Source organism: Dendropsophus ebraccatus, chromosome 6 (genome assembly GCF_027789765.1).
Source record: "Dendropsophus ebraccatus isolate aDenEbr1 chromosome 6, aDenEbr1.pat, whole genome shotgun sequence".
NCBI lineage: Eukaryota > Metazoa > Chordata > Amphibia > Anura > Hylidae > Dendropsophus > Dendropsophus ebraccatus.
This window is the reverse complement of record NC_091459.1, coordinates 37,486,416-37,628,075: the sequence shown is the minus strand read 5'-3', so window position 1 is coordinate 37,628,075 and position 141,660 is coordinate 37,486,416. Positions and strand designations below refer to the sequence as shown.

Sequence of the window (141,660 nt, the reverse complement as noted above, 5' to 3'; positions counted from 1 at the left end):
TGCCAAGCAGTCGCTTTGTTATTATTGTAAACTCGCTCATCTTTACTGCATACAGGAAGGAGCAGAACACCTGTCAAAATTATTATTTTTTTCTCTCCTTTTTGTTTTTCAGATATTGGTATCCTCAGGATTACGTCTGATTCGCTGAACTATGCCAATGATCAGTGGATTCTTCTTTTTTGTTAATAAAATGGTCAACAAGGGGTGAGGGGTGTTTTTCTTTAAATAAAAAATATTTTTCAAATGTGTATTGTCTTTTTTTCTTTACCTTACAGGCTTAGTAGTGGGAGCCTTCTGATAGATGGCATCCATTACTAAACCGGGGCTTAGTAATTGTTGACACTAACCCCTCCATTACTATCCCAGTACCCACTGCCACAGGGGTACTGGGAAGAGAATGGTACCAGTAGTCCTGGAGTATCCACAATGGCACTCCTGGACTGGGCGATGGCAGGCCAAAATAAATGGCCCTTTCCACCCTGGTACTACTAGGATGCCGTTGTTTGGATTTGATGCTCCAGGACTACTGGTACCCGGCTCTTCCCAGTACCTCTGTGGAATTGGGTACTGGGGTAATAATGAAGGGGTTAGTGTTAGCCATTTTACTGTCTAACACTAAGCCCTGGCCAAGTAATGGATGCTGTGTATTAGACGACTTACACTATTAAGCCTGTAAAGTGCAAATATTTTTATTAAATAAAAAAAACTTTGACCATTTTATGAAACAAACAAATCCGCTGGTCATCGACGTAATCCTCAGGATACCAATATCTGAAAAACAAAAAAGAGGCAGGAGCAGAAAGCGCATCATTTTGAGAGGTGTTCTGCGCCTTACAGTATGCAGCATCTGGGTGCCATACTGAACAATACCACTCCCTAACGGAGCAGAGTCTGGCCCACAGGGGGTTAAGCTATGGTGTTTTTTGGATGAGCAGAAGAAATTCCATAGAAGAGAAACACCACAGTTTGCAGAAAAAAAACACCACTCAAAAATGCAGAGGAGAGAAAAACGCTAAGTATGTAAGGCATTTTATAAACTTCCATTGACTTCCAGCTTACACCTGGGCTCTGGTGTTTTTTGAAGAGAATAAAACTGGATTTTTTTTGCGTTTTTGCTGAATTTCGAGGGAGTGTAAAACTAGTAAGAGCAGTCTAAGGAATTCAGCTTCATTCTAGTTATCGGTGGGGGTCTCAGCAGCCGGGCCTCGACCAATATACACTTCTGACATGTCGCTATGACATCTCAAAAGTTTTTTAAAATGGTAGTTACACTTTAAAATAATGACTGCTGTTCACGAATAAATGACATGAACATTTATTTGATGTCCGTTGTTAATGGGGGAGACTTATCAAACAGTGTAAAATATCCACTGGTGTAAACTGTCCACAACAACCTATCACAGCTCAGCTTTCAGCTCTGGCAAAATAAAAGAGAAGCTGTAATTGGTTGCTGTGGGCAGTTTACACCAGTGTATATTTTACACTGTTTGATAAATTTCTCCCTATGTGTATTGGACGGCCTTCTTTCCATTGACTTCAATTATTATTTGGTAACGAGACTTTGTTTTTTGTTTTTTTAATAAAAAGCAGGCACCTTATCTTTCTTTGTGAGTGTGAACACAGAATAATCACAGATTTGATTTGTTGTGGATTTCCCCTTAACTCTTTAATGCCACAGCCGCCTATTTTAGTCTTGTGGACACAGCCAATTTTAATTTCCTCATTTTAGCTTTTCTCCTTTGCCTTTTAGGAGTCATAACTTAATTTTCAATGTACAGTGCTGGACACTGGCTTATTTTTTGAGGAATCGATTTTGAGTAATCATAATGAAAATGACTGATGATGCCGGAAGTTCTGAATTCTGGTCCTTTGCACATCATCTGTGCATGGATCGCAATTATGGAATGTGTTAATGCCCCCTAAAAGTGCATTTTCTGCTAAATAAAGACAAAAGTGCATGATACAAAGGTATTATCTGTATTGTTGCTTTACCAAGTGGATTTGTTTTAACCCCTTCAAGACAGAGCCCTTTGATGCCCGGGTCAAATAAATGCAATGTTCCTCCCCACTTTCTAAGAGCCATAGCGCTTTTACTTTTCCTTGCACCATGATCTCTAGTTCTTCGCTTTTTATAAAAAAAATTCTGATACATAATTTAATAAAATCAGCAATCCTGGTGTTTTTGTTTTTTTTTTCTTTTCATTTACGCCGTTCACTGTGCGGGAACAATAATGTTATATTTTAGTAGATCGGACAATTCAGGACGCTACGATATGTGATATGTTTATTTATTTATTTTTAATATTTAAATTTTTATAATGAGCAAGGGGGTCTTTTAAACTGGGATGGGGGTTTATAAGGTTTTTTTAATACTTTTAAAAACTTTTTTTTACACTTTTTTCACTGTAAAACATGCATTCATAAGATTGCATGTATTGATCTCTGCTATGCCATAGCATAGCATAGATCAGTGTTATCAGCGATCTATGCATAGAGCCTGCTGAGAGCAGACTCTATGCACAGTCTTACCCCCACCCGTCGGTACAAGCATGGCTGCGGGGGTCCCGATCACTCAGTGACAGAAGCTTGTTCTGTCACTGAGTACCTTAACTGCCGCAATCGCATCGTTTAAGGGGTTAATGAGACACAGCTGCCTCTCATTACCTCCGGCCCTGGACACACTGATGTGTGCAGGACCGCTCTCACTGCAACGGTCCCGCACACATCAGTAAGCCCCTGAAGTCAGGAACGTATATGTACATTCCTACTGCACGGAGTATGTGCAGTAGGAAAGTATATACATACGGATTACTGACAGAAAGGTGTTAAAAGTAGATGAGTTTATGGGTTTCCTACCTTTATCTCACTCAACAGAGGGGCAAACAAAATTCTAAAGTTATCTATGCCCTTCCTCTTCATTCATGTCCCCTTCATTCATGTCCGACTACTATGTAATTATAGATTACATAATATGAAGTTATGTTGTGTGAGGTGATTTTTACACTTCTTCCCATCCCCCTCTAAATTTAGATTTTTCACTTATATTTTCTTTGTTGCCCTCTAAAACCCCTTAGGCTCCGTTCACATGGAGCAAAACTGGCAGAATTCTCCACCGCCCTTCCTGTCATAATGACAGTCTATGGGAGAGTCGCGCGTGTCCTCTCTCCACGCTGAAGAATGAACATGTTCATGGAGAGATGAGTCGCGCAAGCCTCCCATAGACTCCCATTATGACACGGAGGCTGGCGGGATTCTGCCGTGGAGGATTCCGCCAGTTTTGCTCCGTGTGAACGGAGCCTTAAGGTTTTTATTTTTCCATGGACAAAGTATGAGAGCTTATTTATTGTGGAACAAGTTGAGGAAGACGATTTGAATTTTAGGTAGAGGAAGGATTTTTTATATTTTTTAAAAACTTCCCAAAGAACCAAAGGATCAGTCAGTGGAAACCAGGGAAGTGGAAGCGCCTTCTGAACATATCAGACATGTCCTACTTTATTATTATTATTATTATTATTATTATTATTATTATTATTATTATTAATTTTAAAGCACCCTTGATTACTGAATGCTGTACAAATGGCAAGGGGTTAACAACATTAATAAAGCAAATGGCTGGTGCACAGGGAGCAAGGACTCTGCCCACAAGGGCTTACAATCTACTTAGTATTATACAATGGACGTCCAGTGTTTGATTTACAGCTGCTCTGCTCAGCCTATTCAGGGTAAAAAAAAATTATAATGCAGCTGTTTCTATTAGATGGAAGAAGTGGGGTTTTGTAAACATGTTGCCATTTGTCATATCTCAAGGAGGAGCAGATTTATTACTGTATTATTGCTGGGAAACAAAACTTACCCAGGACATTGATCATTGCCTCTTGCTAGTTGGGGCAGTGCTCCAGAACGGAGATAGCAGATAGTTCTCCACTATGATAGAGCTCATAAAAAAACTTACATGACAGACAATGGAATTTTCAAAGGTTAAAAAGGGGCTGAAAGATGTTTTGATATAATTGTACCGAGTTAATTCCCCCACAGGTGCCACATAGTTTTACCTGCACACCCAATCGCAGCCAGCGGCGCAAATAGCCACCTAAACAATACTCCGAAACACCCCCCCCCCCCCGGGCGCCCCTGTGTGTGTGCGAGGGACAAGTGACACTTACTTTTCCCAGCATCCACACTTGGCTTCTCCAGCTGAGGATATCACGCCTGCGCCGTGGCACGTCTCACATCTAGGCCACAGGCAGTTTTAAGCCTTGATATTATACTATGGGTGGCTGAATTATGTCTGAAGTCTAAAATGTGTTTCAGAAGCGCTGCCTCAATGTACTTTGCAACCATGCCCAAATGACCTATACCACCTAATGATGTGCCACCAAGCCCAATTGAACTGTGCCACTGTCCCCTGTAATGTAGTGTGCCGCTGCCCTTTCTAATTTACTTTGCCACTGTCCTCTCTAATGTACTCTGTCACTGTCCTCTCTAATGTAATGTGCTAAAGCAGGGATGGGAACCTTTGGCCCTCCAGATGTTGCAAAACTACAATTCCCATCATGCCTGGGCAGCCGAAGCTTTAGCTTCGGCTGCCTAGGCATGATGGGAATTGTAGTTTTGCAACAGCTGGAGGGTCAAAGGTTCCCCATCCATGTGCTAAAGGGTTAAACCTTTGAAGAGGTAGAATAAATCCTGACAGGAGAAAAGAGACAATTAAATCTATAGGACTATTTATGTAAAATCTGTTCCTTGGCCAATGTAGACTTTGTAGATTAGAGCTGTGATGGATCACGTTCAGGACCCATCATGTTCAGGATATTCAGCTTTTTATAATTTTTCGGAGACAGGAATAGAAAAGAAAGCAGTAACAGCACAATACCAGGCACCACAATTTGGCGCAGTAATGAAAATAAATTTAAATTTGGCACATCGCTGTACGTACATCTAGGCCAATATGTCTTTTACAGAGTTAGCCTATAGATGGCAGTAAATTGTCAGCATTTATATTGATACTTCTCAAAGGAAATGTAAGCACGAAACACGTGTTAGTCCATGCACTGTAAAGATATGAGGGATGCATTAAACTAAATAATTTTTTATATAAATACATAAAGTATAATATACACTTAGAAGCAACTAGCGGAGTGTTTAGTACAATATAAACATTAGATAACTGATAACTGAACACAGACACTGAACATTGGTCATAATAGGATTTGTGAATAGATAGTGGACAATCATTATTAAATAAGGGAAATAATCTTTAACCCCTTAAGGACAGAGCCTGAAATGGCCTTAATGACAAATTTTATGAATATGACCTGTGTCACTTTATTCATTAATAACTTCGGGGCTTTTACCTATCCGGCTGATTCTGAGATTGTTTTCTCGTGACATATTGTACTTTACATTTCTGGTAAATTGGAGTCGATACTCATAACAAATCTTTATGAAAAAAACCCAAATAATGTGAAAAAATGCATTTTTCCAACTTTGAAACTTTTTTGCTTATACAGAAAGTTGTTATACCACATAAATTATATATTAAATAGCATTAGCAACATGTCTAATTTATGTTGGCAGCATTTATTAAACGATCTTTCATTTTTTTTAGACAATAGGAAGCTTAAAACATTAGCAGCAAATTTCAAAATTTTCAGTAAAATTTCAAAATCAGATATTTTTAGGGACCTGTTCAGGTTTAAAGTGTATTTGAGGGGCCTGTATGTTAGAAAGCCCCACAAAGCACCCCATTTCAGAAACTGCATCCCCCACACTCTGCAAAAGCATATCCAGAAAGTGTTTTAACCCTTTAGGGGAGTCACAGAAATAAAAGCCACGTGTGTAAGAAATTTGAAAATTTTAATTTTCTGTGCAGAGATTTTATTGTAATCCAATATTTTTCATAATTATAAACCTATTACCAGAGAAATGCACCCCAATAATTATTGCCCCGTTTCTGCAGTTTATAGAAATACCCCATATGTGACCCTATTGCGCTATTTGACGCAACCACAAGCCTCAGATATAAGGGAGCGCCTAGTGAATTTCAATGCCTCCGTTATATTTGGTCATTTTTGACTGTACCACTTCAGGTTGGCAGAGGCTCTGGGGTGCCAAAACCTAAAAAACACCCCTAAAGGGACACCATTTAGAAAACTACACCCCTCAAGGAATGTAACAAGGGGTGCGGTGAGCATTTGGACCCCACAGGTGCTTCACAGATTTTCCGAACAATATGGCGTGAAAAAAGAAAAATTTATTTTTTACACTAAAACGTTGTTCTAGCCTTCAATTTTTCATTTTCTTAAAGGGATAAGAGGAAAAAAAAGACACAAAATGTGTAGCGCAGTTTCTCCCGAGTACGGAAATACCCCACATGTGGCGATAAAGTGCCAAGGGGGCGCAGGACGTGCCTCCAAAGGGAAGAAGCGCCAATTGGCCTTTGGAAGCTGAATTTCACTGGAAAGGATTTCAAGGGCCATGTCGCATTTACAGAGGTGCAGTGAGCATATGGACCCCACTGGTGACGGGCACAAATGTGGAACAATGTGACGTGAAAGGGAAAATTTTCATTTTTTCACTTTCATGGCACAAATGTGCCCATCATCAAGGGGTCCATATCCTCATTGCACCCCTTGTTAGATTCCCTGAGGGGTGTAGTTTCCAGAATGGGGTCACTTGTGGGGGGTTTCCAGTGTTTTGGCAGCACGAGGGCTCTGTAAATGCGACATGGCGTTCATCATCCATTCTAGCCAAATCCAACCTCCAAAATCCAAATGGCGCTCCTTCCCTTCGGAGGCTTGCCCTGCACCCACATGGCGCTTTATGTCCACATGTGGGGTATTTACGGACTCGGGGGAAATTGCTCTACACATTTTGTTTTTTTTTCCTCTTTTAACCCCTTGTGAAAATGATAAATTCAAGGCTAAACCAACATTATAGAGTAAAAAATGTAATATTTCATTTTCACGCCACATTGTTCCACATTTGTGCCCGTCACCAGTGGGGTCCATATGCTCACTACACCCCTTGTTACATTCCCTGAGGGGTGTAGTTTCCATAATGGGGTCACTTGTGGGGGGTTTCATCTGTCTTGGCAACACAGGGGCCTTTTGAATGCAACATGGCCCCTCGAAATCCATTCCATCCAAATCCAGCCTTCAAAAACCAAATGGCGCTCCTTCCCTTCGGAGGCTTACCCTGCACCCGCATGGCGCTTTATGTCCACATGTGGGGTATTTCCGTACTCAGGGGAAATTGCGCTACACATTTAGTGTTTTGTTTTTTTTCTTTTAGCCCCTTGTGAAAATGAAAAAATCATGACAAGATTAATGATTTAGAGTAAAAATTTTACAAAAATTACACTAAATGTTGGTCTAGCCTTGATTTTTTCCATTTCCACAAGGGGTTAAAAAAGAAAATGAACACAAAACGTGTAGGGTAGTTTCCCCTGAGTACGAAAATACCCCACATGTGGGCATAATGTGCCATATGGGCACAGGGCAAGTCACCAAAGGGACAGAGCGCCATTTAGAGGCTGGAATGGAGGATGGAGGCCATGTCGCATTTACAAAGCTCCTGTGCTGCCAGGACAGTAGAAACCCCCCACAAGTGACCCCATTCTGGAAACTACACCCCATAAGGAATCTAACAAGGGGTACAGTGAGCATATGGACCCCACTGGTGACGGGCACTTACGTAGAACATGTGCAGAGAAAATAAAAAATACCATTTTTTTCATTTTCACGTCCCAAATGTGGCCGTCACCAGGGGGCCATATCTCCGCTGCCCCCCTTGTTAGATTCCTTATCGGGTGTAGTTTCCAGAATGGGGTCACTTGTGGGGGGTTTCTACTGTCCTGGCCGCACAGAGGCTTTGTAATTGCATCATGGCATCCTCTAATGGGAATGGCGGCCATATCTATTTAGCTGGGGAAAAGGGACAATTCTAATTTGTTTGGGGGTATTAGGCCAATTATTAGTTTGAAGGTTGAAAATGACAGGTGTCCATCAAATTCAACCTGTGTTGATCCAGAGGAAGGCAAAAAAACCCTCGTGAGGCAGACGACAGTAGCCTCATCACAGGGGAAAAATTCCTTCCAGACTCCATATTGGCGATCAGAATAATCCCTGGATCAACGTGACCCCTGAAATAGGAATAAGGGACAGAATTTAGATAATGTAGAACTCCAATGACGTGTGGTGCGCCTTGAAGGGATCCAGTATGCAGGGGCCGGGGTGATCAGGACAGGCGTCACACTGGAAAATGGTGTCCTTCCTGATCCCCCTGTTACGCCACACTCTGCACTTCTTCTGGGGTCTCCTGTTTTCCAGTGTGGGGGACGTCACCTGGAAAATGTTGTCCTGGTGTGATACGGGGTCCTTCATATCCAGAAGCGCTGGGTCCGCTCCATGGCTGCTAAATATTAGGGCTCTGTTACTGCTTCTGATATGTTCGGATCGTGCCGCAAGCTACAGGGCAGCGAGGGACCGGAAGAGGGGGTGCTGGTATAAAAGTTATCCCCGTACAGGTGGTGACCTTTATCCAGCAGTGGGAAGATCAGTTCCCGAATGATCTTCCCACTATCTCGGAGGATTGGGGGGGAGGGGGCATCTGGGGGCTGGATTCGGGTGTCCCTTCCTTCATACACTCTAAGGGTACGTGCACACTGCGGAATCGCGACAGATAGCCCTTCGTGCATTCCGCAGTTGGCACCCGCCGGCAGAGTGATGCAGGCGCACGTCTCCATCCGTGTCATAGACTCCATTCTATGCACGGGCGGATTCCGCTCTCCGTCCAACGTATTCATTCTTTGGATGGACGATGGAATCCGCCTGTGCATAGAATGGAGTCTATGACACGGGTGGAGATGCGCGCCCGCATCAGTCCGCCGGTGGGTGCCAGCTGCGGAATGCACAAAGGGTTATCCTTCGCCATTCCGCAGTGTGCACGTACCCTAAATCTGTAAGTGTACCCAGAGGTACGCTCACAGAGTTTGTAGAATTTCACGCCATACCGTCATCTCTTATTGGGACGGTACTGGCGGAAAAGACGTGTCTGGGGGGCAGCGTACGCTACGCTACCCCCAGACACGTCACTGGATGATGAGGAGGATGAGGATGAATGGAGGAAAGAAGGATCCCCCCCATTCATCCTCACTGGCTGTTTCAGTGTTGGAGGCAATAATAACGTATGCCTCTGACGCCGAAAACACCCTGGGGGCCATCTTTATACGGGGACTAGTATATGGGGTATGTAGTGGTGTAGTGTCAAACTTTATTCAATGTAGTGTGGTGTAATGTAGTGTTTTTTACGTGTTTTCTTTTACAGTAAGTATAAAAAAAAAACCTACGCCAACAAAGGCGTTGCTGATAAATGCCGCACTTAAAAAAAAAATAATTTGGAAAAAAAAAAACTTTTTCTACATTCTGAACATCCCTGTAGCTGCTGGTAAGTGTATTACACATATCAGCCGCTAGGGGGCAGCAGAGCGCAAAATCCGGAAAAAGACGAGGCTGGAGCCGAAAATAGCCTAAAAAAGACAATGGGGACTGCCGGAAAGAGCCGAAGACCGAATGAGAAGACGGAGGACGCCGCGAACCCGGAAGACGTCGATCAGGACCCCGGGACAGGTGAGTAATGTACAAATACCTGCTCTGGACCCATCAGCTACCTAGCTGAGGGGTCCAGAGCAGGTATTTACTATTTTGGGGGACTCTGATCGCCGTGCCACTGGCCCGATCGCCGTGAACGGCCGTCCGGTACCGGCCGGCCGTTCACGGCGATCGGGCTTGGTGGCACAGTGACCACCATTACTTTTTACAGTAATGCCGGTCGGTGCCGTCCTCGGACAGCACCGACCGCCATTTTTTTCCGGGTCATCGGGTTCCGATCGCCGCTATTGGCTGATCTGAATTGATCAGCCAATAGCGGCGATCGTAAGCACGGGGGGTGTTAACCACCCCCCGTGCCGAGAAGCTAAGATAGCCTGCTATGATTTATAGCAGGCCATCTTCCCCGATCGCTGTGTGCGAACACGCAGCGATCGGGGAAACATCGGGCGTAAATTTACGCCCTGATGCGCTAAGTACCAGGGCGCGAGGGCGTAAATTTACGCCCGATGTCGTTAAGGGGTTAAATAAGTTAAAGGTCTAAGGGTATATTCACACGGACGGGCTCGCAGCGAGATTCTCGCTGCGAGCCTGGCAGGTCCTGGAAGTTCACATACACTACATACTTGCTGCGGTCTAAACGACCGCAGCGAGTATGTAATTATACCGCCTTTAACCCCTTCTGCTCCCCCGCTGTGTATATACTTTACCTGTCCTCGCTGCACGGGTCCGGCATCCTGCTCTCCCGCCCGGCCAATCAGTGGCTGCGGCTGGGCAACACACTGATTGGCCGGACAGGATAGCAGGACGCCGATTTGAGAACATGTTGAAAGATCAAAATGAACGATTTTCCGTTCATCGCTTGATCGTTTGCTGTGCAATTCGCTCAAATACGATCGTTATTGCGAAAATTTGAACGATAATCGTTCCGTGTAAACACAGCATAAGGTTAAAAAATATAAGCCTGACATTTGATGTAGAGAGATGCAGCTCCCCATGTGGCCCGCTCAACTATATTTATGAACAATTCGCTCAATATGCATGCTTTTGGAGCATGGAAGGCTCAATATGTAAGCATAATCCAAAGCACAATCTAATTTATAATTCAGAAGACTACTAGAGGACATTCAGATAAATGTTTGAGGTGGACGGTAGTGATATGTTGACATGTATGCCGCAGTTTGTTTGTTATTTAAGTATACACTGAGTGACAATAATACACACATTACTAAGGTTTGCACTAAATGCTTTATCATAGCAACAGTATCCAGGAAAGAGCAGGCTGAGAGGCCAGCACTTGTAAGATCAATTCCTTATTCCGGAGAATATGGGTAGATGGATAAATACCAACTTTTATGTGAAATGCTCTAACATATATAGAAATATAATCAAACAAAATTTTACCCATTTGCAGATGGAGGCACTCTACTATACGAACGATCGTAATAACAAACGAATGATGTGTACATAAACCGAAAGATTTGCAAATGAATAGCTTGCAGGTGTAAATCATGATACAAATCTACACCTGCTTCCAACAGGCCCTCAGCGTCTCTTAGCAAATCCAACCTGGGAAAAGGGGACGGGGTTTTAAGACTCCCATAAATGTCCTCCATGGACTTAATTTATAGGTCTTAAGTCTCCCATGGGAATTCAATGATTATGGGAGCTGCTAGAGATTGGGGATTCTTAAGATTGCAGAAGTCTCAGCAGTCAGACTCCCTATTATGGTTGATAGTTGAACAAACACTTTGAGGCTGGGTTCACACTATGTATATTTGAGGCTGTATTTGTGAGGCTGTATAGCAACCAAAACCAGGAGTGGATTGAAAACACAGAAAGGCTCTGTTCACATAATGTTGTAATTGAGTGGATGGCCATCATTTAATGGCAAATATTTGCTGTTATTTTAAAACAACGGCTGTGGTATTGAAATAATGGCCGTTATTTACTGTTATATGGCGGCCATCCACTCAATTTCAACATTGTGTGAACAGATCCTTTCTGTGTTTTCAATCCACTCCTGGTTTTGGTTGCTATGAGGACCTGACATGAGGACCAAATACAGCCTCAAATATACATAGTGTGAACCCAGCCTAAGGGGGTATTCCAGGAACAAGTAAAATTTGGCTGCAGGCAGGGGCAGGGGAGACGTAATAAAGGCAGTCAAATTACCTCACCCTGTGCTTGCACAGCTCCACATCACAGGCTTCACAGTCACCGCTAAAATTCATTTTCCCCTGGGTTCCGTTGTTGCCATGACCAAGGGGAAAACACCCAACATGGCTGATGGATTGTCCGCTTAGCCAATCAGTGACTGCAGCAGTGTCCCGCCCCAATGACTAATTGACTGAGCGGGTAATCCATCAGCCTGATCGTGGCGTCCCTGGAGCAGGAGATCCCAGAGCCGGGTGGGGAGTCCAGGAGTGGTAAGACAGCGTTGTGCGGGCATGAGGACAGGTACATAGAGCTTATTATGTTCCCCCCTGCTCCTGCCTGCAGCCACATTTTATTTTTGCCAGGAATACCCCTTTAAGTCCAGAGCTTACACTCTGTATCTCACTTTAGTCAGTGCCAGACCAGTTGCAGTACAGAGTTCTACTATCTAAATGTATGTTGGCATAGTACTGCATAGTGACTCCATATAATGGCATGCCATGTTTTTTTACAGATACATAGAAAATATCATTGCAAAACAATAGTTTTGTGTCACTTTATTTATTCATTGATAACCACTGACAACTTCAAGTATATTTCAAACTACATACCCGTAACCCAACAGAAAGGTGTAGTGATTTCTACCAGCACCAGACAAGAACTTTACTCTATGAACTAATATCTTTTTTTTTGTTTTTGCTGTAAATAAAATGTACAAGGTGTGATATACTCACTTTCTATATGGACTTCCACATCTACTAGCAAGTAAGTCTGCTCCTTTACAGCTTCTGAAAACCAAATACCTTGATCCTTAGCAAAACAAAAAGGTTGGCAGAACCTGTAATGGGATGGAATGTTATCTATGTCATGATCGGTCACAAAGGACAACAAATATTTGCTTGTATCAGGATGCATACTGTCCTTTTGTAGTCATATACCTGGCAGTAAAATCACCATCTGGTCTACCACCTGCACTTTTATTGTTATAGGTTATGTGCTATAAAAATATTAGTACTTCTCAGATGAGTAATGTCACTGACCTTCAGCGATATAAGTGCAGGCACAAGCAGAATTAAGGTTTTTTTATACTACTAAAATGCGTAAATTTTCATGTTGTAACACTCTGTTGTCAAGTCATACATTTCTAATATGAATAAAAGAGGGGGAAAAAAAGGGCAACAGCAACCCACAGGTGCAAGCGCTTATCAACCCAGCAACCCACAGGTGCAACCATTTGATCAAACAGAGTGTACCATGTCACTACGTTAAGGTGTCCTCAGAGACATGGTACTACTCTAGCATTCTCACACTAGCATTGGCCTCTCCTGGGCTGAATAAGCCTACCACTGGGCAGATAGGTGCCAAATAATCTCTATTTATAGCACCTATAGGACATGGGTGGAGTGCAAGCGAACAGGGGTGTTGCCCCCCTCCAACTTACGGGAGAATGAATAAAATAGGAATGGCACATCACAGAGTTAAAAGAAAAGATGTTTCAGAATTAATATTTCATGGGGAATACATGTATTTACTAAAAACAGAGAGGTCGGGAGTGGTGACAGGTTCCCTTTAACTCCTTTCCGCATCAGGGCGTAACTTTACGTCCTGATGCGAGAGGGGCCGTGCCCGCTAATTATACATTTAATGCAGCTGTCAAAACTGACAGCTGCATTTAAATGTAATAAGTGCCCAAATCCCTGGTTTCTAGTGGAGGGAAGATCCCTTCTTCTTACCGAGCTGGGACTCAGCGTCGCACTGACGCTGATCCCGGCTCGGCAATCCATTCACTTGGTCTGCTGCAGACGAAAGCAATACAGCAATGATCTGATTGATCATTGCTGTATAACGTATACTGCAGTGATCTCTATGGACTAAAAGTTAATGTGTACTGTAAAAAAAAAAAGTGTTTTTATTAATTAAAAAAAATCCCCTCCCCTAATAAAAGTTAGAATCACCCCCCTTTTCCCATTTTATAAATATAAATAAATAATCAAACATATTTGGTATCACCGCGTGCATAATCGTCCACACTATCAAATTATTACATTCTGGATCTCCCACGGTAAACAGCGTAAGCGCAAAAAAACTCTAAAGTGCTAAATTGTGCATTTTTAGTCACATCAAATCCAGATTTATTTATTTTTTATGTTTTAAAAGACAAAGAAAAGTTATATAAATTACTGACGTACTGATTTGAGGAACATATATAACATGTCAGTTTTACTATCAAACGAATGGCGTACGCACGAACCCCCCCTCGATTTCACAGCACAAATTTTTTTTTTCTGATTTTACAGCATACTTTATGGAAAAATTCAGTCTGCCATTGCAAAGCACAATTAGTGGCGCAAGAAATAAGGGCTCATGTGGGTCTGCAGGTGAAAAAATGCAAGTGCTATGGCCTTTTAAACACGAGGAGGAAAAAATAAAAATGCAAAAACGAAAATTAGCCTATCTTGTCTATCTTACTTACCCTTTGTATAATTATTATGTTATTACTAGAGATGAGTGCAACTTGAGCATGCTGATCTTCCGGGATCTGAGTACCACTGGCTGCTGAAGTTGGATGCAGCCCGAGGGAGTCTGGGAAACATGGATACAGCCTATGGCTGCTCCTGCTGATGATCCGGCATGCTGATCTTGTATACTCGGCCTGTTCCCCGGTGCCTTGCATTAACTGCATGGTTCTCGGGAACCAGCTGCTGCTCACACGGGGGGCTACACTTGTGGATCAACCTGGTGTCCTAAAACCACAGAAGTCCAGCTTCTGCATCCTGGAGCGGGATTAAGAGTGTAGGCCTAGAGGGCACTCTTACCCAAAGTCAAACCGCTGTCTGTTACAAATGGTTCGTAGAGGCATTGACTAAAACGGACGACTCTAAAGTGATGGTCAGAAGCTTTCTTGCCTAAATAGGCTGCTGTTATAACATAGAGTTTCCAAGGCAACATGGCACACTTGCTGCGAGAAGGCATGAGGGCCATAGTGGAGCAAGAAGTGGCACATAACACTATATATTTTCAATCAGTTAATTGTTTGTTAACTGACACCAGCCTTGATCAGTTCTGATTTTTATCACTGCTCAATTTACACTATATGCAAATAAGGTTATAAGAAGTATGTTCATCTATAATTGCATGATTTTTACCAGCACAGCAATTGTGTAATTAAAATAATAGGATATAATTGGACTGGAAATTGCATATATTACTATTTTTTTTTTTTACCTTAATGGGCACTTCATAAATGAATACTACAAGCAAACACAGTATAGGAAACTTTGTAATATATCGATTAAAGAGAAATGCTTCTTATGAGGCTTCTGCCCCCCAAACTTTTATTCATTTTAATAAAAATGCTACAGTTTATCTTGTATTAACAAAATGGACTAGCAGCTCACTGAGACATCAGATTTATGCTGCCCATGCAAGTCTATGGAAAGGTCGGTCAAGAAGGAAGATGGGGGAATGATTGGAGAGCCAGAAACAAACAAAAACTACTAAAAGAGTACACACATTTATTTTCCAGATTAGATGTCCCCTCAGTGCTTAAAGGGGAAGTCTGGCAAAAAAATGTATTAAAGTATTGTATTGCCCCCCAAAAGTTATACAAATTACCAATATACACTTATTACAGGAAATGCTTATAAAGTGCTTTTTTCCCTGCACTTTCTACTGCATCAAGGCTTCACTTCCTGGATAACATGGTGATGTCACTTCCTGAAAAAAATGGTGATGTCACGACCTGACTCCCAGAGCTGTGCGGGTTGTGGCTACTGGAGAGGATGATGGCAGAGGGATGCTCAGTGTCCCTCCAGTGCGCTGTGTCCCTCAGTGTCCCCCTGCCATTATCCTGTCCAGTAGCCACAGTCTGCACAGCTCTGGGAGTCAGGTCTGACATCACCATTTTATCCAGGAAGTGAAGCCTTGATGCAGTAGTAAGTGCAGGAGAAAAAGCACTTTATGTGCATTTCCCATAATAAGTGTATATTGGTGATTTGTTTAACTTTTGGGGGGCAATACAATACTTTGATAAAAATTGCAGTTGGACTTCTCCTTTAATTCACAGCTTAAAGAGTCACTGTCGTATTTTTTTTTTTTTTGCAGAAATCAATAGTCCAGGCGATTTTAAGAAACTTTGTAATTGGGTTTATTAGCCAAATCTGCCATTATCTGCATGTAAAAAGCCTTTTCCCAGGTCCCCCCCTCCTTCCTCTTTTTCATCCACTCTGAAAAATCTGAAAATTGTGACTTGTTGCATGAGTCACACTCTGTCTATTCCTATAGAGAGGGGAGGGGGGAGGAGGAAGGAGGGAGTTAGCCGGCAGCAGAAAGCAGATAACAGAGGATTACAGGCAGGAGCTGGGTGACAGCTGTAATCCGAGGTCAGGGAGGTCAGTGGTGACTGTCCCAAGAGATATCAGGTGAGGGATTTGTAGATTAACTCTTTGTTGTCCTGTTTTGGTCTTTTCTTTAGCTCTCTCCATAGGAGAACAATGAAGACAGGGGGAGAGCTTCAAACTGCTTTTTCATGATAAAAATGCATTTTTCGGATAATAAACCCAATTACAAAGTTTCTTAAAATCGCCTGGACTATTGATTTCTGCAAAAAAAAATTCACGACAGTGACACTTTAAACTGCTCATTACTGCTATAGAAACTCCTCTATGCTACATCTGTCTCTAAGGGTGCACTATAAAAAGATAGAGGTGCACCATCTACTCTCCTGTATGCAGGCTGGCCCCACACAGTTGGATATATAACAATAGGACCTGTCTGCTCTTCTGTTATATATCTGTCATGTAATTAATAATAATGAAGTTAAACGTATTTTGCCCTGTAAACTATTCAGTCTTTTCCTCAGTGCCCCAGGATAGTTCTCTTCTTAAAGTTATGCTACTGAAATAATCCTGGAGCATTTTTCCTTACTGTCTTATTGTGGTTTTCCCTGTAATTTCTCCTGGAAATAGATAAATACATCGATAACTGGGTGTTACCATTTTCCTTGTCCCAATACACTGACACTGTCCAATTATCACTGACCAATACATTGTCCCCCAATACTATATGGGCACACACCCTATTGACCAAAGGATTGGTAACACCCAGATGTCAGTTAGACCTGGGATACACGGAATAGTGCTATATTCTCCATACAGAACAGGCCTTTTGTTTTACATTTCCAGGAATTAACAGAGGAAGAGCACAACACAAAGGGAGATAATTCTGAATTGTTATTGCATGGGCAACACAAATAGGTGAGGTGACATCTTCTCTTAACTGAGTCATTCTTCTATCCAAGATCTCTAAATAAATTCAACTCCCTGACCACTGAATAGACTTATACCCAGTTGTCTGAATAAAATAATTTCACATCCCATAATTTCATATCCCAGCCCTCTACATAAATTTATAATCCAGACCCCCTGAATAAACTCATACCACAGACCCCCTGATTAAATGCATATCCCAGACCCCTGAATAAATTATTCCACAGACCCTGAATCTATTTAAATTCCAAACCCCTAAAAATATCCATACTGCAGACTAGGGATGGTCCGAACTCTCCGAGGTTCGGGTTCGTATGAACCCGAACGCTCGGCAGCAGATTCCCGCTGTCTGCCCGCTCCGTGGAGCTGGTGGATACAGCGGGAGGACCGCCTGGAAAACTGGGATACAGCTTATGGCTGTGGCTGTATCCCAGTTTTCCAGGCGGTCCTCCCGCTGGATCCGCCCGCTGCACGGAGCGGGCAGACAGCAGGAATCATTACCTAGAGTTCGGGTTCGTACGAACCCAAACTGAACTCGGTTCGGACCATCCCTACTGCGGACCCCTGAATAAATTTTTGCCAATGACCCCTAAAAAAATTTAAAACCCAGACCCCCGATTGAATGCATATCCCAGACCCCTGAATGAATTAATACAGCAGACCTCCAATTTTCTTCTCTATCCGGCCTGGACTCTCCACAAAGACTCTTCCTGGCTAGGGATCCTCTCTGTAGAATCTGCCATACAAAATTTTAGACTCCTCCCTTCAGGACCATCCTCACCTCTATACAAACTCCTCCTCTATATTTCTTCCTGCAGTAACAGTGCCTACTTTGTGTCCCATTTAATAGGCCCCTTCTATACCTCTGTATGGTAGTACCCGCCCTCTGTGCTCCCAAATAGTAGTAAGGTTCCCTTTATGGGGTTAATTATCGTTTGTATTACACCCCCAAGATCATGGCAAGATTTAACATCTGGGGAAGAGAAGTGGATCTCCCATTGATTTAAATATTAGCTGCCAGGGTGATCCACTGGCATGTCTTCTGTTTCTTCAGCTGTTTTTTTCAGCCTTCTTGTGTTGTTTCATGCTGTCATTGGGGTTGAAAACCACCTAGTTTTTGGGGTGTTTTTTAAGCTTTTTTTTTACACTTGTTTACAGCATTTTTTTCCCTGTTTGAATGTACCCTAAAGTGATGTTTGAATGTTGTAAATTAGTAAACAATATAAAAAGTTATGAATTCAGTGTAATAATAATATTAACAATATTAATATTTATTTGTATGATTCCGCAGGACAGTGTATCCAAATAACCTACAAATCTCTAGCGCTCAATCCAAAAGCTGCATATAATCTTTATGTGTACAAGTGATGATTTATATAGTGGATGTGCACCTGACAAGTATGTGGTCTACACAGTGAGTAGCCTTCTTAAGATACCATGAGTATTACTGACTACATAACAAGCTCTAATATCCAGGTATGATATAATGGAAAGATTTGGAGTATCAGTCAGAATTGGCAGAATCCCATCCCTTCTTAGGGCCCTATTACACTGGCCGATGAATACTGTAAACAAGCGCAGATCTGCTAGAATGGCGCTCGTTTACTGGGCCTAGTACACGGCCTGACAATCGATGAGCAAGTACTGCATAGACATTGTTACCGCAGTCCTTGCAGCCCTTGTCCAAACTGTATATGCAGTGTCCCAGCACAGAGGTTCTTTCTCTTTATACAGATATCCTGCTTGGTGTAGTGCTGGAAAATGGCCACTGCAAAAGCTTGTTTTATGTTGCCCCCCAGTGTTTAAGTCTAGTATTGCATCCTATATTATCATAATGCTGTATATTAATTTGGATATTTGTTGGTCATGTGGTGTGGTGATGCAAGAGGCCTAGTATCACGTGACTTCTCCGGCTGCCATGGCAACTCCAATAGCAGTCGAGCTTTTGGCTGGGGTTTAGTTAGTTTCTCTCTAGTCCTCAAGAGAGAAGGTCGCTTTGCTACCACTCCTCTGTCACCTATCTCAAAACTCATTCCGGTCCGGGTCAAGACCTGGCGTATTCTTCCAGATTCCTGTATATTCTAAGATCTGGGTTCATCTTCTAAGTCTCCATATCCTCTCATCATCTCTAACTGCAAGTATTCTCCTCATCATTACTACACCGAGCATCATTATCTCAAGGGAACTACTACTCCCATCCTCAACAAAGATTCGTTCTAACTAAAGGGACATTTATATATATATGGCCTATTGCAACACCACCCATCACCTCAGTTATCACCAGTTCTTCTCATCACCAAGTTGATTATTCCTGGTTGCATCCAGAGACTGTTGCTACTAGTGTTGCTGTTCCAATAAACACATTGTTTCCGAACCCTGGCATTGGTCTCATCATTGGTGCCTTGACTAGGGGCAACGAAGAATTGGTGGCCCGTGTGGTCCGATTCCCGTGGATTAGCCACATACCCTCGTGCCATAACCGTGACCATACAATCTGGCATAGTGGCAACCCGGGGCCTGCTTCCTCCCCGCGTGGCATACCACATATACATTACCCATCCATACTCCAGGGCTCTTGCTGCGGTCTGCTTCCTTCCCGGTCCCGTGCTCTGCAGCTGTGACAAGCCGCTCTGAAGCTGCATCGCGCAGGACTGGGGAGGAAGCAGAGCTCAGTAGGAGCCCTGGAGTGTGGATGGGTAATGTATACTGCTTGTAGAATTGTCAGCCGACAACCGTGCATCGCTATCACATGTAATGAAGCGCGGTCAGTGCCCGATGATTTTAGGTTTGGGCCTAAAGAAACGATCAGCTGAGGATCGTTTCATTGGCTGATCATTGTCTCTATTACACTAAGTTGTAATCATTAGAATCGTGACGATTCAACCAATTATTGCTCCGTGTAATAGAACCCTAAGAGTCTTATGCAATTTCTTTCTTTATTCTGTGCATTGTATATTTTGTATAAATTCATTCGGCTGCACTACTAAATACCGTATTTTCCGGCGTATAAGGCAACTGTACCTATAAGACTACCCCTGACTCTTGAGAAGATTGTCAGGGGTTCGCCTTATATGCCGGAATATGTTAACCCCTGCCTGACCGCAGCCCTTCTACGGTCAGGCAGGGGTTAACTGCAGCTAAATGAAAAACAAAAAAACAGTTAACTCACCTGGGGCCCGTTCTCGGCCTCCGTGTGCCTCCTGTCCCGTTCCCGGCGCAGGCAGTGTGACGTACACTGACTGCGCCAGGATTCCCGAAGCTCTCCCGAGCAGCCGAGCATCTCATCGGAGATACTTGGCTGCCGGGAGAGCTTCGGAAGAATGACAGAGGCTTCGGGAGCCTCCAGAAGTACCTGAAGCCTCTGTCATTCTTCCGAAACTCTCCCGGCAGCCGAGCTTCTCCTATAAGACGCCCAGAACTGGACAGAAGATGTGCGGAAGATGGGAACGGGCCCCAGATGAGTTAACTGTTTTTGTTTTTTGTTTTTTTTACAGTGGTCGCCCCATATGGTGGGAATTTCTGCCATTTTTGAGCCCCCCCACCGTATGGGGTGGAAATCGGAGAAGATTTTTCGGGGTTAAAAAGTCGTCTTATACGCCGGAAAATATGGAGTTTGTGGTTGTTGGGTTTTTTTGTGTGCATTTTGTGCATTTGATAAATAAAGCAATCTGTCTATCTACTGAATTTATTGCAAACTTAAGTTGCTAAAGAGATCTTACTATGTAAATCATTAAATATAGTGGAATAGACACTGGGTAAACAATCCACCAGACAAACCAATTACAAAAAAAAACTGCAATTAAGAAACTGTGGCTATTTAATGAATGTTGCTGAAAGCATTTCCGAAAGAGAAAGAAATTCCAAGAATCATTAGGAGATTCCTCTCTAGATTAAACGCACATGGGACCTAAAATAACCTTTTATTGGACTGTTGCAGATAATGGCTTAGTCATCTCAAGTAAGTTCTGTTTGAAACATGTGCATCCTGGTTCTCAATTTTCGCTTAAATCTTACGCATGTTTTATGACCTGTTTTAGACTCTTAGATAAGGAACACTGACAAAATGGGGGATGTGTCTATATCCTGTCTTAACTAGAATGTTCCGTTCCAAGCCGCTAGCGAAATGTTACAGTAAAGTAATGCTATATTGCACTTGATAGTATAATATGTCATTTAGAATTTTAAAATCTGGGAGGAAGGCCATGCAAAGCAGGTTTCTGATGCCACCTTTTGGAGGTTGCTTTCCCTTTATGTACAACTCCTTTAAGAAGCCTAAGATCATGGCTGGGGATAAGCAAAACAGGAAATGCATCTGTTACCCATCTGTAGACATTTGGTTCAGGGTTCTTGACCTTTAACAGTACAGGACATGATGATGTTTGCAGAGAGGTCTATCATTGTGGGACCAAATCGGTAAAATACCACAAAGATGCCCCACTAGGAATTATGGAACATATGGAAATATGCGGAAATATTTGAAATCATAAGGACATACAATCCTTAAAAATACATTGAATTGTAAAACCTTTGTTATTATTAGTGTAATGCATTAATGCGAGGAGAGAGATTGATGGTCATATGTATTTTCACACAGATAAGGGCAAAACGGGCCACAGTCACATAGGGGACCATAGTCCAGCACCTGGGAGGACAGGCTCAAGTGTGGTTTTCTGGTAACAGAGGTGATTTGGACAATTGTGCTGCATCTTTCTGTGTTTGACATAAGATTTTGATTCCGTAAGAGACTCTAAAGTTTAAATACAAACAAACAATCAGTATAACCCAGATGAGGCAATATGCGAAACGAACATCGGATTAGCTGGGGTTTCCCTTATCTTTTTCTTCTTTACCTGGATGCGTAGGCCATGTCCATTTACATGTGTGACCTCTCTTTCTTTGCACCCCTTTTTCCGCTATTTAGCACACCGCTTTAGCTGGGAAAAGACGTATTTGGTGCAGTAGTTTAGTGTAGTGAGTTTACAATGTGATGCTGCCAGGCAAATTTTGCTTTGGACTGTTTTGCCTGATGCCCATATCCAGTAAGATTTTTCAATCTCTTTCATATATTTATGGTGTATTTCAATGATTACACTAATTTTTTTTTTTATATTCTGGGAAGTGAACCTCGTTTACTACTATTATTTACTCTGATGTGCTTAGGATGGATCTAGTACTTTTTGTTTTTATGAATTTTTGGTTTCTGTTAACAAACTTGGATTTTTATTTCCACGTTTTTTTTTTCTTTTTGGTGTGGAAAGTACCAAAGCTCACTAAGGAAAGTAACTACAGGACTGTAACACACCGACTTAGTGTTAGGAACCGGACAGCAGGACAAGACAAGACAGTGAGCCCTAAGCTCAGCCCCGCCCACTGTCCTCTACCTACTTGCCACTATCCGCCCTAAGATGGCGGCAAGCAACTGGGCGGCAGTCCCTGCACTGGCTAGGTGGAATACAAATACAAAACAGACAAACACAATGAAGAATAGTCCACAATCCGGGTCACAACAGTCGGGCAGCAAAAGTACAAAATCAGGATCCAAAGACGTAATCAGAAAACAGGCAATATGATCAGGGGCAGGCAGCAAGCAAGGGAGGTCAGAGATACAAAGCAGTAGTCAGGAGATGCAAAGAAACAGAATCCACAAGCAGGCAGAGACTAAGTCAATAACCAGCAATGATATCCCAGACTGAGGTTAGTTATATAGGAGGCCAGAGTTCTGATCCAGAACATAATTGGACCATCCGCCTGATCTCCAAGCACAGACAGCTGAGAACAAAACAGATCCACTGGCAGGATGACCTGTCAGTCACAGCAGAACCAAAACACAGGTTAACCCTGACATGGCTAGACAGAACTCAGCAGGTGAATTCGGGTGTGTCTCCCAACAAAAGTGAGCATATAAACCAGTGTTCACACACTGCAAACAAAAACACAAATAGAATACAAGAATTTCAGCGCCTTCTCGGCCGCACAGCATGAGCCGAGGGGCGCATAATGCTCTGCAAAGATACCATCCTGACACTTAGTTAAACACTTACGAAAAGCAGCCAGAAACTTCTTGACACACGGTACACCACTCAAGGCCGACAGGATTAAGATCTTAAAGTGATAATGTCACCTCTTTAAGTTTCCAACTCCTACCTTTCTTGATCCATACTTACCACCAACTTTTCCACTTTTCACCACTTCCACCACACTTCTTGTTTGAGTCTCTTCGGTGTGGTTTACCATTAGGGTAGCTTCAGATGTAACAGATTCGCAGTGGATTTCACGGCCCCGCCGCAGTCACTGATTGGCTAAGTGCCATTAATAGGAACCGGAAGCCTCACATGCCACCGTGGCGCCGAGCATGTAATGTGGCAGGGGGGTTAAAGGGGCTGGCGTTACATACTCGCAGTGGAATCAAAATTCCGCTGTGGGTATGTAACCCCATTATAAATCACAGTAGCAGGATTCACAACGGATTGTAAACAGAAGGTAAAATCTGCTGCGAATCAGTTACGTGTGAAGCTACCCTTAGTCTACAGCCTCCCTCAATGTACAAATATAGGGATGATAGATGATAATCTAAAGCACATGAAAAAGGTAAATATATGTTATATAAATCAACAAACATTAATAAATAAATGAACAAAGCAATGCCTAACACCAGGAAACAATGGTATACACCTCATGTATCATTTTAAAATGCCACAAACAATTCTGCTGCCTCATTTCTTACCACTTTCCAACAAATTTGATCAAGGTGTGATTGAAACTCTTCCCTGCTATTGCCTGTCATTTCCTTTACAATGCAAGTTTTTCCATCCAACCATGATTATTAAATTGCTTACATGTTTTCTCTTGTCAGTGGATCCACATCATTTTCTTGCTCATTCACTGTATAATGGTTGTAACTACTGGTATTTAGATTTCCAAACAAAAGCCAATTTTTTTCAAATGCAACACTGATCCTGTTTCACATTTCCGCACAAACATCAGTTTTTGTCTCACAGATTTTTATGTAAAAACATTGATAATTGGAGCCCTTTTTGGTCCTTTTACATGGCCCTTTGGTAGGCAGCGAACCTTTACAATGCTTGATTAATCATGTGACCGGGCTGCATAAACGATTGCTGGATCTTTTGTGCAGCCCTTTAAATGCATTGTTATTGGCCGCACATCCCCTGTTATATTAATTGATGTTTGTTCGTATGTCGTCTGAATGCTAGCCTTTTTACATGAGCCGATTATCTGGTAAATGAGTGCTCCTAGGAAGCTCAACACTCTTGTGGCCAATAATCGGCCCGTGTAAAAGTGACGGCGATCAGCTGAGGGCAGGGCGAAACCCCAATCCTCAGCTGATCGCGTCTTTTGAGTAGGTTTTAAAATTTAAGATTATCAGCCGCATATCTTCCTGTGTAAACAGAGCAACGTGTGGCCGATAAAAGGGAAACTGACAGCACAGATATGTATATAGGATAAGTATATATCTATGCTGTCAGTTTCTAGATCACAAGCAGTCTATACTTGCTATTCCCGCTACTTGTGATTAGAGATGATCGAACATCGGGAAATGTCAGGTTCGAATTTGAACCTTCTCAAACCTTCAGCATTTGATTCCCGATGCCTTCCCGTTCCGTGGAGAAGGTGGAGACAGCCCGAGTACTGCCTGGAATACCTATTACCTAGGCTGTATCCCTGTATTCCAGGCAGGACACAGAACGGGAAGGTATCAGGAATCAAATGCTGAAGGTTTGAGAAGGTTCGAGTTCGATCGAACCTGACATTTCCTGATGTTCGATCATCTCTACTTGTGATCCGGGATTTCTCTCTCATGCTCCGACCGCCAGATGTAACTTCAGGCCCTGTCTCTTCCAGAATGATTGACAACTAGAGATGAGCGAACCTCGAGCATGCACGAGTCGATCTGAACCTGAACTTTCGGCATTTGATTAGCGGTGGCTGCTGAACTTGGATAAAGCCCTAAGGCTATGTGGAAATCGTGGATATAGTCATTAGTTGTATCCATATTTTCCAGATAACCTTAGAGCTTTATCCAAGTTCAGCAGCCCCCGCTAATCAAATACCGAACGTTCGGGTTCGATCGACTCGAACCCGAACCCGGTTCGCTCATCTCTATTGACAGCCAAAGGAAGGCCTGAAAATACAGCTGGAAGACGGGAGAGCTGGATGCTGGATCACAAGCAGCGCAGATAGTGAATATACACTGCTGCTTGTGATCTGGAAACTAACTGCACGGATATATACGTACATACAAGAATCGTTCGCACAACCTGGCAGTTGGATTTGTCCTGCTACGTAAAGGCACTGCAAACAAGCGCTGATCTTGCTGGTCGGCACTTACTTGTGGCTTCTGCGGACAAAGAATCTTTTAGTCTAAAAGGACCTTAAGAGTAGAAGAAACTACCAGCAGAGAGGTTCTAGAAGCTCACAGATGGCTACAAAAGCATTTGGAGGCTGTCATTGTTACCAAAACTTTTGCAGCCAAGTACAGTGAAACCTCTTTTCATGAGAAGACCACCCAAAAATATACTGAAGACTTCTTTAGGGGTGATCTTCATAATATACGGGGGACTTAAATCTGTCACGCAAAATCTGTTCATCCCTGATCACTCCTGGATAATGGGGTGTTTTAGAGAAGTTTTACTATATTAGGCGAGGGTGCATATAATTCACTATGTTAAATTCTTCATTTCTTTTTAGTGACTGTAAATGGCTGCATGTTTGTTAACAGTCACAATTTATGTTGCATGTATTAGGGCATGTTATTTATTATTGTGAGCATACAAAGTTGGTAGATTTCTGGAGGTGTGCGGCTGCCCGATCCTATACTGTCATAATCACATAGCCATGGATTTGTTGGATGTTAGCGCATATTTAAATCTATTGAGCAGCTCAAACAGAAAGGGCCACGTGTATCATCCTGCGAACGAATGATTTTCGGCGGAAAGTGCCGATTTGCGTATTTTTTTATACCCAAATGGCCGATCTGCGAATAAAATATTCGCAAATCGGCACTTTCCGGCGAGTACGCCAGGGGGGCGGAAAGGGGGCGTGTAGTGAGCGGAACGGAGGGCGCGGACTCAGAGTCCGCGCGATTTACCATCCGTTCCGCCCAAATATACGCCGAAAGCCTACTCCTGTCCTCAGCTGGCGTAGGTTTTCGGCGGTGTGCATCGGTGTGCACAGGATTTATGTAGAGGCAGTCCACCTCTACATAAATCTCCGTAGCGCCGGAGCTGCGGGGGCATTTTTAAGTCCGGAGTAAAAAACGCCGGACTTAATAAATGCCCCCCAAAGTGTTTATTAGAACACAAGATAGATTGTAGTTGGTAATCCTTTGCAAACAGATGTACTGTGGTTGCTGAGGACTTTGCTCTCTCCGAAAGCAATAAGCAACAACAATGTCCTCTTTCCAGTTTTGTTATGGACCAAATCCTGTTGTGGATCCTGTTAATAATCAATTGATAGAGGGATTGTTTAAGAAAGTTGACGTCAGTAGAAGAAGAAGCACTATTTTATCGACAAGGGTATCTAAGGCATCATGTTGTTACTTTGATTCTTGAGTACTGTTAGCAACAGGTAAAGAGGTTATTATATGAGATTATTATTATTTATTTTTGAAGCACCCTTGATTCCAAAGCACTATTTAATATTTAAGCAATAGAGGGTGACAAAAAGAACATTAAAAAATCAAATACACATTACATGGATAAGGTAAATGGCAGACTAGTCCATAAAGATAGAGGACCCTGCCCGCGAGGGCTTACAATCTATAAGGTAGGGGGAGGGAGACAGTAGGTAAGGGAGCAGCTAGCCAAAGTGTGGTGCTGAATAGTGATGAGCGAACATCCCGATGTTCGGTTCGGATCCCGAACATGAACAAAAAAAAAAATAATTGTGATCGGTTCGTGTTCGCCAAACATTCACAAACAAATCGGTCTACGCACATGTGTACAGATCATCAGGTGCAAAGTGTAAATTTTACAGTTGCGTACGCATTTCATTTGCATTCATTTTCGTACACAGTTGCGTATCTATAGCGTACGTTTTGGTCTACAGTTATGCAGATGCGTACAGATTATCAAGTGCAAAGCGTAAATTACGCAGGTGCGTACGTTCGCTAGTTCGAATATGTTCGAAAATTATCGTTATAACCATTCAATCATCGAACAAATTGTTACAATGTTTTTCTAAATTTAGAATTCCCATTTACATTTTCTACACTTGTAATTCCTTACTTATTATCTTAGGATAGATATATATTTATCCCAGGCATGTTTAAATTCAGGTACAACTGTTAGTCATTGAAATAAAAGATTCTGTCACTGTTTTATGCTGCCTGTGGTTCAGGCAGCATGATACTAGTAATAGGGTTGCTTTAGGGACCTCACATATATAAATTCAGGTAAGAAAAATGAGTAAAGAATTGTTAATGTTTTCTTACATTTATATAAGCTATGTCATCAACAGCAACACAGCTCCTTCTTTTGATGATACCAGATGAGATTTTTTAAACCGTTTTGATACTGAAAGGCAGTGTATGTTTTGGTACATACTGTATGTGTAGGTTAGAAATTTGGTAGCTAAAATTTGCAAAGTGTGCAAATTGTGTTCAGGTGTGAACTGTAACTTGAGTGGAAGGTGATTGCAATAGTGAGTAAAAATAGATTAACCCCTGACAGTCACACCCTGTCATGTACTGGGAAGGTGTGTTCATGGCAGATGGAAAACAAATGTAATAGTATTTATAATGTGTGAGTGCAAAGTAAATATTTCCAGGAAGGAATAAAAGTAGAAACATTGAAGGTTGTTGGGAGAAAATTTTTTCCTTGTTTATTATCTTAGGATAGATATATGTTTACCCAGGCAAGTTTACATTCAGTTATTGTATATTTACCAACCATATCTGCTGGAAGTTTGTTCAAAGCTTCTACTACTCTTCCAGTAAAGTAATATCTTCTTATTAGAGATGAGCGAACCGGGTTCGGTTTCGGGTCGATCCGAACCCGAACGTTCGGTATTTGATTAGCTGGGGCTGCTGAACTTGGATAAAGCTCTTATGGTTGTCTGGAAAACATGGACACAGCCAATGACTATATCCATGTTTTCTAGATAGCCTTAGGGTCGAGTCCATCGGGTCGGATGGACTCGAGCATGCTCCAGGTTCGCTCATCTCTACTTCTTATGTTATTTCTGAACTTTCCCCAAATAACCTGAAAGACCAATAGTGAGAAACATTAAAGGAGACGTCCTACCAAATAATTTAAAAAAAAAGACAGCAAGGCGGAGAAGGGGGTTGTGGGACCTGCAGTTCTCCCAGCTGCAACTTCACATACCTGGCTGAGCGACTGGCTGCTCGGCCAATCAGTGACTGGGGCGGGACACTAGAGCGCCCCAGTCACTGACTGGCTTGGTGGGCAATCGCTCAGCCGGTTAGTGACATTGCAGCTGGTAGAGCCGAGTACACAACGTACCCAGTTTCCAGTAGAAAATGACTTCCAGCGTCAGTGGGTCCTGGAGCAGCGCAACTGAGGTATGGGGATAGATGAGTTAAAGTTGATTATTATTTTCCCGCACCGCTTGCCTGCCTTTTTTTTTTAAATCAGTGGGACTTCTCCTGGGAAAGACCTCCCACTCCTTCCCATATGTCTTATAAATTCTACACTTATATTTGACATGTAGTAGTGACTCACAGACCACCATGTAGCTGATATCCACATCATTTTTTAAATTCTATTCTTGGTCATATTTAAAACCATAACACGTAACAACGCTAAAGCAAGATCTTAAACAGCATGGCCTAGTCCTGGACATGTGACGAAGTCCACCGCCTTAATTATGCGAACTAGACAAAGGGACAGGTGACTTATATAAAAAAATTATAATTACATAGCAATAGTACAATTTTATTCAAAGGATTGATTGGACAACATTTAATATTAGTAAGAATAGCAAGCTAAACATATCCTATAAATATTACAAAAAATACTTTATAATGACACCATTCATTTAACCCTTTCAGTTCTAATGTCTCAATTTCAATAATTCAAAATACCTCCCTCTGAAACAGATATGCAGTGTCCCTGCATTCGTTTCCCAGCTATTGTATGTATAAGGTTGTCATGTGGCTGAGAAATACTTAATTTTGCACTCTAAAGTGTGTTTGGATATCAAATATTCTTTGTACTTACTGCTGTTTTACTTGTTACATTGCTTAACAGTATAGACAAAAGCATATTGCCAGTGCAAGGGTTATTATTTCCGCTGTGTCCTTACCACACCCAGTCACATGTATGGAAGTAAGATCATTTGGTCACCTGTTGCCTCTCAATCAATGAGAGCAGCCCCTGCTAACCTTGATATGGGGGGAACCCAAACCAGTCTGAACCTGGCATTTGCACATGTCTGCTAGCTCAGCTCCTGCTATTAAGACCATTTAGCCAATTTGAGAGTAACAGTAGAAGGATGATTCAAGTCAAGTCTTTCAGAAGCGTCTGTGAGAGGAACATGCTACATGGAAGCTACAGTATGCCGCCTCTGAGTTGACTTCACCACTAGGCTGTATCCCTCTTTTTCAGGCGGTACTCGGGCTGTTTCCACCTTCCCAACGGAATGGGAAGGCAGCTGGAGTCAAATGCCGATGGTTCAGGTTCGTACAAACCTGAACTTCTGCCCTGTTTGATCATCTCTATTCACCACTTCCTAAAGTTATGTGAAAAAATGTCTTCATTTTCCAGTCCACACTGCAAGGATACGTTCTGTGTTCTTCTACTTTCTTCCTCTAGTCCAGGGTTGAAGAGATTGCTTAAGGTCCCCCTGGCATTGCTGTTCTCTATCAGGCCTCTTGTCAGTAGCGATGGTGGTCCTGCATATGTCCATCTGGGTATCATGTGACAGATCTGCAGAGTTCTTATGTAAGTATGAATGTTCTCTTCTATATGTATATGTATAGCTGGCTAATCTATTACTAATCTTGGATGTTGTGCAGTTAATCTTAATGTATAAAATGTTACCACTGCCTTGTAATTACTGTGTGTATATGTTACCTGTGCCCTGGTCCAGTGAGCATGAGTAAGGGGTACAGCCCTTCACGTCATACCAGGACTAGACCCTGCTGCTTACGTTTTGTTGTTTTATGGATTTAATTCCATGAATGGAATAAAATGATGTGGATATTGGCTAAGTGGTAGTCTGGACCCTCCTACATGTTTTGCACCTTCCTACTGTTGTGATGATCACAGCGCTAGCCTGGGTTTGCATTGGAATCATGCTGCCAGCCCAGAGGGCCCAATCTAGCTTAAATTGAAACTATCAACAGGTTAGATAAATCTTACCTGCAGATATGTCACTATTGCGCACAGGGGCTAATGATGAAGGTAAGTTTCTTACCTTCATCCTTGGTGCGGTTTCCATACAATGTGTAGCTTAAAGGGGTTATCCAGCTCTACAAAAACACGGCCACTTTCCCCCCTCTCTTGTCTCCAGATCGGGTGGGGTTTTAAACTCAGTTCCATTGAAGTAAATGGAGCTTAATTGCAAACCGCACCTGAACTGGAGACAAGAGAGGGGAAAAGTGCCCATGTTTTTGTAGCGCTGGATAACCCCTTTAATCCCGAGGCTAGTAAAATGACTTGTTGCAGTGTGGGAGGTTCTAACGATCCGGAATGGCGGATAGTCATATCATGATATTAATATCAATAGAGTGGGCTAGCCAGGGGGGGTCTGATGATGTCTGATCTTACTGTGATCCCCAAATAGGTAAAGGTTTTGTTTCCTGCTGCTGAGGATTACTTCTTCAATTATCCCAGACATTAGAAAAAACTTTTAAAATGTCACAGAGACATGTGAAAAGGGAATCACCTTCTCCGAACTCCATTCAGTGATGGGAACATTCAGGGACATGTTAAAAGTTTTTTTGCAATGAGAAGGACACTTTAACCCTTTGTACCTTATACATTTGTATATAATACAGGGTGTTCCACATGCTTGAAAAACTACCCATAACTCTAAGGGTCCTTTTACACAGACCTGTACTTTATGTGCTGTTTCTACTTCAAACTCTGTTCTTTATTACCTGTTCTGTTTATAGTCTATTCCTGGCTTTGGCTTCAATGATCTGTCAGATAAATCTGTCTGTGTAAAAGGTCCCTAAGCATCCTATTAGACTGCCCAATGATGTAAATGATCGCCGATCTGCTAGATTGGCACTCAATTGCTGAGCCTATTTCACGGCTCGATTATCGTTCAGCCAATCACTGTGGCGTTCCCTGCTAGTGATCGGTTGAGCGGACTGTCAGCTCAGAGAAGCTGCAGTGCGCGGTGCTGAAAAGCAAGCAGGGCAGGAGGAGACCAAGAGCGTGGACAGGTAACGTATCAACCCTTTCTTCAATCGTTAGCTGCACATCACTATTACACATAGCGATGTGCGGTCGGCAGCCCATGATTTTAGGTCTGGACCCTTTCATCATTTGATCGTTGTCTCTACTACACAGAGCGATAGTCGGATGAATCAGCCAATTATCGCTCCATGTACTAGGTAGAGATGATCAAACAGCAGGAATTTTCAGGTACGTTCGAACTCGAACCAGGAAGGCAGCGGGAGTCAAATGCCGATGGTTCGAGTTCAAACGAACCTGAAAATTCCCGCTGTTCAATCATCTCTAGTACTAGGGCCCTAAGACCAATGAACAAATATTAATTAAATTTAGTCTAACGTACCTTACTTACTGAGAACCAGGAACCCCTCATAAAATGAGCGCTTCTTAACCCAACCCATTTACTGCCAAGGGAGATAGAACAAATAGTCTGTGTGCCTGTCTTTCTTGTCACGCCCTGCCACCCCAGTAGCTACATTTGTGAGACACTCTATATTAGCAACATGTCTCTTATCTCTGCTATATAGGAGGCACATATTGGGCCTGTTACATGGGGTCACAAAGTGGGCACTATTACTGTGTTGGGCAGTACGTTGTGGCTGGAAAGAGTCTTTATGCTGGCTGGGTTAGATTGAAAATGAAAAGAAAAGTGAACAACAGTTTTGAAAACTGTTATTAAAGTAAACCGTCACCTACAATTCATGCAGAGAAGACACCATTGTTATTCACTGGATTTAACTGCACTATAATCACTTTATAAGGTCTGCAGAACATGTGCAGAGCTGGATCTACCTCTACATGGACACTGCATAGGAAGAATATTGGTCTTTATATAGTGGATTTACTCAGTAACAGTATAGCAGTATTAACCAGTCATTGTATGGTGATGGCAGTGGTCATGGTGTGGCAGTATTATTTGTCTTGTGTATAGTATTGGCCTCTGTAGAGGTCTTGTTATAGTGGTGTTATTGATAATATTGGTCTCTGTATTCTGGTTCCGTCAGTAACAGTATGGTGGTGATATGTACTGTATGGTGATAATATCTGCTCCTATATTGGTGTTATTTGGTAACTGTGACTGCTTTTAAGAGATATACAATATTACATAGAAAATTATCTTACCTATGTTACTATTGTGTATGTTGTTTTGTTATATGCTTAAATCTGCTCTTAAAAGGGAAGCTGTGACCAAGGCAATGCTATCTAATCTATCAACATCATCTTATAGAGCAGAAAGAACTGAGCAGATTGATATATAACTTTGGGGGAAAAGATTCAGTATAACTTGTAACTTGTTGATTGAAATCCCAACTCACTCTGTATAAAGGAGTCCAGTGGGCGGAGTCACTCAATGGACTGGACTCTTTAGCATGGAAACATCAGAGATTTCAATCAATATATATATTATATATATAAATCCGTGTAGCTTCTTCTGCTCTATAACATGATGCCGATAGCTTAGGTAGCAATTTCATGGTGACGGGTTTCCTTAAATGTAGGGCCCCAGGACCAGGCAGTCCCTGAAGACATAACAGGCAGAGCAGTCATATAACCAAGCCTGAGAAGTCTTGGAAATAAATGCAAAGCAAAAGCAATGCACTCCATCTTCCAGGAGAAAATAACAACCTGCAGCATTTTTGTTAAAAAAAAAATACAGATGTATATTGTACAAAATAGTTAATGGTCCTTGGTAGAGATGACTGAATTTACAGTAATAATGAAGCGAAACGCTTTGTTATCTCTGCAATCTACTCATCAGCCGGCTGCCTTTTAACTCAGTACCATTCCGTGCTGCTCCTCCTTGGGTGCGGGGAAAAGCTGGATCCAGTCCTGGGAAACTGGAAGAATTTTCCCAGGACTGGATCTAGCCAGTCCCAGCACCTGGGAAGGAGCAGCACGGAGTGGCATTGAGCTTACAGTAAATTACCTATGGAAACTGTATAAACTGACTTTGGGGTGCTCATGTAGAAGCAGCTAATAAGAAGGCAATCTCTGTTTCTTTGCTTATTTCACAATCTGACAATGTGAAAATAGAATTTGGTCAAAATTACAATAACAAAAAAAAGTCATGTCCGTGACCCCAAGCTGTTACTGAAAATATCTGTGTAAATTACTATGTGGTCAGGCATTTTTCATGTGACCATGAACTGCCTTTATGGCACACAGCAGTGCAGGAGTGCCTTTTTAAAGTAGATTTTGCTGGACTGTTTTTAGGGCAAAACCCCTGCTAAGTGACCCTATTTTGTAAACCACACCCTCACTGAATAAATTTAGGGGTGTAGTGCGCATTATGACTCCACGCCCACTGGTGTTTTCCAAATCACATGGAGCAAAGTAAGAATATCATATTTCCACAGGTATCCCATTTCAGTGCCGCATATGTTGCAGCTCCGTTGCCAACATGGATCCCCATTTTTTTGATCAGCAGGGGTCACAGTGGTCAGTCCCTCACCAATCACTTATTGATCTACTGTATATTTAAGAGCAAGTTCACACAGAGTAAAACCGGCCTTTCGACGCTTTGAAGAATTGACATGTCACTGTGAACTGGCTCTTAATTGTAATTGTGGCGTACCCATAATAAAAAAGAAAACATGTCTGCCATGTTTTGCCAGCCGTAACCTTACTGATGAGGAGACTGTGTAAGGGTTTGTATTTTTGCTGTAGTTTTTATTAGTTCCATTTTGGGGTATACATGACTTTTTGATTGGATATTACTACATTTTTTGGGGAGGCAAGATAAAACAAACATTGTAATTCTGCCATTGTTTATCTATATGGCATTTATTAAAATAATGTGTTATATCTATTCTGCGGGTCATTACGATCAGTAATATTATGTATTTATCCCAATAAATTGCTCGAATAAAAGTAAACTTTTATCGCATGGCCATATTATGAAAGTCATAACCTTTTTTTTTGCCTGATGGAGTTTGTGTTAACTGTAATTTTTATTGGTACTATATGTGTGGTTCATGTGACCTTTTGCTCCTTTATGTTACACTTTTTTGAACGCAAGATGACCAGAATATTGTTTTTATAAAAACAAAAACAAATTTGTACTGTTCCTCCCCTCCTTAGGGGATTTAAAGCTTCAATCTCTGGTCCCTGGTATAGTACACTGCAGTGTAGTATAAGGCTATGTTCACCAGGCAGCACATTACGGGCACAGGGAGAGGTAAGCAATAGTTGCTTATTTTCTTCCCGTTCACATTTTTAAAACGGCTGGACTTCTCCTACAACACCTCCATAATCATAACATTGTTCTATAATCAAGTGAATATTAAAGCTCTCATATAATCTTATAATTTGGTGGAATTACTTCAGCAGTGACTTTTGTTTTTTAAATAAAGAAATAAATGTGAAACAATAAGCCAAGTCAGAGATCCATTATGCTTTATTTACATGCATCACCATCTTTTTTTTTTTTTTTCTTTTTTTTGTTTTTTACAAACTAGGTTACAATTTAAAATGGAATACACAAGGCAATACCTACTAACACCACGTGGAGTAAAGCACTGGTTTTCTATTGCAATTGGAACAGGTAAGGAGTCTGAATCAGTGTGGTGAGTAAAAGGTAGTATAGTTGTGGGCTGGTCGCCTTCCCATGGCTATTAGTGTAAATGATTTTAAAATAAAAAAAAACACCCAGTTTAGGCTACACAGGTCATGTGACAATATGTAAACTTCAAAAACACCAACACCTTTGATAATCCTTCTGTGAACAATGTGTAAGTGTGTACTGACAAAATACAACAGACACTCGTTTATGACATGAATAAATAGCATAGAAATAGGTTGGCTGGTATTCTATATGGGGAGCGCTCATTTGTTCCACAATCTCTGTGCCTGTTTAAAGCACTGGTGTGTCATGTTATTTATTCCTTTATACTATAGTAAATTAGAGATTAACTCTAGATTAACTGAAATTACACATTGATAACATAAGAAGGGAATAGCACGCCATGTTGAAGAAAGTTTGCAATATAATAAGGAAGAGACACTACTCTTAAGGTAAAGTAATACTAACTGATCTCTGGCTTTAAAGGGTTGAGCCAGAATTAAAAAAGAAAAAAAAAAAGGCTACTTTCTTACAAAAACAGCACCACCCCTGTCCTGAGGTTGTGTTACACTTTAGCTCTATTGTCTTCAATGGAACTAAGTACTAAACCCAAACTTGAGCACAGTAATGGTGGTGTTTCTGGAACAAAGTGGTCAAGTCTGGATAACCCCCTTTAAAGAAAAAAATAATAAGAAAAAATTAACTATAGTTAAAAGAAATAATGTTCTTTAAAAACAAGGCGTCCCTTACCACTCAAGTCTATAGCACTGCCGCAATGCTTACTAAGCAACCCCCCACTTACGCAATGAGACTGCAAGTGCTTATTTTTGATAAAACTTAGAGCGACTCTGTACCCACAATCTGTCCCCCCCAAACCGCTTGTACCTTTAGATAGCTGCTTTTAATCCAAGATCTGTCCTGGGGTCCGTTCGGCAGGTGATGCAGTTATTGTGTTAAAAAAAGACTTTTAATCCGGCAGCGCTGTGTCTAACGGCCGGGGCTTACATTTGTATATGCATTAGGCTGGCATCACCTCTCTGTCCTTCCTCCCCACCCTCCTCATCATTAGGAATGCTCCAGGCAGATTGCTTCTTATTCCCCCTTCTGTGTGCATAATGAACATGGGCTGGATCGTTAAGACATCTGTGCAAAGCTCAAACAGCAGTAAATGTTCCTGGATCATTCCGAATGCTGAGGAGGGCGGGGAGGAGGGAAGGAGAGGTTGTACCAGCCTAATGCATATACAAATGTAAGCCCCGGCCGTTAGACACAGCACTGGAGGATTAAAAGTTATTTTTAGGACAATAACTAACTATGACCTGCCGAACGGACCCCAGGACAGATCTTGGATTAAAAGCTGCTATCAGAAGGTACAAGCGGTTTGGGGGGGTCAGATTGTGGGTACAGAGTCGCTTTAATGATATATATATGTATATATATACATACATACACACATATATATATATATATATATATATATATATATATATATATATATACACACACACACACACACTTGTTTATCAAAGACATAAAATGGCAAAAAATGTAAGAACTTTCCTATATTCGTTTATAAAGTAATAGGTTTGGAGGATGGGGAGAAATGTTAAGAAGCTACATACAAGTTTTCGACAGGAGACAAACAATAGATTTTGGCCATTGTCATTTAACACTAGAGAAACAAAGCCATTAATTTTTCATTTGGTGTGTGTATATATATATATATATATATATATATATATATATATATACATACATACACGCACATCACATATACACACACACAATGACATAAGCACATGTAAAAGGGACTATATAACATCTCAAGAGCTTTTAGAATTGTGTATATTAACAGAATTCACTGTTGTTCCATGTTAATGAATCCATCTAGCAGCCATCTCAGATGATCTTCCTTTTCCCACTGTTAATGAATCCCATATCTGTTAGCGGGATCACCAGATCAAAGCCAGGCCAATCAATACTAGTTAACTGGTGGTCTCTGAAGCACAGAAGGGACCTATTAAACCCAGTACAAATGCGAGCGCTGATGAATAGGGGTCATTACAAGTTACAGTTCCTCTGGCATCAATGTATTCCTTGTACGGAATAAAATTACTTTGCCCTCTCCTCACTCTTATTATACATTGGCGAGGTCCTTGTAATTTTTTTTTTCTTAAGCCACTAAAATGAATGCAGAAACCTGTAAAATGTTGGCGAACTGTTTATAACTTTGTAATTGTGAAACCTTTTTTGGTCCAGTTAAGAATTAAAGGGGTAGTGCGGTGCTACACATTTATTTACTAAATAACACACATTACAAAAGTTAAACAACTTTGTAATGTGTGTTATGTAAGTGAATGGCCCCCTTCCCAGTGTTTCCTCCCACCCCCGGAAGTGTGGTGCATTATACTCACTGAATTACTGTCGACCCCGGCCGCCATCTTGGGGCAATGACGTAATCTTCAGGAGGTCTGCCGGCCCGCTCGCTCTATCTGTCCCCCCTCTGGTGCGTCATAGTTATGCTCAGTCAATCGCGGCTGAGCAGCTGATGACGCGCTGGAGGGGTGGGGGGCGCCTATATGAGGGACGGCTGGAGCGGTCTGGCCGGCCTCCTGAAGATTACGTCATTGTCCCAAGATGGTGGCCGGGGTCGACAGTAATTCGGTGAGTATAATGCACCACACTTCCGGGGGTGGGGGGTAGAACACTGGGAAGGGGGCCATTCACTTAAATAACACACATTAAAAAGTTGTATAACTTTGTAATGTGTGTTATTTAGCGAATAAATGTGAAGGACCGCACTACCCCTTTAATCTCAACTTTTGCTTCCAATAAAGGTGGCTTGTGTGTTGTTTATTGTGCAGTCATTTGTTCAATAACGCAGCTTTTAAGACCGGATTTACAAAGCTAATAAGCAGATCGAGCAGAAAAGTATTTGATATAACCATTAAGGGTTGCTTGGCCATAGTACGCCTTTAAATCTTGAGGCCAGCATGCGGCAGTCCCCCATATTGAAGGGACTGCTGAAGCCCCCGCACAGTACTTGCTTGTGTATATATGGATTCTAGTAAAGACTGTTTCATTGCCCCCATTACAGCACCACTAAAAATAAAATTCCATGAGCAGCAAACATGACAAGCAGCTTCCTGACGCTGAACACATTCGCTTCTATTCCGATGCAGAATACAGCTTTAAAGCTGCAGCGACTTGGATGAAGCCAAATGTATATGTGCGTAATCCATTGTGTACTGGAACGTATTATGCTACATTGCACTGATGCAAAACTATTACATTTCACATATTGTAAATACTGACAAATCTGACCAAATCTCCTCCCTTGCCCTTTACAAACTCCCACACATGGGATGTAGACAACCTGGAAATAGAGGAAAGGAGAGCAGCTAACCACATTATCTTGTAGCTGCTGAGCGTGCTGCATTTGAGGTGTCGAAAGTGACAACCGTGCTAACGCAGAGCATATTGACTCTTGTAAACATGATAACATTGGATTAACAAGTCTGAGACTATCACTGTCATTGGCAGAACTCATTTATCAGCACTTCTGCTTCTATTTTAAAGGTTATTTGACTTTTGCAGATAGGGGAGATTTATCAAACATTGTATAAAGTGAAACTGGCTCAGTTGCCCCTAGCGACCAGATTCCTCACAGTCTCCTTGGAAAATGAAAGGTAGACTCTGATTGGTTGCTAGGGGCAACTGAGCCAGTTTCACGTTACACCATGTTTGATGTTCGATGAATAGAGATACCGATTTAAAGACTGAAAGAAGACTGCAGAGTGAATGAGGCCTAAGAGCCCTATTACACGGCACGATGTTAGGAGCGAGCAAGCTTGCGGGGGCTGCCCGCGTAGTCCATAGGAGATAGTGGCAGTCTGCTGCCACCGCTCATGCATGTTGGCTGATCATTGATTTAAAACATGACCTATTACACTTGATTAGGGATGGTCCGAACCTGCCGAGGTTCGAGTTCATATGAACCCGAACGCTCGGCAGCAGATTCCCGCTGTCTGCTCGCTCCGTGGAGCGGGCGGATACAGCAGGAGTAACGCCTGGAAAACTGGGATACAGCCTATGGTCCTGGGAATCATTACCGAGGGTTCGTATGAACCTGAACCGAACTCGGTTCGGACCATCCCTACACTTGACGATTATTGGCAGGTAATCGGACCTAATACGGCCGATAAATATTTTTGTGTAATAGTACCCTTAGTCCTCTAAATATCCTTGTTGCTGTTGAGAAGGATCCTCTTAATCACTTCAAATGCTAAGAGAAATCTAAAAAAAAAAAACAGTCTCCAAAACAGGAAGTCAAAGATCTACTCTTGCCTGTTCGTGCCAGACTATAGAATTCTAAGCGCCAGTAGCACAAACAAGTAAAATAGTCTATCCTCAAGATAGGCCATCAATCACTCACTGCTTATCGGTTGTTCTGCGTCCACACTAAACAGTGAACTTAGGTAGATGCTGTTGGGTTGGTTGAGGGGCCTATTCCATGGAGCGATAATTGCTCGGTGGAATAGAGAAAGCGATCAGCTGATGATCGCGTCATCGGCTGATCATTTATTTAGGCCCAAACCTAAAATCGGTCACCCACCGCACATCGCTGTGTGGAATAGCGATGCACGGCGGACGACCGACAATTTAAGCAGCATACATTACATAGCAGGGCTTCTCCTCCGCTCCGTCTTTATCCCGGTCCCACGCGCAGCAGCTTTGGTGCCGCCTAACTGCACTGTCAGACCGCTCAGCCGATCACAGGCCGGGACCGCCGGGATCTAGCAGATCGGCGCTCGTTTACATTATTGATCGGCCCATGGAATGCTGTGTAGTGGTTGTTACTGCAGCTAAGATTCCATTCAAGTGAATGGGAGATGGACTGCAGTAGCACGGTACCACCACTACACAGTTAACAGAGCCCACTGCTTCCAGTCCCATTCACTGTGCATTATGGTACTTCATGGGGGTGTCACCTATAGGGGGCTTATCCTGAGGATCTTCTTAGCCTGGAAAACCTGGTTAAGGAAAATGCGTTATCGGAAAATGTTTGTTAAATAGTGTTTTTAGGTTAAACATTATTTTGTAAGAATTTATGGTGAGATTTTCCTAATTTTCCATTTTAATATCTACATTATAAATAAATCCTGAAATCTTGTAGTTTTCACTCCCACCACTGGGGCTAAAACTAAGAGACATTAACGTATCTTCTATGCGAGAACTGTTTGAAAGGTGAATATTGGTTTGTTCTAAGGTTTTCATATGACACATTTAAATGCATTATATAAATAAAAGGTTTTAGTAAAATATATATATTTTTTTAATAAAACTCTATGGATTCACAAAATGATGCCAATGGGAACTTGATAAAGGTAACCTCCACGACAGATTCCCTGATGCACCATATACTATGCCAATTTTTTTGTCTTAGTTTTTTTTTTTTTAACTTATTTTCTGTTCAATAATAATGTACTATTTATTTTAGCACATTATTATAGGGCAGCCATCTTGCCTGAGCTGTTTTTAACAGCATTTACTGACATGCTTTACAGCAAGCCCCATAGACAAACACAATGAACATCTCCAGACCCTATTCTTTGTATGAGACATGTTTTTCAGCATACTATTTGACCTGTGAAGAACTCTACAGGGCACTAAACCTGGAAGTACGGATGGTCCAAACCTGCCGAGGTTCGGGTTCGTACAAACCCGAACTCACGGCAATGATTCCCGCTGTCTGCCCGCTCCGTGGAGAGGGTGGATACAGCGGGAGGACCGCCTGGAAAACTGGGATACAGCCATAGCCATAGGCTGTATCCCAGTTTTCCAGGCAGTCCTCCCGCTGTATCCACCCGCTGCACGGAGCGGCCAGACAGCGGGTATCTGATGCAGAGCGTTCGGGTTCGGACAAGTTCGCACCATCCTTACCTGGAGGCACTGCAATACCAGGTCAATGCCTAAAGAGGACAAAGCAAGCACCTTTTCCATTTCCCTGTTCTAAATATCCATTTAATATATGGTCCCCAGGTAGGGGACGTATAAGATACTAAACTGATAAGAACAGATACTACACTTAATCTTAGCCAAAAGGCCAATAAGCAATAGCTGTTTTTAAACTTATCGATATACTAGGGTAACCTTTCGCTGTAATTCAGTACGGCTCATTTTCCAGCAGTTTCCTCCTACTTTGTTTTAAGCTTACTGGTCAAATTAAAAACTTCAGGATTATTTATAAACATTTCAGGATTATATTTTAAAGCATAACTACAGATTCTGTGCCCACAATCTGCCACTCCCAAACCGCTGGTCAGATAGCTGCTTTTAATCCAAGATCTGTCCAGGGGTCCGTTCGGCAGGTGATGCATTTATTGTCCTAAAAAAAAACAACTTTTAAACTTGCAGCCCTGTCTCAAATTGGCGTGGCCTAGAGTGTGTGTTCCCTAGGCTTGCGACACCCCTCTGTCCCTCCTCCCTTCCCTCCCATTCATCACCTGTCTGAACACTGCACAGGTTCCCTAACGATAAAGCACATGTGCAGTGTTCACACAAGTGATGAATAGGAGAAATTGTTCTAGGGGCATTCCTAATGATGGAGGGAAGGGAGGAGATACGGAGGGGCGTCGCAATCCTTGGGCATGGGTACTCTAGACCACGCCAATCTGACACAGGGCTGCAAGTTTAAAAGTTGTTTTTTAGGACAACAACTGCATCACCTGCTGAACGGACCCCAGGACAGATCTTGGATTCAAAGCAGCTATCCGAAGGTACAAGTGGTTTGGTGTGGTCACATTGTGGGTACAGAGTCACTTTAAGACCACCCTCAGAGAAGACCATTTTTCAATGCAGTTTTGGGTATTCATCCCAAAAAAAGGTTCACTGTATATGCTGGGATATGACTGTTGAAAGTCCTAGATAAACTAAAAAAGAGTTTCTGACGACATGTTCACTTTGGAACTGTTTGGTGTATGGTTCTCGATGGATCACCACCTCCAAACAAAATATGTAATAACGTCAATGTGTTTTGTAATTTGCATTCACCCAAGGTCTTAAAGGGGTTATCCAGGATCAGAGAAAAAAAAAAAACATCTACTTTCAACAGCACCACCCCTGTCCTCAGGATGTGTTTAGTATTACAATTCAGCTCCATTCATTTCAATGGTACTGAGAAGAAAAACCCGCACCCAAACTGAGGACAAGGGGTTATAAGCCTGTATAACCCCTTTAATGATGAAAACTACAGCTAATAAGTAAGGTTTCCACTTGTAAGGCTCTGACTCCGTAACTTCAATCATATTCCAAGCTTAGAAATAAGCTTTAAAAATAGTTTTCTAATAGCTTTTTAATGTACACTAAATAGCTTTTTCATTTTCCTCCGGTACGTCTCCTTGAACAGAAACTATGGCAACAAGTCCATTCATACATGTCAGAGATTCACATTCATAAAAAGGTCCAGAATCTTGGACTTTCACCAATGTCCTTAACCAATGGACCCAAGCACCACGTTTTAGTGTAGAGATGAGCACCCTGTCTTAGTGGACATGGAAGGATTCATCGAAACTTGTGCAAACGAACAGTGGAGCAGTTGCCCATGGGAACCAATCAGATTCCAGCTTTAATGAAAGAAGCAATCTGATTGCCTGACACAGACAATGGCTCCACTGTTCCTCTTTACAAGTTTTAAATAAACCTCTACCAAGCTGTTTCATGAACTTAGACAACGAAAAACCCAAGAAATGCAATCAAGTTACATACGTTCGTATAGGAAGGGATATATAAAATTTATTTTTGACTAATATGGGAATTCTCCTCCACTGTTTTCCTGTGTTTGGAATAAGAATGGATCAGTACACGTAGATGTAACATCAGACATATCGAAGATCACAAGAGCAGGTCATAAAATGTGTTCAGTAAATACATTAGATACATTAATAGCCTTCATATCCTTATTCACAGTTAGGCGACGTGTCTTAAGCAGCTATGATGCTGTGCGCTAAAAAGACAAGAAAATGAGGGTAAATATCTTGTAAACAGAGCCACTGCCAATGTAACAAAATCACAGGTTCTTATACATCTAGTGTCATATACTGTGTAGGTGCCATCTTTGTCGCCCCAGTGAACTATGAGCACCGGGTGCTGGTCAGTTATCTGCGAGGACTAGGTAATGTAGTCTACATTTATAGTACAAGCGCAGGTGCATCGGGCAAACATGGTCAAGAGTGCTACTTTCAGCCACATGCATTGTTGTATCGACTGACAATGAGTGGTACAGAAAATCAAAGGACCACAAATATTACAGTACAAAGATTCCCATAAGTCTTCCACCACACAATTTTAATAAAAAGAACAAACAAATTGCCAGGTCTGGAAGATATGATAACATATGTTACAAATTCAGTAGTGGGGTAAAATTAGTTCACGTCTCTAAATGTTTTATTGGCCACGCCGTAGGGACGCATGCGCTTATCCTTTCTGTGAAGGAGGGAAAAGAGGAAAAAAAAAAAAAGAAAAAAGAAGAAAAAAAAAAAAGCTAGTTTGCTTCTGCTTCCTAACACTCATGCATAATGATTCATCTCTGTACATAACAAAATATATTTATATATTTATAGTCATAATGCCATAATGCAAAGGAAAAAAGTCTTCATATATCAATCAAGTACAGCATGAATATATATAGATAGATCACTTGTGTCTGTACTTGATATACCAGGTTGCAATAAGGTACCATTGATGTTCGAGTAACAAAAAAAAAACAATTTAAAAACAAAAAACCAATACAAAAGTAAAAGATCAGACATATCCTAGATTTATATGGAAGGGTCTTTCAGCACCACTGTGCTTTCTGGATAATAGTGTAACCTGAATTCCCTCTTTTCCTACAGAGACGCAGGAAGGGCGGGACGTTATCTTATTCTTTCCGAACGCAGAATATACTATTGAAAGCTAAAGTGATGGAAGACCCATATAGTGCAATGCTAGGTAAAAACACCCCGTGTACAGTAATCCTGGTTGTTTTGGTACACACGCATACGCAGCATTGCCGATACACTGCTATGTGTCAGATCTCCTAGGTTAAAACCCATTCTGGTAATTTGGTGATAAGAAGCTTAAAAAAAACAAACAAAAAAAACCCACTAAAAACACAGAATCAGGAACAACTTGTAGAAACTCCACTGTTCTGGATATATTAGTAAAATACAGCAGTATACATTTGGGTGACAGGAAGTAGTACCGTGTCAGCAACATATTTATCCCTGAATTGCATCATCATCATCAAAAAAAAAAAAAAAAAAAAAAAAGTTTCAAACGGAAATGAAAGTGTTATGTAAAGAGTCTTCCATGGAAAATTCTGCCTTTTTGGCATAACGGAGAGGCAGTAGATTGACTGTTAGCTTACATGAATACTATCAGAATATTTCTCTTACGGATTGCTAGGAAAATGAAGGGGGAAAAAAAAAAAAGAAAAAAAGAACATGACATAATGATTTAAAATATGCGATCCTCCCCTAGAAATAAGGAGCGTGATTGAGAGGGCTACAGCTGGTGGGACGGGGATTTGATGCATGGCAGCTAGGGATCAGTTGACAAACATCACTGCATAACAAGACAGTGCCCACGAGAAGATGACAGCCTTCCATCTATGTTCTCATCTTGTGCAGACATTTTTGCATACTTGAGCAATGGAGGGGGGGTTGGGTGGAGGAGGTGCACAAATTATCCTGGAAGGAACTTTACTTGAGCTTGAAGAATTTCTGATAACAGTCATCGCAAGGTTAGGAAATTGGTGCAGGATTCATGAAAAGGTCATAAGCTGTAAACAGTATCACTGTCCGCTTGCTGACAGCAGTTTTGGCAAAGGGTTTCATTTTTAGGGTCACTTGTCAGTTCTGGGGCCTGTAAAAATGAAGGGAAAAAAAAACACAGTAGTTAGTACTAGAAAATCTGAACTTAAGCTCTGTTAATACACATTCTATTATTCTTTATATAACTATTTTCCATGGAACTTCGCTAAATAAGTCTGCTACTGTTAAAGAGGTACTGTTGCGTTATACATATGGCCACTAGGTGTCTCAGTTCACTGTGCATGTGTACAGATGCTGCCAGTCCATATTCGGCAGCAGAGAATCCTGGGGGTGCTCGCATTGTGTGGTCAGCTCTCCTATCACACAGCAGCAAAACCTCTAACCACACAGTGACATTATACTGTCTGAATTGTCGCATAACAAAGAGCATTGTCTCCTGGTAATCTGCATAGATGGTAATAGAATTAGCAAAAGTTAACAGTATAATTAGCCTAAGTTAATTGTCCTCAGTTGATATACAACCTACAAGATGAACAGGTGTCTTTCCTTGCGTGAGCGCACAAAGGACTGGGGATTCCTGTGTTTGGTCTTTTTTTCTGAACCCCAAAAACAACAAATGTTGGCAAGGAGAAAGCAAGGACCACAGTTTGGTCATATGTACAATGCCGATTTAAACATAGAAACGTAAGAAATAAATAAAGCAAGTATATAGCAAAACTGCTTGTTTTCATGACAAAAAAAACTGTTGATTTTGAATTCAAACAATCAAATTTCACTTTTCATTCCTCAGATTCCGTGGAAAATGTAAAGTGAAATCTGATTGGTTTCTAGGGGCAACTGAGACAATTCTACTTTACACCAGTTTGATAAATCTCCCCCAGAATGTTTGTTATTTTTTTAAGCAAGAGCAGCAATGTATGGGGGGGGGGGGGGGCAAAATAAAAACATAAATGACTGAAGTACCCCCTTTAAATATGCTGACTTTATATAGGATATAAAACCTATAGTGGGAGAACAACAGTATTGGCATTCTGGTATTTCTCCACGCATAATACATACTGTCAGTTTAAATTAACTTCCATGCCAATAAAGTAAACCAGAAACAAAATTAAATTTGGATGGCACTGTGGAGCTATTGACACAGATTGTAACTTCACTTAAACGTGTATTTCCATCTCAACTAATAGTTACAGTATACTTTTAGAACTAGTCAAGTTAAATATTTTTGTAAATATATTAATAGGCATTGCTCCCACCTAGCCAGAATCCTGCTCCACACTGATGAGGGGCAACACCCCGAAACAGCTGTCTGTGGATGGTTACCTAGCCTTGGTTTATCCCTTGTCATTACGCTGACTTATAGGGCCACTTAATATGGTGGATTTGGTGGTTTCCTAACAGGAGCTGCCACTTGGCTGGGTCCTTCCCGGAGGGATATCTGGCTAGTCCTGTGTTTTGAGACTCTTCAATGAGGCTCCACGGACTCCTCTTTTGCATACTCATGTTTCCCAGGGGGCAATGCACCTAGGACTTCACTGCATTGAGCGCTTTCATTAGCAGCCGGCAGTGTTGTCATTTGGCTGTTCTCCCTGAGTTCAGCAATCTGTTTCTCTTATGGCTCTACTAGGCATTGCTCCCACCGAGCCAGAATCCTGCTCCACACTGATGAGGGGCAACACCCCGAAACAGCTGTCTGTGGATGGTTACCTAGCCTTGGTTTATCCCTTGTCATTACACTGACTTATAGGGCCACTTAATATGGTGGATTTGGTGGTTTCCTAACAGGAGCTGCCACTTGGCTGGGTCCTTCCCGGAGGGATATCTGGCTAGTCCTGTGTTTTGAGACTCTTCAATGAGGCTCCACGGACTCCTCTTTTGCATACAAATATATTAATTTAGCAAACTTCCCTCTTTCTCCTGATATGGCTACTATTTTCACCTCTTGTTGACAATTCGTCTTGGTTACAGCCCACCACTCTGCTCTAAAAGCAATGGTCTGACTGGTGTATATATAATTATACAGTACATATATATTTTTTACAAACACACACACACACACACACAATAATGCTATACATCTACATTATAGCTCCGTGATGGCGAACCTATGACACGCGTAGCCATAGTCGCTGACACGCAGTCGAATGCAGAAAAGGATGCGGCCGCATGCAAACTGCTGGACAGCCCCGCGGCCTAACCCCATGTACCGCCCAGACGCAGCTACTGTGACGTCACCCGGCACAGTAGCTGCGTACGACCGGTGACAGAGGTGCCGCGCTTCAGCCCCGTCTTGCTCCTGCACCTGCCTCCAGTCCAGTCTTGTTCCTGCCTCCAGCGTAGTCTCCTGGTGCCACAGCCCGCATTCTGGACCGCAGAAGAATTGTAAGCGTGTGTAGGGAGGGATGGGTCAGGTGGGGTATTGTGTGTGTATGTGTGTGTGTGTGTGTGTGTGTGTGTAGGGATGGAGCGAGGGGAATGGAGTCAGGTTGGGAATTGTGTGTGTGTGTGGGAAGGGATGGGGTCAGGTTGGGTAATGTGTATGTGGAAGGGTCAGGTAGGGTAGTGTATGGGGAGGAATGAGGGTCAGGTGGGGTAGTGTATGTGGAAGGGTCTGGTGGGGAAGTGTTTGTGGAAGGGTCAGGTGGGGTAGTGTATGGGGAGGAATGAGGGTAAGGTGGGGTAGTGTATGTGGAAGGGTCAGGTGGGGTAGTGTATGGGGAGGGATGGGGGTCAAGTCGGGTAGTGTATGTGGAAGGGTCAGGTAGGGTAGTGTATGTGTTTGTGGTTTTTACTTTACTTCACACAGTAATTATAATAATAGTAGTAATAATTATTATTAATAATAATAGTAATTTAAACTATAAATATCGCTAAATTATGGTGTTTTTTCGCGCAGTGACACACCAACCGAGTTATACTCGTTTTTTTCCGAAAACTGACACACCAAGCTCAAAAAGGTTGCCCATCACTGTTATAGCTATATATACACAGTACTTCAGCCTAACTATTGCTTTTAGAGCAGAGTGGTGGTCTGTAACCTAGATAATGAGCTGTAAACAATGGGAGGAAAAAGGCAACATATCAGAAGAAGGAGGGAAGTTTGCTAAATATATTGGCAAAAATACTTATTTTGAGTCCTACAAGTATAACTAAGTCAGTTGACATGGGAATACCACTTTAAATTAACTATTCTCCAAGGTCTAGAATGTGCAGCTGCATATGTATGGCAAATAAACTATCATTATTAGCGATGAGCAAAGCAGATTCGATTTGCTTTGTACGATGCAAAACTGATCTGCTCTCATATCCCTCAGGCTGCCCGCTTCGCTTCGTGCAGAGGGAGGATACTACTCAGGAATCACCTGGAAAAATGAGTAAAAGACATTGATACAGCCATAACATGGATACGGGCGGTATACTCCCTCTGTATGGAGCGGGCAGCCTGAGGGATATAAGAGCAGATCAGTTTTGCATCATACAAAGCAAAATGAATCTGCTTTGCTCATGGCTAATCAGAGGCACCACTGTTATATATGTGCATACTACTATTTATGCCTGTCAGTTGTTTTACTAGTGATTCTATACTGTAAGTTTTCCTTAAAAAGACCCCTCAGTAGACAACAGTCCCTTTATCACCAGTGCTGGCATCCTTGCTCCTAGCTTTTTGCCCCTTACAGATACATACCTTGGGGGAGATGTATAAAAGGGTGTAAATATACACCTGGTGTAAACTGCCCGCAGCAACCAATCACAGCTCAGCTTTCAGCTCTTGTAAAATATAATAGGAGCTGTGATTGGTTGCTGGGGGAAGTTTACACCAGGTGTATTTTTACACCCTTTCATAAATCTCCCCCCTTGTATATAAAACAGACAGCACATTTTGTGGCCTCGGCCACTGTAACCTCTTAACTGCTGATACGCCTTTTTTACTGTGGCCTGACAGTCTTTGCATACAGCGCTGGCTTAGGAGCTTCATCTGCGCTATATGCAATGGGTGTCAACTTTATGTCTTAATGAAGTTTGCACCCGGGAATTTTACCCAGTGCATGCCGCGATCAACACTGATTGCAGCATGCAGAGAGAACCCTGAGAGGTCTGGTACCCCTACAGCAAAGAACAGGGTGACGATTGGTTGCTAGGGCTGATGGAGAGTCATAATTACCTTCCGTGGCAGTCCCAGCCTCTCTGATGATTGAGTTGGCTGACTTAATCAGTAGAGCATCGATCTGACCGATCAATGCTATGCAGAAGCATAGCATTGATCAGTATATGCAATCTAATGATTGCTTATTATAGTTCCCTAGGGGGATTTTAAAAGTGTTTTAAGGGGTTACCAAGCGCTACAAAAACATGTCCACTTTCTTCCGGAGACAGCACCACTCTTATCTCCAGTTGGTGGGGTTTTGTAACTCAGTTCCATTGAAGTGAATGGAGCTTACCACACCTGAAGTGGAGACAAGAGTGGTTCAGTCTCTGGAAGAAAATGGCCATTTTTTTGAGCGCTGGATAAAAAGTTTTAAAAGTACAAAAAAAAAAACAAATACAAACACTTTCCTATTAAAAGTTTAAATCCCATTTCCCAAATATAAAACACACAACCAACATGTTTAATATCGCCACATGCGGAATTGTCTGAATTATTTAAAGAAACAGGTATTGAACCAGCACAGTGATCGTCGTAAACTAAGTATAACCCCAAAATTTCTGATTTTTGGTGATATCTATTAGATAAAAAGCTAACATGTCCCACCCACCCAAATCGTAGTGCTAAATGCAGTTGCTAAGGTAAAAGTACCAACAGGAACTTGTATGAGATTAAAAAAGGGGGAAAAGAACTAGAAAAGGTTATAAACTAGAGATGAGCGCAACTCAAGTCGGATCACTCAGCATGCTCAAGAGTTTTGCTGATCTCTAGTTATAACACTAGGCACCAATGCTGCCCTGACCTGTAAAGGAAATATGAAGATTCATTATAAGCCACATAATGGGTCTAGGCTTATGAAGAAAAAAAAATGCAAAAGTTACGATAAAAAAAAAAAAAAAAAAAAAAAAATAATATATATATATATATACACACACATTATACACACACACACATACATACACATATATACACATACATATACACACACACACATGTACACTCAATTGTTTTCCCATGAGTAGAATCTTGTGTACACTATAGCAAGCTCCCATATCACACAATGCGCCGGAACAGCATCAACACCAACAACAGTGTACATGGCTATGCATCAATATAATTATTCACAATTTTTCTAATAGGTCAGAAAATTTTGCACATAAAATATTGCACATCTTGACCACAATATGGTACTATGTAATCATATACAAAATACAATTACAATAAAGCAATAGATATAATATTAATCATTTCCAATAGGCAGAAAATGTACATATGTGTAAGATACGTTGTGTATTCTTACAGCCACCATGGAAATCAATGCATAAGTGTGGGCAGACCAGTAACTAGTATAAGGCAGCACTTTATAGAGATGTTGCTATGACAGCAAAAGGTTTGCTTGAGTCAGATACTAATAAAATGGGCACCTATTGATTTCTGCTGCATATCATTGACATTACAATCTCGTTGGACAAAAGGCTAATGAACGCCTACAGTCCAGCTTCACACATTTTTTGGGCTCAAAACAGGAATTGATACAAGACTTTTTTTTTTTACAAAAAAAAAAAAAACCTGCCTTCAAACTACACAAATAACTGCATATGTAAACTAAGCCTTAAAGTGGTACTCCGGCTGGGACCCCTTTTTCGCAATGCCCGAGGAGGAGCTGGGTGAAAGCAATAACATTTATTTACCTCCCCGGCTCCATCGCTGCCTCCCGCCTTCTGCTACTCTGGTACCTGGCTGCTTCCCCTGTCGCTGAATGGCTGAGCTGGAATGTCACGTCATGTCTCAAGTCCTGTTTCAAACACAGGAGCACCGGAATGTGTGCGGCAGTGCTGAAGCCAGGGGGTAAGTAGAGGAAATTGTTTTCACACCCCCTCCCTGGGCACTGCTGAAGAAGGGGTCCCAGACAGAGTACGCCTTTAACAGGGAATTCCTATCTCTTACCATCATGGCTGAAATGGGATACCGATCCAAATGCAGTTGGGTAGAATTATGGGAGCAGCTAAGCGGGCTGTTCTATGCTGATTTTGTAATTACCATTCACTTCTATAGATGGTACAAAAACAGTGTAGACGTTTGCTTGTGACCCGTATATATCAGACATTTATGGCACATCCTGTGGACATGGCACAAATGTCTAAGGGCATGTTCACATCTAAGTAGTGTTGAGCGGACTTGCCCAATTATTCGGATTTAGCAATGCTCTCCAAACCTGAATGCTCAGCCTTTTGACTCCCGCTGGCTGGAGAAGTTGGATGCCACCCTAGAGAGCCCTGGAAAACACGTTTTCTGGCAGGCCTAGGGCGGAATCAAACTTCTTAGCCGCTGGGAGTCAACCCGAACAGTTCAGCAAGTCTGATAAATACTACTTATGAGACTATTTTTTTGGTATACATTGGCAGTATGCTGACATATACCAAAGCATACCAGCACCTGATCGATAGATTTGAATGACCAAATGTAGTCTCATGGTGCGTTTACACAGGCAGATTTATCTGACAGATTTTGGAAGCCAAAACCAGGAATGGATTTGAAAAAAGGAGAAATCTCAGTCTTTCCTTTATGACCCGTTCCCTGTTTATGGTCTGTTCCTGGCTTTGGCTTCAAAAATCTGTCAGATAAATCTGCCTGTGTAAACGCACCATAAGAGTGCCTTTACACAGAGATTTATCTGATAGATAAAGGAACAGACTATAAAACAGAGAACATTGCTGGCTTTGGCTTCAAAAATGTCAGATAAATCTGTCTGTGTAAAGGTTCCATCAAGTTCAACCAAGGAAGAGAGTTGATGGATAAAGGGAAGGGGGCATGTGTAGATACAGAGAATATGGTTTTATAGTTCTACATATACATTGATGTTATTTTGTTCAAAGAACTTGTCTAAGCCCTCCATTGTTTTTTTTTTGTTTTTTTTTGCTGTGACCAGAAAGACTGATCCACACATTCATGTTCTCATGGTAAAGAAGGCTTGTCGCCTCCAGATACCAAAACTTTTTTCCACCAGCCGGAGGCAGCGCCCCTTGTCTTTTGAGGTGGTTTTGCATGGAACATTTTTGCACCCTATTTCTTGTAGGGGCCATTTATATACTGAAATAAGTCGACTATTTTGCCCTTTAATGAAAATGGATGTAAATGTATGCCATGAAAATCATGGCCCAGGTGACACATGGCTTACATTTATGTCATGGTCTGCAGGCTATCAGCAGCTGGGTCCTCACTGTTAATGACAGGCTGCTGCAATCCCACGGCCGCCTTCCAATAGCCTTTTCAATGCCACGATTGCTGCATTTAAAAGGTCAGCTCCTGTCACTGTCCGATCGGGACCCCCACAATTTAATAGTGTTAAAATAATAAAATAAAACATATTATATATAAACTAGAGATCATGGAGCAAAAATGATGCCCCATACAGCTCCATAGGTGAACAAAAAAGTGTTATAAGAGAGAATAGGGCCATTTTAATCATACCTAAAAAAGCCCTCAGATAGTCCTGTAGATAGGAAAATAAACAAGTTATAGCTTTCAGAAGGTGAGAAGGAAAAAACAAAAAGGCTAAATTGAATTGAAAATTGTCGTGGTCATTAAGGTCATTTCAGGCTCTGTCCTTAAGGGGTTAAAAGTCTCTTCTCAAGACTAAACAAGTTTAATTCTTTTTATCTTTCCTCATAACTAAGATGCTCCATGCCAGTTATTAGTTACCCGCCTTTGTACCAATTCCAGAACATTCTTTCTATGAAACGGTGCCCAGAACTGATCAGCATATTCCAGATGGGGCCGCACCAAAGCTTTATATAGCGGTATTATGGAGCAGCTGATTGACATTGCACACTGCTCTGTCGTCTATGATACACGAATACACCCAAGTCCTTTTCTACCAGCTATTCCCCTAGGACATATGATGCACAAGAGGTTATTAGTACCCAGATGCATAACTTTGCAGTTATCCATATTGAACATTACTGGCAAAATGGAAGTCTAGACAGATAGCAACCAATCAATCATATTCCATGTGATTCCAAAGGAAATCTGAGCTGTTGACCACCACTCTCTGGGTACAATCCAGTTTTCAATTCGGTTACAAACTAAAATTTTCAAAACCCATGGACTTTTAGCGTCTGTTTACACGTACAGACTCGCTGCGTAAAACTCGCACAGAACTCGCATGAAAGTAGCTGCGTTTTTTGTGGTGCTGAACTCGCCTGTGAAAATCATGTGAAAATCAAAACTCGCATGTAAAAATAGCACCAAACATGCAGCGAGAATACACATACATTTATGTGCGAGAAACTCACAGCGATAAATACGCAGAGAGTCTTTACGTGTGAACAGACCCTAAAAGGTATATTCTGGGCAACAAGTAACTTTAGTTTCAAGCAGGCCAGGGGGAACATAATACAGAAACTGTCCCCGTGCAGCACTGTCTTATCGCTCCTGGACTCCTGCCGTGCTCTGGGATCTCCAGCACCAGCAACGTCACAACCAGGCCGATGAGTTACCCGCCATTCAGCGACTGGGGTGGGACGTCACTGCAGTCCCAGATTGTCTGAGTGGCCAATCCATCAGCCAGGTTGAGTACTTTCCCCTGGGTCGTAATGGCAACGAAACCCAGGGAAAATGAGTTCCGGCAGGGATCTTGGAGTCTGTGATTCGGCACTGTGCAGGCACGGCGAGAGAGAAGTAAAACATCTTTATTATGTTGCCCCCTACCTGCAGCCAAATATTCCTTGTTGCCCATAATACCCCTTTAAATTTACCCATCAGATATTTATTACGAATAGTGTAAAATGCTTTTGCCAAGTCCACACCTATATCAGGCTTTTACTCACCTCTTCATAAAAAAATTATTATTAAGATGGGTTTAACAACTTCTGGCTATCACTTACTATTACCCCCAACATATTCCTGTATGTATTCCTGTATAAGCCCCTAAAACCCTTTTCTCACAATGGACGTTTAACTTATTGGTCTATAGTTACCTGGGGAAGCCCTAAAGCCCTTTATGAAGATCAGCACTACATATGCTTTCCAGTCCCTTGGCACTATACCAATCCCCAGAGAATCTCTGAATATTACAGAACAGAGTTCTCTAAGAACTCTTGGGTGGAATCCATTATGTCCTGGAGCTTTGCTTACATTACTTTTATTTATCATGGACCACAAATACATTAAAGGGAACCTGTCACCCCCCCGTTCCGGGGTGACAGGCTCCGAACCCCCGCTGGAGCACCCTATACTCACCTGATCCCGCTTCTGGAGGTGGTCGGGTGACTGAGATAAGAGCGCCCGAAGCCCGGTGCGCGCGCTCCTCAGATGAGTCCAACACTCAGAGAATGACGGAGCGTCGGACTCGCCTGTCATTCTCTATGAGCGTTGGACTCATCTGAGGAGCGCACGAGCCGGGCTTCAGGCGCTTATATCTCAGTCACCCGACCACCTCCAGAAGCGGGACCCGGCGGGATCAGGTGAGTATAGGGTGCTCCAGCGGGGGGGTCGGGAGCCTGTCACCCCGACACGGTGGGTGACAGGTCCTCTTTAAGCCAGTTCAGTACATTATAGGATGTGTTCCCACCACCGGCCCCACCAACCTCATCTCCTCCCTCTTCTTTTGTATACCCAGGGGAATAATACCCACCAACCTCATCTCCCCCCTCTTCTTTTGTATACGCAGGGGAATAATACCCACCAACCTCATCTCCTCCCTCTTCTTTTGTATACGCAGGGGAATAATACCCACCAACCTCATCTCCTCCCTCTTCTTTTGTATACGCAGGGGAATAATACCCACCAACCTCATCTCCTCCCTCTTCTTTTGTATACGCAGGGGAATAATACCCACCAACCTCATCTCCTCCCTCTTCTTTTGTATACGCAGGGGAATAATACCCACCAACCTCATCTCCTCCCTCTTCTTTTGTATACACAGGGGAAAAGAACCCATTCAGTAACTGGTTCCTCTTGATCCCCAGTAATTAACTCTCCGTCACCATTATTTAGGGGTCCTATATGCTCTGATCTAGGTTTTTAAGCATTTATATAAAGTTTTTTGAGGGGATTGGTTTTGCCATCTTTGCTCACCTGCCTTTTATTGTGAATTTTAGCCGTTTTTATTACCTTTTTACAGGTTTTATTGAGCTCTCTGTAATTTTTAAAGGCTATAGCTGACCCTGCCGATTAGTATTTTTTAAATGCTCTCTTGTCATTTATAGCACTTTTAACATTAATTGTAAGTCATGTGGAATTTAATTCTAATAGTTTAAAAATAAAATTTGTACAGATAAATTAACACTAAATTATCTATACGGTTGGTATCTGATAACAGCTGCTCCCAGTTTTATGCTCATAGATGTTGATGCGAGTTGTAAAAACACTACAACACGGAGATCTACACTATGGGGGGATTTATCAATAATGCACCTGCTGTATGCCAGGGAATCCGCTGTGTCAGTACAGTGGCGCAAAGATTTAAACTGATTAAGAGCAAGAGAAGGCATGGGCTGAGAACAGCAACATACAGAAAGAGTTAACCACCATCGTACTGACTAATAGTTGTGGTTAGTTTATGAAATATAGCAGAAACCTGTTCACCCACTCCTGTCTTTATAAGTGTTCAATAAAAGATTGTGCAAATGTGTCGTCATGTGCTATTTTTTGCATTCAAAGGTTACATTGGCCAACTACTCTGTAAACTGCAGAATTATCAGTTTATGATTAACCCCTTCATGACACAGCCTAAAATGGCCTAAATGACCAAGTAAATTTTCACTTCAATTTCATTGAGGAAAAATGCACTTTTGTAACTTTTTTTTTGTTTGTGTTTTTTTTTTTTTTTTTTTTGGGGTGGGGTGGGGTGGGGGGCATGTCTACTTAAAGCACTTTACAGTAAAGCTGGCATGGTACCTTTATTCTATAAGTCATACCCAACACAACAATATGCATGTTATCAAAGCTCTAATGTTTTACAAAAAATTTTTTAACTATAAAAATTTTGGCTAATATTTATGGCTAAAATGGCCCTTTTGTGACACTTATAACGGTTTTATTTTATTTATTTATTTTATTTACCTACTGGGCTGTATGGGACGTCATTATTTGTGCCATGAGCTCTTTTTACTGGTATCATATTTTTGTAGATTGGACATTTTGATGCCTTGGGGAACAATATTGTTATATTTTTAATAGATTGGACAATTACGGACGATACCATATATAATATTTATTATATATGGCCTGCCGTTGTGCATAAACAGGCTCTAAATTCGTCTCTAACCTAAACCATCTTGGCCACCATGTCCCAACAAGGCTGCAATGTCAGCAAGGAGGCGGCAAAGTCACGTTTTGGGCTGGAATCCTGGGGAGAGAACTGGTTGGCCCCTTTACGGTCCTTGAAGGTGTAAAATTGTCCTTGGCAAGTTATATAGAGTTTGTGACTGACCATGTCTTTCATGGTACGAAGAGGAACCGTGCCTTCCATAACCAATTTATCTTCATGTGTAACAATGCACAAATCTCATGCTGCAAAGAATACCTCTGAGTCATGTAAATGTGACCTCTTAAAGCTGCATATTCAACAAATCTCCATTTTCAGTTCTTTACAACTTATAAAATATTTTAAAACTCCATTGTGCATAACAGTGATTTTTTGAGTATTTTAATTTGTGGGAAAAAAACAGTTATAATTGGGAGGTTTATTCTACGATCCAGACAGTTAGTGTGGAAGCCCCCTAAAAAAACATGTATGGGGGGGGGGGTCACTAAGGGGTTAAAACTACCACAAAAACTGCGACAAAATGCTGTGCGTCTTTTTGCTTGAAACAGTAGGGAAAAAAAAGAAAAGAAAATTGCATTAACAGGGATTTCATGCACAGCCTTTCCATCAAAAAACACACATACACAAACCCCACACAAACATAATACCACACACTATTTTGGGAAGAACAGCAAAAAAATAGAGAAGCTTTTTCATGGAAAAAAAAAATGCAAAGCAAAATGTATGTGTGAAAGAAACCTAGAGCTACTTTCCACACATATTATGGCCTTAAAAGTAGGCTGTATTCTTATTTTCCAGGCAGGACTCCTTCCCGGAAGACAGCCAGATTAAAATGCTGATTGTTCAGGTTCGTACAAACCCGAACCTCGGCCCAGTTCGCTCATCTGTACATAAAACTAATCTGCACCGGCCGCCATACACCCAAAACCACCGGTACAGTTCTTTAGTCGCTGCCATGCCTTGTCCAGTCTTTCTTCTGGGGATGGTATAGTTATAAAAAAGTTTTATTCCATCGGCACAGAAAGTCAATGGGGCAGGACCTAGAGCGTCTGTTTCTCTTATTTATCGACACGCCCCTGGGCTGGATGGAGGCGGGCTTAGACACTGCAGACCTAGGGCACAGATGCTCTAGGCCCTGCCCCATTGACTCCCTAGCAGTGCCGCCAGAATTAAACTTATTTTTAACCATTATACCAGCTCCTGGAGGAAGACCGACCCCGGGACCAGACAGGACATTATGGGGACTAGAGAACAGTACCAGCGGATTGAAGTAAGTGGCAGCTAGTACAGATTTTAAATCTTGGCTCGATTGTGGGTATAACAACCTAAACCAACCACTTCATAATGATCAACATATGTTCAGGAGCCATACTCCCAGCACCTGCCTACAACTATAGGTAAGGCAGAAATTTTGCACAAAATTGTGAGCATTTTGGTGCAGAATTTCTGCTCTGCATTCTGCTTAAGGTGTGTACATTTCCGTATCTGCACATATTGCTGTGAATCTGCTGATGTAAATCAATATAAAGCAATTGGATTACTGAATAAGAACAGCTACAAGTCCCAGCCCAACCAGGAGCCTAATGACCTAAAGTAAAGGCATCATAGACCCATGCGATACATCCCTATAATGCTGTCAGTCTGGGTCATTAGACCTGCAGTCAGGCTGGGACTTGTGGATAGAAAAATGCTGCTATATTACATCCATCTGAAACTAGCTGCGCATATTTCGGACAACGCTAAGCACAGAGTTCATGAGCAGAAGAAAGTTTAAAATGTTTTCATTAAAGTTATCTAGAATGAATGATGGCAAAGAGCAGAGCTATAGAGGAAGATGTTCATACATGTAAGGTCACTGACCTGCCAAGGTCACTCTTAATCACTTGCATCAACCTGGTACCCAGCTTTGTGATGTCTGCTTAGCACCTGTGAAGTTTCCCACAGTTAGGCTGACATTCTGTGCAGAGATGAGGGAGTCAAAGTTAAAATCTAGCCCATCTGCATCCATGAGTTCATTTCGAATGATAGTTTCCATGTCGCATTCCAAGCTCCCATTGAAAATTTCCAGGTCCAAATCAGTTGGGAACTTTTCATGCACTGGAAGGTTCATGCCTGTGGAGTACAAGGACCCTGAGAACGAGTCTGAGAGGGCTTGCATAGAATGAGCGACTGAGGACTGCTGCTGGTGTTTGGACGAGTCCAAGTTGTTGCTGTCATTTAAACCAATATTATTTATGCTGTTGGACAAGGCACGGCTGCCACCAAGAAATGAGCTATGGGACTGCTGCTGGTGGTGAAGCAAGTTTTGATTAATCAGACCTCCACCTTGGTTGGACGGGGCTGCAAAAGACATCATAGGGTCATTCCTCAAAATTATATTTCTACGGGAATTCTGAGCAGTGACTGCAGTACTGGCTTGGGACATAAGTGGGTCAGACTGAGTCATTAGTACATCACTATGGCTAAGTGAGTCAGTGGTAAGAAGGTCCTGCAGAGACTGATTACTGTAAAGATTCATGGAAGAAAATGTCGCTTGTTTGTTCTCTTGTATGGTTTGCATTGGGGACTGACGCAGAGAGGTCAAAGGAAAATTGAAGCTACTTGTGTTGTTGAAGCTACTGGATGGAGAGCTGAGGCCTGAGCCCTTAGTGCCATAGGTAAAGCTGGAACTTCTCTGCATACCAACACCAGGAGATGACTGCTGAGAAGTGAGGGAAATGTCATCCAGCAAATCGTCCATAAGGTTTTCTGTCAGACCATCGTTTAAGTTCATGGTTCCAGCCATATCTGTTATCCTTGGCAACTCCACTGTGGATGGTTTGGTTAGGGATGGAGACATGCTGCCAGGGCTATACAACATGGGGGATATTGGGGAGTCGTCATCTTGAACATCATCAAGTTCAGTGGTAGCTGGGATCGGAGATAAACGACCACTTATCGTGCTGGCGTTAGAGTTTGTACGAGAGCGGAAATCTGTCCAGGCGTCCAACTCATCACTGCTGCGCGAAGTAGGGCTTCCTGGCCACTTAAGTTGTGAAGGGCTATCATCAGTGGCATCCTGGGCTACTGGCATGGATGCTTTTTTCTTCGCTGCCCTCCCTCGGCTCTTAGTGTATTTGTTACTGTTGTCCATAGACACGGCACGTCGTCTGGGTGCCTTGCCACCTTTTCCCCCTTCGGGGTTGATCATCCACCAGGAGCTTTTTCCAGTGCCCTCGTTCTGAACTCGGATAAATCTGCTGTGCAGCGACAAATTATGTCGTATTGAATTCTGGGAAAATAAGAAAGAAAGGACAAGTTAGATAAAACACGTGAACGCCTAAATAGCTCCTAATATCTTCAACAAATCGTGCAACCCATTTTCTCTGCGCCTCAGTTTCCCCTTGGGTGAATGTATTTGTCATAATCTCCTCCACTATCGTTGATGGGAGACTATGTATGTAATCATTATCCTTTCATTCAATAATCACTGTCTTAGCCCATCACCTTCAGTGCATTATAGCAGAACATTTTCAAAGTCACCAGGAGAATGGAAGACGTTGCTAGCCTGCTGTATAAACAGGGAAATGAGCTATATCATCTGTTGTACAACAGTTTTTATATCTATGATAAAAAAAAAATGGTACATCCATTATCATAATGTATTTTCTACCTTGGGGAACTGCCAGACTAGTAGCACAGAAAGGCAGCAAACACCAATAAGATCTTCTTTTCATTATAGAGGCACTGTCGCTATTTTTATTTATTTTTTTTTAAAAAGCAGTTTTGCAACATGCTCCATTTTGTTTTGAAGTGTAACTGTCATTTAAATGTGACTTAGCAGAAATCAATAAGTATCAATAGTATTTTAATAAACGCTGTGATAGGTTTTATTGAGCAAGAGAGTTTCCTTCTGTACTCAAAAAACTGTTTTGCAGCCTCCCCCCTCACTTCGGAAGAGGCAGCTTTGCCGTTTGCTATGTGGTCTATGGAGGGGGATGAGTGACCACGGAGAGGAGAAAAGGCAGCCCTGCACAACACAACATCCTGCAATCTTATGACAGAGTTCCAAGACCAGCACTGAGCTTTCGGACCTCTTAATCCAGTGTTTTATATGCTGACACACATCTCCAAGCTGCAGGGCTGTTTGTCTCCTCTTCCTGCTTGCTCATCCCCATCAGCCCCTCCCCCTCCATAGGTTATAATGAAATCAGCAAACCCATCTCAACTTTTCTCCTGTGTGTGATAATGCACAGATAAGTGGGGTGGTTGGGAGGTGCAAAACAGCTGTTTGAGTACAGAAAGAGGCTTTTTTGCTCAATAAAACCTATTTTTAGAGTTTCTTAAAATCACTTGTAATAGGTACACTTTAGTATCTTAATGCATCTAAATACGTAGAAAGCTCTAAAATGTTTAAAAGTAACAATGATCTTTCAGCATATTCTTAAGCAAGCATAAAATGTCTTCTCAGTCTTCTCATATTCACACAAATGGCAACTTATACTGAAAAGTAACTATTTCTGGCCATTATATCACTTGTATGTGGCATATTTCACCAGATCTCTGCTCTGCAGGCTCCATGCCTAACTTTCAGATGTCCCTGAGGTAGAATGTAGAGACTAGCTGCTATGATCTCTACATATCTGCACGCACACAAGATCCTGCTCCTCTGTCTCTACATACCCCAACATGCAGCAGCAGTATGGAGAACACTATAGAACAGCATTGAACAGTCTATCTTGTGAATCAGGCTCTGGGGTGAGAACTAATACTCCCATAGAGGAAGGCAGAGTAGCCTGATAGGAGGAGAAAGAGGATATATTATAGTGCTTCTTTTTTTTCTGTATACTATTGATACATGCAAATATTATTGAAAGGGCAGTGACCACCTAAACGGAAACAATTCGGGATTGCTGGGGGGAAACATTTAACTGTGACACAACCAGATATTAACTAAATATTCTAAACTCAAATAGTCCTCAATTCTGAATCTGTTACATGCCTTAGGAACGCGCTTGTGACCCAGGTTACGAGGAAATGACCAAGCAGTACTACAATAAAGTACCATCTAATTTGTACAATTGGTAGGTATGTGTGTTACCTATAAACATGTAAAGCCTAAGCTTCATTCAAATGGCCATATTATAGCTTCACGTGCTCTACTCTATACAGTACCGAGGGTGCTCCTGGATTTTTATGGAGGCAGACAAAGGTGCCCCCCCCCCATAGACGGTGACATGCTCCAAAGCATGCCTTATTGCAGGTTTCTCAACTACAGTACTTAAGCAGCACCAAAAAGGTCATGATTTGAGGATACCCCCTACAAAACCGATGAACTGTGTGTGACTTTATATCACCTGTAAAATGCTAATCCTTAAAACATTGGTTTGGGGGTGCTTGAGGACTGGTATTGAGAAACACTGCCTTTTTTATATTTCTCTGCCCATCCACTATTGTTTCAATCAATTTATATGTTAGATTTTTTTTTTTTTTTACCATTTCATTAGCTATATTATAAAATAATCCTGCAGTTTTAATCTGGTCACCAAGCCTAGTAACATGAAGACGCTTCCTGTCCAGTACTGAAGATTTCTCAGCATTCATCGCCTCATCATCACAGGCAGGATCTTAATGACAGGTAACACCTCTTTATATACGCCATTCCCAAGAGATGATGGTCAGTGCTCAGCCTCTCCCCTTGTCTGCACAATGACCTCTGCAGAGGTCATCAAGCATGCCCAGAAAACACTCCAGTAGAATTTTACGAGCAAGCATTCTAAGGTTCTGTTGATCCATGTAGCTGGGGCAAAGCATCGCTAAAGCAGGGGTAGGGACCCTTGGCTCTCCAGCTGTTGCAAAACTACAACTCCATCATGCCTGGACAGAGCTCTTTGGCTGTCCAGGCATGATGGGAGTTGTAGTTTTACAACAGCTGGAGAGCCAATGCTTCCTAACCCCTGCTCTAAAGCATGCAAATAGCAATTCAGGAAAGAATGTTGTCTTCATAATTATGTACAGAAAATAGAATAAAATTTCTACCATCATTAAAAAAAATAATAACACACACACAACAGATAAGATTAGATATTTCTGGTTTTAACTTGCAAAGCATATAGGTTACAAAACCTGCAGCGCATAAAGATATTCTAACAAGAAAATAAAGTACTGGGTGGGCAGCAGTGTCCTGTCACCCCTTACTGCTGTCACCACTCAAAAGAAAAGTATGCATTGCTTTTATTAAGTAATAATACGAAGTAATATAACTCTATTTATGCAATGTATAAAAAAAAAATATTCTCTCTATGGAGTACCCCTTTAATACACTCAACTTTTTTTTAACTGTGATACCAAAAACAGAGATGTCCAATCACAGAAAATAGAAAAGCCTTTCCAAAATTCCTTCTACTTGCATCCAATTCCTTTAAAAAAAAAACAAAAAAACAATGGAATCAGTTCTTCCTTTCTTTGCCATTAATGTGGTGTGTGCGGAAGCTAATGAACGACTGTTCACCTGTCTTTACCTCCTGACTGGTTGCACAATGAGGCACAACAGGGCAATTTTACGGCTTGACAGCTCTCACCAGACCTGCATTGTGGTCACTGTCAACAGCTGTTAGGCTTTATGTTAACTGACAAGAGCATCTATGTAACCCAGTCATGGCTGAACATGACGGAGAAATAAAGACAATTCAAAAAGGATTTAACTATATAACAGCTAATGCAGACATAGAGTAAGGTATATAGTGGGCATGGACCCTCCACCTATATCTCCACCAAAAAAATAACTATTTAATCCCCCCCAAAGTCAATACCTACAATTGTCCGCCTGAGACCTATACACTACATACAAGATCTTATAATGCTGCACACTATGGCGGCCGCCTTTTTGCCGCCAGAATTTGGGTGTATTATGCAATTTAGACAAAATTTGTGCAATACGACAGTTTTTGGCGGCAAAACGGGAACATAGTCTATAGGTATAGAATGGGCATTCTCTGCAATATTTTAAAAGTTTTACTTTTTAAGTGCAGAACCTTTTTTTATTACATTTGTTGGAGTTAGCATGAAAATATAACTCCGTCAGATCCATGGTTTCCAGGTACTATACACGAACATAAGCTTTCCAAGTGAACCAAAAATTCTAGACGCCACGTTCCATCCATCCTTAGTAAATACTTCCATATACGTAAATAGGTTTTTCCTAACATGCAGGCGAGGAGCGTATCGGTGAAATACAGACAATCCACAATTATGGCCAGAAAATGGGAGGAAAGGAAAATGCTGCGCGGCTCTCTGCTTTCCAGGACCTCTAAATCCAGCAGCGTAGTGTAAACATATGAAGTAGCTGGTAAGGAGTCTGCAATTCAGGACCTTAACAGCTGTTTGCGCTCTGTGCCCGCTGGAGAGCTTTTCAGAACATTCCATTCTACACAGTCGCACATTCAATTCTGGCATATACTACAAGCCATTTATAGCTTTTCTATGATGCTTACATATTAATAGATTTAGTAATATCATCTGGTATGTCAATAGTTAACTTTGTGAAATAATAAAAAGCCTAATAACTTGGTAAATTAGACCGACCAAAAGAAAAAAGAATTTTTTTTATATATGTTGGAGTGAAATGATAGAATCCAGGGATTTGATCAAATCCCGGAAAATGATGAAATGAACACGTCGTTCCATCATTCCCTAGGGATTTGATCAAATGCCTGATCCCTTTCAGGGAAATGATGGAATGAACAATCAAGGAGTCTCCCGGCTCTATGTTTGGTGGCGGAGGCAGAAGCAGAGCGGCACACCTCCCCGGCAGGCATATGGCGGCGGGGGCGGATGGGAACTCCCGGCAGGCTTGGTGGCGGAGGCAGACGGGGGAGCAGAGCAGTACACCTCCCCCGCAGGCATATGACGGTGGGGTAGACGAGAAAGCAGAGCGGCACACCTTCCAGCAGGCATATGGTGGTGTGGCGGACGGGGAGAAGAGCGTACAGACAGGGGGAGCAGAAGGCATGTTGCAGGGCAGGGCAGACAGGACCGGAGGCGGACAGGGAGCAGAGCGGCACACTTCCCGCCAGGCATATGGGGAGTGGACAGGCTGTGGGAGAAGGAGGCGTATAGCAGGGGAAATGAGCTGAACGGGGAGCAGAGAGGCGGCGGAAGCGGATGGGTAGCAGAGCGGACAGGCTGGAGTAAGCAGAGAGGCGACACGGTAAGCGAATTCTATGTCGCAGGAGAAAATGAGAGTTCAGGGGTCAGTGATTTGATCAATTCCCTTAACTGGTAAACTCTTTCTATAGAACCTAAATGATGGGATCCTCCTATGTGCACTCCTACAAGCATTGTAGGCTGTTTTCTACAGAGTACAGCAGACTGGATAGGTACAGCTGTTGTCCATAGTAGGGCTACCTCCTAATCTTTATCACATGCTGGTAGGAGCCTCATTCATAGGTTCTCTTGTTTTTGGTGGAACAAATACTTCTGCATACATCACTAATTTTCCTGTCAAAATAGTGAACACCTCAATGGAATATTTATCAGCTGGGTCCATTGGGCACCACTAGTGTCCACCATTTTGCACATCTGGCACAAGGTTCTTATAACAAAACTATGAGACAGATGAGAACAGAACACCAGACTTACTTAGCTATTCTCACACCAAAAACCACAAAGGGGTTGTCCCAGCAACTATAAAGCTATCAACAACTCTCAAACGACTGTCCGGGGAGTGTGCCAGCAGTCCAATACTTTTCTCCTGGCTTACCTGTATGCGGTGGCCAACAGCAGCATGAGGTTGCCAATGTTGCAACATCATGCAGCCACTGGCCACGACATGCAGCGGTCACAATATGGTCCCAGCTTCAGCAACACATCACCCCTCCCAAGTGCCCCACAGTCTCATGGGGAAGCAACCCCTTTAAACCAATAAAAAGGCTGAAGGTTGGGTAGGGCTGACTGCACCAGTTGGTCGGGCAATAGCGTAGGCCTTTTTAATATGTTAAGAGGATGGATTAAACAGGGCTGCATATTTTTAATAGAATGTTATATGACTTTACGGATGAAAGAAAAACATTCCAGGAGTCCACTTCACACACAAAAGAACACTTCGGGCGAGATGTAACCAATAGCACATATTTCACCTATCTGCCCTATTAGCCTTATACCGAATAATTGTAAAATTTGATTTGCAGAACTGATGTATATGGATTCAAATCAGCCCAGTCAGGTTCAATTTCCAAAAACCCACAAAAAGTGATAAAACATTGAGTTATATGATCAGTTATCTAGTTTGGATTGTTTAGAGACTGTTTTCACTGGAGTAAGGACTTCACCTTTTACGGGGTTATCCAGCGCTACAAAAACATGGCCACTTTCTTCCAGAGACAGCACTGCGCTCTTGTCTCCAGTTTGGGTGGGGTTTTGCAACTCAAGGCCCTATTCCACGGAACGATTATCGTTCGTATTCGGCCGATATCGGCCGCTACGGACGATAATCGTCCGGTGGAATAGAGTGCAACGATCAGCCGACATCGTTCATGTCGGCTGATCGTTGCAGTCGCTTGTTTTTCAACATGTTGAAAAACAAGCGACTGATATAGCAGCGATCTGCTGCAGTCGCTCCGTTGAATAGGAGCATCGGCAGCAGACGCTGCTATATCCTATGGGCTGCCCAGACGATCAGCGATCCCCCGGGCAGCCCCCCCGCAGCTCCCCGCCGCCCCCTCCCGCACTCACCGGCTCGCTGCAGCCGCGTTGAATAGCGGCGGCAGCGAGCGGGGAACGAGGAGCAAACAAGCGCTGAGAGCGCTCGTTTGCTTCTCTAAACGACCTGTGGAATAGGGGCATCAGTTCCATTGAAGTGAATGAAGCCTAATTGCAAACCCAACCAAACTAGAGACAAGAGTCGTGCGGTCTCTGGAAGAAAGTAGCCATGTTTTTGTAGCGCTGGATAACCCCTTTAATGGACTCCTAATTGCTCTGATATAAATGCCTTGTGGTACAGTGAAAATAAAATGCATATTCACCTGCGCCAATTCCCTGCCGCTGGTGTTCTGACAGTACGCAGTCCCCGAGCGAGAATTTAATGCCTGAATGACTCTTATCGCAACACCATCCCCCAGGGTTGTTCTGCAGTGTCCTCAGGTACCCCGCAGAACGATCCTGTTGCCACTTTCCACTCTTGCCGTTGTCCCTCTTTAGTCAGTAATTGGCTGAGGGGGCTGTCACTGCCAAGAGGACTCTGCCTCGGAAGTGGTGGTGGTATCGTTTGGCACAGGAGGACCCTGGGGTACCAGGGTGAGGTAAGAAAAGGCTCTTTATTATTTCCTACATAAGTGCAGCAATATATAACCCTGCACAACTTTGGTTCACTCCTTGTTTTTGGTAGGATTGGGCTGAGAATGAGCAATTACTCACTTAGCCAATCAGCGACTAATGGTCCTTTTAGACGGAGCGATAATTTGCTCAATCGCACGATTAACGATTTTTAATGAACGATGTGTTTTTTTTATAACAATCAGCATTTAGACGGAACGATACATTGTAGGGAAAAATCGTTTTACGATCGCTTAAGCCTCTCACACATAGGTGAAATCGTTGAAAGACTGTTTACACTGAACGATCTACGATTTTTTTGCGAACGACCGACGACGATTTGAGAACATGTTGAAAGATCAAAATGAACGATTTCTCGCTCGTCGCTTGATCGTTCGCTGTGTTTACACTGAACGATTATCGCTCAAATGCGATCGTTATCGTGCAAATTTGAACGATAATCGTTCCGTGTAAAATTAGATAGGATACTACTGCAACTGCTCATGCCAACCTCAATCCTGGAAGTGCTGCACAGCAGGAGCAAGAGAAGGGTAAGTATGTAATTTTTCTTTCCCCCTCCCTGGGCATAGTTCGTAATCTCTGGGATATGCCTTCAACGTTTAAGATTACCTTGTTCGGGGTGCTACAAAGTAGCCCAGGAGGTACCCATATAAGCAAAGATATTTTTAGATGTACAGCATGCCACCATCATCCACATAAGGCTGTTATGAACACAAATAGAAGGGGGGAAAGCGACCCAGCAGGTTGAGCATGCTACAACAGGGCTTTCACAGTTGCCATGTCTGTCTCTTATACAAGGGCTTGTAAGGTCCTTGAACTTTAAGTGGTGAGAGTTAATCTGACACAGAAACGTTCCACACCGGGCTATTTTAGATGCATAATCAGTTTATCGGCCACTCAGTGAAAACAAAATGCATGGCTTTAAAGTGAAGCTTTATTTCCATTGAGGGAGGAAGATTAACAGTTTCTCTTTCAACGTGATCTGGTTATCACTTGGGGGTCTGAAGAAAAAATGTAATTACAGGATATTCTACAAATTCTTAATACATATGGATCTGAAAGGCACCGATAACCAGAGTCTTTAAGAGAACTTCATTTATCTTGAACCTCTCTTCCCTAAATTAAATTGGTAATGGATTTGGGCCGAAATGTACTTAAATCCCCCTCCCCATCCTGCCTATAGACGTCTGTTGAATTTTAGATCAATGTACCAAAGATTTTATTGCAGTTCGTTTCTTAATGGCTGTAACTCATTCACACAACTGAATTGCGCTGAATATATTTTACATACTTATGGTAGAAAATCGAGGCTCAACCTTGATTTCTATTACGTTGGAAGTTTTTAAAATGCCAATAGGGGCGGCCTGGGAACTGGCAGCTGTGGCGAATAGGGACAGGTAAAAATATGACTGTCCTGCAGCATGGCTGATAAAGGGGTTGTCCGGGAAAAATGCATTAAGTAGTATCTGATGTTAACCGTGTTAGGATTTGTAGGTTTGCAAGAGTAGTCTAACTAGTTGAAAATCTCTGCTTTCAATAATTCATAGTAGGTTCAAGTCTGTTGTAAGGTCAAGGTAGTATATCTAATCACTTGTCACACAGACACACCTATGTACCATCAATATCTCTCACGTCCTGTCTATTTTCATACTGTCAAACACATACACATGACTCAGAAATACCAGACATAGTCATATAGATATAGAGAGAGATGGCCAGTAGTTCAGATGTCGGCAATGTTTACTGAAAACCGTTCTGAAGGCAGCAGGTTTCTGGGCTGGACTAATAATTAAAGGAATGCAGTTGATCAATACATTAAAATCTGAACATGATGGCACAGGGCTCTCAGTGTTTATTCCTACTGAACAGATATGTCACATTAGATACTAGCTATAGCTGAACAATTGTTGATACTAGAGATGAGCACAACTCGAGCATACTTAAAGTAGAAGTCTGTTTTACCAATATACACTTATCACGGGAAATGCTTATAAAGTGCTTTTTTTGCCCTGCACTTACTACTGCATCAAGGCTTCACTTCCTGGATAAAATGGTGATGTCACTTCCTGGATAACATGGTGATGTCACTTCATGGATAACATGGTGATGTCACTTCATGGATAACATGGTGATGTCACTTCCTGGATAACATGGTGATGTCACTTCCTGGATAACATGGTGATGTCACTTCCTGGATAACATGGTGATGTCACTTCCTGGATAACATGGTGATGTCACTTCCTGGATAACATGGTGATGTCATGACCCGACTCCCAGAGCTGTGCGGACTGTGGCTGCTGGAGAGGATGATGGCAGGGGGACACTGAGCGACACAGGGCACTGGAGGGACACTGAGCATCCCTCTGCCATCATCCTCTCCAGCAGCCACAGCCCGCACAGCTCTGGGAGTCGGGTCGTGACATCACCATGTTATCCAGGAAGTGAAGCCTCGATGCAGTAGTAAGTGCAGGGAAAAAAAGCACTTTAAAAGCATATCCCGTAATAAGTGTATATTAGTGATTTGTATAACTTTTGGGGGGGGGGGGGGGGGGGGGGGGGAATACAATACTTTAATAAAACATTTCGCCAGACTTCTCCTTTAAGTCTGACTGTTACAACATTTACATACCGGTGGCTGAAGAAGTTGGATGCAGCCCTTAGGAGTGCGGGAAACCATGGATACAGCCTATGGCAGCCACAGATATTCGAATACCGAACAATCAGACCCGAGTTGTGCTGACCTCTAGTTGACACCACTAGGTGTGAACACAGGAGCAATGCATTGGTGATATAAAACCAATAAACAAATATTTCTTAATCTCAGAGTCTAAAGCCATGTTAAGAGACCTATAAAAAAGACCTATAGACACCTATAAAAAAAAAAAAAAAAATACTGCTCAGAGGTCCCATTTAAGATGTACAAAAGAGCAGATTTTACTTTTTTTATCTGGCGACCTACGGAATCAAACGTTCTCTCAGAAATACTGCACATGTAATACAGCATTATGTTTTACTGCACGGCAGCCGCTTTGGTGCTACCACTAAGTATCTACGCATCTTTATTGGTTGTGTTATGAAGTAGAACAAGCCAGAAGCTACAGACTAGTCTTTTTCTCAAAATCTCATAACAGTTGTAAAGATATTTCATGCCTTGTCTAGCCCTTATTACGTCTGAGAAAAATACCAACATCAATGCCTCACCTTACAGTGTTTAAGGTAAAAACATTGTCATTGTTTCCAAGAAACATGACAATCCCTATTTAGGGCCTCCCAATGAATACCCTGCTATTTGCTATACTGTGGCCTGAATGAATTCTACAGTGACAATTCTGCCTAGTAATAGTAACAGTGGGTGAGAAAGCAATGCACCTTTGGGCTCAACTTTTTTTATATCCTGCAATAATTTCTGGTCCATGCTTAACCTCTTAGGGACATATGACGTACCCGTACTCCGTATGTCCCCACGAGGTGTTCAGAGCGGGACCGCGTGGCGACCCCGCTCTGAACCGCCACGGTCCCGGGTGCCGCGTGTAGCCCGGGACCGCGGCTATTAGCGGGCACGGTCCGATCACCATGCCCTCTAATAAGGTAATCGGAGGTTGACAAAGTTGACAGCTGCATCCGATTACCGAATGCAGCCGTTCCCTGGTGTCTAGTGGCGGAGATCGCTCCTCCGGGACGTTGTCTATTACCTGCCGGGGTCCGCTCCAAGATGGCGCTGACCCCGGCTCGGCACTCGTTTGTTTTCGGCCGCAGCAGCCGAAAGCAAACAAGTGCCGATCTCATTGAGTATACAGCAAAGATCTCCATGAGAGATCAAAGTGTATATACTAGAAGTCCCCTAGGGGGGCTTCTAGTATATGTGTAAAAAAAAAATAAAGTGTTGTTGTCAATAAAAAGCCCCCTCTCCTAATAAAAGTCTGAATCGCCCCCCTTTTCCCAGGTTATAAAAAAAACATGTTTGCTATCGCCGCGTGCGTAATCGGCCGAACTATTAATCACATTCCAGATCTCGCACGGTAAACGGCATAAGCGCTAAAAAAATCCCAAAATTGCGCATTTTTGGTCACATCAAATTCAGAAAAAATGTAATAAAAAGTGATCAAAACTTCGTACATGCGCAATCAAGGTACCGATCGAAAGAACACAACATGGCGCAAAAAATTACACCTCACACAGCCCCATAGACCAAAGGATAAAAGCGTTATAAGCCTGGAAATGGAGCAATTTTAAGGAACATATATTTGTTAACAATTGTTTGAGTTTTTTACAGGCCATCAGATACAATAAAACTTATACATGTTATATATTGTTGTAATCGTAACGACTTGAGGAATATAACAAGTCAGTTTTACCCCAGGGCGAATGGCGAAATAACACATTCCCCCCAAATAAAAGTAGTGCGTTTTTTTGTTCTATTTCACCACACATTGAATTTTTTTCTGGTTTCGCAGTATGCTTTATGCAAAAATTCAGCCTGTCATTGCAAAGTACAATTAGTGACGCAAAAAATAAGGGCTCATGTGGGGTTTCTAGGTGGAAAAATGCAAGTGCTATGGCCTTTTAAACACAAGGAGGAAAAAACGAAAACGCAAAAATGAAAATTGGCCCCGTCCTTAAGGAGTTAAAGAGAAAACCAAGTGTTATAGAATGTATTTCTACAAGTGCACAGGCCCCAGGAGGTTGGCCAGTGTAGGGACTTCTTTTCAGGCTCTTCACCTAAATAAATCTATTTCAGTAATGGCCGTATTAGATGGTCTGATGAGCCGGGTAAGCAAGCCTATAATACGGCTTGAATATCATGTGGCAAGGGCTGCACGGACATTGTTAATGATATCTGTGCAGCCCTTGCTTTATATACAAAATAAAGATTATACTTACCTCGTCATGCTCCAGAGTGTTCTGCAGCCTTTCCCCACTCACCACAGCCACCGCTGAAGCTTCTGATGGTGGCTCTGAAGTGACAGGCTGTTTAACCAATCACTGGCCGAGATGGGTTAGTGCGAAACTAGTAATTTGCTGAGCGGGCTGTCACTTCACAGACTGCTTCAGAATCCTCAGAAGCGGCTGCGGTGAGCGGAGAAAGGCTTCAGGACACTGGAGTGTGGACAGGTAAGTATACATCTTTACTACTCTCTCTCTCTCTCTCTCTCTATATATATATTTATATATTTTTTTTTTTTTTTTTACAGGTCAGCCATCGGTTGTGCATCACTATTTATTATTTATTTTTATTTTTTAAAAATGTTGAAAGACAACTATCAGATAATCACGCCGTGTAATAGGGTCCTTAGAGACACAAAGCGTAGTCTAAGTAGAGAAAAGTCCTTCAAAACTCTTGCTAAACAACTAAAATCTACCAAACATTGGTTGGCAGGTTTTCTATACACGTAACCATTTCCCTAACCTTTTATGACTGCAGGCTTCCATTCCGACCCCAGATATAGCCTACAGTTTTTACAAATCAAGAGGAAATCATTCACATGAAGCTGAAACAAGTATTTATCCCAACAGGGCCGAGATTAGAATGACACAGTATAGGAGATTGATATTGTCTTTGCGTTCACATAGTGCAAGTCTCTATGAACTTTTTCAATACAAAATAAAGTTTCTTTACTACAGGGCAGTCAATAACAAAGGTCTTTGGTAGGGGCATCCAAAGGAACAGCCTGTAAACTATTTTCCTTGCTAACATAGATACAAGTTCCAGGACGTGGATGGATATAGTTAGTATGGTCACAAGGCTGTGTCATCGGAGGACAGATTTACATGACTGGGTTCCTTACTTCTCAGGAAGTACATAAGGCTCAGCACTTCTGAATATACCTAACCTATAATATAAGGCTTAGCTAAAATGATTACCGATTAAATCCCTTTATATCACCTTTTAATGTCGATTCTATTATGAATGTCTGTATCTGTGGTTCTAGAACTATGCACAGACCGACCATAATATATGTGAAGGGTAATAAACAGGATGGCCCACTGGGCAGTACTTCCAATTGGACCCCTCCCCTTTATATCATCAGAGTACAGATAATTACTAGAGATAAGCGAACCTTGAGCATGCTAGAGTCCATCCGAACCCGAACCTTCGGCATTTGATTAGCGGTGGCTGCTGAACTTGGATAAAGCCCTAAGGCTATGTGGAAATCATGGATATAGTCATCGGCTGTATCCATGTTTTCCAGACAACCTTAGAGCTTTATCAAAGTTCAGCAGCCCCCGCTAATCAAATACCGAACGTTCGGGTTCGGATCGACTCGAACCCGAACCCGGTTCGCTCATCTCTAATAACTACTCCATACAGTGCCTAGATATGTGTGGCATACAAGTTGGTATCAAGCCATTGTCTCCCTGTGTCCCCCACTGATCACTTCCTGGCGGATACAAGAATGACAGCCTGCTCAGCCAATCACTAGCTATGGTGCTGTCCCATCTCAGTCAGTGAGTAATTGGGTGAGCGGGCTGTCACTCTCGTTTCGGGAAAATCACAGCGGACCCCTTTTGTATAGAAAGAAATAAGCCGCAGCTAAACCACTCATTGCGGTTTATCCCTCCCCCACCCCATAGACAACACAAGAGCACTCAGCCATGCGGAGCACTTCTGTGTGTGGGGAGGATAGGTGGAGATTTAACTGACAGCTAAGCAATTGTGATAGTTATTAAAGTGTATGGCCACCTAAATAGTTGTATGAAAGCTTTAAGTGTCTGAATATCAATGGTGACAACTTCAGCAGGTGTAACAGATGCGACTGCACAGCATATAGATACCTTAACACATGGCAAAAAAATTATGTGGTAGAACGGGTCTAAAACCCACAACACAAACTGGCATGAATAAAATAAATCGGTAACATTTCTGGGCACTGATTGGCCGAATAGGCACTTTCTGTGAATTGAGGCAGGGATCATAAAGGTGAGATTAGCAGGAAAACGGCAGTGGCAAGAGATCAGGCAGGTGAGTAACCCTCTTTTTTTTTTTTTTATCAACCCAGCTTGACCATTATTTCCAGTCGACCCCTTTAGCAAAACTACAGAACTGTAATACCTTGCCTGTTTCTTGACTTTCCTGGGACCGTAATAACATGGTCTCAACATAAAATAAAAACACGCAAGGCATACCCATACGATTGGAATGTTATACTACATGGTCTGACATTATGAAGTCTCGTAACACAACCAGTTTTGAGTTGAACTGCATGTCTGTTGCTGTACAGTATATAGAGGTAAAACAGAGAGAGATCCATTAGCATACTCACTCCATGCAGTTCTCAACGTCATGAGCCCTGACGGGGTTAATGTGCAACCTATTTTCTTCATTCTATGAAGGCTCCTGAACTTGTCAGACACTCATGTGCCAAGAAGAAAAGGCAGAAGTGCTTGAGCAGGAAACACTGACTATTACAAAGTCAGCAAAATGCAGGAGAGCTGTCAGGTTTGGCAAGAGGGAACGAACACTTCTTAGCAATATATATGGGTTATAAAACTAAGATTTATCAAGCAGTCTTATAGTAATATTCTCTCTATAGCCCATATAAAGCAATCAGAGCTCAGCCTTTTATTTTACCAGATCAATATGAGAAATCATAGCAGAGCTGGTACTGACAACTCTCTCCGACAACTTCTATTACACTCTTATCCCAAAACTGAACATCTATAGGATGGAAATACAGGGTTAAGCCAGTGGAAGTACTAGGCACTCATTTTATAGGCCCCAAACTGAAATATACCATGTCTATAGTTCATCTGCAATAGAGACCTGGCAGCCTGCAGGCCTACTCCATTAGGAGACTACCCATTAGGATAGTAAAATGGTTTACTACTATAGTATTGTGTTACATAGCTCTTGAAGGGGTACTCAAGTGAAAATAAAATGGTTTTCAAATTAACTGGTGCCAGAAAGTCATAAAAATTTGTAATTTACTTCTATTACAAAATCTCAATCGTTCACGTAGTTATCAGCTGCTGTATGCCATGCAGGAAGTGGTGTATTCTTTCCAGTCTGCTACTACCTCTGTCCATGACAGGAACTGTCCCCTTAGAAAACCTTTCCTACTCTGGACAGTTCCCGTCACAGACAAAGGTGGCAGCAAAGAGCACTGTGTCAGACTGGAAAGAATATACCACTTCCTGCAAGACATACAGCAGCTGATAAGTACTGGAAGACTTAAAATTTTAAATGGAAGTAAACTACAAATCTGTACAACTTTCTAACACCAGTTGATTTAAAAACAATCTTTTCTTTTTGGAGTACCCCCTTCAATTTTTTTAATTTTGCAGATTTTTTTTTTTTTAACTATATCGAATAGGAAACCGCTCCACAACAAGAAATGGTTGGCATTATAAAGAAGATAATTGTTTGGTTGTAGAAGTAGACCGGAATCCTCTGTTAGTGCACCGCCTTGTTGGTAAATGGACGTCTTTTCATCTTCATAGACACAATATATCCCCGTGGAGCCAGAGAATAAACAGAAAGAATTATACAAAGCGAGAGAATAGAGGAGAAATTGCGAGCAGCAATGGACAGCTTGAACCAACAGATGCCCTGTGGTAGGCAAAACATAAAATACAAGTAATAAGAGGGAATTGACACTTCCAATTAAAATTTATTATTGGATAGAACACATATCCAATATTATTAACTATGAAATCTGGCAATGATATCGGCAGCTTGTCCATGCTATAGTTAACATGTGGCCTCAATAGGATTTTACACCCACCTGCAATATATTGGTGACGTTTATATAAAAAAAAATAAAAATTACATATAATATATATATATATATATATATATATATATATATATATATAATAATAATAAATTATATACATATATTTTATTATTATTAATATTATTATTGAATATATATTAAAAAAAATTATTGATCAAAAAATAGTTATCCTTCTATTATTTTTAAAAATAATTATGTATGTGTGTATCGGAATAGGGCGAACACGCTATATAATTGTTAAAAAGTAAAGCAGGCCTTTTCCTGATATGCTGGTACCCATGGCTCTTATCGCTCTGCCTCGGTGACTTGTACTTTTTGCTATCTGCAAGTATCACACACAGAGCTGGGAGGAATCCCATCTGTTTATCACATCCAAATGTACAGCCACAGCCAAATGTAATAAATTAAGCTGCTATATAAACTATGTCCTGACAGCGGTCACAGAATAAAGACTACAGTAGACTCGAATACTTTCAAGAAAATATCGGAATTGTACCCAAAACTCTAAATTAGAGGCACTATAGTGACTTATATTATAGGGATGTTGTAGTATTATCCAAATACTCTGGCAGCACACTGGATCACTGGATTAAAAGTGAGAATATATACTCTAACCATAATGTGGAGGTCAGATGGACAGAAAGCAGTCACTAGTTTGTTCGCTGAACTCAATAGGCCTGGCTCATGTACACTACAGTATAAGGCTAGGTTCAAGTTGTGGCCATTCGAGGTACAGATAGGCTGGAAAAAGCTCAAAATGCAATGCTGACATGTCATGTGCGGACTGGCACAGGCCCCATTCATTTCAATGGCCCCAATGTAGTCAGCTAGTGACTAGGTTCAGGCCATTTTCGGAGCATACATATATGTTTTGTCTCAAACTAAAAAGGGCAGCAAACCGTGCTTTTCAATCCAAGGAAACACTAGTATACACTCAAAAAGGGACCCAAACATAGTCACTATCTGACTACATTGGGGCCCTTGAAATGAATGGGGCCTGTTCCTGTCCAAGCTTGGATACAATGGAACTCCATTTTGGGATTTTTTCCTTGGATGCCAAAAAGGTGATGTGAACTTAGCCTAATCCGACATACCTTTCTACTAGTATGCCAATGTGTACCGCAGAACAGAGGTTACTTAAGTGATCTCAAGCAAGCTAAGTTGGTTAAAGGGATACTCCAACAAATTGTTTTCTTTTATTTCAAATAAACTGGTTTTAGAAAAGGTATATAGATCTGTAATATACTTCTATTTAAGATTCTCAAGTCCTTAAGTACTTATCAGCTGCTGTATGTCCTGCAGGAAGTGGTGTATTCTTTCCAGTCTGACATGGGGCTCTCTGCTGCCACCTCTGTCCATATCAGGAACTGTCCAGAGCAGCAGTAAATCCCCCTTAGAAATCCTCTTCTGCTCTGGACAGTTCCTGTCACGGACAGAGGTGGCAGCAGAGAGCACTCTGTCAGACTTAAGAGAAACCACCTGCAGGACATACAGCAGCTGAGAAGAACTGGAAGACTGGAGATTTTTAAATAGAAATTAAAAATCTATATAATTTTCTGACACCAGTTGATTTGAACTAAACTCTTTAATTGCCAGAGTACCCTTTAAACAAACAAGCAGCACAAACACATGCTAAGCATGTAACACCATTTATAACGGTGTGAATAAGGAATAGGCACTAGTGAAGGAAATGTTTGCACCAGGGGAATGCTGTGCAGGTGCTACAATAAATAACGTGGAGCTTCGTATAGTTTACAATAAAGGAAACCACATGTACAGTATATTAATTCTGTCAAAGAAAACAGGACATAAATAGAATACTTCACTTAATTGTATTGCCAAAGAACCCACAGGGACTTATTCATACGCTGGTCTTAAACAATTCTCCACCAATGCACGAGTATACTGGATTTACATAGAGGTGCACATTTTCTAAGCTGCCCATGCACCCATGCTCAGACCTGGCACAGATTTAAAGCGTAACTGTCATGTTTTTTTTTTTATTGCAAAAATCAGTAGTATAAGCGATTTTAAGAAATTCTGTAATAGGTTTCATCAGCCAAAAAAGCCTCTTTCTGTACTCAAGAAGCAATCTCCCAGCCTCCCCCCCTGACTTCTTATCTGTGCATTATCAGGCAAACACGTCTTCATTACAGAGAAGCCAGTGAAGACGGGCTCTGCTCTCTCCATTGTAAGCCTATGAAGAGGGGAGGGGCTGAGGGAGATGAGGGAGCAGGAAGAGGTGACATGAAGGTCAGCTGTTTGTAGACTCTCTGGGCACCTAAACCGCAGGATTCTGGGGTCAGAAAGGTCAGTGCTTATCTATGAACTTGTGCTGTGTTGGACTGCTCCGTGCTCAGTCACTCCTAACAGCCCCTCCCCTCTCCCTAGCCACATAATGGAGACAGAAATCCTGCTTCATTTGATGTGAGGGGGGAGGCTGGGAGATTGCTTTTTCAGTCCAGAAGGAAACTCTTTTAGTACATAAAACCTATTACAGAGTTTCTTAAAATAGCTTGTACTGTTGATATTTAATGTTTTCAGAAAAATGACCCTGAAATGACAGTTACGCTTTAAGCTACAATTTGTGACATAAATTGTGATAAATACATCAATAGTTCCATTGAAGTCAATGGAGCTCAATTGGAACACCACACACAACCTGAGGACAGGGGTGGTGCTGTTTTTGCAGGAAAGTAGCTGTGTTTTTTTTCTGTATAACCCCTTTAATGAAAGCTCAAGTCATAAGAAGGTCAGACCTTCAGCTGTCCATTTCAATCCATTTATCAAGTTAACGCCCTGCTGGTTTTGTGAATTTGATTTTTTTTTTTCCTCTTAACAATTACAGGGAAAGTACAATGCTCAATTTTTCTAACTTGGCCCTTCCAGGAATACAGCCAAATCTTTTGTATCTTTCCAATACACTGTTAGGCTTCTGTTACTAGTTGTTTATAGGGCAAGAAAGAGCCAAGAGCCAGAGATCATCGGGAAATTCTAACTGCCTGCTTGTTTTATTTAAATACATACATTGGTTTCAATAAGTAGAATAAAAACACAAAGATTCAGATTAAGAACCCCCCACTGCCTGCCTCTTCTCACAGCAACCAATCACAACTTGTTAAGATATGAAACACGAGCTGTGATTGGTCGCTGTGGGAATTTAAATCTGCAGCAATACATCTAAGGTATACCGATGGTTTTCTGCCACAGATTAAAATAGTAAAATTTCAGCTAGAAAAGAAGTGAACTATGAGTGTGAACTATGGTGTGGATTCCTATTACAAACAAAAAAGGAAGCAGAATCCATGTGGTTTTCACAGGTATTCCGGTATAAGGATACCATTAGTAAGAATACATTAAAAAAAATGTTAATCCTGGGAACATCAATGTATGGATTTTTTTCTAAAAACATACACTTTATACCTTTGTTGGCTGTAGCCGTCACTCTTGGCAGGTTCGGCCATTGGTATAAGATATATGGGGCTCTCGTGACCGTCCAGCGACAGATCTAGGCTTTGATTTTGAGTACGAGAGCCATTTTCCTCTCTACCTAGGTGAGTCACGCCAGATATTGATTGTTATAGGGTTTGTTTGATAAATTATATTTTGAACCTGAGCTCAGTTATAGTGTGAACATGGGAACCACCCCAGGACCCTAGTTCAGAGGTGTGAGTAAGGGTCTCTACTATATGTGTGAATAATATCCCGGTGCCACAGTTTAGGATACCTTATAGAGCCTATTTGATGTCTTGATTAACGTGCATTGTTAGCAATGTCCGTGCAGCCCTTGCTTTAAAAGGTGTAAAATACTAAAGAGATGTACTTACCTGCCCACACTCCACTCCCTGGTGTTCCCCAGTCTTGACTGTGGGATTCCCCACTTGCCTTCTGATATAGTCTCTGAAGTGGCAGGCTGCTCAGCCAATCACTGGCTAAGACACTGACGGCCAGTGATCGGCTGAGTGCCTGTCACTTCAGAGACAGGCTCAGAAGTGCCCAGGAAGAAACCAGGATGATGCTATGGGAGCGTGGAGAGGTAAGTATACATCTTAATTATTTTCTTTACCTTCTTCGCATCAGACATCAGTGGCCGATGATTTTCAAACTTGCTAAAGGACAATGATCAGCAGATGGTCGGCTCCTCGGCTGATTATGGTCTTTATTGTTCGGGGGTGATATCTGCCCGACTTGGCAGATAATCACCTCCCGTGATAGGGCCGTTATATACAATAGCAGTACACTTAGGTAACCTATGGGCGACATATGACACACTGACATATGTCGGGGGCCTTTCATAAGAATCCTAAGTCCTTTAAAACTATACTACAATAAGACTCATATAAGACTAGACTATATACAGAAAGGTGCTTTCAATTAGTCTTATTTTCTTTTAAAAAAAATATATAAAAAATAGCCGCTGTGAATATAAATAATACAATGGTGATTCTAGGTGCCCTTTTACACAATAGGCTTAGGAGCCAAAGTATCCGATAACAATAGTTTTGTAGTATACCGTGCAAGTTCTCCTGGACGCCCTCCAACTTCTACACAAGTGCTGCCATTCCGACAACAAAGATGCTTTATTGAAACAAGCAGACTTCATCTTAATTCTGGCAGAGCTGAATGGAGAGTACACACTGGCTGGGGAACAATGAACCAAGAAAAGAGTTACAAATCTCCAGTGACAACTGCACGCAAAGAAAGCGAGCCATGAATTTGTGTTTACTCCTTTCTGCCTGTACATTTCAGCTGCACAAAAGAAGTGCTTTATTGCACCCAGGCACAAATAGCCTTTCCCATATGTGGACATGCATACAATTGTGCGCTAGTTACCCTTTCCTTGTTGAAAATTGACCTAAAACGCAACGGGGAAGGCCATCAAGAATAAATGCAGCGCACAAAAAAAAAAAAAAAAAAAAGCTGTTCCAGGGCATCCCATAGGCTACAGAGCACAGTATATTAATATTCTTGAAAAGAATACACTACTGCAGTAATTCACCCAGGCATCTCCCTCCAACCCTCCCCCATCGGTTACCTTTGCTCTACATTAGTAGAAAGACAGTCCCTTTCAGAAAGCTTTTACTATAAGGCAGATATAAAACCTTCACACATCCCACTGTGAACGGCAGCTTCAAGCCAAAGAAGAAAGTGGGACAAAAGTGCCTGGTGAATTTATATATATATATATATTTTTTTTTTGTCAACAGCCGAGAAGTGGCTTGTGCATCCAAGTGGACACATCTCCAGAGAACCCTAATATGTGTTGAATAAGATACGTCGAAAATAGTAAAGAATGGCCATTCACTGCACATCTGAACATGTGTTCACAATAGAGTCGGCACTCGGCACTGCACGGATCAACAATCACTTTCTGTCTCGGGGCCTCTGCCGAAGGCCAGAAACATAAATGGAAGCCATATACGTTTATAGATATTCTATAGCCCAGCATCATATACAGTCTGGCCATAATGCCCGATGAGGGGTTCGAGTAAATGCTCTTTATCGAACTCTTTACTACTGTAAGGTAGTCCTACACCACTCAGGATATTTGTGTATTTTTTTTCGCTATATGCTTAAGGATGGTCTGGTTAAAAAGGATACAAACTTCCCTGGCTCCCTGGCATCTTACCCACTTCCTTCCCACTGTTTGGACGCTTCCTTGACCTAGTGTAGTGACATTGCAGGCCCACCCAGCCAATCAGCAGCTGCAGCAGTGCCCTGCCTCTGTCACTGATTGGCTGGGCAGGCCTGTAACAGCACGACCTCAGGACCCAGCTGAACAGCAGGACAAAGCGAGTGGCGCAACAGGAGGCAGGGAGGTAGATGTACTTTAGTATGGTCCCTGTACAGCTTGGGCCTTCCTCTCATCTCAACCTGTGGCTCTGATCTTCCTGTAATGGGCAATACTGAACATGCATCATATGATTTCCATTCCAATACAACAACATATCTCAAACATGGGTTTCCCGCGCAGAAGAGCATGTGGTGTCAAACTGTATAGTTCACATGCTCGTCCTGAACTACACCAGGATGTAGCTAGAAGCAACAGGATCACCAGAGGCATAGGAGTCGGAGGACTTCAGGCAATTCATTCTTGTCAACTATAAAAGTTTGCTAGATAATATACACTGCAAATATTGTTCTCATTCCCTTTTCATTAAATCTGAATGTAATATTGATAATACCCCATAAATACTAGGTCACTGGCTCCAAAAGTGGTCCATCCCTCTATACCAGCAGGGGCTCCAACAACAGGTAGCACATTGCTAGGAAGTTCACTTCAATAGAACTGATCTGCCCAACCAAACCGAGATGTACTGTAGGATAAGAGTGGTGCTGTTTATGAAAGAAAGCAGCCATGTTTTTCTAAGACTGGACAACCCCTTTAACCCTTAGAGGACCCGGCCAATTTAAATTTTTGCATTTTCGTTTTTTCCTCCTTGTGTTTAAAAGGCCATAGCACTTGCATTTTACCACCTAGAAACCCACATGAGCCCTTATTTTTTGCGTCACTAATTTTACTTTGCAATAACAGGCTGAATTTTTGCATAAAGTACACTGCAAAACCAGAAAAAAAGTCAAGATGTGGTGAAATTGAAATATTTTATTTGGGGGGTATGTGTTTTTACGCCATTCGCCTTGGGGTAAAACTGATTTGTTATATATGTTCCTCAAGTTGTTACAATAAAAACGATATATAACATGTATAACTTATATTGCGATGGCCTGTAAAAAATTCAAACCATTGTTAACAAATATACGTCACTTAAAACCGCTCCATTCCCAGGCTTATAGCGCTTTTATCCTTTGGTCTATGGAGCTGTGTGAGGTGTCATTTTTTGCGCCATGATGTGTTCTTTCTATCGGTACCTTGATTGCGCATATACGACTTTTTGATCGCTTTTTATTACAATTTTTCTGGATTTGATGCGACCAAAAATGCGCAATTTTGCACTTTGGGATTTTTTTTGCGCTTACGCCGTTTACCGTGCGAGATCAGGAATGTGATTAATTAATAGTTCGGGCGATTACGCACGCGGCGATAGCAAACATGTTTGTTTATTTATTTATTTGTTTACTTTTATTTAAAAACTGGGAAAAGGGGGGTGATTCTGACTTTTATTAGGGGAGGGGATTTTTACTATTAAAAACACTTTTTTTTTTTTTTTTTACACATATACTAGAAGCCCCCCTGGGGGACTTCTAGTATATACACTGTGATCTCTCATTGAGATCTCTGCAGCATAGATATGCTGCAGAGATCCATGAGATCGGCACTCATTTGCTTTCGGCTGCTGCAGCCGGAAACAAACGAGTGCCGAGCCGGGGACGGCGCCATCTTGGAGCGGTCCCCGGCCGGCTTCAGTATCGGAGATCGCTCCTCCGGGACAACGTCCCGGAGGAGCGATCTCCCCACTATACCACCACCGATCATATGCAGCCGGTAATCGGAGGCAGCTGTCATCTTTGACAGCTGCCTCCGATTACCTGATTAGCGGCATGGCGATCGGACCGTGCCCGCTAATAGCCGCGATCCCGGGCTACATGAGGCACCCGGGATCGCGGCGGTTCAGAGCGGCTCTGAACGCGGGGAGGCGGCCCTGGACGTAAGGGTACGTCCAGGGTCGCCTAAGGGTTAAAAAAAAAGGGAGGACACTTCAAGGTATCTGCTCACAGAGAAGTTAAAGGCATAGGGGGAGATTTATAAAACATGGTGTAAAGTGAAACTGTCTTAGTTGCCCCTAGCAACCAATCAGATTCCACCTTTCATTCCTCACAGACTCTTTAGAAAATGAAAGGTGGAATATGATTGGTTGCTAGGGGCAACTGAGCCAGTTTCACTTTACACCATGTTTGATAAATCTCCCACATAGTTTAGCAAACTAAAAAAAAAAAGTTCTTTCAACTGGTGCCAAAACGTGGAGATTTCTAATTTACTTCTGGGCCATTCCATCCAAACTGAACCTTTTCGTAACACCTAGTAAAACTGCAATTTAAACACTAAAGTTATAAATATACATTAAGAGTCTTAATGTATATTTATAACTTTTGTGGTTAAATTGCATTTTTTTAATTAGTTGTTAAAAAAAAAAAATGTTTAACTAGGTGTCACGGGTGTTACGGAAAGGTTCAGTTTGGATGGAATGGCCCTTCTATTAAAAAATCTCAAGTCTTCTGGTACCTAACAGCTGCTGTATGTCCTGCAGGAAGTGGTATTCTTTTCCAGCTTTCCAGTCTGGAGAGCTGTATATCACACACATATAATTGCAAAACTTTTTAATGCAAGAACATAAAATAAAAAGATGACCACGCCTCACTGTTCTCCTCTATAGGCTATAATGCTAAATATATGTAAGTATCCACCACTCGACATGGAGTATGGCCTCCTATTCAAGTAAGTTTCAGGAATGTTAATGGCGCTAGATAGATATGGGTGTTTTCCTACATTCTGGATCCTTATTCACATCACAATACAGAGGAAACTCTACATTCCAACACAAGGAAAATGGTCCCCAAGCTATGCAATAAATCAACTATGTAAACACATATCCAGCATGCAGTTGTAGAGGAGGCCCAGCGAGCATTCACAGAGAAAAATCACACATTGTTTGGATGTCATTTAGCTATTCCAGTACTTTATAATGAGAACTAGATGCCATATCAGGGCTATTGGCTTCATATGCAGCAACCCTTGACAACCCCCCCTAGTAATTACATACGAGTTACCTAGGGGAACCAGCTCAGCCATTATGACGGATCCTCATGGAACTTCAACAATAGGTCAGATGCAATAAGGCCATCTCAAGGTCAGCTCTTTGCTGGTAGCTGGGTCTATAACATTAATACGAAGCAGAAGTGTCTGTGTGCTAAGGTGATTTCCCGATAAACATGGAACCCTCCAGTGTATGAGCAGCCGGATCACGTCATTTCCATTGTGAACCACGGTGCTTGTCTTTTCTACGCCATCTGCAGTTTCCTTCTGGTGATCATCTTCCTTGTTTCTTTCAGAAAATTATATAAATATACTGTATATGAATGTATGCTTTACTAAAAGAGTAGTAGATGTTTGGAACAAACTTACAGCATATGTGGTTGGTGAGGGCAGTATGCGCAGTATTATGTGGAAAGATTATCATGTGAAAAAACGTTAAATTGTTCAAATTTAAGTCAAAATCGCTTTGTCTAATAGGACCCCCAAGTGTAAGGGGTATTCTCTAATAAACTTTTTTTTATTTTTTTTTTTATTTACAGTTTTTGTGTTTCCCTCTCAGATCACAGACGTCTCCAGGTCTTGTGAATTGTCCCTGGAGGAGTCTGTGATCTCAGTAGAAGATACAGAGCTCATTGAGCTCAGCATCTCTGCATCCAGTTCTCAATATACATGTTTTATATGATGCTCCAGCTAATCACCAAGGCCAATTATGTGAATAATGCATATGACGTCAGTACAGAAGTCCATTAGACAATTTAGGTGAAATTCGATGCTCAGGGCCCTATTATACCAACAGATTATCTGACAGATTTTTTTAAGCCAAAGCCAGAAATGGATTTGAAAAGACAAGGAATCTCAGTCTTTCGATTGTTACCTGTTCTCTATTTATAGTCCATTCCTGGCTTTGGCTCAAAAGATATCTGTCAGATAATCTGTTGGTAATAGGGCCCTTGCAGCAGTTCGATGCTTAATGCAGATAAACAAATTAGAGGGAAGCCTGGATTTACCTTTTGATGTACAAAGTATAGCTTCCATCCTTCTTGAGTAGCCAGACTCACGGATTGCAGGTACTCTCCCACCTCCTGAACACAGCAGTAGCTAAGCCCCACCCCCCACTTTCAGTGTTCTGTCCTGTCTTGTGTGGTACTAGATACAGACAGTGGATTGAAGGGAAGTGAGACGCCTGGGGTAAGAAGTCTGATTTACAAAAATGTTACAGGTAACTCAATGACAGCGCCCATTTTACTGTTTTAATAAATCCATATGGCATGTCCCTGGGGGGTATACAAAGCACCCCCCCCCCTTTTAAGAGCCATTGTGCATTAAAACAATGAAACCCTTTTACTTGCATCCAACTTCTTCAGCCACCAGTAATCAAATGCCCCATGATAGGGTTCGGACAAACCAGAGCGTGCTCCAAGTTCGCTCAACTCTACATTTTACCTTTCTTTACAAATATGATACCTTAACATTTGGAACTCCTGCAAACATCCTTTGTAGACTACATATTACAATGAATTCATATATTTATATGTGCTTTGTAACTAAACAGGGTAGGAGCAATGTTCGTGAAAGATGCTGGACAAAACATGGGGCAGTGGACATTGTGTTTTTAATCCCAGATCCACAGTCTTCCTTACATGGTCCCCACCAATTGGGAAGTCACAAGTATGCAGTATAGGAGGTTCATACGTGTGAAGATTTAATGAGTCACTTTTTCTATTCAGGTTCCTGGGTGGATGATGACTACAAATTTAGGCCCCCTTCACATGTCCGTAAATTTGTCTGAATTTCTTATCATAAAATTCAGATATGTTTCCGGACCCAGAGGTTTCTGTTGGCCACGTATCTCCTTCAGGATCTTTCCCAAAGGGTGTCTGTGCTGGAAAATATCTCTGGAAAATATAGGAATTCTCCTACATTTGTCCAGAATTCCACCACAGATGCCCCATCAAAACTGATAGGAATATCCAGAATTCTGGACAGCTCTGGATGCACACCCAAAATCTGTCCGGAATACTGGATGCACTGCACGGCAGCCCAGGCCATGCCAGGAGAGGGAAGGAGAAGCTGGAGGAGGCCACCGCTGCAGTGGGTATTTTTTTTATTTTTCTTAAGCATATCTAAATTTCTACTAGGTTTAATAAAATGTATAAAAAGTACATGTAAACTATCTGGACCCAATGGTTTACATGTACTTTTATACATTTTATTATTGTTTATTAAACCTACTAGTAATTTAGGTGCGCTTTGAGGTCCGGTATCTTTCTATATTTTCTTTCTTTTTTTTTTTTTTATACATTGGATGTTGCACACCAGTTTCCCCTTAGCTACTTTATTCTAGGGACTGGTGAGGTGCACCTAAGTTTTATTGTCTACTTTTTTTTTTTTTTTTTGCACTTCACTGTTTTTACGGCCAGGAAATATTGGTTTCCTGAAGCCTTCTGAAAGGTTTCCGACAGTAAAAACGGCCATGGAGATGTGAAGTGGGCTTAACACTATGGAGAGTGTGTGTTGGTGTGTGTGTGTGTGGGGGGGGGGGGGGGGGGGGGGGATTTAAAGAGAAGCCAGGGTGAGAAACCAGTCTGGGTAGCCACCACGGGCACTGCAACGCATTTTCCTTTGGTATCATGTATGTCAAGACCAGGAAGATGAAGGTAAACAACAGTGGCAATAGATCAGCGAAGGGAATAATATTTTTCGCACAATCTGCCCCTTTTAAAAATAAAAATTATTCCGCCAGACATCCTCTGTAAGTATCTAACAAATGGTCTGAAACTGAAATTGTAACTGCATGACATTTATAGATTATAATGTACATTTGTGTGTGGGGAAAGATGTTATTACAAAGGGAGTGGTACATAGCAACAGGACTGTAATGAAATATGATAGCCACAGTCTGGCACTGGCTTTACCAGACCTGAAAATGCACACGCAATTTTATACTGTGTAAACACAAAGTAATGAGCTTCACTGTTAGCAAAGTGGGCGGCCATCTTAGCAGCGAGAAGGACAAGCTTTGTTATAGAAAGGGCTCCCAATGTTATCTCCAGACAATATGGGTGCTAAAAGGAATACAAAAGGCAGACATGGACTGCAAAGGAAAACAAAGTAAGAAAGGCCATTAAAACCATAGGAGCCCAGGGGACCGAGTAGATCTTAAAGGGGATTTCCACAGGATAGCTCGGTCACTGATCAGCTGTTCAGCGTCTGTACCACACAGTGATCAGGGCCAGAAGCTGAGCTGCAGTTAAAGGTCTCCATCGCTACCCAGTAATAGAACACAAACTGTTCAGGCGCCGAACAGCTGATCGGCGTGGGTCCTGGGTGTCGGCAGCAAACGATCAGCAAATGATGAGCTATCCTGTGGATAGCTCATCAGTGAGTTTCGCCCAGAAAACCGCTTTAAGTAGAACATCCACACTCTCTGTAGATCACAGAAGCTACAGAGCGTGAAGCTGCAGGCCGGGCCGGGAACTCCCAACATCATGTATCATTAGGATGCCGGGGAGCACGGAACCTATTCAAATCTTCCCGATACTGTAGTGATACGGCCATGGGACCCATCACGCTACGTACCACCCGTGATCTATGGAGCATGTAAATGCTCCCTAAGACACATTCTTCTTTAAAAAAACACTAAAGCTAAAACTCTAGCGATGACATTTCTGGTATTTTCTTATGTGTTGTCATAAAACCGTTAATAAAACAAACTAGAACAAGAACGTGTGCATTCTATACCAACATGATCCTGTGAATTGTTTAGATGTAGAGTTGGCTCATACCAGATATCTTGTCACAATGAGGCTTTGTTTTCATACACACAAAGTATTTTGGTCTTTTTTTCTAAGTTATGAAAGAAACCAAAATGGCCAGATAAGTCTAAAAAAAAAAAAAAAAAAAAAAAAAAAACAGACCAAAAAAAACGACATTTTCCTGTTTTTGAGTTCCAGCGCATTTAGTTCCCTTAAAATCAGTGGAAAAAGTAAGCTTTAATGGTTGTAAGTTACAGGGGTACAGTGGTACCTCAATTCTCAAACTGAAACTCAAACACAATTTTCAAGAAAGTTTGCTTTGGTTCTCAAACTCTTGCTCGGTTTACAGTGCTGGGATGCAGTAAAGGATGAGAGAGGAGTTAGTGACTACTGTACTATCATTGTTGGTTTGAAAGTTTCTTGTTTAAAATGTCCTGTACAGTATAGACAATGTTCTGTACTCCATTGATTAAACTGGGCACATTTCAATGTAATAAATGAGTACTGTAGGTAATTACTGGTGGGTGCTGGAACCAATTAAACACATTTACATTATTTCCTATGGCAAAACACTGCTTGGTTCTCAATCTGCCTTCTGGAACTAATTAAGTTTGAGAACTGAGGTACCACTGTACAATCGCTCAAATATGTTGCTGCCCTTGGGAATAACATACTTCTCAGCCCTCCCCCGATGTCATCCTCAGGTCCTGGCTTAATGATCCCGTGTTTACTTTCGAGACAGACTTGTCTCGGCCGTGACAGCCCGCTCAGCCAATCACTGACTTAAATGGTACATCACTGTGACCGGTGATTGGCTGAGCGGGCTGTCACTGCAGAGACGAGTACTCCTCAGAAGTGAAGGTGGGATCGATCAGTCGGGGACCCAAAGATGACGTAGAAGGACAAGGGCAGCAACATATTAAAAGTTTAGTTTGAGCAGAATACCCCTTTAAGTGCAACACAACAAAGGAAAAAAAAAGATAGTTTAAACGTAATCCAAAATAACCAAGCATAAAATATATTAGAGAAGAAATGTACACATGTGCCCTGCATGGCAGCCATTTATTTCTTAATACATACAGATGCATCTCCATCTCGAAATTACACATCTGGACTCGTAGGACAGCCAGCTTTGCACACCCAACCCACAAATGAATCCTGCGATCAGCTTGTGTGGGCGGGGCAATCTGAACCCTCACCGTTTCTCCTAGGAGTGCTGTCAGGAATTAAAGGGGTTATCCAGGCTTAGAAAAACATGGCCCCTTTCTTCCAGAGACATCACCACTCGTCTGCAGCTTGGGTGGGGTTTTGCAACTTCTTTCCATTGAAGTGAATGGAGCGCTTAATTGCAAACCACACCTGAACTGGAGACGAGTAACTGTTTTCAGAAAAAAACGGCCATGTTTTTTTCTAATGCTGAATAACCCCTTTAATCAGAAATCCTACTCCAAGTGTTATAACCTTAGATGGAGAAAAATGGAACTCTATGATATCTATCATATCCTGCTCTAAGATAGGGCAGAATAAAATTGCCTAAAAAGTTCACTTTAAGGCTATGTTCACACACACCATACTTTTTATGAAAAAAACGGTCATTTTTTTCACATAAAACAACGTGTGCTGTTTGGTAAAATGTACTGAACAACGACAGTTGTTTGGCTATGGAGGTCAAAATAATGTTCATGTAATTTATATCCGGCTGTTGTCCATAGACCTCAATGCAATTTTTTTTATTTAACCCCTTAACGACGCATAACGGCTATACCCGTCATGCGGCTGTTAAGGGGGATCAGAGAGGACTCCCGGCGTAAGCTCTCTCTGCAGCCTGCAGTCCCGGATTGCTATGTGCAGCCAGAGACCGCAGGTCTTAACCGCCGCGGCCGGCTAACAGCTACATTTAAATAGTAGCTGTGCCCCTGTCCCTGGTGTACCCCCCCTCCCCGTATCTGTTGTAGCGAGCCGGCCGGGGCTCAATGTCGGAATGAGGCTGATCCCGGCTCGGCAATCCATTCAGATGGTCTGCAGCAGACCATTATAATAGAGCACCGATCTGATGGATCGGTGCTCTGTTATATACACAGCATTCATCTCAATGGGAGATCAGTGCTGTGTATATAGAAGTCCCCCCAGGGAATTCAGTGCTATGTATATAGAAGTCCCCCAGGGAGATCAGTGCCATGTATATAGAAGTCCCCCAGGGGGCTTCTAATTACTGTAAGTGAAAACAAAATAAAGAGTTTTTATTAATAAATAACCCCCCTCCCCTAATAAAAGTCCAAATCACCCCCCTTTTCCCATTTTATAAATAAAAAATAAACAAACAAACAAGTTTGGTATCGCTGCGTGCGTAATCGCCGAAATATTAATTTATTTAAATCATGATCCCTCACGGTAAACGGCGTAAGCGCAAAAAAATCCCAAAGTGCAAAATTGTGCATTTTTGGTCGCATCAAATCCAGAAAAAATGTAATAAAAAGTGATAAAAAAAAGTCGCATATGTGCAATCAAGGTACCGATAGAAAGTAAACATCATAGCGCAAAAAATGACACCTGACACAGCCCCATAGACCAAAGGATAAAAGCACTATGAGAATGGGAATAGAGCGATTTTAAGGAATGTTTATTTTCTGTAAAAGGTTTTATTTTTCCGAGTCCACAATTAATATAAAAGTTATACATGTTACATATCGTTGTAATCGTACCGACTTGAGGAACATTTGTAACATGTCAGTTTTTCCATAGACACATGGCGTAAAAACAAAGCCCCCCCCCAAAGAAAAAGAATTGCGTTTTTTTCAATTTCACTGCTCATATAATGTGGGTCCGTAGGTGTAAAAATGCAACTGCTATGGCCTTATATACACAAGGAGGAAAAAACGAAAACGCAAAAATGAAAATTAGCCCGGTCCTTAAGGGCTGTTTATATGTAGTGGGAACATAGCCTAAATAACGTTGTTGAGGAGACACATGAGCATGTGTAAGAAAAGAACATCGGAGCAGATAATGAGACGGATTTGTTTTTCACTGAACAAAGTTTAGACACAGCTTTTAATTTCTTCACGGGGAATGCAATGCACTCTATTCGAGGCATGCTAGACATGCGCTCCTCCCATGTAAACCCAGTCTCCGGTGTCACTTTCAGTCAGAAGCGGTGCACAGAAATAAATCTTTACTATTTAAAGTCAAGTTCCCTCTTAATAAGTGATCCGCTTCCAATGCTCACTTATATGTGGGATTTTATAGGGTGATGTATCAGGAATAGGACTTAGCTGGTGTTTTCTGCTCTACGTGTTTATGTGAAAGCAAATCAAAATGTCAATAAAACAGAACAGTGAATGTTTAGCAATGTAATAGTATATATCAGGCTCTGTGTACACTGCGGCTGAAAAGAACCCAGCATAAACATATGTATTCATAAGGATCCAATCACATGAAGCACTGCGGGCAGCGCTCTCCTATACAGCGAGACACTAAAAAACAAAAAACACAACATATGACCATGGCGTATACAAAGCATCCTGTCGGAGAGGCTGTGATGCTGTGTGCACACAGCCCAAAAGTGCCGGTAGATGGCTTCACAGACACTAATAGGTATGTGTGCAAAAGGTAGGAGCCAAATCGGCACAAAAAATATTGTGCACCCCTTAAAGATGATTGAGGCCGCCTCAGTGTATCTGTATAGGGAGATACACGTCCCTAACCTCAAATAGAACGGACGGGGGGGCAGTGTCATTTATCAAATGTGAAGATATGGCAAAAAATATTGCACAACAGAAGCAGTCTTGATTACTCCCCCATCTAAGTTTACAGCAATGAAGGCTTAAAGGGGTACTCCAGAGAAAAAAAAATTCTTTCAAAATTTATGTAGACCTGTAATTTACTTCTATTTAAAATCTCACGTCTCCCCATACTTATCATCTGCTGTATGTCAGATTGAAAAGAAAACAACATTTTCAAGACATGGTGCTCTCAGCTGCCACCTCTGTGAAGACAGGAACAGTATAGAGCAGTAACAAATCCCCATAGAAAACATCTATGGTTCCTGCCTTGGACAGAGATGGCAGCAGAGAGCACTCTGTCAGACTGCAAAGAAAACACCACTTCCTGCAGGACATACAGCAGCTGAGGAGTCTAAGAAGACATGAGATTTTTAAATAAGTAAATTATAAGTATATAACTTTCTGAAACCAGCTGATATGAAAGAAAATTATTTTTACAGGATAACCCCTTTAAACTGTAGCTAAGAGTTGGTATAGATTCCAGAGCAGTTCACAGTTGCATGGGAGCTAATGAAAGGTTTTCAGGTGCAGGTACGAGGAGGGGGCCATTTTTATTTTTTACTGGTTTATGGATTTGATGGTCTTCACAAATACCCTCCTATGTGTCTAGCGTATTCTCGGATTGATCCAATTAGCCAAAAGGCACCACATTGTTTCCTTATGAGAGTGCCCATACTATGCCTCCCTAGCTGGGGCAGCAAAGCCTGTTGACAGATCCAACTGTTACCTGATCAGGTTGCTCCAGGAAAACCAGATCTATTTTATGCATGCATGTATGTGGGCCTGAGAAATGCCCTTTGTCTGGACAGGTCCTCCTCCCATTCTAGGAGACCTGATGTGTGGGAGAAGGACCCACAGCTGCACTTGTCACTTGTCTAGCCCGGCAGCGCAGATGCCATCCATACCAGCAAGCCCACTCTCCTCACTGGTCAGAATTCATGGTAAGATCACTATTGTTGGGTTGCACATTGTACAATAGTTTTCCTAGAGGAATGGTGGGAATTAAAGCCCATTGGGCCCATGCCCCTGTGTGACCATATCCCCTCCCCTCTGTGATGCGCCTCTTGATTTAATGGAGCAACATCACAGAGGGGAAGGGATATGGTTACACTGGGGTGGTGGGCCCGAATCCAGTGCATAAAGCCGGACTGGTGCACGGCACGAGGACTGTGGCGTTTAAGAACCGTGCCGGCACCGATCGCCTGGTGCTCTTTTTTCCTGCCATTTTATTCTCCTGCAAAAACACTGTAGGCGGGATGTTACCTGAAAGTCACCAGATATATTAAGTAGACTACAAGCAATGCAGTTTTCTTTCTGGTGTTCTTTGGGTCATTGGCATTTCTGTAACAGCACAGCAGGCTCTAGGCATTTTAAAGTTACCGTTAAAATACTGCTAAGGCTGGGTTCACACTGCGTTTCCAGCATCCATTTTTTTTTTTTTTTAACGGTCAAAAAAGTAGTGTCAACAGTACTTTATTGTGCGTAAAAAAAACGCATCCGTTTGGATCAGTCTTTTTTTATAATGGAAGTCAATGGAACGGATCAAAACGGATCAAAAACGGATGCACACAAATGCATCCGTTTTTTTGCAAAAAACTGATCCGTTAAACGGATGCTGAAAACGCAGTGTGAACCTAGCCTAAGCAGGTTCTCTCCCGGTTCTAAGCCACGTGATAGTCTGAGAGGGCTTCATAATGCAAGTATATAGGACTTCTCTGTCCCATAGAACGAGGACGGGGAGGGAAATGCTCAGTCATGTGCTCAGTCATCATCTAGTTTTGACATGTCTCTAGGCATGTTCAAAGTTTGTTTTCATTATATGCTTAAAGGGGTTATCCAGCCTTAAAAAAACATAGCCCCATTCTTGTCTCCACTGTGGGTGGGGGTTTGCAACTCAGTTCAGTAAATGAGGCTTAAAGGGGTACTGTAGAAAAATATTTTTTTCTTTCAAATCAGCTGTTGTCAGAAATAAATTATAAATCTATATAACTTTCTATTTAGAAATCTCAAGTCTCCTAGTACTTATCAGCTGCTGAACGTTCGGCAGGAAGTGGTGTATTCTTTCCAGCCTGACACTGTGCTCTCTGCTGCCACCTCTGTCCGTGACAGGAACTGTCCAGAGCAGGAGCCAATCCCCATAGAAAACCTTTCCTTCTCTAAACAGTTCCTGTCATGGACAAAGTTGGCAGCAGAGAGCACTTTGTCAGGCTGGAAAGAATACACCACTTCCTGCAGGCCATAAAGCAGCTAATAAGTACTGGAAGACTAGATTTTTTTAATATAAGTATGACATCAGCCGATTTTAAAGCTAGGCATTTTTAAGTAACCCTTTAATCTAAGGCCTTTATCATAAAAAAATAATAAAAAAAAATAAAAAAATTCCAGAGTAGTCAGTCTGTGTCCGTAGTAGTAGTGTCTGTTTGTACAAAAACAGCTGAGGAAGATCCGCAACACAATCAGATACATACGTAACCAGCGTCAGTCTGGCCAACTGAGGACATGTCAGGGCTTGTACGGTGACAGCCATCCGAATCGCAGGCTATATATACACAATGTGCACTGAATAGGTCACCTTAAACTGTGCACATTCACATCTATAGTGAGGGGCACGCTTATTCTATCAGCAGGCAGTATCAAGCGCACCAGACTAGACACAGATGAAATCGGCGTGCTAAACTTTGCCCTGATGTGGCCTATTTCTGTCACGTTGCATGTGCTGCAAGTGCAGGGTAGTATTTAGAAAGACTTGGAACGGCTCCAGATAAAACAAAGCTCGGTTCGTGAAGGAGGACAGCCAGTCAATTCCACATTGCTATGTTGACCTATATTAACTTCTAGTCAGCTGAGGCGAGCTCAGTGCTGGCAGCCAATCACACGTAGGGGAGGGATGGCGTGGTGGCCTATGGAAATTCAGCCAGGGCAGCAGAAAAAGAGATTTGTTTAACTCCCGATATCCTGGAAGAGAGTCGAGCAACAGAGAATCCAACTTGTTTAGTCTAAGCTGGTATTCTAGTAAAAGTCAAAAGGAATGTAAAAAAACAACAACAACAACAACAACAACACATACACAACAGAGACGTGAGACTATTAACTCTGCACCAATATAACAAAATCCAGCTGTAATTCAGCCTCCACTCCAGCACAGTAATATACAATATGTCATACATTACTATGTATTATTATTACTACTACTACTACTACAGTGTTCCAGTCTGACACATTGCTCTCTGCTGCCACCTCTGTCCATGTTAGGAACTGTCCAGAGCAGTAGCAAATCCCCATAGAGAACCTCTCCTGCTCTGGACAGTTCCTGCCACAGACAGAAGTGGCAGCAGAGAGCCAACGCTCCGTCATTCTCTATGAGAGTTAGACTCATCTCAGGAGCGCGCGCGCCGGGCTTCGGGTGCTGAAATCTCTGTCACCCGACCGTCTCAAGAAGCGCGATCAGGTACGTATAAGGTGCTCTTGCCAAGGTCGGGAGCCTGTCACCCCGTCAACGGGGGTGACAGGTTCCTTTTAAGCTTTATAGTACGTCCCTGTACCAAAGTAAATGTATCGATATAACCAAATCCTAATGAAAAGCCCTATCCGCTTTGTTTCACCTTCCTTTAGTCGCTGACAGGTCAGCTAAAAATGGCTAAACAGCGCCTGGTACTAAACGCTGCAAAATACCCAGAACCTGAACCAATTATAATGCTGGGAAAAACGTTATGTGTAAAGGAGCCCATAATCTAGGACATAACACGGCCTATTGTACTATTTGGCTCAGTAAACCTAAAATACAAACTCATACCGTTGGTATTTTTGCAACAGGATGTACACATGTGAGAACCATGAAATCACCAACGGCTATAATAAGCAGCAACGTCAGACTTCTATAGAAACAGTGCCTAAAATCACTGTGTAGCCCTGGCCTTAGGCTGGATGCACTTCATGTTTGGACTGTATATCACCAGCATATCAATAATTTTTACCCCCCATGCCAGACTACTCCTTTAATGTGAATGTTTTAGATGCGGTTTTCTTGCACGATATACCCATTTTCGCTGTGCTTCCTGCAGCCGTCTTGCTTTTTGAGACAAAGGACCAGTTTATGCACAGATAATTTAATCCCATTTTTTTATATTAATAATGTAAAACAATTTGCTTTTCACTGTACTGTCAAAAACTTTTTCCTTCAAGTAATTATCACATTCAACAGCGCAAAGTCATTTGCATTTATTAGAAGAGATTATCTCAAATCACAAAGAGCTTCATAATTACATCTGACATGCCAGGTGGAAATATGGTTGACGCCTGTCCATAGTATTACTGGTATAGGCTATATTTTTAGATTTTGGACAGCTGCCATCAAAGGTTTGCCCGAGGCTGGCACAATAATCTAATTCAATGTGATGACTCACGGTTGCTTAGTGACTATGATCTTGATCCTTCCAGATTGGTCACTATGAGAAGAATTGCAACCAATTGGGTTATAATAATACAGTACAGCCTAATATCTGACAACTAAGTGGAAGCAAAGGGATTAGAACCTGCACAGCCTGTGTGAGTGCATTATAGAGGATTGGATTCTGAACTAAAGAGACTTACTGAATACTGAATTTACAATGCAATATTTAGCTATATATCTGCAATAGGTCAAATGATTTAAAAAATAAAACAAATTACCTGATACAATGGGAAATTTACAAGTTTGTGCACGGTCCTTAAATATAGATGGTATGCTACGGAAGGGAGTGAAGTAGTCCTGGCACCTTTATGAATGATGGTGCCGGGAGTCCCGCATTCCAGTCCGTGGCACTTAGTCTGTGCCTGGACCATAATTACGGAACGTGCGAATACCCCCTAAGCAAGATATCCACCAGATAATCTGCAATGGTACCAACTACTCCATAGTGAGACCACCAGTAGGAACGACAGACCCACAGAAAGTAATACAAATGATGTAGGGGTGTAGCAGCGATGCCCCAGACTTAGAATGTTTATACCTTACTGGATCTCCGCCTGTGTTGGGATGCCGGTGGCGCAGTCCTTTTTTTGAACTGCCGCCCGGTACCAGTCTTTTCAGGAGCACTGGCCCACCCTGGAACAGTAGGGGCTGTCTTGCATGTCCCCAATGTGACGATCTCCCCCTCCACTCTGTAATACGACTACATTAGAATCAATAGAGCCACGTCACAGAGGGAAGGGTGTTTCGTCATGCTGGGGGCCGGTGGGCCTGTCCCCAGTGCTCCAGAAAGGACTGTCACCATGGAGAGGGGAACTGGATGTCAGTTAAAAAAAAAAAAAAAAAAAAAAAGGACCGCGCCACTGGCATACCCACGGCAGCGCTGATCCAAAGAATATGTTCACACTGAGTAATATAGACGTAATTCCGCTGCGGATTACGTCTACTTCAGTGTGTCATATCATGTGAATGGGACAGCGCGCGCTCCTCCGCAACGCGCACCCTCTCATTCACTTACAGCGGGACACGAAGCACGGATGAGAGCTCCGCCATGGAATTCCACCATATTTGCTCAGTGTGAACACACCCTTAAAAGGTGTAAACCCCAAAGGGATGTACCTTTGCTTTAATTCAATTTACTGGAGTTACATATCTAATATATTCTGACATCAAGGACAATTGTCTGTACGACAATGCTGCTATGGTTCCATTCTCTTCTGTATCCTAGTTAAAAACCTGTCTACATAAAGTACTGCTTTGAACAAAGTGTCAGGAACAGCAATAGCCATCGTAAACAGTCTCATGCGTGACATGCTCCTCTTCTCAGACACTTTCATGTGTACGCCACATAAAAACACGTACGGTTTTCTTTTTCCAATTTTGCTTGGAGACTCTTATTTTATGCTTTCTGGCATTACTCTTAGAGAGACCCGTGCCATTGAATGGAACTTCCCAAGCAAATAATGGGATCGGTTCATAGGATCCAGCTGTGGCAAACAGATTGTCATTTGTCCTACGCTACAAAACAACATCTCAGGCAGCGTACATGAGTACATATCCAATATGTAACAGCAGACAGCCATGTTTCTGAAACACAGGGGGTCATATATTTAGTCACCTTCTTCATGTGGCTTCCCAGGCCAGGCCATTCTGGTATGGCACGATACTACGTATGATCACTGAAGGAGGAAACAAATGCAGGTCCTACAGGAGCAAATCTTGAGCACACTAGGATTCCTCCGAACCAGAATGCTCTGTATTTGATTACCAATGGCTCAAGTAGTTGGATGCAGCCCTAGGGAGTCCTGGAAAACATGGATAACGCCTATGGCTGTATGCACATTTTTAAGACAGCCTTAGGGCTGCATCCAACTTCTTCAGCCAATAGTAATCAAATGCAGAGCGTTCTGGTTCAGATGAAGCCTATCATGCTCAAGGTTCGCACATCTCTATTACCAATGACTTGGACATATTGGTTGTCAATCATCCCATCATTACTTCCTCTACTAGGAGGCGCCTCTCTTTTTATATACAGTGGTACCTTGGTTTAAGAGTAACTTGGATTGAGAGCATTTTGCAAGAAGAGCTCAGAGTTTTTCAAAATTGTAACTTTGTTTAAGAGCATTGCTTTGGTTTAAGAGCTCCCTGTACTGGGTGGGAGGGGAAGTGGGGGAGGGGCATGGTCTGCATAGCGGGGTCTACAGCACTGTACCCTGACCCAGGAAGTCTCCCACACCTTCCAAATCGTAGCAGATCCACTTCAGGCTGGGGCTTACATCAGGGGACCGGACTGTGGCTGTAATTCCATCCTGTATCTACAAACTGCTGCAGTGTTATCATGTTTATGCACTTACTATACATTATACTCCTCATGCTGATTGCTATACTCTACAGTAACTTATAATATCACATCTGCTGCTGTTTCTAAATGTTTGTTTCATCCGTTTTACATGTCATTCAGAATTTTTTTTTAAAAACAAAACATTATTTTTGGGGTGTGGAACCATTTGTTTGCATTTCAATGTTTCCTTATGGGAAAATTTGCTTTGTTATAAGAGTGAATTTGGATTACAAGCATGGTCACGGAACGAATTATGCTCGTAATCCAAGGCACCACTGTATAGACCCAAATCAGAAATTCAATCATAGATATGTACAGAAGACAACCATGATCTCTAGGCATTTTTTGAATACATTTTTAGCAGCCATATATTTATTTCCAGAAGGTTTTATTTCTAAACACAGTCACTACTCAAATTACATTATGCCAATAAAAATATAGATATAAATAAAGAAAAGTTTTTGTGCTTTTTCTGAGCCAGAACCCTGGGGATGAACTCTGCCCTCTACTTACAGCTTTCTGGCTGCAGAAGAACAAACTGTCCACAGCAAAGCAGGATCGGAAGGAAAAATTACACCTAACAAAATACTGAGGGAAAGTCCGTCATGTCCATCGCGCTTTCGTACTGGAACTTGCTGCCTGCCAGATAAAGTTTTTTTCCCTGTCAAGTACTTTAAAAAAAAAAAGTTACAGTAACACTTTTGTACAGTGAGTTGTAACTATTACTATTTTGGTCTAATGGAGAAAATGAATCAACCCGTACAGGAAGAAGGCCTTCTTGCTAGGTTAATCTGACGCGCCTCTAAAGCAGACATGAGCCCTATAAATATGTGTTCTAAACATAACACCAGACGGCATGAAAGACATCTGAAATGCTCTCACGCTGTGATTTGTGTACGGAGTCTGTCGACTCTAAACTATGATCTCGAGTTTACTTCTCAGATATACATTTGGAAACTTGAACCGTGCAGACGAACTCCTCTAAGGCCAAGTTCACACTTTGTAGCTTCAAAGCTGTTTATGTTTTTTTTTGGTTTTTTTTTCCGTCTTGGTTTTGAAAAACACAAGTAAAAAGGGCATAGACTGACTGCAAGGGGATATTCAGATTATTACACAACACTCGGCAAAATGTTAGTGGAAATATTGGTAAAAAAAATACCAATGTATCGTATGAATTGCTAAATCTTAACCTCAAACAATGGTGGTCAGTTTGTTTTGTGTAGAAAAAGGAGTTTCTAAGTACTCCGACTCACTGTAAAGGCCCTATTCCACGGAACGATTATCGTCCGTATTCGGCCGATATCGGCCGCTACGGACGATAACACAGGTCAACAAAAAAAAAAAAATTTTTTACTGGTGTCCAAAATATTTTAATGATTTTGGGGTATTTTTGGGGTGCTGATTCTGAATATGCTATCAGTTTTGCCAGATTGGCTCAAGTTTTTTTTCATGTCTTGTTCATTTTTGAAGATTACTTTCTAAAACTAGTTAAAATAAACTAAAATCAACATTTACTTTGTAAAATTTATTGTATTCATGACAATAGCAATAAAGTTAATGCACGTGTAGCAAATTACGTCTTTTTTTTTTTTTACACATTTCACGAAAATTCTCAAAAACTTGAGCCAATCTGGCAAAACTGATGACATATTCAGAATCAGCACCCCAAAGTTACCCTAAATTCGTTGAAATATCTTTGGCCCCAAAAATGCTGTTGACCTGTGTAATCGTCCTGTGGAATAGAGTGCAACGATCAGCCGACATTGTTTATGTCGGCTGATCGTTGCAGTCGCTTGTTTTTCAACATGATATAGCAGCGATCTGCTGCCGTCGCGCCGTTGAATAGGAGCATCGGCAGCAGACGCTGCTGTATCCTATGGGCTGCCCGGACGATCAGCGATCACCCGGGCAGCCCCCCCCCCGCAGCTCCCCGCCGCCCCCTCCCGCACTCACCCGCTCGCTGCAGCCGAGTTGAATAGCGGCGGCAGCGAGTGGGGAACGAGCTGAGAGCGCTCGTTTGCTCCTCTAAACGACCCGTGTAATAGGCCCTTAAAAGTCCGGTATGACAAAGCCTACAAAAGGCAGAAATAGTTGTCACTCTCCTCACTAAAACAGTCCTTCTCCTATTACGATAAGTAGAGGGTACGATGGGCCCATTTCACTCTTTTAGCTAATTTTACAAAGTGATGGGTGAAACCTGTAAAACAGATAGGATTGTATGAGAGTACCTGGCATTCTTTACACAAGTCTAGAATACGCTCCATATCAGGAGCTATTGCATCAGCCTCCTTAACCAGTCAGTCTTTTCAAAGCCAACGAGTTCATGTCATTTATTATAAGCAAAGAGCACAGTGAAAATCTACACCGCTTTCCCAACCCCCACAGTCATAGGAAAGAGCCTGCACTTTCCCAGTTCCTCCATTACACTACCTCAAGTTAATACACTTCCTCATCACCAACACCGCTGTACAGTTCCAAGTACGTAACCGGCCATATTCTACAGATGGTAAAACTTGGCAATGGATCTACCCATAATTTCCATTTCATTACATGTAATTTCATAAAAACATTAGCCGTGAACTGTGCAAATCCTGCCACTGAGTGGGGACTAAAGAACTCCAAGGCGCCATGCACACAATACAGTTTGGCTTTTTATGTCAGCTTAATAATGTGTGGCCTATCAATGTCAGATATTTTATATGCAGATTTTCAACTTGTATGCCAAAAAAATGGTAACAGAATTCTTTCCAAATTTTTGTTTTAAAACTTTGTGCAGAAACTTCCGCATTGTGGGGATAGCAACATAGTCTACCCTTCAGACCACTCATACCCCTCAAAGTATTGCATTTTACCTGCACATAACGATAAACACCCGCCCCCTCCAAAATCTCAAAAGGCTTAGGGTGCTATTACATGGAACGACTATTGTTTGAAAAGTCATTAAATCGTTCGGATCTGAACGATAATCGTTTAGTGTAATAGCAGACAACATTTAAACGACCAACAAGAAATCGTTGGTCGTTTAATAGAATTTGGACCTATTTTTATCGTTGATCAATTGCAAATAGTTCTCATGTAATAAGCTGTTGCTCGCAGTAGCGGCTACAGGACGAACGCAGATCATCGCTCTGTGTAATTGGGTGAACGATTTCAGGTCGTTCGCCATAGCGGTATTTTGAGTTCATTTATCGGTGTAAAAAAAAAAAAAAAAAAAAAAAAAAAAATCGCTTCATGTAATAGTACCCTTAGGGTCCTTTCACATGGCCCTGTGCAAGGATGCAAACCAGCACAATCAGCAAGATTGGCAGTCTTTTGTGGAGCCTTTACACGGCACAATTAATCGAGCATCTGGACTGCACGAACGATCCTTATATTGAATGTGCAGCCATGGAAACTGACAGCACGGATATGTATTTCCAGATCGCTCAGCAGTGCATACTTACCTAGTGCGCTGCTGTGACCCTGCTTTATCATCAGGCTGCTGTTTCCTCAGGCCGCCCCGTCTTCTGCAACTGTCATTGTTGAGGAGGTGGGGCGACCTGAAGATACAGCAGCTGGATATTAGAGTGGGATGCCAGATCACAGCAGCAGCATACTAGGTAAGTATGTTCTGCTGTGTGATCTGGAAACTGACGGCACAGTTATATGGTTGATGACAATAACTTTTGAAGCCGGCTCTAAAGATGCGATTAGCCGAAGATCAGGCTGATCGCTGTCACTTTTACAAAGGCAGATTATAGCCCGGAGCAGTGTTTCCAGCAACGCTTCTGGCCGATAAATCGGCCCATGTAAATGGCTCTTTACTTCCAGGATGTGGAAACCCCTGAAGTGAGCACCGGGTGGCAGAATGTTGCAGCTGTCTTCTGACAACCCCTTTAATTTGTGGTTTCTTTTAATCCAATATAAGATGAAAATAGTCCCTTGATGGACTTAAAATAATATTGCCACAGACGACAGGAAACCTCAGATGTCAGCTAGGAAAAAAACTTGGTATTTTGAGGACATCTAATATTCAGCCAATGAAAACAGATGGCAAATAGGTAACTATAAGCAAAATTCAGACTCTCTCTCTCTCTCTCTCTGGAAATAGAGGTCACTTGGAAACTGGACAGACACATTAGCAAGTGGCATGTCTAATACTCTAATCCACTAACAGTTGCAGTGATGTATGGATCACTTTGTGATATGAATAACCTTATTGATTAACGAGGAATTCCAGCTAAAAGACAGGTGGACAAATCCCAATAGACAAGTGGTGACCATAGCGATGGAGGGAGACAGAGTAGTATTCTTCCCTAAGGGTAAATCCACATGATGTTTTTTTCCATGTCTGTTTGCAAGAGAATTCATGGAAATAATTCAAGGTAAACCTCCAGAATTCTGTACTGCCGGTCTGCACGCACATTGGCCCCATTTAATGGGCTATCCACAATGATATCACATTTTGTTCTATAACGCAGACTTAAAGGGGTTATCCAGCGCTACAAAAAACATGGCCACTTTTCCCCTACTGTTGTCTCCAGTTTGGGTGGGGTTTTAAAACTCAGTTCCATTGAAGTAAATGGGAGTTTAATTGCAAACCACACCTGAACTGGAGACAACAGTAGGGGAAAAGTGGCCATGTTTTTGTAGCGCTGGATAACCCCTTTAAAGCAAATTTACCATCAGTGCATTTGCAAGTTTTGCACATAGATAGAATGGCGGTGGTGGAGGGAAGCCGGTTCCCCGATCTTTTTTTTTTCTTGAGCCGCGGCCCGTTTCCCGCATACAGCGGCATTCTATTCGAGGGCACCGGCCAGGGGTGAAGCACTGGAAGACTTGGCTCTAACTCAAAGAGGAGGCTTCGAAATTAAGAAATAAGACTTGGGGTATATGGCGACTTCTGGACATGACACAAGTCCCCTGCCAAAACAGCTGTGATTAAACAGCACCACTCAAGTCAATGGGGTGGGCACTGCAACCCACATGTGGCTATGACCGCAACCTTGCAGTCGCAATAAATCCATCTGAAATAAATTGGTTGCTACTGCAGTGTTGCTGCCACAACCCTATTCACTTGCCTTAGGCTAGCTTCACACTGCGTTTTCAGCATCCGTTTAACGCATCCGTTTTTTGCAAAAAACGCATGAAAAACGGATTGCAAAAAACGGATTCATTTGTGTGCATCCGTTTTTCCATTGACTTCCATTATTAAAAAAAACGGATCCGTTTTTTTTGGCGGACCAAAACGGACCAAAAAACTTTGCTGACCCTATTTTTCTGGACGTTAAAAAAAAACGGATCCGTTAAATGGATGCTGAAAACGCAGTGTGAACCTAGCCTTAGGTGACACTTACTACAATCTACAGGGGGCAAAAGCAACAGTATCTGGTTGCAAGACCCCTATCCTTAGGCCATATGGACGTCCTCTTATTTTTATTAATTATAACATTGCTTGTTACTTAGTTACTAGTTGCAATGGCTATGCTTATTTACATCTACAAAAAGTCAACTCCAGTAGACAGAACAAGTGTCCTTCAAATCAGAACATAGTCTTCTGCAGGGTCGAGCGACAAAAAAATACACTGCACTCCAAGAACAGAAATATGTTACGCATTAATAGCTCATCCAGACTTGAAAGGAAAAAGACGGGATTAGCAGATAAATCTGGCAAAAGTGTTTATGGAAAAAGATTTCTATTTCTTGGTACTGAATGTACCAGGACTTACACGGGAAGTAAACAATGATCTGTACATGTTCGCTTGGTGTGTTTGAGCGTGTATGCAATCTTAATTTTGCTAGGCTGTGAATTCTTTACTTGGGAGTTATGAAAGGAGCATGTCAAAAGGTCTCCAGTTGCTGGATGCAGCTGACTGCCAGCCAAAGAAAACTGAAACAAAGGCCTGGTTCAGTAACCGTCTGCACTTTCCCTTGGCTATCCAAGTTGGGGGGGGGGGGGGGGGGAGTAGAACACTTGATAAAATTAACATTCAGGGTTTTACACTTGCCAGGAAATTTACAAATGCTAAAAACAAGGGAGAAAGTAACTATAAGAAGATATGGGGGGGGGGGGGGGGGGGTGGAGTAAATATAATATCATAGAAAAGACACAAACAATAGTCCAGGCCCATACTGTAAATTCCAGAATGGTGGAGGTCTCAGCATTAGGCTATTTGCAACAATGGACGTGATTCATACAAAACATACGTTGAATGTGAATGATTGGAATCCCGTCCGGAGCATATACGCATAGTATATGTTCCAGCCAAGATTCCATCAGGCCGCATGAGAAACTGACAGGTCAGTTTTCTGCAGGCGCTATTCAATGAATAGCGGCCGCACAGAACATGTTAGTTCACACAATGGAGTGTGCAGCTCCGGCCGCACGCTCCATTGTGTGCAGCGGTGAATTGGGATGTGCACATGGATGCGCCCGCATCCGAATTCACCAGAAATGAAGATCATCTGGCTGGTACTGCATTAACGGCTAAGATGACCTTTAGTAACAATGACCGTTCTGTGACCTGGCCAGGTCACAGAACGGCTGGTGTTATAAGTAGTGTGAACCCGGCCTTAGCCAGCATCAGAGGAGCCTGGAAGTCTAATGGGAGTCTGTAATCTGGCAGTGTGAATGAGGGCATGGGAGCGCTAAAAAATAAACTTCCAATATAGCATAGGAAAGCAAACCCAGGACATTAGTTGCATAGACGTGCAAACACCCTTGTATATAGAACACACTGCTGTCAACAAAAGCATTATACATAAAGCCCCGCCATACATGTTTCACTGCTACAGAGAGATCCCATCATTCCTGCGGACACTGACTAAAATGTCAGTGGATAAAGCCAATCTTAGGGGTAGTACGCTAGTGTTGTGTGCACAGCAACCTGCGTGACCTCTATGCTCATCCAATAGAGGGTGCGCACATTTCCGTCACCTAGTGGTTCACCATCATAGAACTTGACTCATCTTTGAACTTCTTTAAAGCTCCAAAAGTACTTATATAAGATATATAAGATGTAAGTTTGAGATGCGTCTCTGACAGATCAAAGGTTTTCAATGGTTGGCGTTTTGAGTTTTCAGACCCCGACCAATTGAACCAGTAGAACAAGCGTGGAGATGACCATATGGGTCGCCTGACAGAGAGAGGTGAAAGCGCTTGTGCATATCTCTCCTAATCGGTTTCAGTCTGAGCACTCAGACACCAACCAATGAAAACCTCTGATTTGTCTCTCTGGCATATCAAAGGTTTTTTGTTTCTATGACAGTAACCATTGGGTCCCAATACACTTTACAGTATGGCTCAACTGAGCTCTTACGATGCAAGGGACAGTTTAGGTTTGTTTTTGGGGTTTTTTTGTCTGGTACAAAAAAAAAAAAAAAAAACAAGCCTAAAAGTAATGGAATCGTATCAAGCCAGCAGGGAATGCAGGGGGATTTCAGCTGTAAAGCCAGCAGAATTGTGAATGCAGCAGGGGCTGTAAGTGGTTAATAGGCCGCACAAGCGATCCAGCCCAGGTAATCAATGCAATCATTTTATGTCAAAGGCTAAATCTGACATAAAAACTATAAAATTGTGGTAAGGAAACACTTTAAGGTAAAAAAATACATATAGCTGCTGTTAAAGAGACTATCTCAGGGTTGCATAAATAAGCGACAGAGAAGCAGAGAACAGAATGATGTATCACTTACATTTTTCTATGCAGCTGATTCAGAGATATTCTCCTGAATAACATGGACAATAAGTAGTTCTCTCCATTATGTGTGTATGCCCAGTAGTCCTCGATATTCATGGGCTCCAGCACACAACTGCTGACTGGCAATTCTTCTATACTATATATAGACAGACAGCTATCAATCAACATCAGAGGGCAGAAGGAGTGGTGCAGCACAAAGCCCATTCTCCTGCATATCAGGAGAACGGCTAAACAGAATGATGTAAGTAATACACCGATCTCTTCAGTATATCTGTCATTAGTTTAGTAACGGATTCCTTTTAATCAGCCTGGAAAGTCTATGTGGCAGTTTCCAATGGATTTTACATATGAGAAACCGTTCTCAGGAAAAAGGCTGCAATACTGCACTATTGTCTTGCTGAACCACTGACACTCAAGTCTACGCTTTGTAAAGGAAGACGACAAAGGAGTTAATGGCAGAACATGACGGCGTACATTCCTTCACACATCTTGCAATGCTCCAAATAAAGTTCTGGTTTACTATGCGTACAGCTGATCCCGTAAAAGAGAAGAAGCAGCTCCGACTTGGTTCACTGTTTACAAAATGGAGCATATGAAAAGAGGTTGTGACACTCGGCTTGTAGCCTTTTAGAATCGCAGTCCTTACGCACAGAGGAGATTAGAAACAGATGTGTCTACATCTGGCACCGCTCTTCCTCCTCCCACAATGTTACAAGAGCTGGATACTTCTATAACGATGTAGCGCTGGCTTAGTGATTGAGGAAATCTTCCATGACGGGGGATGTCAGAACGATGACTACAAGTCCTTCTTGGCTCAATCTACAACCGTAAGAATAAACTATAACAAAATAAATAATTTAAAAAAAAAAAAGCAAGACGTAAGAGTGCTTTTTATGGAAACCTCCTGGAATAGACTCCTAGTACGGCTCAGAAATGACGAAGGTAGAAAAGTCCCAAAAAAACATCAACTAAAGAGATATTTTTGTCAAATTCATTCAAGCTGTTTATAGTATACATTTCATGTAGTAATACAGAAGCACTCGATAGAGACGAGCGAACCTCGAGCACAATCCGGGTTGTCCGAACCTCAACTCTCAGCATGTGATTATCGGTGGCTGAAGAAGTTAGGTACAGCCCTAAGGAGTCATCCCAACTACCTGCTGAGTGAGATCTAAGTGTACAGAAGAACCGCTAATGTTGGCTTTTACCATGCCCAATATTATGTTCTGCTCGGAGATATCCCATTCCTCATACTGATTGAAACCTGACTGCGATGTATGAACAAGGCCTTAGAATAACGCCCCTTTGTTATTATCCATAGCTTAGATATATTAGGAAAGTATTGTTGGTATACAAGAAACTTTTTCCCAGAGGAAACCCGTGAAAATTCTTCCTAGCATCTGTGCACAGTCAGCAGGCACAGCCTCCCTCTGGAATACATTATATCATAGACAGAATACACTGGGCCTCATGGCAGTAACTTGAGGCGTAACCCATTAAAAAAAAAAAAATAATAATTACCCCCCCAAAAATAAGGGCAGTAATGCAGCAGCAATGGATTTTATGGGCAACATCTCCAGTGTATACTAGGACCATAAGTCCATTATGTTGAACATATTGTAAGACTTTGGGTAAATGGCGCTGCTGCCCTGAAAACTGCCTTAGCAAGATGGGCGCTCGCTTGCAGTGTCTTTACCGGGCACGATAAATCACGTGGCCGGGCTGCAAGAACGACTGTGTTATCGTTTGTGCGCCCATTCATTGTTATCAGCTACACACATCCTGCTTACACAGAGAGATGTCCGCCCGATAACTATAGATATTACAGCTGTACAAAGGATGACAACAGCCAGTGAGCGGCTGATCCTGGCTCTTTTATGCTGCGTTTACACGGAACGATTATTGTTCGAATTTTCGCGATAGCAATCGCATTTGAGCGATGATTGGCTCGTGTAAACACAGCGAACGATCAAGCGACGAGCGAGAAATCATTCATTTTTGATCTTTCAACATGTTCTCAAATTGTCGTTGGCTAAAAATTCGCAGATCGCTTCGTGTAAACAGTCTTTCACCGATTTACCCCATGTGTGAGATAGGCTTAAGTGATCTTAAAACGATCGCAATAACGAATTTTCCAAACGATATATAGTTCCGTCTAAGCGCTGATCGTAATAAACATTGATATTTCGAAATTGTTAATCGTTCGATTGGGCGAATTATCACTCCATGTAAATGCATCATTACAGTTACTGATTACTGGGTGAACAAGTGTCCCTAGGAATGCTCATTATTGTTCATCAGCTTGTGTAAAAAAGCCTTAAAGCAAATGTACCACTAGTACATGCTGCAGTCCTATTTTTGAGCCACCACCTGGTTCCCACACACTGCACCGGTCTATTACCGAGCACCGGCAAGGCATGAAGCACTGGGTGCTGGCCTGCCTCCCCCCAGGGTGATGAAACCCCCTCCCCTCTGTGACGCGGCACCATTAGAGTCAATGTGATCAAGACTGGCATACTCATATAGCGGTATTAAAATAAAGAGCAGAAAACAGTGACAGATCCGGCAAACACTAGTGTACTAGCCTATTCCAGTCTTTTCATTCTATTTTCCATAATTTTATTTTAGCTGCCATTTAACAGTCATCCTCCACGAGATGTTAGCAACAAGTTGGTAACATTGGTAAAATGGAATTTTTAATCCGTTCATAGAAGGTGAAATGTCATTTTCAAGGCTGGGCTTTTATTCGTTTGTATAGTGGCCAATAAAGGCTCTGCGGAGGATTATTTACTTTTGTGTTAGAGCAGGACAAAATGTCTTGGCCGGCTTTCCATGTGAAATATGGGCAGTCCAGCCCTTCCATGTCACACATTGTCTGAAAGCAGATTTAACACTGTGTTGTAATGTTGATGGCACTTCAGTCACAGGTTGCATCATCTTGCCTGTTGCATGGGTAAAGGTCGCTTATAAAGTGAAGCTGTGGTTCAAGAAATATTAAAGAGGTTTTCCACTTAAAACCAACTTGTCACCTACCCATAGGATAAGAGATTGTAGGGGGTCGTGGGAGAAGTGGGTACGGCACATGACCCGCAGCTCTATTCATTCTCTATGGAGCCGCCAGAAAGAGCTGAGCACTGTACTCTGCTCTCTCCAGCGGCTCCATAGAGAACGTAATGAAAACAAAAACAGCTGGGCCCATCTGGAGATCCCTGGGGGGCTAAGGAGGTCGGACCCCCATGCAATCTTTTACTTGTCACCTACCCTGTGGATAAAGGAGTAGTTAGTTTTAAGTAGAAAGCCTCTTTAAGGAATTGTATCGTAAGGCATATCCTATAAGAATGCTATTATTAACCCTTAGAGGACCCGGCCAATTTCAATTTTTGCATTTTCGTTTTTTCCTCCTTGTGTTTAAAAGGCCATAGCCCTTGCATTTTTCCACCTAGAAACCCACATGAGCCCTTATTTTTTCCGTCACTAATTGTACTTTGCAATAACAGGCTGAATTTTTGCATAAAGTACACTACGAAACCAGAAAAAAATTCAAGGTGTGGTGAAATTGAAATTAAAAAACGCATTTCTTTTATTTGGGGGGTATGTGTTTTTACGCCATTCGCCTTGGGGTAAAACTGATTTGTTATATATGTTCCTCAAGTTGTTACGATTAAAACGATATATAACATGTATAACTTTTCTTGTATCGGATGGCCTGTAAAAAATTCAAACCATTGTTAACAAATATACGTCACTTAAAACCGCTCCATTCCCAGGCTTATAGCGCTTTTATCCTTTGGTCTATGGGGCTGTGTCAGGTGTCATTTTTTGCGCCATGATGTGTTCTTTCTATCGGTACCTTGATTGCGCATATACGACTTTTTGATCGCTTTTTATTACAATTTTTCTGGATTTGATGCGACCAAAAATGCGCAATTTTGCACTTTGGGATTTTTTTGCGCTCACACCGTTTACCGTGCGAGATCAGGAATGTGATTAATTAATAGTTTGGGCGATTACGCACGCGGCGATACCAAACATATTTGTTTATTTATTTTTTTGTTTACTTTTATTTAAAACCTGGGAAAAGGGGGGTGATTCAGACTTTTATTAGGGGAGGGGGCTTTTTACTATTAACCCTTTTTTTTTTTTTTACACATATACTAGAAGCCCCCCTGGGGGACTTCTAGTATATACACTGTGATCTCTCATTGAGATCTCTGCAGCATAGATATGCTGCAGAGATCCATGAGATCGGCACTCGTTTGCTTTCGGCTGCTGCAGCCGGAAACAAACGAGTGCCGAGCCGGGGACGGCGCCATCTTGGAGCGGTCCCCGGCCGGCTTCAGTATCTGAGATCGCTCCTCCGGGACAGCGTCCCGGAGGTGCGATCTCCCCACTATACCACCACCGATTATATGCAGCCGGTAATCGGAGGCAGCTGTCATCTTTGACAGCTGCCTCCGATTACCTGATTAGCGGGCACGGCGATCGGACCGTGCCCGCTAATAGCCGCGATCCCGGGCTACATGAGGCACCCGGGATCGCGGCGGTTCAGAGCGCGGCCGCCGCGCGGCCCCGCTCTGAACGTGGGGAGGCGGCCCTGGACGTAAGGGTATAATGATGGTAGGAGATACAAGAAGATGCTAGAGGTGCTCCATTAGCCTATAATCGACTGATCAGCAATTAGATGAGGAGCAGGAAAACGCCTGATCGCATCTTTTGGTCCGTGCTAAAAAAAAAAATTATAATAATAATATCACTAGCTGCCACACAAATCCTTGTGTAAAAAGGGGGTGGGCAGCTGACAGCAATAGATGTAAATGTCCGCACAAACGGTTCCTAGCACTGCATCCAACTTCAGCCATGGTATTCAAATGACAAGCGATCGGACTCAAGTGTGCTTAAGATGCGCTCATCCCTACTAAGGACCAAGATGTCCTTTCCATCCAACCTGTTTCTCTGCAATATCTAGAGGAGCCTGGTGCACCTGGAGATCCACACAATAACAGTAGAATGGGTGGACCTGTGAGCGGTCTACATGCAAATAGTACTTGATGCAAATCAAGAGTATCAGCAAGTTGGTATAAACAAACTGACAACCCTGACAGCTCAAAGTGTAACGCTAGCCAGGCTTTATCATTCAGATGAATGGCCGTCCATGTAACTCTCCATTCTGCCACTACGGGACATATGGAAAGGGAATGTCGTTACGACACAATAGGCACAATGGGGGAGGGGGATTTATCAAACATGGTGTAAAGTAAAACTGGCTCAGTTGCCCCTAGAAACCAATCAGATTCCACCTTTCATTCCTCACAGACTCTTTGGAAAATGAAAGGTGGAATCTGATTGGTTGCTAGGGGCAACTGAGCCAGTTATACTCTACACCATGTTTGATAAAGCTCCCCCAATGTCTGTACACTTTTTTTCTTTCATCTTTTTAAAAAACAAAACTTTATATAGAATAAGATGTTAAAACTGATGTTAAAACTGATGCCATAGATGGGATTGACACCACTTTGAGCCCTATTCCATCGGACGATTATCGTTTGCATAATCGTTAACGATTAACGATCTCAAATGACCGCTATTGCAAAAGACCTGAAAACGTTCACTCATTTCCATGGAACGATAATAGTTACTTATGATCGTAATTGCGATAGTCTTTTCTTTGCTATTTATTCGCTATTGCGTTCGTATCTATTGCGAACGACGTCTTGTGGTCCTTTTACACGGAACGATTTATCATTTGAATTTGCACGATAACGATCGAATTCGAACGATAATTGTACGTGTAAACGCAGCGAACGATCAAACGACGAGCGATAAATCGTTTACTTTGATCTTTCAACATGTTCTCAAATCATCGTTGATCGTTCGCAAAAAATTCGCAGATCGTTCATTGTAAACATTCTTTCAACGATTTCACCTATGTGTGAGATAGGCTTAAACGATCGCATAGCGAATTTTCCGTACGTTGTATCGTTCCGTCTAAACGCTGATCGTTATAAAAAAACCATTGTTCATTCAAAATCGTTAATCGTGCGAATTATCGCTCCGTGTAAAAGTACCATTATTCAATGCGAACGAGTAACGATAAAAATCGGTCCAGGTCTTATAAAACGATTAATGATTTCTCGTTCGGTCGTTAATCGTTAACTGCATTTCAACCGAACGATTATCGTTTGGATTCGAACGATTTAACGATAATCTGAACGATAATCGTCCGGTGGAATAGGGCCCTTTGGCTTTGCACATTTTAAAACATCTCCCCCATCCTCTATTAGTATGTCAGGTTAGGCCCCAGAACATCCAATTTCTAGATACTGGGCCAAGTTTACAATAGTATATAAAATGTCACTGTATCCTAGGGCTGGTGGGAAAACGGTCCTGGTCTAGTCCTGTGTACAGGAAATCATACTGACACTTAAGGTCCATTTACACAGAAAGATTACCTGACAGATTATCTGCCAAAGATTTGAAGCCAAAGCCAGAAACAGACTATGAACAGAGATCAGGCCATAAAGGAAAGCCTGAGATTTCTCCTCTTTTCAAATCCATTCCTGGTTTTGGCTTCAAATCTTTGGCAGATAATCTTTCTGTGTAAATGGCCCCTTAGGGGGTAATTCACACTTTCCATGCATGGTCCACAGCTATGGTCGATGTGCTGCTGAACGGACTTCGGAACTCCTGACATCACCATTCATGATAATAATGGGAGCTCTGAAACAGTTTAAATCTGAATTCCAGTCCGCAGCACATCATCGGTGCACAGACTGTAATTGCGGAAAGTGTAAATGTCCCTACTGAGTCTAAAAAAGGTCTCTATGTGCAGTATCATGCCCTCCTTATCATCAGTTGAGCTCCACAGTCTTCCCCCCTCATGCATAGCCTGTTTCTTATATCAGTTACTAAAGTGGATAATACTCCTTATCACCTAGAACAGGTAACATCATCCATACAATGAATTTTCTGCCCCTCTAAGGGTCCTTTTTACACAGCCTGATATTCAGCAGTGCAAGGGTGCAAAATCAGTACTTACTTACAGAACCTTTACAAGGTACAATAAGTAAGACGACCGGGCCACACAAACAATGGCTGTATTGTTCGTGCGGCTATTACCAAGCATTGTTATCGGACGCACATCTCCCGTTTACATAGGTAGATGTGCAGCCGATAATGATTTTTACAATCACAAAAGAGATGTGATCAGCCAATGAGCGGGTGTTTGCTTACTCGTAGGCTGATCTCTGGCCCTCTTAAGCTGCATTCTCACGGAACACGGACGTAGAATGCCTATAACGTACTCTCCCCCGCCCGGGCAGCATCTGTAACTAGATGCTGAGAGTGGGGGAACTGTACAGATATGCGCCACGCTGTAATGACAGTTCCCCGCCTCCCTGCATCTTATCACAGATTCTGCCTGGGCGGGGGAGAGTCCGTTATAGGCATTCCACATCCGTATTCTGTGACAAACACAGAACGTGAGAATGCAGCCTTAGGGTCCATTTACACAGAAAGATTATCTGACAGATTATCTGCCAAACACTTGAAGCAAAAGCCAAAAATGGATTTGAAAAGAGGAGAAACCTCAGGCTTTGCTTTATGACCTGATCTCTGTTTATAGTCTGTTCCTGGCTTTGGCTTAAAATCTTTGGCAGATAATCTTTCTGTGTAAATGGACCCTTACAGGGGCCGATTACTGGCTAAAGGAGCGCTCCTAGGCCTGTGTAAAAAGGGCCTTCATACTTAGAGCAGACAGGATGAATCCATCAGGTGGACTCTCTTAGCCGCTAAATACTAAAAAATTGCTACTAAAGAACAAATTTAGAAAGTTGCTTAATTTTGTATTTAAAAAAACCTATTGCAAAGATCACCATATAATAAACACACACATTATATATATATATATATATATATATATATATATATATATATATATATATATATATTCCATATCCTATGTATTATGATTGTGCACCCATAATCTCTGCCCCCAGTGTAAACTGTAGCTGCACTGCAATGTGTCGGCTATGGCTCAGTACACTGGTGCGACTGGGGACAGGAATAGTGACGCCAAACGTACCGTACGAGTACAATACAGAATGTGCTGTATCCACAGGACGGCTAGAGTACAGGACGGTAACATCAGAATATCACTGACTAGGAAAGGGTGGTCACCAAATAGTCAGTAATAAAGGTAAGACAGCTTATGGATATAGGCATGACCTCTCAATATACACCCGCCAATTACTACGGTTAATACCGAATCCCTGAAATCCGGCAATAATCTATGTTCTATACGACGTTTACCTCCTAAATATCGGAGGCACGGCCATTCTCAGCCCTACAGGTCACAGACAACCTATACTGCAGCTCTAAGTATAGAGAAGGTACACAATACAAGACCTCTGCTCCGTGCACAATAGATTCCTACCCTCATCTTAGAGCGGTGATAATGGGGTCTCTATGGATATAGTATATAGATATACATATACACAGCACATGCAGTAATCTAGGTGTTATCCATACACTCGGATCTGGATGAGCTCATGGCCGCTCTCATTCATAAGGATAAGATATGCCGATCCGCAGCGCACACCTATAGATCTGCATTTGTAAACACACCCCTCCCCCTTCCTGTAGCTGTGGCTTCTAGGATCAGCTCGTCTGGATAAGAGAATAACTAAAATGCCGTTATATGTCATACAGCGTGCGGACAAACCCCCACCGCGTCCGTAAGGATATATACACATAGTCCCGTATACACATGCCCCGTGCCTACAGCTGACTGTATGTAAACAGTGCGCGCTGCAGACGTGGTCACCAACCTCAGCGCTTGTCAGAGAGGAATTTAGAGAACGCTACGTGGGTCCTGTCCTCTTGTTTAGACACAGACGGCATGTATATATTCATATACACAACCGTTAGTATGTACATAGATACACGTACACTATGGCAGGCCTACATATGCATACTAACACTATTATACATACAGCATAGAAGCATAGACATGGGATATACGGACTCATCACACATATACTGTATAGAAGCATAGACAAGGTATATACTGACTCACACACATACTGTATAGAAGCATAGACAAGGTATATACGGACTCACACACATACTGTATAGAAGCATATACATGGGATATACGGACTCATCACACATAAATACAGTATACGGACTCATCACAGATACTGTATAGAAGCATACACACGGTATATACAGACTCATCACACATATACTGTATAGAAGCATATACACGGTATATAAGGACTAATCACACATATACTGTATAGAAGCATACACACGGTATATACGGACTAATCACACATATACTGTATAGAAGCATACATACGGTATATACGGACTCATCACAGATACTGTATAGAAGCATACACACGGTATATACGGACTAATCACACATATACTGTATAGAAGCATATACACGGTATATAAGGACTAATCACACATATACTGTATAGAAGCATACACACGGTATATACGGACTAATCACACATATACTGTATAGAAGCATACACACGGTATATAAGGACTCATGATCACACATATACTGTATAGAAGCATACACACGGTATATACGGACTAATCACACATATACTGTATAGAAGCATACACACGGTATATACGGACTCATCACACATACTGTATTGAAGCATACACACGGTATATACGGACTCATCACACATATACTGTATAGAAGCATACACACGGTATATACGGACTAATCACACATATACTGTATAGAAGCATACACACGGTATATATGGACTAATCACACATATACTGTATAGAAGCATACACACGATATATACGGACTCATCACACACATACTGTATCGAAGCATACACACGGTATATAAGGACTCATGATCACACATATACTGTATAGAAGCACACACATGTATACACGAACTCATCACACATATACTGTATATAAAGACATGCATATAATATTTATGCGTATAGCACCAACAGATTCCGCAGCGCTTTGCATACATATTCTTATACATACAAGTACACATTATCATACATACACTGTTTATAAGCACCCACTATCATACACTGTATATAAGCACACACTATCATATACATTGTATAAAAGGACACGCATACTGTATATAAGCACACTCATACACAGTGTGTGTGTGTGTGTGTGTGTGTGTGTGTGTGTATGTATATACATACACACCACACTATTATACACACTATATATATAAGGACACATACTGTATATAAGCACACACTATATATAAGGACACATACTGTATATACGCACACACTATAAGGACACACACTGTATATACGCACACACTATATATAAGGACACACACTGTATATACGCACACACTATATATAAGGACACACACTGTATATAAGCACACACTATATATAAGGACACATACTGTATATACGCACACACTATATATAAGGACACACTGTATATAAGCACACACTATATATAAGGACACATACTGTATATAAGCACACACTATTATACATACACTGCATATAAACAAACACACTGTATACAAAGACACACTATAAGTGCGCATCCCCTCAGTGCTGAACCTATAAGCAGACACAGTGTGCTTGGCCCCAGCTCCCCGTGCCCCGGTGTATACAGGCGGTGTCTGCCCGTGCCCCGGTGTATACAGGCGGTGTCTGCCCGTGCCCCGGTGTATACAGGCGGTGTCTGCCCGTGCCCCGGTGTATACAGGCGGTGTCTGCCCGTGCCCCGGTGTATACAGGCGGTGTCTGCCCGTGCCCCGGTGTATACAGGCGGTGTCTGCCCGTGCCCCGGTGTATACAGGCGGTGTCTGCCCGTGCCCCGGTGTATACAGGCGGTGTCTGCCCGTGCCCCGGTGTATACAGGCGGTGTCTGTCCGGCCCGTGCCCCGGTGTATACAGGCGGTGTCTGCCCGTGCCCCGGTGTATACAGGCGGTGTCTGTCCGGCCCGTGCCCCGGTGTATACAGGCGGTGTCTGCCCGTGCCCCGGTGTATACAGGCGGTGTCTGCCCGTGCCCCGGTGTATACAGGCGGTGTCTGCCCGTGCCCCGGTGTATACAGGCGGTGTCTGCCCGTGCCCCGGTGTATACAGGCGGTGTCTGCCCGTGCCCCGGTGTATACAGGCGGTGTCTGCCCGTGCCCCTCTCACCTTCCATCCGGCGGAGCTGTTGCTGTCCCCCTTGTCCTTGAAGTAGGGCACGGAGCGGACCATCCAGTCGTAGATCTGGGACAGGGTGAGCCGCTTGTCCGGTGAGCTCTCTATGGCCCGGGTGATGAGGTCGGCATAGGACATATTCCCCCAGGCATTCCTGCGGGACGAGCACTTCCTCTGCTGCCCGGCCGCCCCGCTGCCCGCGCTCCCCCCGGCTCCCAGCGCACTCTGCGCGCCCTCCGATCCACCGACCGGGGCGGCCAGCACGGTCATCGCCGCCACATCCCCGCCGCTCACCAGCAGCAGGGTCCCTCTCTCTGCAGAGTCCCCGGCGGCGGCTGCTGAGGCGGCGGACACTTCCTCGTCGTCGTCGTCTTCCTCCGGGATCATGGACGATGCGTCCCCGGTGATGCCGGGCTTGGCCGGACTGGCCTGAGAGTCGGGGCGCTGCAGGGGCCATGTGCAGGAGCGGGGCCGGCTCTGCGGCTCGAAGTCGGGGTCGATGTCCACGTCCCTGTCCGGGGAGGCGGGGGGCAGTGCGTCTGCCATGCTGGCACCGGAGAGCTCGGTAAGTGGCGAGGTGTGTAGCGGGAGATCGGTGCGGAGAGCTCGGCGGCGGCGTCTAGCGGAGCAGGTACACGGCTCCCCCTGCGCGCATCATGCGGCTCTACACCGGCTCCATTGTGGATACCGCACAGGAACCGCAGCTGTCACATGCACACCGCCTCCTATCCTCTGCGGCTCTCTAGTGTACACATCCGTCCATGTGTAACCCTGGCATCTGCACATCACCTCCCTGCTGCTCCCGCTGCCATCTTGCCGATCCCCCGCACCTCAGGTCCCCCGTGTGTCGGCTCTACCGGGAGGAGGAGGACGGGTGCCCGCTGCTGTGCTGTCCGGGGCGGGCAGTGGCCTCTGCCTGTCACCCTGCACACCTCCACATAGCCCTGCTGACAACTACAGCAACACTAGTGAGGGGCACAGGCAGGGAGCAGACAACCTAACCCTGCCAGCACTGCCCACTGGGGGGAGGAGGAGGGAGGGGTGAGTACTGCACACTCCTTCACTGCTGCATTCCTCTGTACCCAGCTCCTGCACTCTCTGCTGCTGCTGCCAGACGCCTCAGCCAGGCTCTATACACCTCCTTACTATGTCATGTGCCACCATCATCACTATAAAAATGTATATTACTACTAGTAGAAGGGCCCTATTGGGTCGTACACATACAGAAGGCTGGGGTCACTCTGCAATTCTGTTGTTTAACGGATGCGTTAAGCAGACAGCAAAAACGCAGTGTTTTGTATGTTTCATACAGTGTCGGACTGGGGTATATGGGGCCCAACAGAGGAAATGATCCTGGGGGCCCACCAATAAAGAACCAGTGAGACGCGACATGTCAGCCAGTGTGCAGGTTCTAAAGCTGGGGGCATACCGGAGGATCGTCCAGTTCTCCAGTGGGCCGGTCCGATACTGGTTTCATATACTATGTTTCCTGATACCGTGGTACCTTGGTTTAAGAGTAACTTGGATTAAGAGCGATTTGCAAGAAGAGCTCACAGTTTTTCGAAAGTTTTTCACAGTTTTTAAGAGCATTACTTAGGTTTAAAGTGACTGTACCACCAGGCCCAGGCCGAAGCACTGGAGGCGGGCCGACCCACCCTTAGTGGGAGGAAACCCCAGCCCCTCTATGATAGGGTTCCATTGATTCTAATGGAGTCACGTCATGGAGGGGCTGGAGTTTCTTCCTAATAAGGGTGGGTCGGCCGCCTCCAGTGCTTCAGCCTGGGCCTGGTGGTACAGTCACTTTAAGAGCTCCCTGTACTGGGTGGGAGTGGGAGAGGGACATGGTCATGGTCTGCATAGCGGGGTCTACAGCCCTGTACTCTGACCCAGGAAGTCTCCCTCACCTTCCAAATCATAGCAGATCCACTTCAGGGGACAGGACTGTGGAGGTAATCTCTTTATAGCTGTAACCCCTTTCTCCCCGGACAGAGAGTGCTGCATTTATGTTACCACATCTGTTCTGCTCATTCCTTCATGCTACCTGCAGTCTCTGTTAGCCCTTGTGTTTCCTATCCTCTCAATTCCTGCTATAATGTGCCTGCGCTCACACTCAGCTATACACACTGCTGCTGTAATGTGCCTTCACTCACACTCAGCTTAACACACTTCTGCTATAATGTGCCTGCACTTACACTCAGCTATACACACTGCTGCTATAATGTGCCTGCACTCACACTCAGCTAAACACGCTTCTGCTCTAATGTGCCTGCACTCACACTCAGCTATACATGTATTTGAATGACATGTAGTCTAGACTTTTTGAGCCCTATATAAAAGCCTGGATGATTATCAGTCAAACTGTCCAATAATCTGGAGTAGGGGGTCACCTAGAGACAATAAGGCACATGTAAATTATTTGGGATATTGACTGTGTGTGGGAACTATACCAACTTAAAGGGGTTGTGTCATTAAGAAAACTCGGTCTGAACTGATGGAGGATGTGAAATAAAACATATTACAAGTGTACAAACCTCTCTGACACTGCACTGTTTGAGAGATCTAGGCTTAGTAATCCCCACCTTACTGTATTGTTTACATAACCCATTGCCACTGGTTACAGCCCATTAAAGTGAGCCAGGCATGCTCAGTTCAACTGCAATCTCCAGGAAGTACTGGCAGTTGGTCTCCAATGAGTCTGTAAGCAAGGGGGATTGTGGGAAAGTGTGCTCTGTTGCATGGAAACATCAGCATTACAGTTCAAAGAGAAGACCAGGGACTGACTAAATCTATGGGGGGAAAAATGATACAGTACAGTACCAACTTGGCTTTATAAAACACCCCCTGTATGTGGCAGAAAAGAGCACAGATTTAGGCCCCAGGCATGCCTACTGATCAGGAAGTCTTTCAGAAGGTCAGTATTTTCTAACCGTAAAAACAGAAAAGGAAAAAAAATAATAAAAACACATACTTACCTGTATCTTGCAGGCAGTGCATCTCTCCAACTTGTCTTCTCCACTGGTATGCCGAAGTGCTAGGGAGAGAGCAGCCTCTTGTGACTGGAGGCATAATGCTGCCTCAAGCCAGATGAGTGACTGACAGGGCGGGGAGTCAATGGCTCATCGCCTTGTCAAACACAGTGTCGCATTAACTGTATACGTTCCTGATCAGGAGCACATACAGTTAAAGGGCCAGACGCAGTACCCAACAGCACTTTCCTGGGTGCTAATGCTGGTTCGGATTGGCTAGCAGTGCACCCAGAATTCCAGACAGATTCTGGATGCGTATATGGAGCTGTCTAAAATTTGGGATGCTCCCATAGGGTTCTATAGGGCATCCGTGCCTGAATTCTAGACAAAAATAGGATAGGATTAGAGATGAGCATGCTCTAGTCCATCCGAACCCGAACTTTTGGCATTTGATTAGCGGTGGCTGCTGAACTTGGATAAAGCCCTAAGGCTATGTGGAAAACATGGATATAGTCATTGGCTGTAGCCATGTTTTCCAGACAACCTTAGAGCTTTATCCAAGTTCAGCAGCCACCGCTAATCAAATGCTGAACGATCGGTTTCGGATCGACTCAAACCCGAACCCGGTTCACTCATCTCTAGGATGTATAATTTCCTGACCTTTTTTCCAGCATGGACACCCTAACCTGTGTCTAATAGAACCTGATAGGTCCAGGAATCTCTCCATATTTCCTGATAAGAAATGCCTCCTTCTCTCCTCTGCGGTCATTAGACATAGGACCTTAGGCGTCCTCGGTTACCTAGGCGCGCAGGATCTGAGTGCGCACGCGCCAAGGTCCTTGACGGACGCGTCTTTGGTTACCTAGGCGCGCAGGATCGGAATGCGCATGCGCAAAGGTCCTTGACGGACGCAGAGCTTGCGAGGGAGAGTATGGTGAGTTTATGAGATCTATCTCTATTCTATTCATTTATTTATGTTATCCGAACTATGCCATATCCTAGAATTACAACATATGATGGGGAGTGGGGCTGCACGATTGTTGTATATGATTGGACTTCCGCTACGGCCCGCATGTGGGCATGTCTAATGCTTATATGAGAGTATATATAGATTGGATCAATGTGTTGCTTTTTATTCATCCTGGAGGTTTGATAAAGAGAGCATAAGACTCTCGAAACGCGTTACCTATGGATTCGTATGTATCAATAAACTAGAGATTTTCACTTGGTCTGCGCGAGGACAGTTTCTCCTTTTTTCTGTTTTTTTGGATTTTTCTACATTTAAAAGATGTTTCAATAACAGATTGCATAAGTTTAGACCTAATTTTTTTGTGACACCACCCCTTTAAGTGCTGCCCCCTCAACAGTGCTGCCCTAGGCACAGGCCCTCAGGTGCCTGGTGCTAAATACTACTTTGTTAATAAGGTGTCAGTAATGTTGTCAGCCAGAGATAGGTCTGTGCAGCTTACAATCACTTCTGTGAAAACTGCCTCCCCAGCCGGGCCTCACCAACATTGGGGGGAAGCCTCTGCAGTGAGGCCCGCCTTATAGTGTGAGAGGCTCTGGGGAACAGAATAAAGGCTCAAATGTGGATACGTGTAACAGTATAATAGTATGGTGGATACATGTAACAGTATAACAGTATGGTGGATACATGTAACAGTATAACAGTATGGTGGATACATGTAACAGTATAACAGTATGGTGGATACATGTAACAGTATAACAGTATGGTGTATACATGTAACAGTATAACAGTATGGTGTATACATGTAACAGTATAATAGTATAGTGGATATATGTAACAGTATAACAGTATGGTGTATACATGTAACAGTATAATAGTATAGCGGATACATGTAACAGTATAACAGTATAGTGGATATATGTAACAGTATGGTGTATACATGTAACAGTATAACAGTATGGTGTATACATGTAACAGTATAATAGTATAGCGGATACATGTAACAGTATAGTAGATATATGTAACAGCCCCTTTGCTATGTTAACCATTAAGAACTGTTTACATGATGCGGGATAAACATTATAGTGGTGGGTACAGCCGCTGGGACAGTACAACTACAGTGGTACCTTGGTTAAGGAGTAACTTGGATTAAGAGCGTTTTGCTAGAAGAGCTCACAGTTTTTCAAAATTGTAACTTGGTGTAAGAGCATTGCTTTGGTTTAAGAGCTCCCTGTACTGGGTGGGACAGGGAGTCGGGGAGGGGTATGGTCTGCATAGCGGGGTCTACAGCCCTGTACTCTGACCCAGGAAGTCTCCCTCACCTTCCAAATCATAGCAGATCCACTTCAGGCTGGGGCTTACATCAGAGGACAGGGCTGTGGAGGTAATCTCTTCATAGCTGTAACCCCTCTCTCCCTTGACAGAGAGAGCTGCAAACATATGCAGTATTTCAGATAACCAGAGGTATATATGTTTTTTCGTGAGGATAGGGGAATGCACATCTCCCAGCAGCGACCTCTTTTCAACAACAAACATCGGCGGATTATTTTATACCCGCCTGGGACCCAAAGTGCCCACCAGTGTCCGATTGGCCTACTGGAGAATACTTGAGTGAACCCTGACACCAACTTTATAATGGCTCCCTTGTGGCAAAGTGCACCTCACCAGAGATACTCTGCACTCGGTATTGATGAGCCCATGGAGAGATGCAGACTCTAAGCATAGTGTCATGTGGCCAATATATGCTAGGCTTCTTTTCTGTACTGCTCCCTAGCCCGTGCGGCAATGGTGCTGTGGAGGAAAGGAGGTATGGGCAACCCAGATACGATGCTGAATATCAACCTCTCTGACACTGTAAATAAATAACAGAAGCAGGCTTAATGCTGAATTATGAAAGTCCCTGACAGACAGGTCAGGTGAGGAGGAGGAGGTCAAGTCTGTAGTCGAACAGGAGTGGCCCGACAGAAAGATGGAGAGCAATGGGTGCTAATAGGTAAGGCATGGAAAAATAAGAGTAAGGCTATATGCACATGTTCTGTATGTCCCTAAGTGTTATGGGCCATGATCCAGCAGGTTCTACTATGAAAAAAATCTAAATGACAGATAACAGGGTACCGCCTCCCACCAATAGAGTCAGACCCATTGGTCAGAAAAACTCTTACTATTGTCACTGACGTACTAGGACCACTGTAGGGCAATTTAATACGTAGCTTTTAATCATTCATTAAAAACATGGTCCATAAATAACACAAACATTGACACCCTATAGTGTACATAGAGTACACTATAGGGCAAGGATGGGGAACCTTTGGCCCTCCAGCTGTTGCAAAACTACAATTCCCATCATGCCTGGACAGCCAAAGCTTCGCTTTGGCAGTCCAGGCATGATGGGAATTGTAGTTTTGCAATACCTGGAGGGCCGAAGGTTCCCCATCCCTGCTATAGGGTGTCAATGTTTGTCTGTGTTATTTATGGACCAGGTTCTACTATGGACCTGAAATTGCAACAAGTATCGCTATTCCATATTAAATAGATCCGTGCACTGTGGACAATTACGGTTGCACTTCCATAATGTGTAGCTACAAGTCATAGAAACATAGAAGATTGTCAGCAGGTCACCGGCTATGGACAGTCTACGGAATGTGTGAACACAGCCTAAGGTTGTTTAGATTCTGATTATGGGATCTTTATTATTGTACAGTCCTAATCTGCAAATACACAGAAGATTTCTTCATGGACACCATGTTCACGCACGTTCATACCAGGTAAGAATCGGGAATCTAGAAATCCAACATGCTGTACCTCAGTGGCTGATGGCAGATCCCACCAAATCAAATACACAGGTTTATAACCTATCCCAGGAGTCTGGAAATAAAGAAAATGTTATAGATGAATTATTTTAAAGGACCTGTTACACATGGAAATTATCAGTCGAACAGTCCAATAATTGTCCTATGTTAAAGGGGTTATCCAGCGCTACAAAAAAATGGCCACTTTTGCACCACTCTTGTCTCCAGGTTGGGTGCAGGTTTTGAAATTCAGTTCCATTGAAGTAAATGGAGCTTAATTGCAAACCACACCTGACCTAGAGACAAAAGTTGGGCAAATGTGGCCATGTTTTTGTAGCGCTGGATAACCCCTTTAAATTCTTCCAACTTGCTTTTAGGGTGCCATTTATCTGACAGATTTTTGAAGCCAAAGCCAGGAACAGACTATAAACAGGGAACAGGTCATAAAGGAAAGACTTGAGATTTCCCCTCTTTTCAAATTCATTCCTGGCTTTGGCTTCAAAAATCTGTTAGATAAATCTGTCAGTGTAAAGCTACCCTTAAGCTCGTTTTACGTGGGGCGATGAGAGGGAGAAAGCGAGTGCCAACCTGTCAGGTCAGCACTCGCTTGCTCCTCGTTCACTGCTTGCCGCCGGTGCTATTACATGCGTTGGCAGCGAGCAGGTAAGAGCCGGTGGGGCTGCCCATAGAAGATAGCGCCCGTCTACTGCCGCCGATCCAATTACATGGAGCAATGGCAGCATATCGCTGCTATCCTCATTGTTGCTCTTTTAACATTGTGCATGTCGACTGATCACTGTCTTCTATTACATGACACGATTATCGCCCGTAACGGCCGATATCAGGGGGATACGGCTGATAATTGCTTTGTGGAATAGGGCCTTTAGTTTCCCTCTAAAGCAACACTACAGGCGAAACTTTTTTACCCTCTCAGCAGAAGTATGGTTAGGGTAAGGCCTTTTCTGTTAGGACTCCACTACTGCTCCCTGCTACTCCCTATCAGCTAATTAACACTGGGGCTTATTGGTGGACTGGAGGTCATTTTGTTAATGTAACTCTATGGGAGTGAGTAAATGGGGTGAAGTGGCCAGATAACACGCCAGTGGTCCACCTGATGTTAGGATCTCTATGTAAATCAAAGCATAAGGGTACAAACACACACGGCACAGGGCTCCAGACTAAAAAATTTACCTAGGAGCCATTGGCTCCTAACCTGAAAAATTTAGGCGCCAAATAGAATATTTGGTCGCCAACATTTTAAACCATGTAAAATTAATGTTATGTTAAATGGGACTTACTGTGTGCAGAGGCCGCAGCCTCCTCCTCCTCCTTTAGATTCTTTCTTTTCTTAGTTTGAAAACGTTCAACATGGAAACTTGCAACTTGACAACCATATACAGTCTGACTCAGTACTTAAGCCTCACTTGGCTAGCCTTTTAATGAGGCTTACTCTTCTGAACTTGATCTTAAAGGGAACCTGTCACCCCCGGTGCCGGGGTGACAGGCTCCCAACCCCCCGTTAGAACCCCCTATACTCACCTCATCGCGCCGGGTCCCGCTTCTGAAGATGGTCGGGTCACGGAGATCTCAGCCGCTGCAGCCCGGCGTGCACTGAGAGATGAGTCCAACGCTCATAGAGAATGACGGGAGAGTCCAGCGCTCCGTCATTCTCTATGAGTGTTGGACTCATCTCTCAGTGTGCGCGCCGGGCTGCAGCGGCTGAGATCTCCGTGACCTGACCACCTCCAGAAGCGGGACCCGGCGCGATGAGGTGAGTATAGGGGGTTCTAACGGGGGGTTGGGAGCCTGTCACCCCGTTACCGGGGGTGACAGGTTCCCTTTAAAAGCTTGCAACAGTCTATACATACTGAGCTAGACTTATGACTGCAGCCATAGTGACCCCCCACAAGATGTGTATATAGATAGCTATATCTCTCACCTAGTGACTAATGCAAGTGACCCCCTACAATACAGACACCTGATAATAATAATTGTGCATATATCTATCTCCCAGTGTCTGCAGCCAGTTTGCCCTACACTTATAGATGGCCCCCTCCCCTTATAGATGACCCCCTCCTCCCCCCCATTATAGATACCCCCTCTTCTCCCCCCCATTATAGATGCCCCCTCCTCCCCCCATTATAGATGCCCCCTCTTCTCCCCCCCTTATAGATACCCCCTCTTCTCCCCCCATTATAGATGCCCCCTCTTCTCCCCCCCTTATAGATTCCCCCTCACCTTATAGATGCCCCCTCTCCCCCCCCCATTATAGATGCCCCCTCCTCCCCCCCATTATAGATGCCCCCTCCTCCCCCCCATTATAGATGCCCCCTCCTCCCCCCCCATTATAGATACCCCCTCTTCTCCCCCCCATTATAGATACCCCCTCTTCTCCCCCCCAATATAGATACCCCCTCTTCTCCCCCCCCAATATAGATACCCCCTCTTCTCCCCCCATTATAGATACCCCCTCTTCTCCCCCCCATTATAGATGCCCCCTCTTCTCCCCCCCTTATAGATACCCCCTCACCTTATAGATGCCCCCTCTCCCCCCCCCCCATTATAGATGCCCCCTCTTCTCCCCCCCTTATAGATGGCCCCCTCGCCCCCCCTTCTCTTCCCCCCATTATAGATGCCCCCCCCCCCCCCCCCCCCTTTCCTCTATGCTAAGCAGTATTTAAAAAAAAACAAACACACAAACTCACCTGACAACCCGCTCCCCCGGCGATCCTCTTCTTCTTCGGACGCTGTCCCCGGCTGATGCGCGGCTGCCGGGGGTGTCCCATCCTATCTCCGGCAGCGCGGCGCGTCAGTGAGCTCCTGTACGCCGGGGCTGTGACTTCTGACACAGGAAGCGTCTCTGACGTGCGCTTCCTGTGCCGGAAGTCAGGGCCCCAGGCAGCTCACTGATGCGCCGCGCTGCCGGGGATAGGACGGGACACCCCCGGCAGCCGCGCATCTTAAAGAGACAGCGCGCCGCCGCCGGGGCCAGTCGCAAATGGCGCCCAGATTAATAAATCTGGGCGCCATTTGCAAAAAGTCAGTCGCATTGGCGACCATTTTGGTCGCCATCTGGAGCCCTGGGCATATACGCTGCGTATTTACTGCTGCAATACGCAGCAGATACGCAGCAGACTAGATCTAAATAAAAACACAGCATCAAATCTGCTGCGTATCTGCTGTGTGTGTTTGTACCCTTACTGTCATTTAAAAAAAAATATTTGACATATCATGCAGAAATGAATCGGTCAGCGTCTCAGTGCTGAGACCACTGTGATCTCTAAAATAGGAGAAATGCATAGTAGTGCACCTCCCGTCCCAGCTTGGCACTCAGTCTGTCTTGTTGCAGCAGATGAGAGAAGGGTCTTGTCCCAGGGAGATCTGTATCATGGTTTCTCTAGTGATCTGATGGTCACCTTACCTGAATGTTGTGTAGCCTGAGTTTGTTTATATAGTGGTACATCTATCCTCAGCACATTGCTTACGTACACTTTAATAGCATTTAGCATTTTTTTTGTTATTGTTTAGATTTATTCTAGGGTGAGTTCACATTGAGGAATCTGTGCAGAGAACATCCCGTGTATTCCGCCGCTTGCCCTGTACACACCTACTTGACTCTCTGCCCATGCCATAGGCTCCATTCTATGCTCTGGCAGATTCCGCCATGAGCTCAAAGAATGGACGGCGGAATCTGCCTGAGCATAAAATGGAGTCTACGGGACAGGCGGAGATGCGAGCGGGAGCATGCGGTGGAATCAGCAGCATGTTCTTCACGCAGATTCCTCAGTGAGATGCACCCATCTCATGCAGTCAGAGAAAGAACCTCCACATGTTTCTCCTAGCTACAGTAATGGACTGGCCCACCAGAGGACTGGAGGATCCTCCGGTGGGCCCCCAGCTTTAGAACCTGCACTAAAACTGACTGACATGTCGTTTCTCACTGATTCTTCATTGGTGGGTCCCCAGGATAATATCCTCTGGTGGGCCCAAGATACCCCAGTCCAACACTGCCTTGCCATATCTCCAGATCATGGGAGGTCTCGGCACAGATTCCAACAAATCAAAACTTTTCATATTTTGAAAAGTCAAATGTTTTTTTTTTGTTTTTTTTTTAAATAAATGACAGTAAAGATGGGGGTACTGTACAAGAAAACATACTGCGGTGGACCCCTACTCAGTATAACCAAACTATTTGAATAATGCAGCAGCTGATTAATGTCGAATGTGAACACGGCCAAACCTTTGACGGCTTGCACTGAATCTGTTGAATGCTATATTTTCCTGAAGTTATCTATTTCAGTAACCAGTCCCAGACAAATCTTTAAGCAAGGATATAGTTTTACACGAACAGTGCTGATCCTAAGCAAAACTATAGAAAGCTCTGCAGTGTGAAGGTGTGAACAAGCCAGTACTTATCCTATGGTCTGTACAGACATGTGGTGACTTGTCCAAGAAACACAATGGAGTCCTAACATTTTCACAGCTATGCAGACGGGTGTTTGTTATGCAATTTGTCACCATCCAGGTTCACGGTAGGTGAAAGAAACAAGCGAAAATATTATCAATTGGATTTTCTTTTCTCTGTAAAGCTCCAGCCTGTCACCATTACCCTGGATTAGCCCAACGTGAACCTACATACAGATATGCACATACTGTAGGTTACTATTACCTGTCACCATTACCTGTAGGTTACCATTACCTGTCACCATTACCTGTAGGTTACCATTATCTGTCACCATTACCTGTAGGTTACCATTACCTGTCACCATTACCTGTAGGTTACCATTATCTGTCACTTTTACCTGTAGGTTACCATTACCTGTCACCATCACCCTGGATTGGCCCAACGTGAACCTACATACATACAGACATACACACATTGTAGGTTAGGAACACAGGAATGACTGTCTGACATGTAAAGGGATGGCTGTCTGACATATAGAGGGATGGCTGTCTGACATATAGAGGGATGGCTGTCTGACATATAGAGGGATGGCTGTCTGACATATAGAGGGATGGCTGTCTGACATGTAAAGGGATGGCTGTCTGACATATAGAGGGATGGCTGTCTGACATGTAAAGGGATGGCTGTCTGACATATAGAGGGATGGCTGTCTGACATGTAAAGGGATGGCTGTCTGACATATAGAGGGATGGCTGTCTGACATATAGAGGGATGGCTGTCTGACATATAGAGGGATGGCTGTCTGACATATAGAGGGTGGCTCTGGACAGATATTGGTGCCATATTAATGTCGTCAACACTTGACACAACAATATAACCCCAGTAATTAACAGCAGTGCTAGGAGAGCCCTGTGCAACTTCATCTTCTTAAAGCGACTATGTACCCACAATCTGACCTCCCCATACCATTTGTACTGTAAGAAAGCTGGGGTCCGTTCGGCAGGTGATGCAGTTATTGTCCTAAAAAAAACAACTTTTAAACTTGCAGCCCTGTGTCAAATTGGCGTGGCCTAGAATTGCGACACCCCTCCGTCCCTCCTTCCCATCCTCCTCATCATGAGTAATGCCCCTGGGCAGGATTTATCCTATTCATCACTTGCCTGAACACTGCACATGTGTTGGATCTTTAAGGCACCTGTACAGTGTTCAGACAAGTGGTGATTAGGAGAAATCCTGCCTGGGGCATTCCTAATGATGAAGAGGACGAGGAGGAGGGACGGAGAGGCATCACAATCCTAGGGCACAGACACTCTAGGCTATGCCAATTTGACACTGCAACGCATCTTCACCCCGCTCATTCTCCTGATCTGTATGTGTCTGAACACTCAGACCCGGACCAATCAAAACTTTTGACAAGTCTCTATGAAATGTCAAAAGTTTTTTTATAACAACAGTCATACTTTAAGGTAGCCATACACCTTCAATCTCTCCCGTCCAGCCCCCTTCCTCCCCATACACAGGTACGTTCGACATGGCCAAGCGATACTGTATTTAAAGGGGAGGTGAGGATTAAGCCACAGCCAAAGAGCTTCAGTTGCAGCTTATCTCTCCCAAAACAAAGGGGCAGGGCAGTAATTTTATATCACACCCGACCCATCATGTGTCGGTGGATGGTTGGGAGAGCCCCACTATACCATATACTGATAGCCAAGTGTATGGGGCCTCAAGCAACCAGTTACAGCTTTCAAATATTCATGAGCTATAACATTCTCACTCAGGGGCGTAGCTAGGATTCATGGGGCCCCATAGCAAAAAAACTGTACGGGGCCCCATGAATCCTGTATGCCCCCCCCGCCAAACACAGACAATGACGCACATATATACACACACAGAGGCACCATTAACGTATATACAGATACGCCACTGACATACACACATATATACGCTGTAATGTAATTACACTAGTGCTGATGTATACACAGGAAAATCATCTCAGTGTAATAAGAAATACTCAACCCGAAATAAAAGAAAATGCAGCAGATATTAATGGTGGGTTCTTTTATTAGAGCCCAGCATTAATAGAAGCTGCTGCAGAACATCTTTGGGAGCAAACCTGTCAATCACTTGAGACACTACTGACATACACAAACACACACATATACACCAGTGCTACAGACATTGCTGACATACACACACACACATATAGCCACAGATACATACACATACTGACATATAAATATATACACAGATACATATATACACACACTGACATATACATATACCCACAGATACATATATACACTCACTGACACACATACACAGCACTTACAGCTCCCAGCAGGGGCGGATTAACTTTACCATAGGCCCTGGGCTGTTCACCAAGCCTGGGCCCCCCCACCCCACTGTAACTATGGTAGCACTAGCCTGGCGTTCATAGTACAGGACAGATAATGTCATGATGTCCTGATTAGTGCAAAATTGCCATAAAAAAACAGTGATTTTTTGCAAATCATGGCGGAAGTGTAGCCAGGAGACAGTACACCACTGAAAGTATAAGTCTTTTTGGGTGGTCATGGGCCCCCCAGGAGCTCAGGGCCCCGGGCTGCCGCCCGAAACACCCCTGTTATGATCCGCTACTGGCTCCCAGGCTTCCCCCCTCCTCCTCCTCCTCCTGTAGTCCGGGCTGATCTTCACATAGAAGCATTGAGGACCTTTGGGTCATGTGACCCAAAGGTCCTTCATCCCTCTCCTGTGCCGTCTGGCAGGTCCTGCTCCTCTGTTCAGCCCACTCACCCGGCACTACAGTGAGGGGGCTGAACAGTGCAGTGGTGGTCCCTCTTCCTCCCTGGACCCCTGGGGGAGCGGCAGGGCCGCTTCTGCCATGAGGCGGAATGAGTATTCCGCCTCAGGCGGCAGATTCTGCGGCCATGCAGGGGGCGACAGATAGCCGCCCTGCAGCTGCTCACTTGTCCTGCGGCAGCCGTCCGGTCCCGCCACCAACGCTAACCGATGTCCCCCGCCGCGCTCCCGCGCTGTCAAGTCAGCAGCTTTCATGGTCCTCCAGCAAGTCGTGAGTGCGCGGGGTCAGCGGGGGCCGCGATGAGCTGGGACAGCGGTTATCGTTGGCGGCGGGATGGCGGCGATGACAGCCGCTGACTGACGGCGCGGGAGCTTTGGCGGTGGGAGTGCTGCGGCAGGACAGGTGAGCGGATGCAGAGCTGGAGTGCGCGGGGGGGGGGGTGTTCTTTGTATACGGGGGTGTCGGGTACGCATTGTGGTCTGGGGGGGGGGGTCGGGAGCTAGTGAGGGGGCGGCCGCCTGCGGTTTGCCTCGGGCGGCGGAGACCCCAGAATCGGCCCTGGGGAGCGGGGTACCTACCATGAAGGCAGGGCAGGCTTCCTCGGGCCCCCTTCCTGCAGGGGCCCCATAGCAGTCGCCTTCCCTGCCTTCATTGTAGCTATGCCACTGTTCTCACTATATGCAGGTCACTAAAACAAAACCCACTGCTTGTGAGCAGCTCCCATTTTTGGCTCATCGAAAAGGTATCCCAAATGGTGGAATCCCCTACCACCTCCATACAGGGCACATGGATAAGGGTTGAGCTATCCAAGGCCCTCTCTACCTACAGATTATTAGTATTAGCAAACTGTGTTGTTTTCCTGCTTTCAGCTTGTGAACATTTATGTCAGAATGACAGAAATGTCACCTCTCAAAAAATGCCGATAAAGCCGCATGAAATAGACATACATGTGAAGAATTGTCTCCTTTCTGCTGTTTGCCCCATTAGCCAGTGCTGATTCCCTCATCATCCAATGGATATACAAATGTGGAAATTCTTTACATCCACAGCACTGGTCACTGCTTCATCATGATACTGCACATTAGATTTTAAGGGTTTTAGATAAGTGATAATCACCAACACAAATATTCTTGACATTACAGCAAGTTTGCTCATAAATACTTACCTGTCTGCGCTCCTCCGGTGTTCCCAGCTGATCGCAGCCTAGACGAGAATGACAGGCCATTCAGCCAATCACTGGCCACAGCATTGTCCCGTTTCTGTTAGTCAGTGATTGGCTGAGTGGGCTGACACTCTCATCCAGAGCCAATCACTGGCCACAGAAAAAAAAACAACAAAAAACATGCACAGGTGCCTCGTGTATTACCCAGGAGACATAGGAAGTATAAAGTTGAAAAAAGTGCTCACCTATTAGCCACTTGGGGTTTGTGTTTATCACCCCTTTTCCCAGGGGTTTTAATCGTCCTGGAATCAGGTTCGACTAGCCGGACGAGTGAGCACACTAATGGACTGCCAAGCTGACTGCACCACTATAGCGGGATACTCCCAAATGGGGCCCATGTTATATGACAAAGAAAACAAAAACCAAGAAAAAACAAACGCGGTGCTCTCGGTCAGCAAAAACTCCCAGCATGCCTGGACAGCCAAAACTTTATCTAGTTTTGCAACAGCTGGAGAGCCAAGGTACCCTACCCCTGACCTACACACTATTCCACTGACAATTAAGCCCTATCCAAACGTCCGCAATTACGGACAGAAAATTAAATCAATATATTTCAATGGCCCCATTCACACATCCATAGTTGTGTACAGGGCTGTGATCTGGCCCCAGTGCGGACTGAAATTCCTTCACAGACACACCAATAGAACCCTATGGGATCCGTATTTTTGCGGATGCGATCCACAAAAATATGTATCCGCAAATAGTGACTGAATTACTATTAACCACACTTTTTCATTTTTGCGGATCAGCAAAAAAAATACGGATGGAAATTTGCGGATTGCTAATAAAACATAGTGGACTCGAATTTGCGGAGTGAAATGTGAATAGACCCTAAGGAAGTGATTTTTTTTTTCCCTTTCCTTTGTGTAGTAATGGAGTGTACAGTTCCTCCGCTCATCCATGCTTTATACCTTCGGAACTCTTCAATCTGGAGGGACCTTTCCACAATAATTACTCAGTATTTCCAGAATATATTTAAAAATGACATAGTGCTGTAAATAAAATATGAAAATGTATTCCTCCCAGTTCATTCATATTTCAATTTCAGCAGGAGAACGCTTTCAGGAGGGGAGCTCTTGAGTCAATACCCAGATAAGTAGGTCATGAAGTGCTAAGCTGCTTTCGAGGGAATTAAAGAATTGTGATTTAAGGCTCCGCTTTTGTATCTGAAGTAAATTATTCTTAAGAATGAAATTTCCATATATTGCACTCAAACAAAGAAGACAGTGACCTACAAAGAAGCGAGATCCACAATATTTATATAAGGAGTATGGTAGTGGACATTGCTCCAGAAATCCCAGTGCTTGTTCCAATAAATATCCTGTTTCCTTCATTAACATGAACTCAACTCATTTGTAATGCAAGAGCTTAAAGGGGTATTGCCATTCATCCCTCTTAGTGCTGGTCTGGCCTTTGTGAATATGGACACCACAAACTAGTCACACCGCTTCTCTTTCCACAATGGGAGTTTTAAATCAGGAAAAAATCTGGACTGTATGTACTATGCTGTAATTTCCTATTGAAATCAATAGGACACGAAGTTCCATAGTTTTTTTAGGGCCCATCGATTTCAATTGAGCTGTTCACACTGGCCGTATATTTACTGATCCGCAATCCGCAAAATTTACTGAAAAGCTCTAGTGTGAACTGTAGCTGCGGCACAGAGTGTCCCATAGAAGTCTATAGGAGCATCCGTAATTTTTGCGGATGAAACGTTCGTAATGTCCTCAAAAAATATGAATGCATACCATTTCAAACCAATTCTACTTATACCGTCCCCTATTTTGCTGATCACCAAAAAATACAGATTATGGCTACATTAACACAACGTAGAAAATCAATAAACAACGTCCGTTGTTTCAGATTGCAGCAAAGGGGTTGTTTACTGACAGCGACCACACTGTATACACTCTGTAAACAGTGCGACCGCACACAAAACTTACTTCTATTTTGTGCGGCCGCAATTCACTGAATTGTGCCAGCAAAATAATAGTCTGCGCACACAATGGATAGAGAAAGTGGCGTAGCGACCGCTGTCGCCGCTGTGACCAGGTTGCTACCAGGGGGGGCCTGCGAGGCCCCCCCTTGCCACTGCACTCCCCCCCCCCCCCCACTCCCTCTTTTGACCGCAAGCAGTGTTTTGCTTGCGGTCACAAGAGGCTGTCCCCCCCCAGCAGTCCCGTCTGCGCGGCTGTCCCATCCCCAGCAGCACACACATCAGTAAGCTCAGTGTGCACAGGGAAAGTACTTATTATAGACGCCCCCTGTGCCGGAAGTAACATCCCTGGCGCACACTAAGCTCGCTCGTGTGTGTGCTGCCGGGGACGGGACAGAGCCGGGAGCCACGAGTCAGCCGGCGATGGGACCGAGCCTGCAGGAAAAGAGCTACGGCGGGAGAGCGAGTTGTCACGTTAGGTTTTTTTTTTTCTTATCTGTTTTGAACAGACGGGGATAACATGGGGGCCAACATAAGGGGGGATAACATGGGGGGCAACATAAGGGAGATAACATGGTGACTATCTATAAGGGGGACAACATGGGGGCATCTATAAGGGGGACAACACAGGGGGGCAATCTATAAGTGGGACAACACAAGGGGGCCATCTATAGGGGACAACACAGGGGGGCCATCTATAAGGGGGAATACATGGGGGGGCGTATACAATGGGGCATGCACAGAGGGATGCATGTACTATAGTGGTCTACACAGAGGGGGGCATATACTATAAGGGGGGGTCACATAGTGTCAGCCTACCCACTAAATGAGGGTGTAAATGGAAGAACTCTGATCAGAGAAAACGTCCCCTGTGAGTCACTAAATATAACTGCACTGTAATGTAAATGGTGTATAAAGCCTGTTTAGAGCTGGGGCTACCTCTATATGACTGGATGAGGTGATAGTGATCTGTGTACAGTGGATTATTCAGTAGCAGCGGTGAAGCTAGGCAGTATGTGGCGGTGTTATTTGTTGCTTGTTATCTGGTATTGGGTTTTAATGGATTTAGTATACTGGATTTGGTCAGTAACAATATGGTGGTGATATTTGCCCCTTGTATACTGGTATTGTTGACAATATTAGTCTCAGTATACAGGATTTGGTTAGTAACAGTATAGCGGTAATATGTATGGTGATAATAATATTTCCTATATACTGGTATTATTGGTAATATCGGTCTTGAGATTAAATATATATATATATATATATATATATATATATATATATATATACCAATAGCATCGCTTGGTCGAGGAAGGGGGGCCCAAGTTGACCTCTTGCACCAGGGCCCAAAAGACAATAGCTAAGCCCCTGGATAGAGAAATTAAGAGAAAGTTATGTTCACCTAGTCATCCGGGTGAATGTGTGAATGTAGCCTAGACTATGACGTAAAACGGACAGAACGGACGATCGTTCGGCATTTGATTAGCGGTGGCTGCAGAACTTGGATAAAGCCCTAAGGCTATGTGGAAAACATGGATATAGTCATTAGCTGTATCCATGTTTTCCAGACAACCTTAGAGCTTTATCCAAGTTCAGCAGCCCCCGCTAATCAAATACTGAATGATTGGGTTCGGATGGACTTGAGCATGCTTGAGGTTCGCTCATCTCTACAAGCCCCACATCTCCCTGTGTAAACAGATGTGCAGCAGAGAGCAATGTATTGAAATGGCCGCACAAACAATATAGTCATCATTCGTGTGGCCCAACCCTTAATTACTTTTGCGGCGTAAAGGCACTGCAAACCGTGCCAAGGATTGTTTGATGTAAACAGACCTCTACTTGTCAGAAGGGCTGCCTCATGTTATGTATAGTACAGGAAAATATAAGCTATTACTCTTCTAATACAATAATCCTCACAGGCGCTTAGGCAGCTGCACACTCTAACTATAAATCCGGCCCGAAGAGCCGCCACAGCCTAGTAACACAGAAGGGAATAGTAGCAGACATTGCACCCTTAATTCACAGCGTTCAGTTCCCACTATCAGCTGTCAATCTGGCAGCATCAAGCCCGCCCACTCCTCACTAGCCCCGCCCACAACCGCCTCTTCTTCATCAAAGTTAGGCTGACGCTTCCAAACAGATGATGTCATTCTATTAATAACCCCGTGACCGGCGGGACCCGCCGGGGTCTGCTCTGATTGGTCGTTACGTCCCTTCCATCAGCGGGAGGATGAGCGCTGATTGGCCGAGCCGAGGGCGATGACAGGGCCGCGCCCCCCAAATAATAAACAATCTCGTAGTAATGAAGAGCGATGCGTGCGCTGTACTGATCTGTCAGCGGGCGCGTCCCGTGCGTGACGTCACAGGGGGGCGGGGCTCTGCTGCCAGAGGATACAGCGACGGGTCGAGTGTGAGAATGTGTGGACAATGGCCGTGTTGTTTGTATGTGAGGCGGCTCGTATAGCGGCTGTATACACCGGGCACCCGTGTTCTTACTATGTCTGCTCTGCATTGCATGACGTCAGCTGCTGCACTGCTAGTTTATCAGTGTCACTGCAGCTCCCACCCGCCTATGACGCTGACCTTCTCCTATCAGGCAGCAACCTGTCTGTAATAGCATCATGACGTATATAGCTGGGGAGATACATATAGCATGATGACGTCATGGTGCAGTATATCCACCCAGGCGGATTCTATTGGATGGTGCTGTCCTCTTATGCTATCCTGCAGAGCGGGTGACATTGCTTTCTATATACACAGTATCAGGACATCTGCCTGTAGCATAGTGTCACATTAATAGATGACCCCCTCTTAGAGAAACGTCTATGACTGGAGATGGAATCATCATCCCTGCATGAATATGCTATTAGAGCAGATCTGTGGTTGGTTCTGCCTCTCATGGCTGTGCCAGTGTATTGCACAGTGCTCACGAGGTTGTCGCTTCATTGAGAGAACTGCACGTGGCTCGGCTAGTGCTATTGTTATTGTTTCACATTGAGCGTTTGTTACGCGTCCATGTGCCTTTCAGTCCGATTCACTTACGTGACGTGATCATTTTGTTCTCGCCTAATAACAAAGGAAGATGCTGGTGAAAACCGTGTCTTGTGGCACTGGGGCGTATGACCTCGTTGGCACCGGTTTATACCTAGGCGGGGGCGACAGCAGATTCGGATCGGTTTCTACTCGATCTCCGGCGACCTTGACCTTAGGATCCGTAAAGGTCATTACAACATTGATTATAATGACAGCGCTCTTGGCTTGTTCTACCTTCACAATGGTAAAATAGCATTACCTGTAACGCATGGACACCCAGGGGCTACGGCTGCTCTAGCATATAAAGAAAGAAGGAAAGGCGCCTTAAATAGCTCATCTCCTCCGAGGAGTCAGAATTATGTGCGATACGTAATGACTGTCCTGTTGCCATAGTCTCCATGCAGCGTATTTGTGGATGTCATTGTCCGGTTTCCTTTCCGCATTATTAGATTCCCCCCCCCCCCCCCCATACAACTCCGGCATCTTCCAGCGAAGAGAAGACGCTGCTGCCCTTTTATCCGACAATGACATAATGTGTTTGGTGTTGTGGGAGGACGCAGCATGCAGCAGCAGCAGCCTGTCAGATCCTCGGCTCTTTGTGACAGCTCCATGGCAGCCTCAGCGCATAGACAACAATACAGCGTCAAGCACTATGCAGCAGAACCCATCGCACATTGTGTTTACAGATGTTAATCCATGCACCTTCAGCTATGTGATATCCATGTATGTGCTATGTGATATCCATGTATGTGCTATGTGATATCCATGTATGTGCTATGTGATATCTGTGTATGCGGTATAAGATATCCATGTATGTGCTATGATATATCCATGTATGTGCTATGAGATATCCATGTATGCGGTATAAGATATCCATGTATGTGGTATAAGATATTATACTATGATATATCTATGTATGTGCTATGTGATATCCATGTATGTGGTATAAGATATCCATGTATACGCTATCATATATCCATGTATGTGGTATAAGATATCCATGTAAATATGTGCTGTGTGATATCCATGTATGCGCTATGAGATGTCCATGTATGTGCTATGAGATGTCCATGTATGTGCTATGAGATGTCCATGTATGTGGTCTAAGATATCCATGAATGCGCTATGAGATGTCCATGTATGCGCTATGAGATATCCATGTATGTGCTATGTGATATCCATGTATGTGGTGTAAGATATCCATGTATTGCTATGAGATATCCATGTATGTGGTATAAGATATTATACTATGATATATCTATGTATGTGCTATGTGATATCCATGTATGTGGTATAAGATATCCATGTATACGCTATGATATATCCATGTATGTGGTATAAGATATCCATGTATACGCTATGATATATCCATGTATGTGGTATAAGATATCCATGTATACGCTATGATATATCCATGTATGTGGTATAAGATATCCATGTAAATATGTGCTGTGTGATATCCATGTATGCGCTATGTGATATCCATGTATGTGGTGTAAGATATCCATGTATGTGCTGTGTGATATACATGTATGCGCTATGAGATATCCATGTATGTGCTATGAGATATCCATGTATGTGCTATGAGATGTCCATGTATGTACTATAAGATATCCATGTATATACTATGATGTATCCATATATGTGCTATAAGATATCCATGTATGTGCTATGAGATATGATATATTTATGTATGTACTATGAGATATCCATGTATGTGCTATGAGATATCCTTGTATATACTATGATATATCCATATATGTGGATAGAAAGTTGTGTCATGGAAAGATATTCTTCGTTTTTCCGCCTTTACCGTATCCACCCACCAGCAGTCTTATTTCCAGGATTGATGGATTCAGGAAAGTCAGAATGTCCTATACCAGGAAACGCCTGCTTATTTACAAGACCACGTGGGCTTCATGAGGGATGGGTGCAGTGTGCAGACCATTGTGCAGCTGCGATAACAATGATCTGCCATGTATGCAGAACAATGCTGACTACTGGGAGTCTCAGTTTGCCTATAGTATATCACTAATGACAGGTAATATATGTGCATCAGCATATTTCATGTATACCGAGCATCAAACAACAACAACGTGACGGCTAGCAGGAATGCCACAGATGGAGGTTGTGATAGTACAGGAGAGAATGCAGCATCATCTATCATTAATGCAAGCCAGATGAATCCATTAGCATTGTAATAGTGAGAGAAATCTGCATCAGGGCAGGAATCTTCTAGGAAGTCTTCCCACAATGATATAGTGTAGGTACTGCCAGAACGCAATAGCACAGTGCAAATGGGTATAATAGTGCAGTATATGCTGATTCTTACTACACTGTAATAAATAGCCTGTTATCTAAGGCTTTGTTCACATCTGCATTGTGTTTGTATAATTTGTTGTCATCAGAACAAAAAAAAAAAAAATGCAATGCCCGACGTACACTAAGAGTGGAGTCTGTCAAGTTTTCTTAAAGGGATACTCCAGCAAAAAAAAATAAAATAAAAAAATAAATATATATATATATATATATATATATATATATATATACACACACATATACACACTACCGTTCAAAAGTTTGGGGTCACATTTAAAATGTCCTTATTTTTTAAGGAAAAGCACTGTACTTTTCAATGAAGATAACTTTAAACTAGTCCTAACTTTAAAGAAATACACTCTATACATTGCTAATGTGGTAAATGACTATTCTAGCTGCAAATGTCTGGTTTTTGGTGCAATATCTACATAGGTGTATAGAGGCCCATTTCCAGCAACTATCACTCCAGTGTTCTAATGGTACAATATGTTTGCTCATTGGCCTAGAAGGCTAATTGATGATGAGAAAACCCTTGTGCAATCATGTTCACACATCTGAAAATAGTCTAGCTCGTTACAGAAGCTACAAAACTGACCTTCCTTTGAGCAAATTGAGTTTCTGGACCATCATATTTGTGGGGTCAATTAAACGCTCTAAATGGCCAGAAAAAGAGAACTTTCATCTGAAACTCGACAGTCTATTCTTGTTCTTAGAAATGAAGGCTATTCCATGCGAGAACTTGCTAAGAAATTGAAGATTTCCTACAACGATATGTACTACTCCCTTCAGAGGACAGCACAAACAGGCTCTAACCAGAGTAGAAAAAGAAGTGGGAGGCCGCGTTGCAAAACTAAGCAAGAAGATAAGCACATTAGAGTCTCTAGTTTGAGAAACAGACGCCTCACAGGTCCCCAACTGGCATCTTCATTAAATAGTACCCGCAAAACACCAGTGTCAACATCTACAGTGAAGAGGCGGCTGCAGGATTTTGGGCTTCAGGGCACAATGGCAAAGAAAAAGCCATATCTGAGAAAAACTGGAAAAAAGTGTTGTGGACGGATGAATCCAAGTTTGAGGTGTTTGGATCACAAAGAAGAACGTTTGTGAGACGCAGAACAAATGAAAAGATGCTGGAAGAATGCCTGACGCCATCTGTTAAGCATGGTGGAGGTAATGTGATGGTCTGGGGTTGCTTTGGTGCTGGTAAGGTGGGAGATTTGTACAGGGTAAAAGGGATTCTGAATAAGGAAGGCTATCACTCTGCAACGCCATGCCATACCCAGTGGACAGCGCTTGATTGGAGCCAGTTTCATCCTACAACAGGACAATGACCCTAAACACACCTCCAAATTGTGCAAGAACTATTTACAGCAGAAGCAGCAGCTGGTATTCTATCGGCAATGGAGTGGCCAGCGCAGTCACCAGATCTGAACCCCATTGAGCTGTTGTGGGAGCAGCTTGACCGTATGGTACGCCAGAAGTGCCCATCCAACCAATCCAACTTGTGGGAGCTGCTTCTAGAAGTGTGGGGTGCAATTTCTCCAGCTGACCTCAACAGATTAATAGCTAGAATGCCAAAGGTGTGCAATGCTGTAATTGCTGCAAAAGGTGGATTCTTTGACGAAATCAAAGTTTGATGTAAAAACGATGTTATTTCAAGTGCAAATCATTATTTCTAACCTTGTCAATTGACTCTATTTTCTATTCATTTCACAACGTATGGTGGTGAATAAGTGTGACTTTTCATGGAAAACACAAAATGGGGTGACCCCAAACTTTTGAACGGTATATATCAATATTTCAATATATATATATATATATATATATATATATATTTATAGATATATATATATATATATATATATATATATATATATATATATTTTTTTTTTATTATTTTTTTTTTTTTTTCAAATCAACTGGTCTCAGAAAGTGCCAGAGATTTATAATTTACTTCTATTAAAAATCTTGTCTTCCAATACTTATCAGCTACTGTATGTGCTGCAGGTAGTGGTGTATTCTTTCCAGTCTGACACGGTGCTCTCTGCTGCCACCTCTGTCCATGTCAGGA

The 141,660-nt window shown here is 42.9% G+C and overlaps 1 protein-coding gene and 1 non-coding gene across 3 annotated transcripts; both read right to left on the bottom strand.

Moving 5' to 3' along the window:
- Positions 1–40,901: 40,901 nt before the first annotated feature.
- LOC138796148 (U2 spliceosomal RNA) lies at positions 40,902–41,096 on the bottom strand. Its single transcript, XR_011363754.1, has one exon. It is a non-coding gene; the product is annotated as a U2 spliceosomal RNA (small nuclear RNA).
- Positions 41,097–41,699: 603 nt separating this feature from the next.
- Positions 41,700–118,117, bottom strand: FOXO3 (forkhead box O3). Of its 2 annotated transcripts, XR_011363622.1 has the most exons (4): positions 117,144–118,117; positions 58,068–59,478; positions 44,726–44,884; positions 41,700–42,983 (listed from the first exon to the last, which is right to left on the bottom strand). XR_011363622.1 is itself a non-coding variant. In XM_069974808.1 (3 exons), the coding sequence occupies exons 1-2, from the start codon at positions 117,693–117,695 to the stop codon at positions 58,096–58,098; spliced, it is 1,935 nt and encodes a 644-aa protein (XP_069830909.1). In that variant the 5' UTR covers positions 117,696–118,117; the 3' UTR covers positions 43,298–44,884; positions 58,068–58,095. The 2 variants fall into 2 exon arrangements, 1 of the variants encoding a protein (XP_069830909.1); XM_069974808.1 differs by lacking the exon at positions 41,700–42,983 and having other exon boundaries at positions 43,298–44,884.
- Between the last annotated feature and the right edge of the window lie 23,543 nt (positions 118,118–141,660).

What these genes read in the sequence shown, in the direction of transcription:
- FOXO3 (XM_069974808.1), bottom strand. Translation starts at nt 117,695, where the DNA reads ATGGCAGACGCACTGCCCCCCGCCTCCCCGGACAGGGACGTGGACATC. An exon ending in ACAGCTCCGCCGGATGGAAG is followed by an intron (nt 59,479 to 117,143) that starts GTGAGAGGGGCA and finishes TTATTTTCCCAG; the next exon opens with AATTCAATACGACATAATTT.